The following is a 139,535-nucleotide window of genomic DNA, read 5'->3' on the forward strand; positions in this document are numbered from 1 at the left end:
ACCCAGGGTGGGGGGGAAGAGCAATCCCTTCTGCCCAAACACGGAGGGGAGAGCTGTGCCCGCTGCTGCCTTTGCAGATCTGGTGCTGGAGACATGGGACCTGCAGTGCGAGCGCAACGGCCGGGAGCACCGGACGGCGGAGACGGGCTGCCAGCAGCTGGTGGTGCGGCGCGGGCAGCCCTTCACCATCACCCTGCACTTCTCGGGCAGGGGCTACGAGGAGGGGGTGGACAAACTCGCCTTCAACGTCGAGACGGGTGAGTGCCGCCGTGCCCTGCGCTGTGAGCGACCCCCGCCGCAGGGCGAGCTGCCCCCTGCTCCTGCTCGGGCGGGTGCTGCACCAAGGCACCTGCCCCATCTCACGCAGTCCCCCGTGTCCCCCCCCATCCCCCCTGGCAGAGGCTGGTGCTGTGCACAGCTTTTATACCGAGGTGGAAAGAAAAGGTAAAAACTTGGCTCCGTAACAAGAGCTGAAGGGAAGCGATAAAGCAATAAAACAAAGCCGCTGCCTGCTCCTCCTGCTCCTCTTCCTCCTCCCGTGGCCAAGCCAGACTCAGGGCCATGCCAGAGCCACCGGCTCACCGGGAAGGGCCTCGGCTGCAGCCGGTGAACCCACCCGAGTCTCTTGCCCTTCTGAGAAGCGTCAGCAAAAGCGCATCTTTCCAGCCGGAGGTTTCGCAGCACCTCTGCACACGCCTGCTTACCCAGCCGCTTTGCCCGCCCGTCGCCCAGCCAGCCCCGGAGCGGGGTTTGCTCAGCAAACACAAACCCTGGAGGGAGGAACCGTTCCCACTGAGCCCCCCAGCGCACAGCCCCGCTGCAGCCCCCCCGATGCTGGTACACGGGAGCCGGGTGCAGCGTCTGGCGGGTCCCTGTGGCTCCACGCCGGGGGCTTCTCCTGCCGCTGCCGTAGCCCTGGCAAGAGCCCGCTGGGAGCAGCGGGGATGGGGATGTCGCTCCTGCAGCCAGAGCTGGGCACAGCTGCTGGGCAGGGGCTCGATCCCTGCCAGCTCGGAGCAAAGGGAGAGGAAACTCTTTCCTGGGGGAGAGTTATTTTGGGACTGCAGAGTCCTGCTGAGTCAACCAGGCCAGAATTCAAAGTGAAACTGCACCCGGGTTTCCTCACAGCATAAAACGCTGCTCTTTTTCCCTAAAAGCTCCAGTCCCACCGTGGGGTGACAAACACAAACCCAGCGTCCCCCGGCTTCACCTTAAACCAGCGGCTCCCCCGCTGCCCCCCGTCCCAAGGCAGCTGTGGCAGGGGTCTGCCCACCCGCTGCTGAAACCCGCTGGGTTTTGCAGGGTCGTGCCGCAGCCCGGGCCATCCCGGGTGGGTTTGACAGGCAAGGAGAAGCCCCACGGTGCAGCCCCCAGGGCCGAAAGTGGCTGCCATCGGGCTGGAGCGCGGCCCCAGCGCTTGCGGAAAACGGGCGAAGGTGCTTCGGTGCTCGCAGAGGCACGTGGCCGTGTTGCCCCACCAGAGGTGGCGCTGGCACATCCCTCATTGGGGCCAGACCCACAGCCCTGTCGGGGCAGGGGCTGCCAAACCTGCTCCCCCCCAAGCCACCAAGACCACGTGCCAGCTCCTGCAGGAAAGAGGGGAATGGCTCCGTGCAAAAATAGAGCCCCTATTTTTAAAGCAGACGTGTTTGAGGAGCCCTGCTCAGGCACCTGGGGGGGGGTTTGCAGGCAGGGAGGAGGAGGAGGAGGAGGCGGCAGCAGCAGCTGCCCATCCCCACGCAGCGCCAGGCTGTCCCTTGCCAAAAGAACAGGGTGAGCTCAACCCAGCCTCCCAGAAAGGCTGGAGAGGAGAAACCGTGTCACTGCCATGAGTTCATGAGTATTTTTGGTGACTCGCCTGGCGCCCTGCCCACGCTGCGGGCGAAGGCTGGCGGGGGCCCAGCTGGGGCAGTGACCCTGGCCGGGGGGGAGCGACCACGGCACCAGCCAGCCCTGCGCCGGCACCAGCATCACCACGGAGCCGTGCTGGGCGTCTCCGGTCCCCGGAGGAGCGGCGTTGGGAGCCGCTCGGTGCAGGTGGCTTGGACGCAGCCGCGTGCTCGGAGGGGCCGTCGGGGATCGCGCTGTCCTCGGCCCGAGCGTGGCGGCCACTGACGTAATCGCGACCGTGGGACGGTTGCAGCAGCGCCTGGGGCTGCGCACACGTAGCGGGGGTTCTGCTGAGAGCACCGCGGCCGTGGGGGGCTCCGGGGTTCGCAGCTGGGGCCCCCACGCCAGAGGGCAGAGGCCGGAGTCGGTGCAGTTGAGGGGAACAGACGTGGCCCTGCCCAAAGAGCAAGAGCTGCGCCTGAGCTTCCCCTGCGCCCCCGACAGAGCAAACAGCCAACATTCCTGGGCTGCGAGAGCCGAGGTTCTGGCAGCCGCCGCAGGGCAGAGGGCACGGGAGCCCCACGGGGCACTTGTGGGGCAGGTCCCCTCGGCACAGCCCCCACGGCGTGGGGCTCCCCGGGGCCCTGGAGCTGCGGGAGAGCTGACGTGCTCCTTCTTGGCAGGACCCTGCCCCATCGAGACGTCGGGCACCAGGTGCCACTTTGCCGTGACCGACTTCCCGGACGAATCGGGCTGGAGCGCCGTGGTCCAGCAGCAGGACGGGGAGTCGCTCTCGGTCTCGCTCTGCTCCCCACCCAGCGCCTGCGTCGGCCGCTACAGCCTGACCCTGGAGACCTCCACCGGCTACCAGGGCAGCAGCTGCCACATCGGGGACTTCGTTCTGCTCTTCAACGCCTGGCACCCAGGTGAGGCTTTCGCCTTCCCGAGACTGGGGGCTCCCGGGGAAGGCGAGCACGAGCCACCCCCCAGCTCTGCCAGGGCAGGGCACCCCCCTGGGTCTCACACCGTTGCAGACCCCAGGTGCCCCCAGCCCTGTCCTGAGCTCAGGTCTAAGCAGAAATCCCCACTTTGCTTCCACCCCCACAGCAGGTCGGGGTCACAAGCACCGTCCCCCATCCCAGGACACACACAGCCCCCTTGCCAGTGCCCCAAACGCCCGGTGCCTGGCCCGGGCTGCCCCCACCACACGGTGCCCAACGGGAGCTCACCTCTGTGCCGCTGGTGTGAAGCCCTGGGCAGCTCCTGGCAGGGCTGCCGGCAGAGGAAAAGCCCCTAATTGCCCCTGATTGCCCCTACCTGGCCCAGCCCTGCCCACTCTGTGCTCGGGGATGAGCCCTGGGCGCTCCCAGGGGTGCTACTGTCCGGGTGACGTTCGGGCAGCCTGACGCAGAAGGGAGGCTCCGTGCTGCAGCCTTTAACGGCCCTGGGCAAACAAGCGCCGGGGTTTTCATCGCTCTACGTCCTTCCTCTGCCCTGAGGAGCAGCCCCGCGCTGCCCCGCTCCACCGGCCAGGCCTGACCTGAATCAGCCGATTTCCTGGATCCCAAGTGCTCGGTGCTGGCTCCGCCGAGATAAGGGGCTTTAGGAAGCGCCGCTCGCCCAGGGCTGCACTGAGCACTGGTGCTGGGGATGTGCGTGTTGGGTTTTTTTCTGAAAGTGTTTCCAGTAAACAGTCATTTTTCCAGCAGTAACTGCTGTGCGAGCAAAATGGCTTCAGCTGCTGCCATCTCAGCCAGTGCTCCCGGTTCTCACCGCTCGCTTCTCCCACCAGGGAGGTTTCCCCTCCTGGGAAAAGACCCGACTCCATTAAACAAAAGGGAGGAAAGGAGGAGGGAAATGAGAAAGAACGGGAAAGAAAACCACAGGCCTGCTGAAAATTTCCCACCAGCTGAAATCCAACTGGGTTGAAATTCTCCAGCAGCTTTTTCAGACGGGAGCAGTTCCAGCCCCTGTCGCCTCATTTCCCACCAGATCCATCCCCGGTCGTTGCCCGGCGCATCCCTGGGGGTGGGGGGGGCTCTGAGCAGGGCCGGGGGCGTGGGGCAGAGCCCCGTCCCCACCTCTCGCTCTCCCTGCAGAGGACACGGTTTTCCTTCGCGACGAGGATGAGCGCTGCGAGTACGTGCTGTCGCAGCAGGGGCTCATCTACCAGGGCTCCCGCGACTACATCACCTCCACCCCCTGGAACTTCGGGCAGGTGAGCAGGGCATGGCCCCCAGCACCCCCGGGACCCCCGGCCGAGCCCAGCCCACGCAGCGCTGTGGGGTGCAGGGGCTGGTGCCATGTGTGCGCCCCAGAACGTGCACCCCAAACGCCGCCAGCACCTCGGGGAGGATCCAGCCCCGCCACGCAGCTGTGGGACAAAAAACCCCAAGATCTCATTTCCAAGAGGGGACGTGCTGACTCCGAAGCGTTCCTGCCCTGCTCCTGGGGCCCCCGGGGCCACACGCTCCTAATCGGGGTGGCCACGCTGCCCCGGGGAGCCCGCACCCGATAACGTGCTCCCTGGTGCAGCGCCGGCTGCGCCGATAAGGCAGCGCCCGTGCCCCAACCTGCAGCCCCCCATGGCCATGCTGGGCCCCAGTGCAGGGCGAGCCCCAGCCGCCCTCCCCGAGCTCCGGGCTGTCCCGGGGGGGGACTGTGGGGCCGGTGGAAGCAGGGGTGTCTGTGGCCCCTGCAGGACCCGTGTCTCAATTCAGGGAAGGGCTGTGACTCACCCGGTGATGGGAAATAGGTGGTTTTTCCCGGAGGTCAGTCAGGTCCGTGCCTGACCCCTGCGCGGGCGGCGGCTGGAGGAAGCAGGATCTGGCCCCGGTGCGAGGGCAGGAGGAGGCTGAGCCTCCACCGGCCGCAGCACCAGCCCCTCATTGCGGTGGCACAAACTGGGGACGTCACTCAACGTCTTGGGGAGGGGACCCCGGGGCTGCGTGCCCCCCCCTGTGCCCAGCAGCTCCGCTTGCAGTGGCCTCGTGGTGATTCGGGGAGGGAGGACGGAGGCGGGAGACCCCCCCCTGTGCACCGTGGGGACCTCACACACGTTTTTTTTTCTCTCTGCGCCAGTTCGAGGAGGACGTCCTGTCCATCTGCCTCAAGCTGCTGGACACAAACCCCAAATTCCTGAGGGACCAGAACCGGGATTGCTCCCGCCGCAACGACCCCGTGTACATCGGCAGGGTGGTGAGCGCCATGGTGAGTCCCGCACCCTCAGCGCGCCGGGATGCGGGCGGGCGCGGTGCAAGAGCGCGCCGGGATGCACGCGGATGCGTGCATCCCGGCGCGCTCTTGCACCGCGCCCGCCCGCATCCCGGCGAGCTCTCGCACGGCTCCAGGATGGTTGATGGGGGTGCCAGCACGGGTGAGCTGGGCAAAGGCGCTTTCCCTCCCTCGCCAGCCTGCTCCTCCCACCCCTCCGTGCCCGGCCGTCCCTCCATCGCGGCCCCTTCTCGTTGTGCCGCAGGTAAATTGTAACGACGAGGACCGGGGGGTGCTGGCGGGGCGGTGGGACAACCGTTACGAAGACGGGATGAGCCCGATGGCCTGGATCGGGAGCGTGGATATTCTCAAGAGGTGGGAGAATTTTGGATGCCAGCCCGTCAAGTACGGCCAGTGCTGGGTCTTCGCTGCCGTGGCATGTACTGGTGAGAGCAGACGTCTCCGTCTCCCCTTTTCCCTTCTACCCCCTCCCTGTGTCCCCCCCATCTCCCACCCCAGCCCCCTGCCCTGCATCCGCTCCCTGTGCTGCAGCAGGAGGGAAGTACCAGGGCTGAGAGCAATCAGGCTGCAATGATTGCTTAGCAATTAAGCTCTGTTATTCTGTCAGGAAACGGAGGGAAAAAAATGATAGGAAAGAGCTCTGGCTTTTCACTTAGCGCTGCCTGCCCGGCCAGGCAGAGAGGGAGGGGCTGGACGCACGGCCCGGGAGGAGGAAAGTGGCTTTAAGGTCAGGTTTGCAATAAAACCACGAATCCACCGAGATAAAAATAATTTCCCTGCCACCAGGGCAGGCGGGCTGGGGCCAAAGAGAGGAAAATGTCTGGGCTCGCTTCTGCCGAGACGTGCACATGCACACTTGCGCGCCGGCGGAGATTCGCCCCGGGGAAAACGCCGCGCTTGCAGGGTCGGATGAGCGCGCGCGTGCATTTATATATCACAGATATATGAGATCCTTTTTAGAGGAGAGAAATAGCAGAAAACTAAAGTGGATTTTCCGCGACTCACAGAAGTTTATAGCCTTCCTTTGAAGCGTTATAACTACCTCCCCGTCCCCCAGGGAGCTCCGCTCGCAGTGAAAGGCAGCTGTGAGATTAAATAAGAGGTTGCAGCGTGCTGCTGCCCGCGCACTCCCTCAAACGCCCTCGCAGCCGCTTTTGTGCCTTTTTTCTACTGCCGTATCAAAACCCGGCAGACTGGCAGTGCCGCGTGCCACCCGTCTCGCCTGCGGCACGCCGAGTCCCACGGCGACTGCAGGAACCGGCTCGTCCCGGGGATCGGTCCCTGGGCACCCCTTTGAGGGGGAAAGGGAAGGGCAGGAGCCGGGGGCTCCATGGGACGGGAGCTGCGCAAACCCAGGGCTGTGCAAACCGGGGCTGCCCGGGACAGCAGCCGTGCAAGCCCGGGACCCCCGGTGCCGGGACCCCGCCTCACCCTGCCCTGCCTCCCCGCAGTCATGCGGTGCCTGGGGATCCCCAGCCGGGTGGTGACCAACTACAACTCAGCCCACGACACCAACGGCAACCTGGTCATCGACCGGTACCTCAACGAGACGGGGCAGGAGGACCGGCGCTCCAAGGACATGATCTGGTGAGCGGCGCAGCAGGGCCCCGAAGACCCCAGCCCGCCCGCCCCCGCGGCAGCGTTTGCCCTTTGCCCGGAGCCCTGCGGGCGCTGGGGGAGGTCACAGCCCCTATGTCGTGGCTTCCCTTGCAGGAACTTCCACTGCTGGGTGGAGTCCTGGATGGCCCGTCCAGACCTGGCACCCGGCTACGATGGGTGGCAGGCGCTGGACCCGACCCCCCAGGAGAAGAGCGAAGGTACGGCGAGCGCAGCACGGGCGCTCCGTCCCGGCCCCGACGCGGCAGGGCCTCCCCCCGCTGTGACCACGTCTTGCCCCTGCGGTGGCCGAAGGCCGGGTGGTGACGGTGGCTCCGGTCCCTGCAGGGGTTTTCTGCTGCGGGCCGGCCCCCGTCAAAGCCATCAAGGAGGGCGACCTGCAGCTGAAGTACGACATCCCCTTCATCTTCGCGGAGGTGAACGCCGACGTGGTGTACTGGGTGGTGCAGGGCGACGGGTCGGAGAAGAAGAGCATCCACTCCTCGGTCGTGGGGAAGAACATCAGCACCAAGAGCGTGGGCAGGGACAGCCGGGAGGACATCACCCACACCTACAAGTACCCGGAGGGTACGTACCGGGTGGCAGCGGGGGGCAGAGATGCCCTGGGGGGCGGTGTTGGGAAACAATCAGTTAATGCAGCAGCTGCACCAGGGGGCTCCAGGGATCAGGGCAAAGCAGCCCGGACCATGCCCTCCCCGTACCCCCCTGGGAACCACGGGGTTTTTCACGCACCGCAGGGTCTGAAAAGGAGAGGGAAGTGTTTGGGAAGGCAGAGCACGAGACGAGCTCTCTCAGGGAGGAGGACGAGGGGCTGCACCTTAAGATCAAGCTGGCGGAGGGCGCAAACAACGGCTGCGACTTCAATGTCTTGGCCGTCGTCAACAACCACACGGACACAGAGCGAGTCTGCAGGCTCATGCTGTGCGCTCGAACCGCCAGCTACAACGGCACCGTCGGGCCCCAGTGCGGCATGAAGGACCTGCTGAATGTCACCCTCGCGCCCCAGGAAGGTAAGTGACCTGCTGGCACCGCAGGGGTGACGGCACCCCCCTCCGCTTGGGTCCCCTCCGGTTGTACCACCGCCGCCGGTTCGTCAGGTCGACACACTCCGGGCAGGCGTGGGGCAGCATTGGGAGGGTTTTGTTTAATCTCATGGAATAACAGCAGTGTTAAAGCACGGCCTGGGGCTGGGCAGCACCCAGAGCCGGTGCTGGCGTCTTCATCCATCCGGCAGCGCCGTGCTGCATCGCCAGCAACCACCTCGGTGGGCAAAACCCCGGGCTGGTGCGAGCTGCTGCTGGGGGGGCGCTGCCTCCTTTGGGGGCTTCCTCCTTGGTTATCTGCCACGGCGGATTCTTCGCCTTCGATGACAGGAAAAGGACGTCGCTCAGGCGGGGGCTGGAGGGGCGTTGAGAGCAGGACAAAAGTTCCTGCTGTTGCGTCCGTCACGCCGAGGGAGCCGGCTGCCCGAGCGCAGGGCGCCCGTCCCAGGGCGCTGTCGCACCCCTCCGCATCCCCCTCCCGCTCTTCCGCACGCCTCTGCCTCGCCAGCCGGAGCTGGTCTCTCTCTCCGGCAGGATTTTCCCACAGGCAGGGAGCTGACCCCGGGCCAGCTCGGGCAGCCCGGTCCCAGGCTGGGGGGAAGCAGCGGCGCTGGGTTTTGAGGGCCAGGCTGGTCCCGGCAGCTTTTCCTTGGGTGGGTGCGACCCCCCCGCAGCGTTCTGCTGCAGCGCGGGCTGCTGAACCTTCGTTCGCCTTTGTTAGAAACCAGCATTGCCGCCTGGTCATTAAGAGTTTTGATTTACGTCGGTTTTCCATGGGCCCTTCAGGCCTTGGAAGCGTTAATACATCTGCTGGCCTGGAACAGCCTCATTTCTAATCAGCGCCACGACCTGCTCTCCTAACGGGCCCGTAACCAACGCGGCGCTCGCCGCTCTGCTCTGGTGAGCTGCACTAAGGGACAAGGAACGTGCCCGCTCTCGCCGCCACGAAGGGAAGCAGGACGGTGCCTCTGCTCACGCCGGCAGCCCGTGTCGGCCCCGGCAGGTACCAGCACCTGCAGAGCTGCTCTGGAGCCTTTGGCCAGGCCTGACGGGTGCTGGAGCGGCCCCGCTGGCCTTTAAGGTCTTTAATGTCCCCCCCACCAGCTAAGCCAACACCGTCTTCTCTAAAGATTTCATTACAAGCTCCTGAAGCTTCTCCCCCCGGCTCCTGCCTGGGAACATGGACCCTGGGACTCCCCAGGCTGCAGCCTTTAGGGAACCCCTGCGCCCTGAGCCGGAGCGGTGCCAGACCCGTCCCTCTCCCCGCAGCCCCAGCCGATGCTCCAGCACTTCACATCCTGGTCTGGGAACACTGGGCTTCGCTTCCAGCGGTCACGGCCTCTCTGGGGTCCCTCCCCGAGGCAGCTCCGCAGCTGGTTGCCTTCAGCCGCCTTCCCCCCTCGGCACAAGACAGCCCAGTCCCGAAGGGCTTTGGGATAAACGACGCTCGGAGCTGAGCGAGGGCGGCTGCCGGGGAGCTGGGCTGCCTCTCGCCACCCGCGGAGGCTGGTGAAGCCCCTCCAGGGCCCCAGTGCAGGCGCGTCCCTGGGGTCCTGCCCTGGAACGTGGCTCCTTCCCCTCCCCACACCCCGAAAGTCACTTCTGGCGCCTGGTTCTGCAGCCCTGGCTGGGCTCTGAGGTCCCTCCCCGCCACCCCGAGCTGGGCGCTCACAGCTTGGCTTCCCAGCGCTGGTGGGAGCAGCACCAGCACCAGCACCCACCGCCCCAGCACCAGCACCCTAGGGACCCAGCTGGGCACAGGGTGACCGGCTGCAGGTGTCTGCAGCTCATTTGGCAAACACCAGCGATCTGGGGGTGGGTGACAGCTGAAGATGACCTGTTTTCTTTGGGAAATGATTAGGGTTGACATTGACACCCCCCCCCGGGCAGGCTTGTTTGTGGGCTCAGGGTGCCGTGCCCACCCCACAATGCCCCTTCCTCACAGGGGTACCCCTAGTGCTGCAGGGACCCCAGCTCCCCCAAGACTTTCCCATCTTTGCAAGGTGCCTGGAGAAGCTCCTGGGGAGCCCGGACCATCCCAGCAGCTGCTGGGTGCCAGCATGGGGGCTGTGGCTCTGGGTTGGGGAGGGGGCGAGCTCTGACCCTGCTCTGCTTCCCCTTCCAGAGAAAAGCGTGCCGCTGTGCGTCCTGTACGAGAAGTACAGGGAGAGCCTGACCCAGGACAACCTCATCAAGGTGGTGGCTCTCCTGACCGAGTACGAGACCAGTGACGTCGTGGTGGCTGTCAGGGACATCTGCATCCAGAATCCAGAGATCAAGATCAGGGTAAGGGCTCAAGGCCCTGTCCTGGGCAGGTTTGGGGGGACATTTCCATTGGCAGGGGGTTGCTGCAGTCACCCTTGGGCGGTTCATCCCAGTGACCTGGGGCTGGGGCAGCAGGTCCTGCATCGCTGTGTGGGGCTGCATCCCTGAGGACCTGCATCCCCAGGGACCTGCCTCAGCCCCACCAGGCTCAGGGAGCACTGCAGCCCCCAGGCATGGCGCTGCTGGGGGTCCAACTCCTCCTCCTTGCAGATTTTAGGGGAGCCGATGCAGAATCGGAAGCTGGTGGCAGAGGTGAGCCTGGTGAACCCCCTGGCAGACGCCCTGAACAACTGCGTGTTCGTGGTGGAGGGCTCCAGCCTCACCGACGGGCAGCGGATCAAGGAGCTGTAAGAGCTTTTCCTCCCTTCACCTGAAATGGGGCAGGGGCAGATTTTTGTGCCTGGAACCCCCCCAGGGAGGGGGGTCCCAGGGCCTGGCTCCACTCTGGGCACAGTGGGAGCTGGGGCTACACTGGTCCCTGTGGAGCGTCGGGGCGCGGAGCATCTCTGCCCCACGCCTCGCTGGGGAGGGGGGCTCGGCCACGCCAGGGGGGTCCCTGCTTCCCGGCGTCCCAGCACCGTCCTGCAGCACCACAGGCATGTGGAGGGTGATGGGTCACCAGGGGGAGAGGGGCTGCCCCACTGACCCCCTGCCCTCCCCCAGCGAGGAGCCCGTGGAGCCGCAGGCGGAGGCCAAGTTCAGGCTGGATTTCGTGCCGCGCCAGGCGGGGCTGCACAAGCTGATGGTGGACTTCGAGAGCGACAAGCTGACGGGGGTGAAGGGCTACCGCAACGTCATCATCGCGCCCGAGCCCAAGTGAGCGGCCACCGCGGCCACCCCCGCCCCAGAGACCCTGCGCCTCCCCTCCCGCTCGGGGGGCTCGCCGGCCCCCCACTCGCTTTAGCCCAGGACAGGCCCAGTGGCGCACAGAAGGACGACTGCCGAAACCCAGCCTGACCCCGACGCGGTGCCGCGTGCCTCCCCGGGAGCGCTGGGTGCTGCGGCGAGAGGAGAGAGGGGCTGGGGGCATCCAGGGGGTCCCTGCGGCAGCCGCTCGCTTCACCACCTTTCCCTCACCCAGCGGGGTGGCAACGTCCCCGTCCTGCCTGTCCCCCTGCCTGGGCGCAGCAGGGACCCCCGGAGCCCCCCAAGCCCAGCCCAGCCGGCAGCAACCAGCCCCCTCTGCTTCTGCCGCGCTGCCCGCCCCGGCCGCAGAGCGGATGGCACAAAGCATCAGCAGAACGACCTCCTCCAGCACGGGGCACCTCAGCCGTGCTCACGTGTGCCGCTGCGATGCTCTGAGCGCAATTCGGTAGAGAAAAGATGGTATACTGTGAGCACAGAGCCGTTTATACACTCTATACATCTATAACAAATCTATTTAAAGCTATATAAACATATGCTGCATATAACCCTGCTGCATAGGTAAAGCAGGTATTCGCTTTAACAACCGCACCTGTCACTGCAAACACTGTGCAGTGAGCGGTGGGACGTTACCTTGACATGAATTAACTATGCAAGCACTGAATAAAAACTCTATTTTTCACTTTTAAAGCCATTCCAGCTCTTCTCAAGCAACCCTTCCAAACAGAGCCACCCAGCAGCTCCTCACCCAGCGCCCGAGTGGGTGGGGGTGAGCTGAGGGTTTACTGCCGTGGCCGGTGTTTGCTGCACTAAAGCCCCGCTGTCGGCTCCGCTCCAGCCACCTCCCTCTGCCCCGAGCTGCAGAGCCGGCACAGCCCGGCGTTCTCTGGGTGCTCCGCCGCTCGGGGGGCAGAGCGGTGCCCCCACGGCACGGGGTAACGCTGCGCTCAGCCTCCACGGCAGCACGGCCCCAGCGGCCATGCAGACGCCACACGTCCCCCGTGCGTTTCTCCCACGGCAGGGACGGCACGGTGCTGCGACGGTGTGCAAGGAACGGGAGAGAAAACCCGCACAGAAATCAAACGAGCAGGTTCTGCACACCCAGGCTCTCGCCAGGGCTGCCCACCGGCAGCTGCCAGCAGGCGAAGCGCAAGAAACCCAGCCTGGGAGCGAGGGAAGAGGGGCGGCGGAGCGCAGGGGTGCGGGAGGAGGGCAGGGACTTGTGTCAAGCCTGGGACAGGGGTCAAGGCACTGCTGAAGATAAGCACTTCCCACGCCAGGACACAGCCCTCCCGCTTTCCCCCCACAAATGTCATGGGAACCTCCCTGCCCGTGTTAAACAAACACCAGAAAACCCACAACAGGCCCAGCGGTCTCCTGCTGCAGCCAGGACTTCCCACATCCACAGCAGCCCCAGGCAGAGGGGGACGCACCCGGCCCAGGCACCACCCGCCCGAACTGGGGGACAGTCTGTAGCACGAGGGGACCCCGCTCGGTGAGCTCACCCCCAGCTGGGCCCCTGTCACCCCACGGCCGTTGGGGTCTCCCGTCCCAGCCGCGATGTGGGGTGGATGGGGAGCTGGGAGCATCTCCTACCCGGCACAACCCGTCCCCCAGCTTCCCCTTCTGTCTGTCTTTAAGCTGAGACAAAACCTCCCTGCGCAGTGCTCCAGACACGGGGCTCGCCTCTCGCCGGAGCCTGGCAGGGGGGCCCCGGCCAGACCCCCCGCACCCTGCCTGCTCCCCCCAAGGGAGCGCCTCTGCCCCAGGCTGGGCTGGGCACTGCCGGGCTCCGCTTCGTGCATGGCCACAGGTTACTTGGCTGCCAAGTTTTTCCCAGACAACCGTCCACGATGGCCACGCGATCCTTCTCCCCGTACCCGGGGGAGGTTCAGCCGCCAGATCTCTCTGTCCTGCTTTTCTCAGACACAACCAGTGAGCGGAGCTGGGACCAGTGCGGGGCTGCAGGGGGGACGCCGGAGGGGAGAGGAAGGGTCTGGCCCCCGGGAGGGCTGAGGAGCTGCCACAGCAGCTCTCCAGGGACAGAAACAGAGGGTGCCCACCCCGGGGTGTGCGAACAGGGCAGGAGCTCCAGGACAGATGGGGATTCTCTCCTCCCGCAGCCGGGAGGGCGAGTGGTGGGGACCAGGCCAGCCCCCAGCCCCGGGAGCACCAACGCCCGAGACACGGGTCCCGGGAGCACAGAGCGCGCAAAGGAGCAGCGGTGCCCGAAGGAGTTAACAGCATGAACCCAGCGCTGCCTTCCCTTGTCAGGAACATTCCTCAGAGCCAGCGATGATGCACAGCCTCACTTTAAAGAGCATTTGTTACACACAGCTCTGCTGAGCCAGGCTTCAAGCTGCTCAATGCCTGGTTTAAAAATAACCGGCAGCTCCTCTGGTTCGAAGCTGGGTCCTGATAAAATAAACATTAGCACAGCTATTTCTGAAGGTCACTCCCATCCATCTGAGGCTCGGCAGAGCAAGGCTGCTTTGACGAGAAATGAGCTCTAAGAGACTCCAAATGCTGCATTTATGGTTTGGCTCTCTTTGGGGCTGCTTTCTCCCCCATTATCCAGCAACCACCACCCACCCAGACTGTCTGCAGAGCCTAAGGAATTACTTAAGGCACCTCTGTTTGCCCCACACACCTCCTCAGTCGTCCTTTGAGGACTGCGAGAACAGGGTGACCCGTCCTGCAGCCGCCGCAGGGCCCTTCCCCAGGCAGAACAGCGCTGCTGTCTGCCACATCCCTGGCTCATGGAACGCTGCACCGCGCTACATCCGTGAGACTCTCTGGCACTCTTGCCATGAAGCGATAAATTACAAATTAAATATTTACAGCAGCCATTGCAGGGGAGAATTTGTAATTCAGCATTAGCCCAAGTGCCAAAGCAATGCGAGACTGTTTATGTGTAGAGGAGAGGTTATTAATACATCTCAGCTGGCCAGAGATGCTGACTTGCCAAGAAGCAACTGTAAACTCATTTGAGACTTGAGGACCTTTAACTTCCCCTCCTTGATGGATCGAGACCAAATCAGAGCGCACACCAGTAAGGTTCTGCGGGACTTCCAAACCCCACCACCTCTCCAAAGTTCTCCCCCCTCCTCTGCAAACACAGTTTTTACACTCACTGAACCAACGGGACACCGGGGGCACCGGCCAGCGGCGAGAGAAAAAACACGTACCACCACCCAGCCAGCAAGAGCGCCCGCTGCGCTCCCAGGGGAAGCCAGCCCCCTCCTCCACGGGAGGTGCAGGAGACCCCACGGAGAGACGCTTCTTCCAGCGTGGCCACCAAGCAGAGCCCCAGCCCAAACAGCCCTTCTGCGCCTGCCTGGACCCTTGGCGCAGCCCCCGGAGGGAACAGCCCACCAGCCCAGCCCCGTGGTTTCGGTCCCGGCTCTCCTCTGCCCTGCAGCGCAGGCCCCCGTCCTGGCCCAGCAGACTCAGACAAACCAGTAAGGGCACTGGTGAGAGCCAGCCAGGCGCCTGCAGCGGTCAGGTGTGCTTTTGGTCAGCTGCTCGTGTCTTCCCAGGAAGAAAAGCCCAGCCCCCAAATGCACTCGCCGTTCATGGTTAGCTCCCACACCGACCCACTCCAGCAGCAGCGCGGCGCTTGACCACGGCGAGGCAGCCAGGCTGCAACACCCGCCAAACCCCGGAGCGTCTGCCAGGAACAGACAGACACGTACCTGCGACCGCTCGGAGGGGTCCAGGCTCGATGGGGCTGCAAAACGCCTGCCGTGTGCTCGGTGGCTATTTCTGAGCCCAAAGCGCTCGTTTCCCTTCGATGTCTCCCTGCCGGGACTCACCGGTGCAGCCCCAGGTGCAGCCCTGGGCCCACCGAGCCTCCCCACCTGCTCGGGGATGGAAGAGAAGTGGCCCCGGGGCCTTGCTGCCACCGCAGGTGCCACCCTCAGCAGGGGCATCTGCAGCGCTTCACCAGCAGGTTCCTCCGCAAACCCCCGAGCAGCCACAGCAACGCGGCCAAAGGGGAGCAGAGAGGAGATCTCGGGTTTTCCCCGCTGCTGCCGGCAGTGGGGCTGGTAAACAATGAACCAGAACAGGCCCATTCGAAGCTACTCAGTCTCCCAAGACAAATGTTAAGCTTCCCTCACGCCAGAGCATCAGGAAAACTGTGAAGAAGACCCACAGCTTTAGGAGGAGACCCACAGCTTTAGGAGGAGACCCACAGCTTTAGGAGGAGACCCACAGCTTTAGGAGGAGACCCACAGCTTTAGGAGGAGACCCACAGCTTTAGGAGGAGACCCACAGCTTTAGGAGGAGACCCACGTTTCAGTTAACTCTGCACCAGAAAATGCACAAGGCAGGTGCAGGGAGAACACAACTGGGCGTCCTACACGAATACACACTTTAGCCTCCGTTCCCTGGACAGCACACAAAATACCTCAAAACCCGTATTTGACGACTGCGGCAGAGTAATGATCGTCATCTGCTGCGGCAATTAGAGCAGCAGATGTCCCATCATCTCGCTGGAACGGCGGCTTCGCTGCCTCGCGCGGCAGAAGCCGGGCAGCTCAGGAACAGCAGCGAGGCGATGCCGAGCACAGGGTTCGGGGCACGGTCCCAGCGCTGCCACGCTCCCCCCGGGCGAAACCACCTCCACGCCTCGTCTCCCACCCTTCGCCCGGCTGCGCTCCTGCCTGCGCTGGGCACTCCACAGCCGGGAGCACGGACCCTCCGCAAGGGCCTCGGACGCTCCTGCATCAGGAGCCTCCTGCGCCCTGGACCAGCACAACCACGAGGTTTCACCTGCTCCAGCACACGCCGGGGCTCGGCAGGGATCAGCCTGTGTTAAACTGCTGCCTAAACGGCGCCATGTGAAGCCCCTACTGGAAATGCAAATAGAGAAACGGTTTCCTACCTACTGCTGCCTTCCAGCAGACTTCCCACAGCATTTCTGCAAGTGGAAGAAGAGGGGAAGGAAGGAGAAGGGAAAGGCTGCAGCAGCTCCCCAGAAGACACAAAGGCATTCACGCTGCAATTCACACCCATTTCTTTCCAATCCCCTTTCCCCAAGACCTTGCTTTTCATAATCCAATTCCTTAAAGCAGCCTATTTGCTTCTTGGACTTGCTGGAGAAGCCCCGAGCCGGCCGCCTCTCCGAAGTCCCCAGCGGGCTCAGCGTGCTGGCTGGCGTGGAAGCCCTCCCCTACACGTCCTCGATCCTCTCGCAGCAAACAAAGCCGCAACATCCCAGCCTGCAGGTACATAAAGCCTCAAACTTTGATTCTTCCTTTCCAAGTCAGGTGCTGCTCAACTGAGCCACCTTCCTCCAGCCCCAGCCCTGCCCGTGGTCAGTCAAACGCCTCCTGCACTGCAAAACCACCCCTGGGATTTCCTGTGCCATGAAGTCTGAGACTCTTTATTTCCATATTTTATACGAGAACATTTTTATCCTTCTGCTCTATAAACCACTGATTCAAACTCCACTTTCATTTTACTTGCCTATAGAGACAAGAATTTACTTTCTAAGATGGTACAAAAATACTACTTTTAGTGCTAATGCAAAAACTTTTGTCTTTGCCCTGCAAGAACACTGAAACTCCGAGGCTCCCAAAGTTTCCCAGTTCTTCTGGCTCATTTTCCACGCTTGTTTATCCAAAGATCTTCAAAACACAAGTAAATTTGGCGGGCCCCAACCTTACAAGCGACAGCGAAGCTCAAACAGGACAACGGCAGCAGATGCCTGTGGCACTTCCCTAAAAGCACGTGAAATCCCGGCAAAGGCGAGTCCAGCCTCGCTCCACAACAGACCATCGCAGCGTCTACGGCGACGTCTCGCTCAAGTGTTTTACAGGGTTGTGTTCTTCAGATGGTAGAGGTGCATTTTATACTTTTTCCATCTCATCTTAAAGATAAACCTGAAGTTTAGAACTGAGCGGGGAACGAATCAACTCTTGGCCCCAGTAAATAACCGGACCGAGCCCGCAGCAATCTCGCTCACTTCCCCGCCTCTGAAAGCCTCCGCCGCGCTCAGGCTGCGCCAGCCTCGCCTCCTCGCCACCATCACAGCCTGTGACCCTACGGACACATGGGGGGTCAGCCAGGCTCGAGCCCTCCCCGGCGGCACGCGGTACCGGGGGGGCGTGCGGAGCGCAGGGCACACACCAGCGGGTAACCGCATGGGGAGCTGCGCAACAGCCAAACCCTTCTGGAGGCGTTTGCTTCAGTTCTTGAAGAACAAACACACCCCAAAACCCCCCAGGTTCTCAAAGGCCGGAAAGGACGTCCAGGACCTGGGCACACTTTACGCCTTTGAAAGCCTCCCTCCGGTTCCTACGAGCAGACACCGGGGTGACTGCACCAGGAGGAACCACGCCGACTCCCTCCCACCCACAGAAGGCTGCCCACAAACTTCCGCAGCCCTTCACGACAGCGGCCCTAAATATAGTCTGTTTAATGGAAGATTTGCAAATTGGTATGAAAACGTAAGCAGCTTTACAGACACTCCCCAAGGCACATGAAACAACCACCAAGTTTGCCCGCAGAGACCATCGCAGAGGAGCTGACTGAAGAACCCCCAGGGCCCCCAACCCTCTAAGAGAATTAACACCCACGAAGGGGTGAAGAGCCCCCTCCTCTAGAGCAGAAAGGCTTCGAGGGCCCACCAGCAGACCCTGCTGTAACAGCAGCTCTCGATGCCTAGACAGCAAACCCAGCTCCTGGTTTCCAGGTTCAGCTTTTGGTGGTTTCTCTGGGTTTTTTTAAGAGCAGTTACTTGTCTGTCCTCGTTTACCCTACATCCAGTTCTGAGATAAGCGGCCAGTCTGGTGCCCGTGTCCCCCCGCCTCCGGGGTCAGCGCAGGTTCGGTTCTGCTGGCTGCGGAGCCCCGGGAAAGCCGCACGCCGACTGCCAGCCCGTGGGGTAACGCTGCCCCGCAGACGCCCCGCTGCGCCCACGGGCTCACCCAGGCACCGTTCGGCCGTCGCCGCCTCCAACTTCCGAGGGCCAAAACCCCGACCAACACAAAACCCCCTGCGTGCCAGAGCCACACCTGCGGTGCCGAAAAGAAATGAAACCACTGCTATTCAACGACACCCTCTTTATTCAAAAATAGATATCTATGAGACATTTCAGAATATACTGCTGTCACAAACGGCAGCCTATATGTCTAAATTAACTCCTAAATCAATTCATATACAGATTTAAGCTTTTGTTAAAAAAAAAAAAGACACACCTTGGGGAAATCTGTTTAACCTTGAGAGAACGTCACCCAGTTCACCAGATGCCCTTTGCCCAAAAAGTAAAACAAATAAAATTAAAAGCCACAAGACTTCAATTAAATTAAGCAAAATAAAACACACACAAATATTTGGAAAAAAAAAAACACCTCGGAACATTTCAATTTAAAAAAAACCCAAAACATACCACACTCTCACAGAAGATCGGCCCAACGGCGTGTGGTGTCAACACATCTGTCTACACAACTTCTTTTCTGACAGCTTTTTTGCCCTATAATGGATACACATTCAATCAACGGTCAAAGTAATTATTGGTTAAAACAGCCTCAGGGTAACTCCATGAGCTGAGAGAGGCCAGAAATGAGTCTTTTGGTTTGGGTTTTCGAGGTTTGGTGGGGGTTTTGTTGTTTTTCATTTTTGGCAAAAGCAGAGAAAGTTCAGTGCTTTATCTAAACAATGTTTGGACCACAAAAGGCTGTACAATCAAACCAATTCATGGAACAAATAGTTCTGCCACTGGAAAGTTTCCTGTAAACTGAAGAGATAAACACATTTCTTGGCTGGGCAGTAAGGGTGCAAGGAGCTTTAAAAAAGGACAAAATGAAGAGTCAGTAAGAAAAAGACATGAGCTTCTCAACAACTTAATGACCAAAAAAAGCTGTATTACCTGTTTTAACTGAATGCTGAATAGGCTAGTGAATACCCTGTGAAATAAATTAACGAGGACGCAGAACAAGCTTTGCATTTCTGTAGGTTTCCTCTCACGTCCTTGACAACAGCAGCTTAAGACTATAGGGAGGCACAAACACAGCACACCACTCCAACTAATTTCAGCCTCTGTGTTACAAAACCTGTACTATCAGATCAAGTGTTTCCAGAAACTTAAAACGTTTTATAGGGAGGTGCTAAATTTAAACAGAATTGTTAACCCAAATTGGAATGGTTTTCAGTGATCAGAGTCCAGCTTGTTAGCCCTAACACACAAACTGAAGTGTAACTACGTCGTGGCGGCTACAACATTAGCTACAACATAATGGAATTAAGAGTATTTTAAATTCGGCTTTTTTTTTTCCTCCAACTTTTCCTGATCATAAAACTCAACTCACAATAATCTGTGACACAAAATTAAGTACATCCTTCTAATATCTACATGCATGGACATGGCACATGTGCATATATACGGGTCTATTTTCCATATAAATAAATATTTATACCACATTTAACTTCTGTGCATCAAATAACTTCACTAAAGCTATGGAGAGAATTTATAGACTGCTACCTTTCAATGTAACCATCCTGAGAGGAGATCAGACAGGGCCTGTCCCAGGGGTACCAACGGTTGCAATACACCATTCGACCTCTCAGCTTCTGTGACCACCTAATTTCGTACAATGAAGAGGAAAAATGTGGTATAAATCTAAGGTAGCTGGGACAAAATGTACTTCCACTCTTGTGTAGGTAATACCTAGTTCTGCATTGCTCAGCAGAGTGTAAATTGCGAAGCTATCCCTAATTGACAAAGAAAAGCTGCTTATTTTTATTGCCTGTGGTGAGTTTCAATTTATGTACATCCCACACAGGAACCACCTTCGTGTCAGTCCCACCACAGGGCGAGGAACTGTACATTTAAGAACAATATTTCTCTGTACCACTGCTCAGCAGACGCTGAGCTGACACGGCACAGCACTGCACATGCACAGACACATCCCTACAAAGCCCACTAGCCACTCTACTGCTCTCAGAGATGAGGTTCAGAAACCCAACTAAAACAGACAAGACTTATTCAGAAATAACACAATACTTTTACAGAGGAAAAACATTATATGGTCAACCTTTCTTTGAAAGCTTTCCAGGTATGTACATACATGATTCTCATGACTTTTGTGGGGGTAACAAGTGCTAAGAGCAAACAGCAACTAAAGAGTATGGAAAAACAGGACAGAAGTTTGCCTATACGGACTATCCCCACTCCCTTCAGAGCCCACAACAACTCGCTCTTCTTCCTCCCCTCAACGTGAGCCAGTGTACGCACAGAGAGAGTGAGCATGAGCAGCCAAGAGGTTGAAAGCAGGGTCTGCAAGTTCCTTCCTACTGTCGGTCTTGGAAGACTGGATTTCCAGTCAACACCAGAGTCTTCTTACTTCTGCTGGTAATAACGGAAACTGGGGGACACCATTTGTTCTAGTCTGTTGAAAACAGGTCACCAGCAGACGGCAGAGGTGCCAGACCTCCCGTGACATTGGGCAGCAGTGACAGATCTGGAAGGCTCTGGATGTGGGATTTCAGCTCCTTGCGGACCTGGGTTACCCGAGCAAGCTTCTGCTTATATTCCTGAGGGAGAGAGACAAGAGAAGGAAGGTTAAGCACAGGTTAATTAACAGTGCTTTTAGTTAAGCCAGGAGTATTTTCCAGGTGAGGACTCAGAGAAGGAGGCAAGGCACTGGTTCTCTGAGCAACTGCTGGCATGACTGCAGACCCCGTCACCCGCACCCGGCCACGGGCTGCGGCACCCCCAAACCCCAAACCGCAGGCAGGCCCTGTGTTACCGTAACAGAAGCTATGTAAAACATCCCCAAAGCTGCACCCGCCAGGCCCTGGCAGGGTCTTTGAGAGCAGTGTCGTTACACCGCTGCTCCATTCTCGGATTCCTCCCCAGGCTACTGGCCTGCACCCGCTGCCGGAGGGGAACACCGACCCGGCGCTCCTCAGACGCCGCTCCACCGACTGAGGCACGCCAGCGGTACCACTGTGCTGCTAAAATGCTCTTTTTTTCCAAGCTTGATCAATTTTGAATATTTAGATAATCCAATTCTCCCTTTCAAGTCATTAAATCAAATGCAAGTTTTGGTGGTGAAACAGGGTCTCTGCTACAAGTTGTTGGACAACTCAGGTCGGCAACCACAGCAGCTGCACCGAGAGCCTGGCACGTCAGAAACAACCCAGAAACACGAGTGTGATTGCTGAGTGTGAGCCAGAGAAACACACCCACGCTGGACTGAAGCCAAGCAAGACACAGACACTAAAACTTACAGAATTTTATTACAATGGGAGAAAAACATGAAGTTAAAAAAAACGCGAGGAAGAAACTTCCAAGTAGTTTTTCCCCAAATGAGGTCTGGATTGAGCACTAAAGTCCAGTAAGGAAATTCTATCCATCTTCAGAAATCTCCACAATCTACGAGACAGCAGACAACAGTGACTAGTATCTCTTAATGTGAAGACAGAGAAAGAGTTTGGACCCTGAAAATGAAAGAATCAACCATCCCCTGTTAAATTCTGTTTAGAGGCCATTTAAGAGCAGATCAACACACATCCAAGGTATCTAACACAGAAGCTCAATTAAAGATTGATGTCTATGTAATTTTCAAAGTTTTATGATTCTAAACCTTTATGTAACAGTCACAGAAGACAGGTATTTAAGTAATAAAAAATCAGTATCGCATCATTTCTTTTGGAATGCACCGGTCTTCACCCAAGCACGCGCGGCATCTCCAGAACGCAGGGAACAGCCTAAGAAACACCACACACAGAACAAGCTGCCAGACAGTCAGTTGCAATATTAACTGATTTTTAATTTCTTAATTACTTGGCAAAGAACAGTTTAATAGAGAACAGAAGTTTATCTTCAAAGATCAAATAAAACCAGGCACACATTTAATGAAAACATCTTTCTGAAGTTTCTGACGTTTTTTTTTTCTGAACAACTTTAATCCAGTCTCTCCAACCCTCTCCATGACAGAAATTCTCTTCACCTTCTCCAAAAAATCAAAGCACAGCAGTTCCTGCAGGGTTACAAGCAATGAGGTTACACTCTCTGCGTTTCATTACTTTGAATTAGAACAGTGGGAGCAGCAGTCAATCGCAACAGCTCAGAACACCCCTGCGCCTGGAATGGCTCTGTAAATATATTCCATATTTCCTGCCAGCACCAAAGAAGAACGTCCTTTAACAGCCTATTTCAGACCCAAATCCTTTTATGAGGCTGTGAGTTAACGCCCCACCAGCGCCAAGCACGTCTGTTGCCGTACCCAGGCCGCACACGGCAGTGATGGAGTTCAACCGGAGCTCCGCCAGCCCGATGAACCGCAGCGTGCTGCTGCGAGCCCGGAGGAGGGCAGAGACACCCCTCGGGAGAAGGTGTGCCCATGGATTCAGGGCTGTGAGGATTTGGTTTGTTTTAACGGCAGAACAAGAAGCAGGATCACAGGAAGAACGCACCCCACCTCCCTGGTCACACGTTTGGGGAAACGCCTAGATAGGGAAACAAGTCACGTTATGGAGATGGGAACAAAAAGAGGAAAACACCCCAGATTTTTCAGCCTGAACACAGAACAAAAGCAAAGAGGGAAGCCCTGGACGCACGGCATCCCAACACAGCGTACTTCTCCAAGAGAACATGGAGGCCAACAGCGGGGAAAGAGAGAGATGGTGAGCTGAGCGCTCTGCTCACGGCTGGCACAGCACGAGTACCGTGACACAGGGGGACAGCAGCACACCAGCTCCTGCACACAGGGGATACGGGCAGCAGAAACACGTGCTGTATTCCAAACGCTGACAGACGGAAGGTGGAAGAGGCTGGATGCAGAGACTGCTTTTTGCCACCCCCAGAACTCTGTCTTTTAAATAAAATAATCATAATTCAGGACATTGTCAGGGAGTGACGGATACCCAGCCAGGAAAGAAAGGGCAGTGCTCTCTCAAGAGCACCAAATTCTGTCAAGAGTGAATATTGGCAGTTTTTTTTTGCTGTAGTAATTCTTAATCAAGATCGGAAAGAAATCAAAAGAGGGGCAAGGCAGCTGGCAAGTCCTCCAAGTCTGATAAATGGGTAGAAGGTACAAATTCCAAGTGTAAGCCAAGAAAATACCTCAAATACTGCTTGAATTGCCAAAATCCACGCACAAGAATTCTGTAAAAACAGGTACAACACAATGCCCCCCTCCACGGGAAGACTAATGTCCTGCCACTTTCAGGGCAAACCTGGCAAGAGCACCAGGATACACTACTTCTAGTGCACAATTAGACCAGGACACTCAGGGTTTTTAGCTGAAGGCAATTTGTGTGACTATTACAATTGGATTAGAGCCAAACAATATTTCTTCCCCAACAGAACTACTTAGGGGAGTGAGAGTCTTTCCAACGCCTTGCTTGATAGCCCAGCTCTGAGAAGACACACCGACAGATGAAGAACCACTAAGACGGATGCAAACCGTACTGGCTTTTACGCTATGGCACACAGACTTTGGAGCAACCCCTCTACACATTAGCAGCAGCACCCTGTTACCAAAACTTACAATTAACAGCTTCAAACATTTAGGAAAATATTGCTCTTAATATATCCTCACTTTCAGGGATACTCTACATCGAGGGCTACATGGAGCACCAAGCTATCAGAAACACCTTCTCGATCTGAACAGTGACTTTTGTACATGTATGGTGACAGAGGAAAAAAAATCAAGTCACCTCGTGAACCACATCCATGCAATTCTGAGTAACTCTACCTTACAGTAGGCTAATGCAGGCATTCGCTCGTCCACACAAAAGTATCTGTTGAAGCAGCAAAGCCTAAATCCTGTATGTTTAAAAAAAAAAAGAGGAGGAAAAAAATACTCACAAGGAAACCACAGCAACAGCCTAAAAACTTAACAGCTTTAAAAGCTCTGGCTCAGAAATACACTAAATTCAGGAATGCAAACAGTGTTCTAAGCGAGCAATCCAGGAACCAAGATTTCCTAAGAGACGAACACCGCTGGACAGATCTGAGCCCCAACACTGGCTATGCTGGAGAACTCTCCCGCACGCTCAACACTTTCCATCTGCTCTGGTACCAAACCTTGTGCTGGTTCACGGCAGAGCCGCGAAGGACTCGAGAGCCGGGAGGCCAAAGCCGGGGCGGGCAGCACCGGGCAGGCACGGCAGCACCGGGCAGGCACGGCAAGCCATGGCCGCGGCAGGGCCTGGAGGAGCCCGTCACTGCGGGGCGGCTGCTCCGAGACATGGAGAATCCTGGAGTCCTGCTGCAACACGGATCTGCGCTGGCCAGGGAGACGCAGCCCTGCACACGAAGAGCAGGGCACGTTACCTGCGTGTGCCACGGGGAGGGCTCAGGAACACCCCAGCCCCGCTCAGGGACGCGCCAGCAGGACACGCAGGCCCCTGCCAGGCTCAGGGGCTTCCACAAACCGAGCAGTGGCCACGTGCTGCAACGCAGGACTCTGGAAGCAGCTTTTATGGGGAACAATGTTTTTCATGCAGCCCGTGACATGCTTTGAAACTGCACCTTGCAGATTTTTCCATCAGGTCCCTCCATTCTATAAAAGTGGAAAAAATAGGAAGCGTACTTAAAAGAAACCGCTGCTTTCCGAGGTCTGAGTTTGTACTCCCTGGGTCTAGCTAATTGCCTAGCTGCATAGCAGGCTTTCATTAAGATTAATAGTATTTGGATGCTATTTGCTTTTTTTAGACAAAATAATGAGATCTTTGCTGTAAGCAGGAGTTTCAGGATGACACAAATTGGCACCGTGCCACACAAACGCATTCACTAATCAACATCCCCTCCCAGCACGTAGCACGCTGCGTCCCCAGCAGCCAAGCGAGTCAGGTACCCGGGCCTCGAAACAAATGCAACGTCAGAACGAAGCACCACGGAACGAGCGGGACAGAAGCGCTTCGTTCAGAAGAAGCCTTGAACGCTGTAAGCCTGACCGTAACTGAGACGACGGGGAACTCGCCCTGAGGACGGCTGCGTGGCTTGGTTCACCCTGCCGCCTCACACAGCACAGACCGCATTTACTTCAGCTTAGAGCTTGCACGGGACACTTCCATTCCTGCGCTGGGTCACGCAGTAACATGCCGTATGTCACCACAGCAGTTGCACCTCCTGAAAACCATCCAGTTAAGCATTAAGGAGAATTTTGGAAGCGAACAGGAAGAGCAGCCAGCCAGGCTCAGTTTTGATACGTGCAGCTTCAGCCAGAGGTACGGAAGCAAAAGATCACAGCCGTGGGGGAAACACGCACCAGGAGCTCGACAGACGTTTGACACGGCACGAGCGGTGTGACAGCAGTATGTTTGTATGGTCCTGTAAAATCTCCAGTTAAAACCACTCAATATACAACACCAACACAGCAGGTTGATTAGGCATTCCTTAGCTTTTGCTGCTTGCCACTTAACTTATGTAAAGTACTTTTAAAACACACTCATTAAAACACGTTCAAATGAGAATGTCACAGTGACAGCGTATTTATAAGAAATGACCAACAGGAAGGGTGTTGGGAGAAAATTACCAACAATTAAAAGCTTTTGAAAGCAAGGAGAGTCAAGCTCCTGCTCAGTGAGTATGTGGACAGCACACCTAAGTCCTTGTCTTACATCCCGATAGAACACTGAGACACAGCACATCAAAATCAGGACAGTAAGGGGGCTTTTGTTTGTTGGTTTTGGGGTGTCCCCCCCACGCCAGGTTATTCTTTATTATCTAAGGAAGCACAGATTATGATTAATCAGTATGTCCAGTATCTATACACCTAGAGTTCAACCCAATATTATTTTTTAGCATAAGTAATTTGTCAGGTAACTTTTTAGAAAGCCTACTGTTTGATTTCAGTTTCGTGCTCAAGAACAACTCCAGACAGAAGATGCCCGTTCACACGCTACATCTACATTCACTCCACCTCCTGCCAGGCTACTCCCTCCGGACCTTCCCCAAGCAGTTCAAAATTCCCCTTCCCCAACGTGAAGTGGGCCAAGTCTATCAGCTCTTTTCCCCTGCCTTGAGACCCACCTCCTTCCACATTCTCTCAAGTGTCACGTTTGAACAAGCCCAGTTTTAAAACCGTACTCTACCCTGTGTTTCATACCGTATAAGCATAAATCAACCCTCCCACAGGGCGGTGGAAGGCATTGGTCAGCGTGCCAAGCAGATTTACCCAGAGCACAACTAGGAGGGGGGAACAACAGCTTTCTCCGTGTCAGTTATAACCACCCAAACCTCAAAGAAAGCAAATTTTAAAGAGTCTGTCTGCAAAACAGACATGAACGTGCCTTGTAAAGGAACCCTACAGTCCTAGAAATAAAAGTAGTCTTGGTCAAAAGAAGGCAGCTGACAAACATTCACCCAAAAATGGAGAGAGAAAAGAACCAGAAACAAAACATGAATTATCCATAACCTTGCTTATTTCCATGCAAATTCAACTGAACACAAATAAAGAGATCAGACACATTTAAGGCTGGATCCGGAAGCCAAAGTCCTCCGAGCAGCCTGCCTGGACGCTGGCTGGCCGAGGACGCACGTGCCACCTCGAAGAAGCCCTGTGCCTGCGGTGCTGCAGTTCGGCGGCTGCCCTGGGCCCCTCCTCTGCAGGGCTCACCAGTGCAAGCCCAGTGCAAGCCCAGCGCTGCGCTGGAACAGCCTCTTGGCAAAGCAGCCAGGAACCCGCCGAGCGGAGCGTCGAAACGCCCGCGGCTGCGCAGCGCCTGCGCCCTGACCTCCAACCACAGGAGCCTGCGCCGCGCTGCCCAGGGGACAGAGCGCTCCCGCGCCGGGCACAGCCCCGCGGCAGCGCTGCAGGCAGCGTGGCCACTGCCTCCAGGGGCTCTCCACAGCCACACAGTCCGTTTGTCCCTGCCAGAAGCCGGATAACAGCAAGGGAAACGTCTTCCACTTCACAAGGTCCGTGCGGCAGAACCCACCTCAGAAGCAAAGCGAAAACAAATGCTAGTGGCGAGGCCAGTTTTCCTTATTTTGCAGCAGCACTAAACCAAAAAACCTGAGGTTTTTATACAACACATCCGAGAGATGCAGCCCAGGAATCCAAGCTTGAATGATGTATTTCCTCACAGAGCTTCAGTTCATTTTCACCCCTTAAATTTGTTCACAGTCCTGCTCTTTTAAATTTGACAAGGCTTCCTTCTTCTGTGGCATCATCCATCACACTTCACCAGAGACGGTATTTCTGCTCTTGGCACAATTACATGCTCTGAAACCGTAAGCTATCTCCTTGCTTTCCTCTTTGCTCAGGACTTCAAGCTGTCCAACAGAAGAGTCAGCCCCAGAGGCCTCTGCAGAGCATTCCTCCAGCTGCTGGGGATTTGCCTCCTCATCCACCGGCCTTCGCAAGGTTTAAAAGCCCTCTCAGAACTGGCCCGGGCTGCCTCTGTACAACGACAACGAAACCCAGCTTCGTTTGCAACATATCCTTCCCCCAACAAACAGTGGCGGGTGCAAATTATGTTCACAACAAAAGTCAACATTCCGGGCACAGGCAAACAGTTACGCATTCACCTCTCCAAGCACCTTAATGCTTTTGATTTGCTTTGCAAAAGGGGAGTTATACACTGGTTCACTTCAGTAGAACGCACAAAACCATTATATATTAATATCCTATTACTTTTATTTGCTTTTAAGATGATTTCATTTGCAGTACTGCTACAATTATGAATGCTTACAAGCACCTACGAAGTGAAGAAATTACATCTCCGTGTTGTGCAAAGAAACACAGATGCTGCCTCGAGCCAACAGACCCCGATTCACCGAACAGCCTCCGTCCTTGTCCCACCCCCAGAGGCGCAAGCGGCTCCCAGCTGCAAACACCAACCCAAGGCAGTCGCTTTTGCCAGGGCCACCAGCAGGTCAGCTCTAGGGACGGAGCCTGGCGCTCTCTGCCTGCACGCTCCTGCTCAAGATCTTCTCACCTGCCCAGGGTGCGGGGCCGGAGACCTCCCTCCGCCGCAGCTGGAGGTTCCCACAGACATCTCCTGCTGCTTGTATGCGTGTACAATGCTGACATTTTTGTTCCCTGGCAGAAAAACTGAAGCGTCATCCCTTGTTCGCTGCCTAAACCACTGAAACGAATACACCACAGCCCCAGAATTCCTGCCCGAGAGGAAAGCAGCAGCCACAGAGGCACGCGCCAACAGTGACATGCAACAAAAACCCAAGCAGTGGCAGCAACACCCCAATAAACTGCATATTAACCCACGGAACCAAATTGCATCTCAAGAAAATGTGTAGTGCTGGGCAGTCCAGAAAACCCCGAGTGAGACTGCACTTCACCCTCCAGAGGTGTGTTACCAAAGAGGGTTTGCGAATTCACGTGGGCACAGCTTCAGCACCTTATTAAAGGTGACTGGAAGCCATGAATGTCAAAAAACAGCTACTAACCCCCCCCCCAGCTCTTAGCATTTTGTCACAATTTTTCAGGTGCAGCCAACAACCAGAAAACTTACCCTAAATTGGATCTTAAGCACAGTATGTTCTTTATATTTACATATATCTGCACATACACAATCCCACACGCACTGTACTACCTACAGACACTGAACATACTCGAGCGTGTTCCTCACGTCACCTGTTACAAACGCTACAGGTAGAAGACATTTGGAGGGCACGGGGAAGAACTCAGCATCGCAGACTGCAAATCAAAACAAAAATTCTGAATGCACATTCTCCTCTTTTTTTCTTCTGCCTCTTCTCCCCACTACATTGAAACAACCATCCCTCCACTTACTCTAAATTTTCTGCTGTCAGTAGTTATTTCAGACACCCATAAAGCCTCCACACAATCTGCCATTTCTAGCACCACTTTCACTCAGCTCTTCTAGTCCCACCTATTTAGCTGACTTCAAGTTACCCAGGACACCAACATGGAAACGTTCTCCCGGGCATCTCCCCCCCTACACTTCAGTTTTACACAAATTGATTCCCTGGATTTTTCCTACTTGCCTGCCATGCATTCAGGAAAAGCACACTGACTTCAAAAGACAATCCTTCCCCTTGAAGTTCTGCAGATTCAGGTGCTGAAGGACAAAAACCCTCCCCAGCTGATTGTGCTCGGTAATTGTAACAGGGGCAGCAACAGCCAAAAATAACACAAATCAGAGAACTTTCATTGGAAGCTAAATACTCGTGTGAGATACAAAGACACCTTATCTCATTCTTATAGAAACATCAGTTCTTGTTTCTATGCCCAGCTGAAAAGGGATTTTATTTCCTGACACCCGCTATCACGAAAGCTGAGGCCGACCTCTGATCCACGCGGGCCGTGGGAGATCACAGAGCAGCTGCGCTATCAAGCCCACACCTCCCGACTGAGATCAAGCACCATTTAAAAAGAAATTCAGATGTTGAACGACAGAATCCACCACAGCTTTCAGTACGTTAACCTAAGGAATATTTACCCTTAAAAATAACCTGTGTTGTTACAGGCTGTTCAGCACCAGCCTTGGTCCAGCTGATCCTGCTCTGCAGCTGTTCACCACAATTAAAGCAATTCTACCTTCTCCTTCTGAGCTCTTTTAGACTATGATCAAATGATCACAATCTCCCCCCACCCCACCCTGCCCTGATAAAGTAATCCTAATTATTACACTTTCAATGTCTTCAACTGCTACCCTAAAAGCAGAGTTTGCCCACGCTATCATCTTCAGGCCCTGCACAGCTTTCTCCCTTCAACCACCAGCGCTTCTTGGCACCGCCTTGTTTCAGTCCTTTCTCACGCCAGGCTGCATCAACGCTGAAGTGTAACTCGTTGTCCAAAGCCACCTTCCTCAGCATATTGTCCCTTAATGAAACAGCTTTCCTGCAACTGACGGCAAGAGCTCTGTCACAGGGTTTTGATACTGCAAAGGATTCTGAGCATTAGCCCACTAGACATAAACACACAAGCTAATGTACATGTTTTGAGAATTTGCAGTGTTTCATGAGGGATAGTATTAATAGGATTAGTAAACAACCGTAGCTCTTTAGACCGCAAAAGCTGCTTTTCAAAAGATAGAGATTAGCTACTTTCATTGCTATCATAGCAAAAGACTTTGCTTTGTGACTAAATAAAATACAAAAACCATCCAGCATGATTTCAAAATTAGACATTTCCATGTCTTAAAATAAAGCCCTGAGTCATATCACTAGCAGAAACCCCCTCCCCAACTAGCAGCCTTGACTAGATTAGGACAGCAAAGTAAACAATCCATCCTTTTTAAAAACGCCACCTCGTCTGCTGGTTGGGAAACACTTCACAAGAGAAAAAACTCAGTCTCTACTACCAAAGATTCTGGAAAAGATACCTTGAGAGAGCAAAGCATACAATGAGGAGATATGTAAAATTAGATTGTTTTAAGTTATTTTCTTATTTCAGTCTTTGCTTAAGTAAATGTTTTTTAATACATTCTTAATTGCTACAAGAATTTCAGATCCTTCTATTAAAATGCTTATTAGCACTACAAAGAAAAATCCAGGCTTATCAACACTGTTACTGCGAGAACATCAAAGACTCAAACAAAACTGATGAGCAGATATGGCCTCCCGTATCTGTAACCAACATCTTCCACTATTTATTAACCCTCTACAACTCAAGAACAATGGAAAGCTTTAATCAGGCACCATCCCTCAGCGAAGATTTGAGATTTGACATGAGTCTGAATTGTGCCTTCATGTTAAGTACTAAAGAGCGGCACTTCCTGCAACTCATTTCAGACTCTCCAGTACCAAGGCCACCTCGTTTTGGCAGGATGACAACGAGGCTAACCCAAACACACATCCAGCAGCATCATCCTGCAGTTTCCAATGTGTTAAAGACCACGTTTACCCTTAGGAGTGGGCAAGCAGCCTGTCCTGTTGTGGTCAGCAGGGTCATTCCCATTACCAAGGCAGCTCGGCTGAACCGCTTCATTTTCAGGGTTACATTCCTGCCTTTGCCAGAGCTACAATTTTCAAGTAACCTTACCAAAAGGATATGGGACCTGTTGGAGCGGGTCCAGAGGAGGCCACGAAGACGCTCAGGGGGCTGGAGCATCTCCCCTGTGAGGACAGGCTGAGGGAGTTGGGGTTGTTCAGCCTGGAGAGGAGAAGGCTCCGGGGAGACCTTAGAGCGGCCTTCAGTGCTGAAGGGGGCTGCAGGAGAGGTGGGGAGGGACTCCTGAGCCGGCAGGGCAGTGATGGGATAAGAGGTAACGGTTTCAAACTGCACGGGGGGAGATCTAGATGAGATATAAGGAAGAAGTTCTTCCCTGTGAGGGTGGTGAGGCGCTGGCACAGGCTGCCCAGAGCAGCCGTGGGTGCCCCCTCCCTGGCAGGGCTCAAGGCCAGGCTGGATGGGGCTGGGAGCATTCTGGTCTGGTGGGAGGTGTCCCTGCCCGTGGCTGGGGGTTGGAATTGGATGGTCTTTAAGGTCCCTTCCAACCCAAACCGTTCTGTAATTCTGTGATATTTTCCAAAACAAAAAACACCACAATTGTCACAACATTTCAGCTAGTGCATTAGAAATCTTAATTTAATGTTGTCATTATGAATTTCTTAATTTCACAGTCTCAAACTGACTCAAATTTATGGATTGTTCTGGGCTTTTTAAAACACTGCTATGCACCATTTTGATACCTCCTTCTTGCCTTTTTAAGAAAAAGTAAACAGCAATACGTCTATCATTTATATCGATTTTTATATATACATACACACATACATATATCTTTCTATTAGACAGGTGTCCTTCTTCCAGTAAGGAAAAAAAAACCCAACAAAAACAAACCCAAAACCAAAAAACTGACCAAAGACTTCTACCAGAATTCAGCAAATAAATCAGGTGCCAAATAGGATTTGGTTTTATGGCATCTTTCATATCCCTGTCTGAAAGTGCCCTTTAATGACTCAGTCGTAAGACAGACGCTATGCTTCAAGAAATACAAGCTTAACAAGCCAACAGAATTACTAACTATCCACTCTAATCTGAATGCAGAACCAGCACTCGACTGGCTCATCTGGAAAACACATTGCTCTGGAAAAGCAACACATTCAGGGTCACAAGACACCGAGAGCCTCCACTATAAACACACATGACAAAGAAAACACTCCAAGTGCAACTCGCCTCAGAACAAGCTGCCTCGCTGTCAGATGATGAGGTCTGTCATGACAGCAAACAGAGCCCGCAAGCGCTACAGCACCGTCTCCTTCCAGAAGACTTGTCCTCTGCAGCAACTCCTGTCCCACCCAGCAGCAGCTGTTCGCCGTAACCAGCCGCCGCCAGCGCGGAGGCAGCCCTTAATGTGCCGCCAAGGGGCAGTTTAACAGATGGCAGAGTGACATACAACCAGGATCATTAATTAAACTTCCACACCAGCCCCAAGACGCGGTGCCGAAAGAACGTCCCCCAGAACGAAGGCTGCAGCTGCACGGCCGGCTGCCCCAGCCTCCGCGCTGCTGCGGGACGTGCAGCCGGTGCTCAGGCGCAGCCAGCGCGGCCTCGCTCTGCAGAGTCCTGCCCTCCTCGCTCGAGGGAGCCACGGCAGGAAACACCAGTCGGCGCCTTCCCGTTTCAGCCCAATTTACGCCCACCACAGCGGCTGTAGGCAAGAGTGGCTGTTCAAGGACGGATGCCAGAACGTCTTGTTTAAGCTGCCGCCCCTTATCACGTAGGGGCTGGGAAGGCAGATGAGGGGCACCCAACCATAAGGACGAGTCACAAAAACGCAGCCAATAAAAAACCCAGCTAATTACAGCAAAGGGAGGTTGATTTTTTTCAGAAATAGGGATTTCATAAAAAAATAGGCTAAGTCTGAAGAAACTTTGTTAGATGAGCCTGTTTTTCTTTAAGGAGTATGGAGTTCTGGGCCTGCCATGTCCACGTGCACTAAAACATACTAGACTGAACATCAGAATAATTTGCCTTCTCCGGACTTTTTACACCACTTTCTTACCCATTTTACTCCAAACGGAAAGAGAACACCGAGAACCTTGAGCCACACACATAGATCAGGTGTCAGGTGGGAGTGTTTGCCGAGACACCGGTGTGATCAGTACTCACTTCCAGCTTCTTCTCCTTCTCTGTTAGCACATCCTTCTGGTTCTGGGTGTACTCGATCAGCATGCGGGCCAGCTGGCGCCGGTCCTCCAGCTCTGCTGCCAGCCGGCCGTTGTATTCCGCCAGGAGCAGGCACGCTTCGTCCACGGTCTTCGAGAGACGTTCGGCTGCCTCTTTGTCTACACGCAAAAGCGGTGGGCAACTTAGAGGACAAAGTTTAAAACCTTCCACCTTTGACAGAAGGGCTACATGCACAGTAACATCTCATTCATAAAAACACTTCTGGCTCGACAGGAAAAGAGCGCTCTTATCACAGGGGATGCAGAGGAAATAGGCAGGACTAAACCCCAGAATGGTGTCGTTTAGACACTGATTGACTGCATTTTATTCTTGCACAGATGTCAGCGATGGGGGGATATATAAATCTATGAAGTTAGCCTCTATAAACAGGTTAATTGAACCAAAACATGAGGCTGTACTTGCAGTTAAACGAATCAGGTGGCTTCCCCATTTAAACACAGTGTGCACTTTAATTCCCCTTTTCTCTGAATAACTCCTAATGTGTCACACAAGCAAACACGTGAATTGCACACTAGTCTTCACAGCCGGACACTGTAAGAGTACAACATAAAGGGCTGAATAAGCGACAGTTCATAATGAGCTCTAAATTAAAACTGCTTCCAGGAACAGGAGTCAAATCAGTTCAACCTTTAAATGCTTCTACTAAGATCACTTTTCAAATACAATTGCAAAAATCCATTTAAACAAAGACTGGCAGGATAATGGGGGCGGCGAGTTTCCTTTTCCATAGCAATCCAGGAGTATGTCTGTACCCAGCACAGTCTGATAAACCTCAAAAATATCTAACGGCCGAGGCGTTCAAAATCAAACCCATCCGTTGAGAGCTCTGGCCCCCTTCCCTTTACATTCTTGCAAAATGCCGCTGATGCTCTCCAACTACAAAAGCCTCAGTTCAAGCCAAAGGAACGGAAGCAGCTATCCAAGTTTCACCTTTAATTTTACTTCAAAGGATTGCTATCTATTAATTACCCAAGAGCTACAAATCAAGGACACAGAAGCAGGAATTCACTCCACCATACACTGTGATTATTTAAAGAAAAAAACACTTTGATTTCTACGTTATTCTTTGGACCCATGTTCATTCAACTTCCAGTTCCATACCTGTAATTTTCTCCAGTAATGAAACATCCTGAACTTCCTGAGGCAGGGAGGCAATTTTCTGCCGCACTGTCGCATCTCCTGATGCTGCGTTTTCCAGGTCTTGTAGCGCTTTGATCAAATCCTCGGTCTACAAGAGAAGTCAGCCAACGTTACAACCAGGCACCTTGGTGGCATTTCCCCTGGATGTGGCCACTGCATCTGAGGGCACTTACCTTCGAAAGCAACTGGTTTTGGAATATTTTCTTTAAGTAATTTTTAAACTATTGCTTCCCAACACAGAAGGTATTCACTAAGTGCATCATACCCCAGTGGTAAGGAACTCACATGTAATGACAACAGAATCCTCTTTTTCAAGACTCTGCAGTGAAAAAATTCTCATTCCAATTAGAAGCGACCTTTTGTCTTAAAGCAGAGAAGTACATGGCCACCCCAGCCTGAGCAAGAGCCGTCAGCCCTTTGTGTTGCACAAGTTGGGGCGAGGTTTTAGCTGCACATCCCTGGCCCGCGCTCTCTCAGGCACGTGCACCTTTGGTTCTATCCCAGCGGTGCATTCTGACACAGCAAAAAAACCTCAAGCCAAACCTGTAGCAGTCCAACCAAGACTGACAGATTTCCACCGTTCTAAGATTCAGAATTTGTAACTGGTCACCTCCCATCACCTTTGGTGACAGAGAACACCACCCCTGTGCTGTACAGCAAGCTTCACATTGTCCTGACTGTGCGAAGCCACCGCTGCCCTCGCTCAGCTCAGCCGGCTCCTCGGAAGCAGAATGCAACCTGCCGCTGCGCTGGACCCCACCGTACCCCAGCTCAGCTCTCACCTGGCTTTGGTGCGTGGAGGAGAAATTTGGCAGTTTAAATGAATACGCCCCAAACATCCCCTAGCTGGAAACGGATGGGGACAAGGACAGCCTTAAGCGGAGCTCCCTGACACACCGTATTTCCTCCATGCTCAAAAAAATAAATCAAAGGAGAAAGAGATGCTCCCTGAACAAGAAGAAAATAAGTGTTGTTTCTTTGGTTTAGAAAATACTGAAGTTTTAATGGGAGGTTTTTGGAACACTAGCCCTGTAACCACCACCACTGATGTTTAAACTACATTTCAATGGCTTGAAACTAACAAAAACACTGAAAAAATGTCAATAAATATTTTTTTAATCTGAAAAATAACAAATTCCATTACCTAATATTTACTACTTCTTTGTAAACCGCTAATGATTTCCAACAGTAACAAAGACAATGTTTATCATCAAGAGAAACCATAAGCTGCAAGGCATCTGGAGATAAAAACAACAAAAAAACCTCACTCATTTCCTTGACAACCGTTACTTTTTCTTCCCCCAAAGTTTACAGTCTACCAGATGGATGGTGTATTTTTTTATCCTTTTCAAATAGACAATGGTTTAACATATGGTCATTTTGTAACCTCAAATGGTCAGAATGATCCTCTACTTCATTCCTGCTATTTCCTCACCACTAACGTGTCAACCTTAAAATAAAGTCTTCAGAACCGGTTTTCCTAAACAACTCCACACAGATCTATCAAAGGTTTAGTTTTTTATTAGCTCATGGAAAGAGAGGTCCTACAAAAAAAAATAATTAAGTTTTAACTGTGTCACAACTTGGGGTTTGAGAGACACTGATCTTTGAAAGAATTTCAAATGGGGTCTGTTCTTCCAGCAGTCCTACAAGATTCTTACCAGTAGTGCTGCTCAGACCGTGGTTTGGGCTACCCGAGATCCTCAGAAGTGGCACGCTACCTCACCACAAAAAACGAACCCGTCCCCTTCCGCATGGGCAGCTCAACCCCCAAGTGCGCTTCTCCATTAACAGCATTTCACTTGTTGGCAGCTCCACCTTGTGGCTTCCAGAACTTCTCCCACGCTCAGCCCGTCCCACGTACCAGCAGTGGCCCAGCACTAGGGTCTTGCGGTGAGTAGCTCCCAGGGTAATCGTCATCTTCCTCCTCTTGTATTTGCTGAAAAGTCCGCTTTAAAGACTTCTTCTCCTCTGCAACTGAAGACACACATAAGCAACTCATTTGGATGCCAGATCTGCCCACCTTTACTTCAGAACAACTGCACCAGCCGCTCTGACGTGTAAGCTCTCTAAAGGGAAGGACGACCGCCGCCGGACTCTAACGCTGGCACCGTATTCCAAACACACAAATGCAAACCAGCAATAAAAGGCTCGTTTTGCCCACGTCTGTACTGCTGCCCAAGCACATACATGATACAGTCCCCATCCATTCCAGCAGTGTGCACTGTACACGTGTTTGTGCCTCCTGCAGCGGACGCAGCAAAGGCAAGTAAACGTCCTCTTGGTCAACAATGGCAGGTCTTCAGCCCTGCTCAGACCCTCTGGTTACACCATGCATGCAGGTGAGGACATCTACTAGCAGAAATGAAGCACTGATGACAACATACACATGGACAGAAGAATTTCAGGTCATCTTTTTGCACCAAATATATGCTCACTGTGGTCCCACAATCAACTAAACTGCTGGCTATTCAACCTCCCACTCTCCCATCAAAATCGAGACTTCAGGACAGCTCTGTGACACTAAAACTCTTAAGATGTGACAGCAACAGCACCAATGGGCACAGCACAAACCGATCTCCAAGCAGGTACCTGTAACCCTTCAGAAATAAGGATTTTGTAAAGCAAGACAGTGTTGGTTAAAGAAACCTTAGCTTACCATACCTCAGCTTGAAAAGGAAGACACAGGTTATTTAATGAGTCAGGACTCTTAATGCAGCCTTTGATCCAGTTCCAGAACCTTCAGAAGAAACCAGATCATTCTTACCACCAAAATTAGTAAGAGCCAAGACAGAGAAAGCTTTGGACAAAGCCTTGAGAACATTGCTTCAATGGAATCAAGTCTTGCAGAGATAATCATGGAGTTCAACGAGTTTGCGTATACTCCAATTCACAGGAAAACCCAAGATCATTCTGCCCAACCAAAACCAGTCTGCCCAGCCCTCATGAGGAAGCAAACAGAAAAGTCTGTCCTTACATGCAGAATCTTGCCTGCCTTATCAGGTGGGACACATGTCTGAAAAAACTCTATTTTAATGGAGAAAAAGTCAGAGGTGCCATACACCCTGCTCGTGTGGGGAAAAAGCTGAACAACCTTTGTGAGGTACTCACAAACACACCTCTGTCAGAGAGCAGATGTACGCAATGGGAGGCAAAGAAGCACAGGAAACAGTTATCCTAAACGAAATGAACTTGTGATGTACGCTAGAGCAAAGCTATCTAAGCTAGAAAAAGGTGCAGTCTAAGTACTGTATGTATACAACCGCTATAAGAGAGTGCCTGAATCTCTATGACAAGCAGGTAAGATGCCAGATCACCCAGAAGAACAGCTGCTGTCCACTGAGGTCTGCAAAGGACACAGGCTGAGCTGAACAGGACATGTGCAGCCCACGAAACGGCCACAAAGAGCATGTAAAGTGACACAGCCAAACACCAGGTGCCATCAGGATTGATCAACTGTGTATACTTATCATGAGGTAATTAACCAACAAAGGATAACCACAAGACAAGCAATGGAAGAATGGGCAAGCCCAGCGCGCACACAAGTGAAACCAAAAATGAGAACCGGGATTCAAACTGCTGAAGAGCTGTTCCTGCTGGGCTGCCAACTGCTCCACCACAAGACACAGCGTGGCGCTTGCTCATACCCCAACGTGGAGGACTCTGAACCCACTGAACTTTCCCCCTGAACAAGACCAAGCGTGTTTGACTGGAAACAGCCCAAAGAGGGCGAGTGCGTGAACTCTGCAGCCCTCTCTCTGCCTGGGAGAGGCCACTGAGCATCACAGAGCTGCCGGCGCTGGAAGGGACCTCTGGAGACCATCTCGTCCAACCCCCCGCCGAAGCAGGTTCGCCCGAGCAGACAAGCGGCAGCTGACGGGACCAAGCAGCCAGCAGAAAAAGGAGCACAGACAAAGCAGCCGGCTTTGAAGGAGCATTTTGGGCACGAGCAGCATGACATACACGTGGACTGTTCGCCTTTTTCCTTGACACTGGTAAACAGGGGCAGCACAAGACCTCACTGAAGAATCCCAGACACACCATCTCCATTTCATCAAAACAGAAATAAACCCCCACACTTCTTTTCAAACTCCAGAGTGTATGGTGGAAAAGGACCCCTGCACGAGAACAGGAACCAAGGCCCAAACCATAACACACCCTGCCCGGGGAGCTGTCAAAGTCTGCTGTCCAGAAGTGATTTAACCATTGCAGTCTACACTTCTGAAAAAGCCTGCCAAACCGAACAAGAGAAGAGAAAAGCAAGCACTAAAAGCACCTAAAACTGATCAGAACTCAACAACGGTATGTAACACACAACTTCTGAAACAATCAAGAAGTCCTTGTAGAATATGGACAGCTTCCTCCAGGAAAATCAAGAGCCCATTTCTGACATGGACATAAACAAGATAGAGAAGCCACTACTAGAGATGAAGTCAGCTTTCCTGCTCTGTTGGGTTTTTTCCCACAGCTCAGAAATAGAACTACTCCCTAAAAGCCTTCAAAGAGCAAAGCACTTTGTTTCTCCGAAATGACTGACAATTGCTGTCACAGCAGCTTTGCAGCAAAACTCCAGGTTGTTGTTAACTTGCTCTTGCAGTGTCCAGGGACACTTGTAAAGGTATTTCTCCACCAGCTTCTCGGTCTTCAAACCATCTCCAGTGGCCTGAGGAACCTTACAATGTCAAAGACCTTAGTGACAAAGCAGGAGTCTTTCCTGTAAGCTGGCAACACAGGAGATCTTCCCATGCAGGATGCTCCCTTTTCCTTCTCATCTCCTGCGAGGTAAACAGGCTTTTCTGACCCCAGGCTCATATACACAGTAAAGAGAAACCAGCTGGGGAATCTGTATACACACATTCAGAAGGATGACCAGGAGTTTAAAAGTCTGCTCTGATAAAAACCAGTGTGTTTATATGGTTTGGGTTTTGTTTTTTTTTTTTAATCTCAAGGCACTATAAAGTTATTATTTTCTCTCCTGAGGACTTGGTTATTTCATCTCCTCATTCAAGCAGCAGCCACGACACACGGGAGGAACTCCCCGTGCAGGTAACGCCTTTCACTCAAGAGAACTATGCAAAGGGTTCGGATTGTTTTGGGTTTTTTTTCAAATACAGAGTCCTTAACTCACTTGAGGACTTATCAGTCTCAGCACAGCTACACCATGTGCCTTTTCTGACAGTTAAGCACACAGTTATACGAGTTGCCTGAGCAGAAACTTCTGTCTACAGGGCAACACGCAAGGAAACGCCACTGAACAGCTCCTGGAGTTCCAGAGGACAGGCAAACCTGTAAAACAGGGGTTTCTGCTTCTGAGGTTCTATAGGTAACTTTGACTTGAAAGGCAGACCAGCTGAATTTGTTTTTCTGTGTGTTGGCAGGGCTACCATCCTCAGTCAGCAAAACAAAAATAAGCCTCCCAAAACCGTAACTAAAACTAAACTTTTATAGGCTTCAGGTTCCATGCACCAGGGGTTTAGCAACTTGTGCAAGACCCAAGTGAACTTCTGTGAAAGACACTTTTGGAAAGTGATTTAGGACAAAGCGCTCAACACAACCACCACCACCAGCCAGCTGTCCTAAAGGAAACAGAAGACCTTCACAGAACACCAGGAGACACAAAAGAACAAAACCAGAGAAACCTAATGGTCCTGTGTCTCCTCCAACTGTTCTAACCCCTCCTTTCTTTTGGGGTAGATTACTCACGATTGTTGAAGTTCTCATTACAACACACATTTGTTGGTAGCCTCTCCTAGGTCAAGCAAAACTGGAGTTAATCTGCTCCAAAATTACACCTACTCCTGTCGCCAGGTGCCTGTATTTCAGTTATTATTGGAAGCATCCCTGCCTGCTCCCCTCGCTGACGTTTTTCTCCACATTTTAATTTGTGTCTGGTTCCCTGTGCCAGAATGTGCAACAAAACCACAACAGAGCAGTTCAGTTCCGTGTTACAGTGACACTCCTACACCAGAGCACATTCAAGGACTTCCTCAACTGCTTATTACAAAGACAATGAACAGAAAACGTGTCAGCTATGTAGGTTACATCACCTGAAGGATTTTGCATCAAACCTCTACAGACCTGGTCTTCCCAGGCTTTAAGATAGATGGGTGGTTCTTCTCTTCCCTATTGCTTGTAAAAAGAAACATTCTAATAAAAATGAGATTAATGAGAAAGCAAATGCAAGCTTAATGTTTTAACTCTAAATGTGTTCAGGGTAAGATATCGCTATTCAAAAGCTCATTCCCATGTATATACATATTTCCTTAAGGAACCCAAAAGACTGCACCACGGCAGCAAGCTGCACCACCGAGGAAGTCAAACCCTGGGAGCACAACGGCTAGCAAGGGCCGGTACTCCTCCCCCTCCGCCTCTCTGAAGGGGAAGCTTCGCCGTTTGTGCAACCAACTCTGTTCCACAGCAGCACCTTTGCACGTGCCCCCAGCTGAGTCGCTCCACGTTCCCCCAAGGCCTCGCTGCTAACGAAACAAGAAATAAGCTGCACCACCGAAAGAGGCACCGAGGAGCTTTAAAGACATCTTTCCTCACCGACACAGGACTCGGCTTTATTTGGGCAGGTCTCACAGCTCTACGTGGCGCTCCGCAACCCAAGCGGAGCCACCCTCTTCAGAAAGCAGCACCTACCAGCCCAGGAACTTACGGCACTGCCGTAAGGAAAAGCCGCAGAGAGCCACCACATACTGACTATCACAGCACCACGTACTCTTACGGAGCTTCCGAACCCGGTTCTAACGGCACAGCCTTGCACCAACCTACGGGCACCAACGCTGCCCGGTTCTCAGCTGCCTCTGCCTTGGGTGCACACAAACCCAAGAGGGCAGAACGGTGTTGGAGCAGCGGTTTGCCGTCATTTCCACATTTATGGTAAATGTTCTATCTGTAAAACACAACACATTATTGTCCATCTTGCTTACGTTCACCTGTTTGAAAACAGAATCGGGTAACTATAACAATGCCTTCTGCAACACAGATAGTCACCCACCAGCAACTGGACAAACACCAATTTATCTTAGAAATCTATTAAAATCCCATGTGAAACTAGCTCTTACCATTGAGAAGCTAATTTGAAAAAAAGCCAGTCAAAACAAGGAGAAAAACTCGGGAGAAACCTGCTGAGTTTTTAAAATTTCTTTTTCTCTTAGTTTAAAAATCTCAATTTCTTTTTTTACAGTGAATTGACAAGGCAGCAATATTCACGCTCGCGAAACAGCCCCAACTGTTCTCTCAGATAAAAGCTACTACATTAATATCTCCAATTACCCAGACAGAAACGAAGTTTCTCGCCAAGTGAAGATGTGCACACAGCAGTTCTCACAATGTTTGTATTTCTTCATTCCGTTTCCCGCAGACAAAGGTCTGTTACACTTAGGAAGGCTTTGATTTTGTACAAACATTTTTAAGTCGAGAAGATAACAGCAGCAGGACTGACTGATACCACCAGCCAAAGGGAGGCCACACGGAGCAGCAGTTGGTGGCCGATTCAGCAGGAACTCACAGCTGTTTCCTGGGCACAGCATCGTTTGTTCAGATCAACAGTTAAACACTCACAAAACTCCCGTCCACACACCTTCAATTAACAGTTTCACACTCTCAGTTAAGCCGTTCAGCAGAACTCAGGCATGTAAATTCTGTCCTTTCATGACAAACAGGCGTCTCATGCGTCACACCCAGACAACAGGGGAACCCCAGCGCCAGCTATTTGAGGCGGAGACCGTCACCTTCCGCCACTCGGAGCGGAGGTTCCTCTGTCCTGACATGGAAGGGACAACCCCTTTGGTCAGGTCAGATGGTCCCAGCATTTGGGGAAAACACGGCAACACCTTCTGAATGTCCCACTTAAATTACAGTAAGTTGGACAGCCTCTGATGTGAGCTGCCAAAGCACCCATCCCGCGGCTTTGCCTGAGGAAGCATGTGAAAAAAACCCCAGGGAACTACAGCCAAAGATCTACGTCTTCACATGCACGTGTCACATCAGTGCTCATGTCTTTGTGTTAATTAATTACCAGCTCCAGTACCCATCTCTTGCCTGTTTTCACCACCTGTGAGCGGCATGAGAGCACTTCACTAATGACTAAGCCAACTCCGTCACGACGTACCACACCTCTGCGGGGAGCAGAGCAAAGTTTGGCCAAAGCAGCAGTGTGATATCAGCTAATTTGAAGACAGTGACACTTCCTTCAGCTGTGAAGTGGACACATAATCCCTCAACCAGAACACTCTTGATTTTTAACGACCCTCACCGTCCACAGGTCAGGCATCCCACAGCTCCCCTCTTCATTATGGCACCACCAGTGAAATACTTTCAGATGCTCTAGAAGAGGAGGCAGTTTCTGCCAAAGCAGTATCAAGCACAGCAAATGCAAGCAGCTTATACTCAGTTTCTCACATCTGTCCCATGCAGTACTAAGGTTATAACCACCATCTAACGATGCTAAATGACGCAGAGTTATTGTTTTCCCCAAATGACATCAGCCGGCATAAGAGAGATGAAACAAGCTTCTGGGCATATATTCCAGCCTTCAGTTATTAAAAAGTCCTTGCTGAATCATAATAAAATGTAGTAACTATGCAAAATAAAACAATCCATGTGAGAATGAAAGCACTAATAATATTGAACAAACCACTACCGTAACCCGGCTGACCGCTCTCAGAGAGGTAGAATGGGACAATTTTAACTCTCAAGGGGGATGCAACAGTTCCCCACACCCTTCTGGTCTTCACCCCAGAGGCAGCCCTGGAGCGCTCTGTCTGCATCAGCACCGCAGACCTTCCCTTCAGCCAAGCTCACTGCCAGCCCCAAGTCAGACGGCAACACGCTCACAAACCGTCACCGCGGGTTTGAGGCAGCCCAGAGACCTCTCAAGACAGCCCTGAAGGATCTCCAGGACCAGCTCTGCCGACGACGCAGCTACCGGAGCCCAGAGCGCCACGCTCGCAGTACTTTCAGTGAAACGGGTACCAACCACCAAACCAAAGCACACAACAGCAGTGATTCGCATTTACCTTTAGTTTGGGGGCTGTTGGAGTCCTCCATGGACAGCTTCAGCTGCTGTATGAACTCGCTGCCATACACGCTCCTCTCCTGCCAGATGTTAAGCAATCGTTCCAAGGGCTTTTTGCAGCCCTCATCTGCTTCTCTGTTCAAAGATTAGAAAATAATTACAGCTCACCTGAAAAACACTCCTGATGTTTCAAGAAAGCATCTTCCAAACCAGCAGCTGCCCCCACTGCAGGATCTGCACACTGGGAGAGAAGCGCTCTCATACCGAGACAAACTGCGCAAAACACATTGGTGGCAAATTTTCCCCTTTTATTGGAACCAAAGATCGCCTGAAAGAGCCCCACATTCCCACCCCAAAGTAAGGGCCGGAAAAGTTTTGTAGCAAGAAACTTGCCATCATTTGGAATTCACAAGATGAGTTATAAAATATCCCCCAGCTGACATGTTTACAATTCGGAGCGTTAACTTTAAGCAGTTGTTTCAGTCAGTAACATCCCAATTAAAAAGCAGGTTGGTTGGATCATTAGGCACTTTAATGCCCTCATAGAGCGCAATGAAGTCAGCCAGCATCCAGACAGCACACCACTAAACACACCTAACACTGAAGTTGCTTAGCTGAGATAACAGGAACGATTGTGCTATTTAGAGAAAATCTTAACAAAATGCCAGCGCATTTTTGATAGGATGGGAGCTGCACCACTTCCTCCCTTTTACGTACCAAATTCTTCCTTCCTCTAGCCTAACGATCACGAGCAACGCAAAAAGGGACCACGCTCACTCCAGAGGACTGGCGAGAACACAGAGACCCAAAAGATCAGCTCCATTGAACTCTTCTGGCAACGAGGAAGAGCCACTGACCGTGTGGCTTTAATATAAACACATGGAACTGCTCAGTGTCACCTCCCATGAACAGACCTGCGACGTCTTTGGGTAACAACTAAAACGAAGTACAGGGGAGCTGGCTGCAGAGAACCGATGTCTAAAGCTGTGAGGGGCCGATTCACACACAAACAAGGTTGCCCACAGAGAAATATTAACGCTGAACAGCTCCTGGCCACACAGTGGTCAGCATCCAGTCTCTGCTGGAGAGAGGGTGCGAGCATCCCTGAGACTTAAAAAAAAAAACAAAACAAAAAGCCAACAAAATAAAAATCCCCACCACCACCAAACCCAACTGAATTCAACTTTCTCCAATCAGAACGCAAATCTCTAGAGGGAAAATCTGAAGAAATGCAGCAACGTACCTGGCAACATGAGAAAATGCATCCACAAGAACAGATTCAAATTCCCTGGTAAATTCGGGACCTTTCCTCTTACTGTTCTGGATGACATCGTTTGCTAAATATAGGAAAGTAAGTTTCCTACTTGATTTTGCTAGGAAAGAAAGAAAGAAAAAAGACGAAAGAAAAAAAAAGACAGAGTTTGCATTTACTTCTCATTTCTTTCGCCTGGAACCATTAACTTTTCAAAGCTCCTTATGGCTTTTCAGGCTAAAAACAAGATTCAAAATATTTCCATGTTACCAAGGCAAACCAGAGTCCTTCAAATCAAGGAGTTCTTGATCTCCTTACTTCTGCTCAGCTTCTGTTCTAACTAATTAATAAACCAAACACGAGTTTAATACTTTTTGTGCACAGAGACACCTCAGCTCCGAGGAAAGCTGCCCAAGAAATAGATTCTAAACACACAATTAAAACGAGCTGTTGTAACCTACCAGCAAACTAATATAACAATCAACTTATTCTTCATTAATTAACTTCAGGATAAAAACTTGGTATAGAACCATTTAATTCAGAACAGAGCAAAATTGTAGGAGAAAGCTATCATGGAGACTCAAATATTTTCCAGACAATGCTGTGCCAAGGCAACAGGAAATTTCTTCTTCACACCGTGACTCTTCCCATGTTGACACCACCAGTTTATTTATTGGGCCAGGACTGGTGGGACGCTGCTCTCCAGCGTGCACTGGCCACCGAGCCACACACACCAGGCGGAAAACAAAAGCACGTATTTCCACAGTATTTCAAAAATTTCATACTTAATATACTGTAAACGGCAACTCCAGCAACCCCTGACAGGTACTGCAGCCAGGACTCCACCAGCATCATCTGCTCCAAGGGGCTAACGCTGCTGGCTGCCCGGGATGAGAAAGGTGACACTGGCTGGTGCCACAGCTGCCCTGGGGACAGGGCATCAACACTGACACTGGCAGTCCCCTGGCTTCATTACAAAGCCATCTGAGAAGTTACCAGAAGTTAACTAAAGTTAAGTTAATCTGCAAGGCAAAAAAAAAAAAAAAAAAAAGGCACAAACTCTTTCTGGACGATACAACCAAACCGCTTGCATAGATCTCTACGACATTTTTACTTTGCTTATCTCTTAATCCCTTAGCGCAATTCTGTAACGGACAAGTAGATAAATCCAAACCCAAAACTGGAAAGCAAAATCTAAAAGCAAAACACCCAACAAAGCGCTTTCACAGCTGACCTGAGCACAGCCGGAGGAAAATACCCGGGACACCTTTGTTTCACAGCCGAGCTGCCCGGCCCGGCAAAGCAGCGTGGCTGAGCATCCTCGCTCCGTGACACTCCCCTGCTTTAACCAACGCTTCTGCCCACCCGAACCCCGCCTTTCCACCCGCACCAGAACACGCACCCCAGGCACCCGTGCGCGATGTGTGTGTGTGTGTCCCCCCCAATTCAACAACCACCCGCGGCAGCAGAACGCCCAGCCGGCCCCCGCTCAACTGCGGCTCCCGCCCCCCGCCGGTTACAAACTTCCCACCGTGCCGACCCGAGGAGCTCAGGGGCGGCCGCGAGGAGGAACCGGCCCCTCACCACGGCCCCGCCGGGGAAGGGAAGGGCCGGCAGGAGCGGCCCGGCCGCCGCCTTCCCGCTCCCCGGGCCTCCGGCCGGGCCCGAGCCCCGCGTACCTTTGCGGAGCTCCCGGTGCCAGACAGAGACGATGGGCCCTGCGTGCTTGCGGTGGTGGATGAGCCACAGCGAGAGGGTCTGCACGCTCTGCTGGGAGTTGCTCAGCTCCGACAGCTTCTTCTCCAGCGCCGACTCGGAGAAGGAGGACATGGCGCCGGGCCGGCCCGCGCCGGGCCTGCTCCGCCCGCGGGGGAGGGCGCGACGCAGCCTCACCGACAACAAGCCGCCGCCGCCGCCGCCGCCACAAGATGGCCGCCCGCCCTCTCACCCCGCCGCGGCGGGTCAAAGGGCACCATCGTACGGATCGCCGGAGGGAAGCGGGCCGAACCGCTACGCCCGGCACACACGGCGGGGCGGGCGGGCGGGCGGGCAGCGCGTGCGCAGTTGCATTGCCGGAGCCCGCCAAGGCGCCGCAGGAAACGCATGCGCGTTGCGGGCGGCCGGGACTTTTCTCACAACACACCCCCCCCCCCCCCTCCCCCCCGCTGCGCGCCGGTGGACACGCGTTGTCGCGCTGCCAGTCCCGGTTCTCTCACGCCACTTCCGGCACGTGGCCCCACCCCGGGAGCAGGTAGGCGCCCCGGGCCCTCGGGGGCCGCCCCGGGCCCGGCCCCGAGCGCAAGCCCCGGCCCCGAGCCCGTGAGGCCGCTGCCGCCCGGCCCCGCGCTGGGACGGCCCCGCGCCGCCCCCCGCGGCCGGCGCCCCAGCATGGCCGTCTTCGACACCCCCCAGGAGGCCTTCGGGGCCCTGCGCCCCGTCTGCGTGCAGCTGACGAGGGCGCAGACCGCGGAGAACGTGGGGCGGCTGCAGGCCCACCTGGCCGCCGTCAGCGCCGGGGCCCTGCAGGAGCTGCAGGAGTACGTCCTCTTCCCGCTGCGCTTCGCCCTCAAGGTGCCGGGGCCCAAGCAGGAGCGGCTGGTGCAGAGCGTGGTGCAGTGCATGTCCTCCGTCCTCGCAGCGACGTGCGTGAAGAAGCAGGAGCTCCTGCAGGAGCTTTTCTCGGAGCTCTGCGCCTGCCTCTCTCCCCCTTCCAGCTCAAGCAAGCCGGCCTCGTTGTCAGAGGAGTTAAAGCTGGCTGTGATCCAGGCCCTCCACACCCTGATGCATTCGGCTTATGGGGATGTTATCTTGTCTCTGTATCAACCTTCCACCCTTCCTCTCTTAGGATTCGCTGTGTCTTTGCTTCTGGGCCTGGCAGAGCAAGAAAAAGCAAAGGAAATTAAGGTCTCTGCTTTGAAGTGCTTGCAGGTCCTGGTTCTGCAGTGTGACTGCCAGGGGCATCGACACCTAGATGAAGACGAGGCACAGCAATGCGGGGATTTGTTTGCGTCCTTTCTGCCCGGGATTTCCATTACGCTGTCTCGGGTTATTACTGGAGACATCAAACAAGGTCACAAAACCACCGTTGCTGCCATCAGGCTCTTTTATCTGATTGTTGGCTTGGTGATGGCTGATGCGCAGCTAGCCAGAATCCCAAAGACGAAAGAAAAGCTGCCAGTGGAACAAAGCAGAATATCAGAACTAATGGTCCACAGAGGACCTGACTGGAGTAAAAGTACTGCCGAAAAACTCTCCCTCCTCCTGCGTAAAATGGTTGAGGTTACTTCAGTTCACCCCCACTGGAAAGTGAGACTGGAGCTGGTAGAACTGGTCCACCACTTGCTGAGGAACTGCAGTCAGTCACTGGTGGACTCGTTCAGTCATCTTCTGAAGGCCTTGGTTGGGCTGGTGAACGACGAAAACAGCGAAGTCCGAAGCAGGTGTAACGAGGTTCTGCAGGGCATTGCAGAGCAGGGGATCGTAGCGCAGAACAGGGCTCTCGCTGATGTCCTCTCCGAGAACCTCCATTCCCTCGCCACGGCTCTTCCTCGCCTGATGAGCTCTCAGGATGACACGGGCAAGGGTTCCACTTTGAGCTTGTTGCTCGGCTATCTGAAGCTGCTGGGGCCCAAGATTAACATTGTCCTCAACTCCGTATCCCACCTCCACCGTCTCTCCAAAGCGCTGATGCAAGTCCTGGAGCTGGACGTGACGGATGTGAAGATCGTGGAGGACAGACGCTGGGGCTGCGAGGGCGCCTGCGGAGCTGCGGGCTCCTTGCAGCACGGCGTGCAGAAAGGCAGAGGTCAGAAGAAATACTTCCGCTTCTTCACGGAGGAGAAAGTTTTCCAGCTCCTTCAGCAAGTTTGTCGTGTTCTTGGCTACTACGGGAACCTCTATTTGCTCGTGGATCATTTCCTGGGGCTGTACGGTGAATCCGGCGCGTACCGAAAGCAGGCGGCGATGGTCCTCAATGAGCTGATCGTGGGAGCTGCTGGGGTGGGAGTGGATGTCCTTCAGGAAAGGGAGGTTTCGCCGAACATGGATGATCTCAAAGGGTCCATAGTGACCATCCTCGATGAGTACACAGACCAGGCGAACTGGTATTTGGTCACTAGCATTGATGCAGAAGAGATCGGCCCTCCGCCCGCTGGGCAACCCTCGGGACTCGCTGCCCGCCCAGGAGGTGTGCGCGGCAGCGTTCTCCTGCCGCCCCCAGAGCCGCACGTCACGGCCCGCGCCATGAACAGCAACATCTGGCAGATCTGCATCCAGCTGGAGGGCGTCGGCTGCTTCGCTGCCGTGCTCGGGAAGGAGTTCCGCTTGCTCCTGCTGTCAGCGCTCTACCCGGTGTTGGAGAAGGCTGGTGACAACACTCTGCTCATCAGGGAGACGGCGCTGGGGACACTGGTAGACATGTGCGAGGCCTGCAGCTATGACTCCTTGCAGGGTTTGATTAACGAGAATTCTGACTACCTGGTGAACGGGATCTCCCTGAGTTTGCGCCAGCCGGCCCATCAGCCCCGCGCTTCCCAGGTCCTGGACACTATGCTGAGGCACTCGGACGCCAGCTTGCTGCCGCTGGTGGAAGACGTTATCCAAGACGTCCTGTCTGCGCTCGATCAGTCTCACCATGACCAGGCTTCCACTTTCCTCAGGGTCCTCCACTCAGTGATGACAGCTTTAGGTATCTAGAGGACGTTTACTTTGCTTAGCTCAGCCCTGCTGTAACGAAGGGCGCTTGCCCTTGGCCTTCCAGCTTGCCAGGGGAGATTGCAAGCAGCCAAGGTGCTGCGGCGCGATGGTGACTTTGCTTTGGTTGCTGGGCCGGCTCTCCAGCAAAGATCACCAGTAGCTTCCCCTCGCCACAACCAGATTGTTTCCTGGCCTGCAGGCTTGCAGGACCGTGGCCTTTAGTGGTTGAGAAAGGACGGATTTCCGGCTCCCGTGGATGTTCTGTAGAGCGCAGGAAGCGTTTTCCTTCCTGTGTCGGGGTTTTGACGTTCTCGCGCTGTCAGGGAGGTCGCGGTGGTGGGACAGCAGGTGCCTGCCTCTCTAGCTCAGACCCATGAGACCTGAGAGTCACGTTCATCTCAAGGAATTGGCAGTACCTTGCTGAGAGTGGGAGGGGGTCGGGATCGCTCAGTGACGTGCCAGTTCCTCTTTTGCAGTCCGGTGGTTTGGATCGTCCTGCGGCCGGGAGCACCGGCACGGGCAGGCTGCCGAGCGGCCGAGCGGGACCTTGTCCCAGGGGCGGCCGGTGGTGACGAGGCAAGAGGTGGAACGGTTCTTCCTTGACTACGTCAGGCAGAAGCGGATGGCCGAGGGCGATCTTCCTGACGCGGGGGATGAGGCGGCAGGTCAGTACTGCGCGTGACTGGAGAAGAGCAGGTTCAGCCTGGAGAAGGACAGTGACCGCTGAGGTTTGCTTTGGTCAGAGGGAGGACTTGGGACCCGTCTGAAAGCCCAGCGCGCTCCTGGCAGTCTCAGGGCAGCTTTGAGCTGACCTTAGCTCATGTCAGGTGCTGCTGGGAGTTCTTGCTCTGGTCTGTGCAGGGCGGGCAGTGAAATGTTTGCAGATCGAGGCTTGTCTAGCTCCAAGACACAAGCACACTGTGGTTTTCCTTACCTCATAACAGGTCTTTTGGGTTCAGGACCCAAAGTTTCCTCTTTCCAGGATCCTACTGCCTTTTCCTCACCTTCCCTTGGGATTCCCTGTACCATTTTCTCCTGGCTAACAATGCCACCGCTCACTTGGCCTTGGCAGGCCCTGCAGACATTCGTATAGGGAACTTTTTAGTCTTTACTGGGCTATGCTGCAATCCTGACCTTTAAATACTTCATCTTTAAATACCCAGGCTTTTCATTTTTAATAAAAATCAATGGGAAATGAGTCCATGGTGAGGAGAGACTGCAAATGTCAGCCCAACTGCGCTGTCCAGTAAAGAAAGCAAACCTTCCCTAGTCCCACACTCTTAACTGAATCTGACACGTAACTCGCAGAACTCGAGCGTGGACTTGACTCTATCTGGATGTGTTACAAAATGCCGGAAGCCTCACCGGGAATGTGCAGGGTGGTTGTGGGTGGGTGTTGTGATCTCCTGGAGCTTCCCAGTCATCTTCATGGCTTCAGTAATGGTTTTGTGTTCCAGATGAGGTTCCCCCCCTCGCTCAGCCGGAGCCAAACAGCCCTGACACAGAAGGCGAAACTCCGCTGCCAAGCCACGCTCAGCTGGCCAAAGGTGTGATGGAGAGGTGCATCCACCTCCTGTCTGACGGGGACCTCCGAGTGCGGCTGAGGGTTAGTGAACGCCAGCTTCGAGGGGGCGAGCGGTGCCCGTGAAGGGGCTGGTGGTTGGCTTCCTGCCGCAGGGAGCTTAGTGCTGCCAGGTGCTCCTCCAGGACAGACCCTCCAAGTCCAGCAAGGGAAGGGGGCACAGTTGTCTGGGAGTAGGCTGGTTTAGGCACGGCAGCCAGGCTGAGCAGGATCTTAAGGGTGGCTTCGTATCGGGCACCTTCCCTCGTGATAATCGAGACTTGCGCCTCAGCCGTTGCTGGAGGAAGCAGAAGCATCTTTCTCCCATCTGGGCCCCCCATCCCCCTTCCTCAGACCGTGGTGCACAGATTGATGAACATTTTTGAAGTTGCTGGGGTGATGATAAGCAGGGCTAAAAGCCTGGGCTTTTTTTAATCATGAAAATCCTTTGAAGGTGGCCTCCTTTTAAAGTGCAAAGCGAGACAGAAAATGCAGCAGTGAGGCATAACCCAGATTCCTGCCACAGAGGCCCCAGCCCTACCAGGTGATCCGGTGCCACAGCAGCGGGAGGGTCCTAGTGCACAGCTCAGCCTGCAGGATCCGGCCGGGAATCGTGCCCTGGTTCCAGCCTGGCTCTGTAGCCCAGCACAGGTTACGCCCCTGTGCTGCCTGGCCCTTTCCAAACGGGGCCGTGCTCCGCGCTCTGTTCAGTTACCCCGCTGCGTGCCGAGGTAAAACCGTTCCCTTTTGGGTTAAAACCTTTCTCCTGGCTCCCTGGTGCAACCCTGGGGATCCACCCGAACGCCTGGTGCTGCAGCGCTCTGAAGTCTGTTCCCTTACCCCTCCTGCCCAGGTCCTGGACGTGCTGGAGCTCTGTGTCACTGCGCTGCAGCCTCACGGAAACCATCTGCTTCCCATGGCCCATCGGGTCTGGCCAGCGCTCGTCACCCGGCTGATTAGCGATGACCCTCTGGCAGTGCTCAGAGCCTTCAAGGTACAGCAGCGACTCTGCCAGCAGCCTTCAAGCTGGTGCTTAGAAGGCAAGTGGCTCAGGCATTGCTGCGGCCCGGGAGAGAAGCACTCAGCTTGTGGAGTGGTTTTTGAATGCGGTTTGGAACACAAGGTCACCACCCTGCAGTGCGTGGGCTTGTACCGCTCCCGCGGCAGCTTGTCCGCAGATAAAACCCTGACCCTGTGCCTGGGGGAAACAGCAATATCCGTGGTTATTGCGGGGAAGAGGAAAGCGGTTCTTTCACAGCCTGAGCAGCTGTCGGAGGCACCGTAGGGTACAACTTGCCCGTGCTGGAGCCGCTGGCTCAGCAACCCGCTTTGGAAGCCTTAGTCTGAAGAGAAGGGACTGCTTCACAGTTGAGGCATTGGCAGGGGAGGGGGGAGGTTAGGCAAAGACTCAGCCTCATGATAACGTTATTAAAGAGCTCCTGGCCACGTCAGCTGGCTGCGTTCTCTTCCTGACTGACAGGTTGGGCAGTAGAGCATAATTCCGGAGGTGGCCAGCCCCAGGGCTTCACAGGGATTCCTCTGCTGTGCAGAACGAGGTTCATTTTAGAATCCTTCGGTGTGAATAAAAGGAGAGTTTTGATTCCCCAAGTTCGAGAAGCCATGCACGAGCATTTCAGAGTAGCCATACCTCATGTGTGCCTGCCCTAAAAGAAGGGAGAGCTCACGACACAAAAACTAATTAACTCCTGAAAAGTTCAAGGGATCGTTACAATTAGCAGCGAGTTTGGGTTTTGTTACAAGAAATCCCCAGGAGTGTCTTCCTCCCTAAATCTCAGGACAGGAAGGGCAGTATCGGTGCAAGCCAAACGAGGTAACCAGCATCTCAGTCCCGCACACTCAGACCAGGAGCTTAGCGAAGTTCCGAGAGATAACAGTGTTCTGGCCGCGTGGGCAGGCCCCATGGAGCCCCCTTCTTTTCCACAGATATTTAAGGCCTTTCTGTAGGCTGGGTTGGTTTTTATCCTGGGCACACGCCAGTAGCGCTGGTGCCCTTCCTGTTCACTGGTGTGCTGGTAGAGATGGACTGTTGCACCACAGAAGTGATTTATGTTTTAGTGGCATTTTCCATCAGAGGCTCCTGCAGCAATTCTGAGTAAGACTTCCCACGCTGCCCTTCCCTTTACTGTGCTGACGGGAGAAGGGCAGTCCCAGGAGGTTAGCCACGTGGAGCTGAAGCGCAGGGTGCGGGTCACTCGGCCTCTCCGCCGCGCGTTCGCCTTCTGCTCACGGGAAGCTGGGGCAGGTGTGGTCACGCCGCCCCCGGCTGCCAAGAAGTTGTCGAGGGAGAGCAACCGCCTCCCCCGCCGGCTGGTGCGCCTTGCTGAGCTCCTCCCAGAGCCGCCTGCGCACTTACCTGCAGTAACTGACGTTTCCCCACCAGGTTCTGTGTACTCTGGCTCAGAAGTGCGGGGACTTTCTGAGGCAGAGGTTCTCCAAAGATGTCCTGCCCAAGCTGACCAGTTCCCTCCTCAGCCAAGCCCCAGCAAGCGCCAGGGCCGGGCCCGTGTACAGCCACACGCTTGCCTTCAAGTTGCAGCTGGCGGTGTTGCAGGGACTGGGTTCTCTGTGCGAGGAGCTGGACATGGGTGAGTACCAGGGGCAGCGGAGGCCGTGAGATCTCTGCCGCGCTTCCCTCTCGGCTGACCAGGCCTGCGCTTGCCTCTTGCCCTTCTGCTGCCCCACGGGATTGATTTCCTGATCTCCTCCAGCCTCATCCCACTCAGGTCCTGCTGGGCCTTGGTCCGTCCCCTTTGCGAGCTCTGTAAAGAGGGGCTGGTCACTCTTTACCCCCCAGGAGACAAATGGGAGAGAGGATTCCCAGCACCTTGCAGAGTGACTGCTCACCTCATCTGTGCTGGGCAGTGGGTGTGGAGTGCCTGGGTTGCTGCAGCTGGGCCTGTTGGGCCCTTAATTAACTGCAGAACTGGAGCCCAAATAAGGCTTCTGGCTAACTTGACTGGTTCTATTTTGAGGCGTCTCTCTGGGTGACCCCTTAAATGCAGCACATCACATTCTTCTACAGAAGGAAACTCTGAAATTCTCCTAGGTTAAATTTCTGGAGCCGGCTTTGATGAGGGAGAAGTTTGCTGGCCAGTTGCTCTTTTCCTCTCTCAGTGCCCTTGATTGCTTTCCGAGCTTTGCAGTAAGATGCTTAAGAGGTGAGGTCAGAAGAGCTCTGGGTCAGACAGTTCAAAGGCTCAGAAGCCTCTTGCTGCCAATTTAAAGCTGATTTTGTCAGGCTGCAGCCGCTGAGTAGGTTACCTCCTACCCTGCTTTTCTGTTCCATTTCTGCAGGCGAGAGTGACCTGAATAAAGTGGCAGATGCCTGCCTGATCTACCTCAGTGCCAAGCAACCCGTGAAGCTGCAAGAAGCTGCCCAGAGGTAATGTCTCTTAAATACAGGTGTACAAGCAATGCGGGCCAGAGGGAGCGCGGTGACCCCTTTCTGTTTGCGCCTTTCCCATCCCCCGGCGTGTTGGAGTCCTGCACAGCAGGGTCTTTCATGAAGTTAGTGCCTTTCTCTGGGGGAGTATCATTTACTACCCAAAATGAGCTGGAGAGGTTGGCTTACCCACAAGTTACAGGTGACTTTCAGGTTACCTTGCAGTGCATTTGGGGACAGAGGGGGAAGATGTGCTGCCTGCCCTTTGCTAACCATCTCCTGTGCTAGAATACGTGGGGCTCTCGGCCCGCTGGGGACATAAAACTGCAGGGGGGAAGATGGCAACGCCAGAGGATGTGCCAGACATTCCCATGTATTTTATCACTTAATACCTTCTGCAGGCTGGGGGATTTACTTCTGTTCGCCTCTTTCCCCGGGTTCCTGTGATCATGTCAGCCAGGCTGTGCCAGGTGGACCAGCGTTTGTTTGGGAAGCTGTCAGTCTTGGCACCGGGCTTGCTCGGAGGAGGCTGGGAGGCGTTAAAAGAGCACAAACAGTTCAGGTGAACACACATCAGCTCTATGAAGTGTTGACAGGCATGCTTTGCTGCTCGGTGTACAAAACCCTGCTCAGCATGTTCCTGCTGTCAGGATAAGGAATCACTGTTGTTGTGTGTTGTCACCTGGAAACGAGGCCAGAGATTGCAGCAGACGGAACGAGCCCGGTTACAGAACATGGGGAGCGAATAAGCCAGCTGGGCACCTCTGCCTCTGCTGAGGAGCGGGGGTGAGAGCCCCCCTCTTTCTGCGCAGCCCTGAGGGGCGAGGAGGGCGGCGCTGAGGGGTTCGGCAGGCGCTGAGGGGTTCGGCAGAGGCTCTGGAAGAGGGCAGAGCTGCCCACTCCCCGTCCCCCGAGCGCAGGCCTCCTGGGGGGGCAGGGGGTGAAGGGCTTTTGTGTGGCCGGGCAGCAGCTTAGAGGGCGAGCGCTCAGCACCTGCAGCCGTACCTTTGTTTGTGTTCCTGCGCTGCTGCGAGTGGGTTTATTTTTACCTTGGTGGCTTTTATTGCAGCCCAGCAGGGCTTCAGCAGCGTTTGTTCTGCAGAGGGGCTCTTCGCCGTAGGCTTGCCTGCCCTCGGGACAATAAAGCGTGCCTCTGGGTAAGCAGCGCTGGAAGGGAAAGCGGAACACCAGGGTTTATCGAGATACTTAGACTCTTCAGCTTTTAAATCATTAACGAAGCAGTCTGAAAAGCTGCGCAGTTCCTCCCCACAGCACGGGCCGGGGGAAAAGCTGCATGAGCCCTGGGATGCGGTGGGGTCGTTAGCAGCTATGCTGGGAAGCAAGCTCACTGTTGTTGGAGGAAAAGGGCAGCAAAGTTTAGGGCAAGTAACATTTTTCTCCTGTATATTGTTTTTATTCTATTTTAAGGGGAAAATGCCACATGTTGCACTGCTCCCCCCACCTTTGCTGCACCATACATCCCAGGTCTTCTGTGAACAGCTGTCTCGCGTGCAGCGCTGTTGGCCAGGCACGTAGATGCACCCAGGCATGCATCGTGTCTGGCCTGCTGCTAACTGCATATGGCAGTGCTTGTAGGCTTCTCCTCTTTTTTTTTTGTTTTGGTTTAGTCCTACCTGATCCCTGGTCTTGGAGCCTGGATGGATCAGAGTTAAACATATCGCAGTCCCTTTCAACTGCAGGACACACGACATGAGGTTTCAGCTTGGAAAGGTCAGGATTAGTTTGCACCATAACAGTCAGCTCCAGCGCCAGGATAAGAATCACTGCTCAGCCATGCTTTGGTTGCCTTTCTCCAGCTCTTAACCACCGGATTCCTGTAAGCTCCAGTCCTTTTCCTTGCTCTCCATGTGCTCGAAAGTAATCCTGCAAACTGACACACGTTGTCACATGTAAGGGCCCTTCCATCGAGGCCGGGGCAATGTTATCAGCCTGATACATGAAAAATTCTGCATTTTAAATACTTCTAAAACCACATAGACCCGAACTAATCTTAGCCACAGCCTGAGTGCCAACATCCGTCACGTAACTCAGCTTTATCACGGCAGAAATCATACAGAGTAAAAAGATGTTTGGAATCAGCTTGCCCTGTTGATTTATACTAACTGGCCTGTGCTCACTTTTTGGATTCTTACTCAGCTCATGAGTTGTGACCTGCCAAGAGTAAGGTCAGGTCTCACCAAGTCAGCTGTAGCTCCAAGAACTCCCTGCACTGAGTGAGGATTCTGTAGGTGTGCAAAGGGCTGAGCAGGAATTTTTGGCCAAGGTGCTGGAGCCACAAAAGAGAGAAAGGGAAAAAAAAAAAAAGGCGTTTTGGCTGTTGCCCAGGGATGTTATCATGCCCCAAGGAGGCTGCTTAATCCCATTTATGGGGCCCTGTAGTTTCATGAGATGAACCAGTGGGAGTAAGTGAATTTTGTAACTGCAGCTTCAAGCAATACTCAACAGGCAAAAATAGATGCTGGGGAGAAAAAAACCCTCCAGCACATCTGTGGAAGAGAAAATGGGACAATGGGCTTTATAGTAAGATGACTGCTGGGAGTATTCCAGGAGAGAAATATTACCCAAAGCTCTTAACAACCACCCCCCACCCCCCAAAAAAACCCAAACGTACTGAAGAAGAGTTTGGGAAGGCCAGGGAGCACTAGGTGTGATTGGCTTTCGTTGCCAATGAGCCACTGTGGGTCAAGTGACCAGGAGCACCTGAGCAGCTGAGGGGTGGTGGTGTGGGGCCCAAGCACTGGGAACAAGGCAGGGGGGAAGATGGTGTAAACTGGAAGTCACAATGTGTAAGCCTGGAATTCACATCAGTTTATTAGGTTGCATCATCCCTGACAAGCTTGAAGGAAAAGAGATTAAGAACTTGTCATTGGCCTGTGTCAGCAACTCACAAATAGTTTACGTTGGAAGTGACTGTTGTGAAATTTACACTTAATTCTTAATAAATGCTTACAGCCCCGGAACTTAACCAGTGACCTTTCAGTCAACAGTCTGGATAGGAATGGGGGGGGTTTCCAGGGTGCAAAAATAATTTCCCCAGTTCTTACTGAAGTCGGTGGTGAACTGTGTCTAGAGATGCAGAAGCCAGAAAGACTTGTCCTTTTCTGTTCACTGTGCCCTGGCTTTGCTTAGGGCTCGGGAAAAGACAGGGCAACAGAACAGCCCAACTCTGCTCTGTGCTAGTAGGATTTGTGTAGCACAACTGGAACAAATATGAGCCATTTCTGGACCTTTTTAGATACCAAAGTTGATTATGCAGCTTACCTCTTGTGGTTTGATGTGTGGTTTATTGGATGTTTATTGACAGCTGTCATTCACACGCTGGGCTGAAGTACACTGGCATAGCCACCTACACAAAGCAAAATTCAATAAAATTATATTTAAGTCAAAAAAAAAAAAAGGCCACAACAAAACAAACCTGGATTAACCCCAGGATTCTTTGCCATGGAAACAGGTTGCTTAGAAACTACCCCAGAGTTAGTTTGGAAATGCAGAAGTCAAGTTGTTCTTTAAGCTGCACAGCACTCCGGGTTATCAGGAGATAATCACACGCCTCAGGCCATCACGGGCACAAGAGGCAGTGGAGTTCTCCAGGGACCAGCTAATCTCTTGAGGGTTGCTCTCTGCAGAGCAGCCGATGGGGAAGAGGTTGGGGAGCAGAGCACCTCGCTGTGCGTGCGAGAGGTAAAGCGGTGCGCGTGCACCGAGGCAGGCACATGGCCGTGGCAGACAGGCAAGGCAGCAACGTGGCTGCTCGTGGAGTAAGGAGCGATGCAGCCACAAGGTTGTTGTGAGGAGGTGAGGGAGCTTTCCGCTGCCTCCATCTCGCTTCTGTGCTTGTTCGGGTTACCCGTGGCACCGGAGGAGAGCTGCTAAAAGGGATTTCTGCCTGCTTTACAGAGGAAGCAAGCTCCCTTCAGGGGCAAAAGTTATTCAGGGAGAAGTTTTGACAGAATCGGGTTGGGGTTTTGTGTGGCTTTTGTAGCAGATACTCTGATTTTAGAGTGAGGAGTTCTGTCCCGTGCTTCTTGGGGGAAGAGAGGCAGAGCTACCCCCAATGTCTCCTCCTGTTACCTCGCCCGGCTGCTGTTCTCCGCCTGGCCCCATGATTTCGGGGGGAAATAGACCTGAAGATGCGTGGCCAGGGCTTTGCTGAGGGCTTGGGAAGCCGACTCGGAAGTTTGGTGGGCGCCCAGTGCCCTCGGGGCTCTCAGTCTCTGTGGGAGCGCAGCGGACTCAGCGCCAGGCAGGCAGAGGCTGTGCAGTGCTGTCAGGGCAGCCCGCAAATTCCAATTTAATTGTGAGCGTGGCCCGACGTCCAGAGACCTTGATACCGGTGAAGCCCAACAGGGCTGCTGTGCCTCAGACCCCTGACGCAGACCTAGCTGAGCCCAGAGGTTACCGCCAGGAGAGCTGGCAGAAGAAATGGGTGAGGGGAGGTCAGGCAAGTCAGCGGTTTGCTCCTTGTCCTAGGGGGTCCCTGCTCTCCAGCGGGCTCTGTTACCGCAGCTCACGGCTGGAGTCAGACCTGTGAAGTGCACACCCAAAAGTGAAATCCCTGTCTGCCCTGGGGTATTGAAGTTCAGAGGGAAACCCATCAACACAGCGGGGAAAGCCTTGGGCGAAGTTGTCATTCCTCTCTTCCTCCATTCTATTGTTAACGAAGGGGTTTGATTTTTCTTTTAAAAAAAGAAAATCCTGCTTTGTGAAAGGTACTGTGCTGAAGGAGGAAAATCTGGAGGCAGCTAATAAGGACTTGGGATGAGGGAGACCTGACGTGAGCACAAAGCCCTCAGTGCAGCGTTCAGCTGTACTTGTGGCCCAGCTGTCCAGGAACACCCCGGGTTTCACCGCCTCTGGAAAGGGAGGGAAGCCCAGGTGGGTCGACCCCTCACTCCCCCAAAACCAGAGAGGCTGAGCAGCATATACAGCCTGTTTTGAAGAGCTTTGCAGGAGCACTTGTCCAAAACATACCTGACAAGCAGCACGTGCCGTAGTCTGCCGTCCCCTCTCCGGCGCTTGGGACCGGCTGGTTTAGAGGCCTTTGCCAGCAGCAGCCCGCGGTGCCGAGAGCAGCGCCTGGGTCAGTTCTCACGATAACTTACTGTGTAGCTTTAACAACTGGTTTTTCTGCCTCTCGCCGGTAGATGTGAAACCACTGAACTGTCTTCTCTTGGGCACAGGAGCCATTTTATCGGCTCTCTCTAATGAGCCTCCAAGTCTGTTCAGCCGCCAGAGGTTGCAGACATCAGAGCTCTCCGGAGCTCTCTGCTAACGACCCTGTTGGGTGCCAATCAGGCAGCCTTCTCCTTACTCTCCTCTCCTTTCTCCCCACTGTTTTCCAAAGTGTTTTCCTCCACTTAATGCACGTGGACCCTGACAGCACCTGGCTCCTCCTGAACGAGGTCTGCTGCCCGCACCGGTACGAGCCCCCCCACGTCAGCCTGCGGCCCGTGAGGCTCGGCGGGATGGGGAGGCAGCGGAACGAGTTCACCGACAACGTGCTGCTCCTGCTGCGGCGGCTGCAGCAGCTGGAGGGCGCGACGCCGCGGGCTGGCGCGCAGGAGGCGTCTCCTCCTTGAGAGACCTGCGCGGCGGCGGGAGGGGAAGGCGGACCCGCCGGGACAGAGCTCACCTGGGGAAGCACCGTCGCTTCGGTCCCAAATCATCATGGGGCGAGGAAAGGATCGCCCGGTCTGGGGCGCTGGCTGAGACACCTTCCCCGGGGGCAGAAGGTAATTTCTTTTAGATGGTGTTTGAGGACGAGGTGGGTGCATCGCCCCGGTTCCTCCCGACCTGTACCTCTCTGCACGTGGTGCTGGAGGGAGTCCAGGGGCCGCAGCACGGAGTCCAGGGGCCGCAGCACATCTGTTTCATGTTCTTCAGCACAAGGAGAGAGTTGTTTTCCAGAAATGACTTCCCAACACTCAGTCCTTGGGTGGTGCCCTTTTGGCACCCCCACCCCTCTGACCTCCTCACCACTGTGCTACTCCGTCCTGGTCCCAGCTGGACAAGGACTGCCGACTCAAAACAAAAGCTTTTTCTGGCCTTAACCCTTCCCAGGGGGAGGATCTGGTTTGGGGTGCATTGGAAACCTTTTCTTTTTGGAACCAGCTAACCTCAGAAAAAGTTAGAATGCGTTTCCAACACATTCCTCACCGGCATGACTGGCAAGAACACCACGTCCTTTTCGACACACCAGGGCTGTTCCTGGCAGTCGGCAGTTGGCCGGGGCTGGCCGCGAGCCTGGCTGGACGTGTTGCGCTCCCCGATTCTCACCACGGAGCGCGAGAGGGTCTGTAGAAAAGCGGCCAGCCCTGATTTACAACTCGGGAGTGACTGAAGACTCCTCCTCGCTCCCAGACTGCCTGCCATCCTCCCAGGCCATTTCTTAGACCTCTCGGATCTCTAACACCCACCCCAAGGAGCGCTGGGTGAAATGTCTGCCGGGCCCGGCACAGCCTCCCGGGGGGGGCGCGGACGTGGTCAGACGAGGCAGGCGGTGACCTGAGGTGTGAGCGCGGTGCCGCCACGGCAGTGCCACCACGGCAGTGCCACCACGGCAGTGCCACCACGGCAGTGCCACCACGGCAGTGCCACCACGGCAGTGCCACCACGGCAGTGCCACCACGGCAGTGCCACGGTTTGCTCGAGCAGGTACAGCGCCGTGCGGAGAGGACGACCAGCCTTTGGGGTCTGCTCGCTGCCCCTGCCAGAGGGCCTCCCCGCCAGAACACGGCACGGGCTCACCCTCGCCTGTAGCCTGCTCCAGCGCTCGAGTCCCCCGGGCTCCTTCCCGAGAGACCGTCTGCGGGTGCTGCTTCGCTCGGCTGCTCCCGGACCGCGCTGTCTCCCGGGTTCGTCACTTCACCCCGAGCGACTCCTGGCAGCGCGCTGCCCCCTGGCACGTGGGGGGGTTTCATGCTGGTAAAGCCAAAGGGCAGATCTGGACTGTAAATGGGGAAGCAAGCTCAGAAATGCAAAAACCAAAGCAATAAACTGGTTGTTACGTGGAACAGGCTTTGTGCATCGCTGCTGGGGATCCCGGGTGGGCGTCCAAAACATCCCAGCTGTTGGGACCAAGGGGGCTGCCGCTGATGCCCACACCCCCCCTCAGCTGAGATTATTGCCCCTTGTCTCACTGGTTTTGTTCAGGCTTTACTCCTGGTTGCTTCTCCAGAAAAAACACATGTCGGGGGCTTTTTACCAGGTAGGACGGGGCTGCAGTTCAGCTTTTACCCTTTTGTGCTTCTTTTAGTGTATATCCAGTGCTTAACGCTGGGTTGGTTTTTGTGCAAAGGAACCCTTCAGAGTTGATCTGACAGGGGAAGACGGGAGAGGCAGAAAGGTGAAATATCACCTTTGGTCTCCAGAGCACCCTCGGGGGTGGTGCAGAATTTTCTGGATTATTGTAGCCCTTGATAAAACTCATCCATCAGGCACACACGCCGCATCCCGCCCGGCTCTGCCTTGCCTCCGGCGCCGGCTGGAGCTCGCACGTGACAGATCAGCAGCGCCGCGACGGCATCGGTGCGGCTCTTCTGGGCTCTCCACCCACCGCCTCTCCCTGCTCTCGGCACCCAGCGGCACCGGGCTGGCACGGGCTCCTCATGGGCTGCCACCAGGGAGACACAAGTGAGACATGCCACGGAAATCTGGGCCACCTTCCCGCAGCTTGGCATCACCCCTCCTGTGCCGGGCCGCACCGGCTGGTCACGGGCTGCAGGCGGACAAGCGATTTATCGGCACATGCACCGAACTGGTCGCCCCTGGGCAGCAGAACCAGCCCAGCCTTGCTGGAGTCACCTCCGCTGGGACAAGGCGAGCTCAAAAGAAAAACAGATAACCTTTATTCTAGCTTTTTTTAGACTGAAGTTCTACATCTTTCTGAAAGAAAAAAGCACAAAACCAAATGGCACCTGCAGCATCCACCACAGCGAAACCCCTCCCCGGCTGCCGTCCCAGCACCAGCCCCGGTTTCCGCAGCCAGCCCCTCCTGCCCCGCCACAGGGACCCCGCGGAGCGCGGCGCTGCGGGCTCCGCGGACACCCGCCTGCCTGCGCCCGCGTCGGGGCACGTCACCACGCGGGAGGACAGGCACGAGGCTTGAGGGCAGCGCTGCCCCGCCAGAGTCCCCGCTCCCACCCCTGCCGAGCCACCCAGTCCCCTCTGGTCACGTCCGCGCCAGCTCCCGCTCCTGGGGTCTCGCCAGCCCCGGCGGGGACTGCGCAGCCGCGGCTCCTGCAGACAGGGCTGGAAGCGAAGCTGCTCCAGCGTGGGCTTACTGGGGACCCCACACCGCAGCCGCCTGGTTTCGGGGCTGGTGGAGCCCTCGCCGCTGAGCCAGGCGGTGCTGGCTGCTGCAGAGCCGGGCTCCGGGAGAGGTGCTGGGGGGGCTCAGGGGCTGCTGCCACCCTTCACCCCATGGCTGAGGGGCCCATCGCAGCCAGTCACTGCCTCGGCACAGCGGGGACCAGGGTGCTCAGGTCATTACGACAGCGAGGATGCAGCGCTGCCGTGCCCTGTGGGGATGGGGCAGGACCCGCCGCTCTGTGTCGTGTGTGTCCCCCCCCCCCCCCGACGCCCCTTCCCGGCACGGAGATGCGTCCACGGAGGGGGATGCACCTTCCCACAGCCCCTTCTCTCGCTGGATGTGTCCCACCGCGCAGGGCAGGCGCTGCAGCAGGGAGGGCTGATGCCGGCTCCCCCAGGCCACCCTCCTGCCCGGCCCGATGAGCAGGCTGGAGCATCGCTCCGTGCCCCGGTGCCCAGGAACCGGCCCCGTCCCCCCAGCCAGGCCTCCGGCACAACCGACAGCACCGAGACCCCCGCAGAGTCCCAGCACCGGTTTCTCCCAGTGCTGTCTCCAGGCTTCACGGCTCTCCCGGAGATTTTCCCCACAGCCACAGTCCCCAGCCGACAGTTCGGTGCAGATGCCTGTCTCGGCTTCGTTATCACCCCTGCTTTATTACAGGCAGAGTAAATTGCTTTTGTCTGAAGCAGGATAATGGCCAGAAGAGTGACTGCGTGGAAATGGCATTTTCATGAGGCTGGTTCCTCCCCAGCAGTGACTTGCATATTAAGCTCAGCCCGTTTTCAAACGAGCCCAAGGGCTTCTCCACTGCCCTGCCTGCACCCTCCTCCCCTGAGCAGCCCCCCAGCCCGCTGGGGCCTGGGACCGAGCCGAGGGCAGCACCCTGGGGTGCAGGAGGGGTGCCCAGCTCCAGCCCACCCAGCACCCCCACCATCCCGGAGGAGACCCAGCCCCAGCAGGCAGCTGCCCCCTGCCCCACAGAGCCAAGGGGCTGCGTGGGGGCATGGCCTGTCCCAGGCGCGGCGAGTGGGGCTGCCGGCCCCCCCCAGGGACTGGGGAGCTGGGGGAGCCCATGTCTGGCCGCCTCCTCCACACACAAACCCAGCCAGGAACAGGGGAGAGCCCCGCACTGGGGCTGGGGGCACAGCCTCCCCTGCAGCCCCTGGGCTTGGGCGCTGCCACAGACCCAGCAGAGTCCCCTCCTCCGGCTCCCACAAGATTTCATGTGAACTCAGCAAAATTAATCTCTTCTAATAAAACCTGCTATTTTTAAAGCTCGCCTCTAGGTTTTGCAAATGACTACACCACACAGCAATTTGTTTACTCCCCGTTTGAGGTGATTTGCAGCCTTTTACCCTCCCCAACGCAGCTCTGGCTCTTCCTTCTCCTCCTCCGTAGGCCGTTTGTTACTGCGCCGGTGGCCGATGCCTCCCGCTCCCTCTCCTCCCCGCGGTGATACAGTTCCCTGACAAGGAGCATCCAAGTGCAGCGCAAACCCCCACGGCTCTGCCAAGAGCTACGGCGCGGCGGCTGTTATTGCTTGTGGCAAAGCAGCATTTCCAACAGCAGCCCCCTTGCCCTGCAGCTCCTTAACGTTTTCCTCCTGACAAAGTAGCCTGCGTGTTTACAGGCTCCTGTGCTGTTTGCTCCCCCGAGGCTGTGGCTCTGCAGGTGGAACCCACAGCGGGTGGCAGAGGAGAGCGTGGCTCTCGCTGTCCCACGGTCACCAGCTGCGCCGTGCCCTTCCTCTGCCGCCGGCACTGGCTGACACCGGGCCAGCGGCTTTTGCTTTTGTTTCTCTAACACATGACAAATCACTTCACATCAGCCAAGCGAGAGGTGAGCGCTGCGGAGCCTCGGGGATTAATAAACTGCAAAGCAGCCGGGGGACTCCCGGCAGCTGGGGCCAAGCTGGGCACTGCCAACGCTGGGAGCATCTCTGCCACGCCTGGGGCAGGGCCTGGCCCTGGGGGGCAGCCAGCACCCCCGCTTTGGGGACCCTGACCTCCCACCTGGCTGGAGATGAGGCCTTTGCTCCGGGCACCCAGGCAGGGGTCAAGGCTGGCACCTGGCAGCCCAGAGAAGAGGCCAGACCCCAGCATCCCACCCAACCTCCGCCCCACCCAGCACCCCCCAGCCGCAGTGTGGACCCCCCTGCTCACCTGGGACCCAGCCACACCCTGCACCCACAGGGCAGCACCACCCTGCTCCCAGGCAGGGAACTCCCCAGCTGCAGCTTTTAAATGCTCTGAGCCCTCAGCTGCAGGTGACGATGCCCATCACCACCCCCTCCCCTCCCCACCCCATCCCCGGCCCCACCGGCCCCAGCCCCGCGCCTGGCAGCCCCAGCTGTGCCCCTTTTTTAGGGGGGGGCACACAAGACAGTGCCAAAGCCATGTCCCCTCGCCGTGCCAGCGACAGAGACCGCAGACCCGCAGAGGCTTCCTTTAAAGAGCTTTATTAGCTGCAGCAGGTCTGGTGGCGGCAGGCTGGGCGGCGCGGGGGAGCGGCAGCAGGGGAGCAGCACCCGGCACCCGCACAGGGAGACTCGGGACCCCCGTCTCCCTCCCCGTGGCCCCGTCCCCAGCGGCGGTGTTCACTCGTGGGGGCACCGGGGACAGGCTCTGCCATTTGCACCGCGACACAGGAGCCCGTGAGCCGGACCCTGCCCAGGGCGGCGCGGTGCCACGGTGCCCGAGGGGGGGCAGTTTAGCCAGGAGCCTCGCCGGCACAGGCAGTGGGGACAGAGCGAGGGCAGACGGGGCTGATGGCCGAGCCCCCCTTCCTCTGTGAAATGCGAGGGGCCGGGAGGAGCAATGGGTGAAAGTGGGCCCGCTCTGACGGCACAGCCCCCCGGGCACACACGGGCCACGGGCAACTGCCTGGCTGGGCGACGCCGCGGCACAGCCCGCAAGGCCATGGCTGCGCTGGGGAGCGTGCCGGGAGCGTGCCGGGAGCGTGCCGTGCCGTCCTTCCTCTGCTGAGCTCGGGCCTTGACGTGCTGGGGTGGCTTTGGGGCAGGCGGGGGCAGGGGGAGGCGATATACACGGTCTATAAGATGGATGCTGGAACTTATATACGCGCTGCGGGTTCAGAACAGAGCAACTAAACTGGGCCTGCTACGGGAACAGACGGTTGGGTTGGCAAAGCACGAGGGAGGGCAGGGGGGTCCCGCGGGCAGGGGGGGCCTCCGCTGGGCACGCGATGCTGGGGCAGAGCACAGCCCGTGGTGGCAAGCAGCGGGGCAGCCGCCTGCACGGGGACGGGGACCACCACGTGTGGGTGTACGCCCCGGGCACGGTCCCAGCGGTGCCCCCCGGCGTGGACACGGTCCCGCTCCCGCACCGAGCCCTGGCACCGCTGCGCCACAGGGCTGGGGAAGAACCCGAGCCGGTGGTGGCCGGCGGAAGGAGGAGGTGGTGGGGGTCAGTGGGCAAGACGGGGTGGTGGGGCCAGTCTCTGGCAGGGGGCGCAGGACCCTCGACGGCTCCGCTGAGTCCAGGGCAGCGAGGGGCTCCGGCATCCCCCCGGCACCGCCCGCCTACAGCACACAGGAGGCGTCTGCCGAGCGCTTCTTCAGCTCCTTCCCGGCTTTGTGGTGGTGGTGGTGGTGCGCATGGGCCGAGCCCGGCGCGGCGGGGTCTGGCAGCGGGGCGCCCCGCAGCTGGGTGTCCTGGGGGTGCCCCACGCCCCCCACCGCCTCCACCCGCAGGTACGCCTTCACCTTGTGGTGCCGTGCCTTGCCGTCGCTGGAGTCGATCACCCGGCACTCGTACGTCCCCTCGTCCTCCGGCTTCACCCGCGACAGCCGCAGCTTGTGGGAGATGTTGCTGCCGACCACCTTCACCACCTGCGGCGGGGCAGAGGGGGGGTCAGGCAGCTCCTGGGACCCCCACGGCCCCCCGAGACCCGGGTCAGTGCCACCCCCCAATAGCGCTGCTGCACTGTGGCCCAGCCACGTGCTGAGGAGGACACGGCGAAGTCAGGCAGTAGGCACGGGGGCACCCCGGCCCCAGCCCCGGACCGTGGGACGACGGAGTCCCTGGTGCGCGCCCGGCCGCGTGGGGCTCGGAGATCGATGCAGAACCACGCCGGCTAATTAGCTTTTCTACCAAATTGATTCGCTCTCAGTATTTATCACCCAATGAAATTTAAGACTTACTCACTAGCCAGAGCTGCGGCTGCTGTTGGGCTGGGTCAATAAATCAGATTTATAACCCGCCCCGAGGCCCCTGGCTCTGTTCCCTATAATCACACTGGATGGCAAAGGCCATTTTTCTACTTGCCGCTGCATTTGTTAGCTGAAGATTTTATGGTGTTTAGAAACGGGGCTGGGAGCCACAACCACAGCGACACAAACTCCCGGCCCAAAAGGTGAAGGAGGCAGCGCCGAAACGCGGGCGGCAGCACGGGGAGGGGGACCTTGTCACCGGCCCCTCTGATGGGCTGGGCCGCTGCAGCCTCAATGGCAGCCAGCGCCTGCACACACACGTGCACATGCACATGCCAGCACATGCACGTGCCAGCACATACAAGCACACGTGAGCACACGCGAGCAGCTGCGTCCGGCCACCCTGTGCACTGTGGGCGGCCGGCACCGCACGTCGTGGCCGGGGCCACCCCAACAGGCGGCTCTGGGGCTGCTCAGAGCCCACGTGCAGCCACCAGCACCGATCCCGCAGTGCCGGGGATGGGGGTCCTGGGGGGCTGGTCCTGCAGCAGGGCAGGCTCCGAGCTGCCCCCGAGACGGGGCAGGGGGCGGCAGGGGCTGCGCGCAGGGGCTGTGGGGCAGGAGGGAGGTGAGACACCGGCCTCAGCGTGTGTGCCAGGGCACCGAGGCCATCACGGGAAAGAAGCTTCAAAAAAAACCCCTTTGTGTCAGAAGAGCAAGGAGTCACTTACCGAAATTAATGGCTGGGAAATTTAGAACTAATAAATTTGCTGGTGCTGCCAGCGGCCGTGGAGCCGCTGCCCAGGAGGTCACTGAGCCTCAGCCCGCGGCTTGGTTATGAGCAGGAGGGATAATTTTGTGACTGATCATGATGCTCATGGCCTGGGGGGCTCAGGCAGGGCAGTGGACCCGGGACGGGGTGAGAGACCCCCGCACGGGCTGGGCCGGACAGACGGCCGCGGGGTGCCCAGCCCCAGCTCAGCCCTGCAATGCGCCGCTGCTCAGCGGCAGAACAGCAGCTTTAAAGAATTCAAGGGGGAAAAAAACACAAATCCAGACCCATCGTGTTTGCTGCCACACGGCAAAGGGCGGCAGCGGTTTCCCTCTCCACATCCCCACAGAGCGCGGTGGCTCCAGGCAGAGCCGGTGCCGGCACCTCCAGCACCGAGTGTGTTTTGGCAGATAAATAACAGCCAAGGGGGTGCCTGGCGCGGTGGTTTCTGCGTATGATTTACATCATTTCGCATTGTTTGACGCTGCCGTTTGTTCTCAGTCAATTGCCTCCGTGGCTGTGCCATACATTTCATCAGAACTGCTCGTGGTGGAGTCTCGCCTGCATTCATTTTTCTCCTCCGTTCCGTAAACACTTAATAATCAAGGACATTTAAAATAACAACAACAACAAAAAAAGGTTTAAAACTCCAGCCTCTGCCTGCTGGCTTGTTCAGGAGGACATGGCAGAAGTGTCGCACCCCGAGCGCGTCACCAGCAGCCCTGGTTACACACGCACCGGTTACACTCCAGCGTGCCATCACCTGCCCAATTATGCTGAAAAACGCAAGGGCCGAGCTGAGGGGAGGCACTGGCCTTGGGATGGCTCTGCAGCCCCGGCCCCCACCTCGGCCTCTCCTGCCGCCCCGGCCGGGCTCCGTGCGGCTGCGCCGGCTGTGCCGTGGCACCTGCCTTCCCTCGGCTCTAACACGGCACCAGCAGCCGGCCGCGCATCCCTGCCCGGCGCAGGATTTGGTCCCTGGCCGCAAACTGCCTGTGGAGCCCAGTCGGCATCGGGCACCAGGACCCCGACACCCTCACCGGGGGGAGCAAAGCCCTGTGCCCTGGGAGTGGGGCTGGGCTGAGCCGGCCTGGGGGGACCAGCAGCCCTCCCGAGCCCGTGGGCAGCACCGTGGGGCGGCCAGCCGCGGCACCCCGGCGAGGGACGGAGCCTGCTGGGGTTTGGAGGTGGATGGTGGGCACATCGCAGTGCCCGTCACAGAAACAGGGACAAGCGGGGCTGAAACCCCGGGGAGCCACGAGGCGAACACACCAAAGGGGACGCGCTCCCTGTGGGGGATTTGTTACCGGCAAGAGAATCTACGTGCGCTGATCCCCACCGGTGGGAGATGGGAGGCGATGCACTCCATCGTGAAGCTTTCTGGCATTTTACCCCTTGTAAACGACTCCTCGCCACTTCCCGGGGATGGAGTCGGGCAGAGCGACTGATCCTGGGCACCGGGGGCACCCGGCCCCAAGGAGCCGTGGGTGCATGGTGAGCCCTGGCCCCCCCTTGCTCACTCAGCAAGGGGAAAAATGGAAGAGCCAGAAGAGGCTGCCAGGGCAGGGGTGAGGGTGGGAAGCACATCCTGATATTGCTCCATTTCTGTGGCACCCCCAAACGCAGAGCCCTCCCGATAGCGGGAGGCCGAGAGCGTTTATTTTATTCCGCTGATTAGTGTTTCCTCATTCTGTTCACGTCAGCCCAAATGGCTTTGGGACGCTAATCCGCTGAGTACATTAGATTATTTTCTCCTTATCATAAACGTGTCCCTCGGATGCCAACAGGAGCTGGACGGGGCTCACAGTCCAGGCTGCTCCCAGTGCCGAGCCGGCGCAGATCCAGCCCCCCCACCCCGGCATCGCCAGCCTGCGGCACCAGTGGGACCAGTGCACCCCCCCGCCTCCCAGGACCCCTCATCTGGGGCACCCGGCCTTGCACAGAGACACAGACCCCAGGACACCCTCCCGCCCCCCCCAGCTCCATGCAACGCTGAGACCCAGCACCGCAGGGGAACGCCCCAGCCGAGCCCTCGGCCGGAGCCCCTGCAGGAACCATCGGCCAAACTCACGCTTATTTTTGTCGCGTCCTTCCCGGGCTCCTCCGGTGGCAATGCCTTCAGCTGTCAGGAAGAGCAGGATGGGGAGGGAGACCAGAGAGGGAAGAGAAATTGTCAGCCTGGCTGGGAGCAGGCAGGAGCCCACCGGACCCCTGCCCACCCCCGGGATGGCTGCCCCGAGCGAGGAGGAGGAGGAGGGAGAAGGGAGAAGGGGGCTGCTCAGCCCCAGCAGACCCCGGGCAGACGGGAGCCACACGGGGCAGCCAGGAAGGGGAGAGAACGGCAGCACCGGAGCACCACGACGGCTGCAGGGGGACAGGGTGCTCACCCACGGGTCCTCACTGCAGCTCCACCAGTGGGTGCTCCCCGTGGCCCGGCTGGGGACAGAGCCCCGCTCGCTGCGGCAGTGACCCCTGTCCCCAGCAGCCGCGGCCCCTTCACAGCCAGCGCCTGCCCCGGTGACCGTCCGTGCTCCCGAACCAGCCGGCAGCACCCCGGGTCCCCTTGGGCAGCCCCTGGCAGCACCGGGGCCCAGGCGTCCGCCACGCAGCCCGCTCCCGTGCCCGCTCCCCGCACCGGGTGTCCCCACCACCCCTTGCCCCGCACCCCCGCAGCCCCCCAGCAGCGCTCCCGAGGGAGCCGCAGCATTTCGCGATGCTTCTCGCAATTTATGGTAATACCAGCGGCAGCTCTGCCAAAGACACAATAATAGAGGCTCATTAAAATACCTAAAGCTGCCTTCCCATTATTTGGCCCTTATCTCTGTGTGAACAGAAAGAGAAATAAAGAGACAGCTGTTTGCTGAGACCGATACACACGGAAACGGGGAAAACAAGGGGGGGTGGGGGGGGTGGAGGATGCGGGGACAGATGAGAGGGGATGAGTTCGTGATGAGATGGGAGAAGGCACCAGCACGAAGACAAAGCCGCTGCCTGGGATCAGTCCCAGGGGATGGGCCATGTGGCCCCGCAGCTAATTGGGAAGGGTGGCCGGGACAGCCCAGCCTCGCCAGCCCCCCGGAGCATCCTCGGTGCAGCCGGACGCCGTGCACCCCACGCGTGGTCCTGTGCCCGTGAGCAGGGAGCGGAGCAGGGTGAGACCCTGCTGTTTCCAGGGCTGGTCAGTGCTGGGGACGCTGCTGCGGGACGGGGGTCCCCACCCTGAGCCCCACCGGCTGCTGCAAGTGAAGACCCCCGGGCGAGCAGGGGGAAGGGCTCTGCCCCTCGACACTGCTGCCAGAGGGGAGGACGAGGGGCATTACCTGGCTGGAAGCCCACGTCTGTTTGTCTGTCCAGTCCTTGTGGTTGCGGACGTACCACCACTGTATCTCAAGGGAGTAGGAGGGGGAGCCGCTGCCTCGGAAGGAGCACGCCATCTCCACGTCCTCGCCCGCCTGGGCCGTCATGTCATGGGGGGTCTCGGTGAAGAGGGCTGCAGGAGACAGAGCGGGGGCTGCGGGGGCTGCGGGCGCCTGCGGGGACGCGCCACCTCCCTGGCGAGGGCGATGCCAGTGGCCACACGAGCAGGGTCAGCAGGAGAGCCCGGACCCTTCCCCAGCCAAACAGACCCAGAACCTTCGGTGGAGGGGACGGGTTGCTGCCATGCAGGTGGACCTCCCCACCCCTGGCTGCCCCTCGCCCACCCCAGCGCCCCCTCCCCAGCCCCAGCAGAGCGTCCGGCCCCCCCAGCACTTTGGAAAGAGCAACAGGAGGAAAGGGTGGGAGTGGGAGCCCCCCACTCCCACGCCACCTGCAGGACCTCTACCCCACAGTGGGTACAGGACCCTGTGTGCCTCTGAGGTGTAATAAATAAATAAAGCATGATCGTATCTCTGCTTAGACCAGATCATAAATGAAAAACAAATCCTTGTTTAATGCAGCCCCCAAACAGTCTCCCACATGCCATATGGTTTGCTTTCCTCGCTCAAAACAAATATTGTTTGGAGATGTAATTAGAATTCTTTTCATCTCCTCTGGAGAGATTATTGTTCCTCCGTAAAGACGTCCCTGGCGTGCAGGTCACCAGCAGACGTTATGTCACAATCTGCGATGGCTTCTCCCTGGCACGGCACGGCACGGGGACGGGGGCTGAGCCCCCAGTGCCGGCACGGCCGGGCCTGGGGCTGTCAGCCTCCTCGCGCTCCCTGGCCACCAATTTGGCCACAGGGGCAGGGGCTGCAGGGCTGCGGGATGTGGGGGCCACTTGCCCTGTCCCTGTCACCCACGGAGCACTACTCTGGGGCCAGTGGCAGCACTGGGATGAACGTGGTCCAGCTGGAAGCTGCTCCAGCATGGGGCCGGCCCCTGCCCACCTCTGCCCGTCCCTGCCTGTCCCTGCCCACCCCTGCCCCTCCGTGAGCTGCAGCACACGGTGCCCAGCCCGGGCAGGTTGCAGAGGCCGGATCAGGGTCCCGCTCTGATCTGTGCCGGGTGCCCTGTGCCCTCCCATCTTCACTGGCCACCTCGTGCCGCTGGTGCTGCCAGCTCACAGCCACCACGCTGGTCCCTCTGGTGCCATCAGAGCCCCCCGGGACACGCAGCCCATCAGGACCAGCGCGCAGCTCCCCGGGGCTTCTCACCAAGCCCTGATCTCCTCTGAAAACGAATTATTATCAGCCCAGACGGAAAAGTTAATACCTTTAATATCCCGCCGTCCCTCCGGACGCATGGAAATCCCATATACTTATCGCTGTCCTTTAATCCATCTTAGCGGGGGGACTGAGGGAAATACCCAGCGCAAGGGTTTAACGAGCCCGGGGCTCCCGGAGGGGTTCCCAGCACGGCTCCTGCATCCCCATCCGCCCAGGACCCCGGTGCCGGCAGCCGCAGAGGGAACCCGGGACTGGGGAACAGCTCCGGTGGTTGAGGGCTGCGGGAGGAGCAGGAGGGTCCGGCGCTGCTCGGTGCCGGCTGCTCCTCGGCGCGTGGCAAAGGGCTCACCCGTGCTCCGGCCGCGGTGGCACTGGGGCAGTTACATCCAGCCATTCCCTGCCACTTGCCCGGCCATTCCCCGGCCGTGACCCAGGGTCAGGCTTTGGCTCCGCAGGATTCCCGATGGCAGGAGCGCTGGGCGAAGGCAGAGGGTCCCGGCAGAGGGTCCTGGCAGAGCCTGTGCCAGCCCCCCGGGCCCCTGCGGTCCTGGCCGGGCACGCGGAGCAGAGGCAGCAGCGGCAGCCTGAGGGCTCCAGACGTGTCCAAATTACTCTGAACACAATTAAAATCCGCTCCCACGGACAGGAATTTGGCCGATGAGCAGAGAAAAAGGCCTGATTGAATCAAGTGCCTTCTTTCTTTCAGCTTTTAATCGGGAAGCATGTGTATCCATTAACCCCAGGGCTCGGCCGTCCGCAGGAGGGCAGGTCCCGCTGATGGACCTGCTGGCCCCGCAGCAGCCCCTGCCCCGGGAGCCCCCTCCCACAGCACCCCTGGGGACCGCAGAGCCCACTGCTCTCTCCAGGCCCTGACCCCCTCCCCACTTCCCCAGTGGTTGAGAGTGACGAGCTGGAAGCTCCCGTCAGTCCACAAACCCTCCCGGGAAAGATGGACGGACAGACAACAAGGTCTGACAGCAGGAGGGAAAGCGAGGCCGGTCCCTCCTTCCCTGCACATCCCGGCCCTTCGTCCCCCTCTTCTGCCTCCCTGCCCACCCCCTCCATCCCAGCTCCCCACCCCATGGTCCCTCTGTGGGGAGGGGGCTCCAGGACCCCAGTGCCAAGGGACACCCCCACAGCTCCTGTCTGCGGGGCGCTGGGCTGTGCTGGCCCCGCCGGCCCCAGCAGTCACCCCGGGACACCCCAGTCAAGGGGCAGCCAGGCCACCTCCAGTGCAGTCCCCAGCCCCAAAATCACGGGCAGGACAGTCCCGGGCAGCACCACGAGAGCAGAATGTGGTTGATGGCCCCGGAGAGGCGCTGGCAGAGCCCCGCGGCAGCCAGAAACGCCGGCAGGGAGGGGGACGGCACGGCAGAGCAGCCGGGAGATGGGAGGGTGATGGGTGACGGTCAGTGACAGCAGGCAGGTACCGCAAGGATGGTTCATCTCTCCTGCCTCCACTGAAAAATGAGGGGGGTCCGATGGAGGGGGACGGCATCTCCCAGGGGGGCAGCAAAGCCGTTTCACCACGAGAGCCACCCAGGAGAGTCGAGGCTGGGCCACGGGGGACAGGGTGCCTAGGCGAGGCGAGGAGGAGGCAGAGGCCTCTCGGGGCTCGGTGTCTGCAGGAACAAGTGACGGGTGCCACCAAGTCACCCCTTTGCTGGGGACAGACACCTCCTGGTCTGTCGGGTCCATGCTCACCCGCGCAGGACGGGGCGGGTGGTCGGTACCGGGGGGGCCGTGCACCAGCCCCTGCGTGGGCACCCGGGAGCTCGAGCGGCTGCAGGAGCATTTACCTGCGCTTTTGCCGGGTGTGCCGAAACCAGCCTGGCGCTGAGCCGACACGCAGCTCCTTGGCCGGCTCAGCCCCGGCTCAGCCCCACGCGGGCCGCAGCCAGACCCCGGCGCAGCCACATCAGCCGGGCACCCTCCCTCCCACGCGACCCACGCGACAGCCAGACTGACCCCCCGCCCCGAGTGGTGGCAGACCCCGAAGCAAGGGGCAGGAGGGCCAGACCCGCAGCCGCTGGCAGAGGTAACACCAGGAATGGCTTTAATCAGGGCTGAGCCCTCCAGAAGTAATGGGCAGTTTGGGGACCCTCCAGAGGCCCATCGGAAGGGGCCGTGGTGGCAGCGGCGGGGTGGAAGGGCAGTGTGTCCCCACAGACCCCCAGCCATCGGGAGAGGCCACCTTTGGCCACCCTGCGCCCTCCCCGATGGACGCTGGGGACCCCGACCGCCTGGACAGAGGCAATGTGGCGCGGACAAGCCTCGCTGCACGCCCCAGCCCCAGCCCTGCCCCTCTGCAGGGACCCGGGCAGAGGAGGTCGAGGCCCCCCTGGGCAGCCCCCAGCCATGAGCAGCCCCACGGCCGGTCACAGACCCTGCCCTGGGGCAGCTGAGCTGCCCGGACCCCGCTCCCACCGACACCGCTGGCAGGGCCAGGGGAGAGCCGAGCTGCCAGAGCCGCTCAGCGCCCCGGCCCCCTGCCCGCCCTGGCCCCCTCTGCCACCCAGCACCATCCCTCTCACCGCCGCTGACATTGGTGCCGTGTCCTCGCAGCGGCAGGGAGGGGGCCGGCGACAGGCTGGCTGCTCCGCGTGCTTTATGGCCTGCTACCTGTCATAAACTGAGAAAATCAGGATCGATAAATCTTCCAGGAAACAAAAATCAGGGGAAATAAAATGAACTCAATGGGGAAACACAGATAAACGGAATTGAAAACGCCTGCTGGGACAGCTTGGTGCTCTCATAAACCGGAGATATACAGGCTGCCGCGCTCCCTCCCCACGGCGGGCAGGATTCATCACCGCGCTCGGCACGGGCAGGAGGGCTGCCGGCAGCGAGCGGGCAGCGGGGAAGGGGTGGCCCCCACCCCCCCGTGCCAGGGGCGAGGCTGGGTCGTGCATCACCCTGGGCACCTGGAAATGACCCACCAGACCCCTGCCCCATCCTCCTGCCCTGCAGCCCCCGCTGCCCCTGCCCTGAGGAGCACATGAGGCCACACAGACCTTGGGAGCCTGGCCAGGACCCTGCCCGCTGCCCGTTGCCCGCTGTTTTGGTGGAGCCCCGCAAGGAGCCGTGCTGGCTGCCCCGGCCACAGCCCACGCAAGGCACCGACCGCCGGCTGCTGGGACAGCCACGGCGTCGTGGGCGCACCCCCGGGTTGACGGTCGTGCAGACACGTATCGGAGGGCAATTCAATACTCATCGGGCATTTGCAAACGCACGTCAATCCCCAAGTTAGCGCTCGCGAGTCGTTTGCCCCGCCGCACCATTGCGGCACGGGTCAATCAGACACTGCTCTGCCGCCCCTCGTCCCTCCCTCCGGCTGCTGCTGTGATGCCGTGGGCTGCGATCAAGTGCGGCTTATTCTTCCCTTCACAAAGCTCCCCCGTCATAACTCATGGTTTATTGTGGTTCGGTGAGTCAAGACACTTGGAGGACTAATTGCCGGCTCAGCCTCGCACTCCCATCACCCGCTCCCTCAGCAGCCCCCTCCCCGCGCCCCGGCAGCAGGAGTGTGCCATGAGACATGGCGGGAAGGGAACCGGCTTGGGACGTGGCCACTACAGCCCTGGGTCCAGGCTGGGGTGAGCAGCACCCCAACCCCAGCCGAAGGCAAGCCCCCGGCAGCTCCAACGGAGCCTGGCCCCAACCGGTGCCAGCAGCCATGTCCCACCAACTGCTCGGCCCCCCAGGCCATGTCCAAACAAGTGGGTCCCCACCAGCCCCCAGACCTGCCAAGGCTACCGGCAGGTCGGTGATGCCACTGCCACCCACCCGCCCTGGGGGCTGCACCGCTCTCACACCAGCTCCCCACCACCGGCAGCTCCCAGCGCAGATGCCACCAGGGTCACCACGGGGCAGAACGAGAGGCAGGAGAAAGCAGCCGGCACTGCCGGGGGAGCTGAGCCGCTCCCTCCCTGCCGGCTGTGGAGCGTGTGTGTGGAGATCCTCTGGAGAGGACCCTGCAGAGCTGTCGAGACAGCTGTCCCCCCCCCATCCCCCCTGTCCCCGCCATCCCCGCGCTCTCCAGCTCGGCGCCAGGGCTGTCAGCAGTGCTCAGCCCTCCCCAGGGACAGCTGCCCAGGAGCCAGGGAGGGACGGACGGACCCTCCTCGGTGCCGTGAGGCCCCTCCACCCGTGGGCACAGGCTGCCCGTGCAGGAGTCACCCCAGGAGACCAGAGGGCACAGGAGGCATCCCCTGGACGGATCCAGGAGCAGCAGCCCAGGCACCGCTCCAGCGCGCTGGCTGTGCCGGGCCCACACTGTCCCCACAGCGGGGCACCAGGGTTGCCGGTGTGTGCTACGCAGTTGGGCTAAAACCTCCCTCCTCTGCCCATCTGCCCGTTAACATCTGCGAATGAATCTCCTCCTGACAAGCCTGCGAGCAGGGGTGCTGACCCCAGGTCACCAAAAACACACCATGGCCACAAAACGGTGCATAAACACTGTGGCGCGATGGCCGGTGTCACCGGTGAGAGCGGGGCAGGCAGCGCCAACGACGGCAGCTGTGCCGGGGCAAAGGGCTTCGGTGGCGAGTGGCCAGCAGGGACGGGGTGAGGGCCAGGGCTGGAGCCCGGAACGGATCCAGTCACAGACCCACTCGGGCAGCACCGGCAATCCTGCACTTGCCCTTTCCAAGAGCAGCCCCAGACTGGAGCACCACGAGCGCTGGCCGGGGACGGGAGGGCTCCTGCCAGCACGCTGGGGACGGGAGCGCCATTCCTCTGCCCCTATTTACTGTCACATTAGCAGCAGAATTAGCTCAAATTTGCAGCACAAATTAAAAACAACAAAAAACCCAGCTAATTCGGTGATTGCGATCAGGCCAGAGCTCACCTTGCCAGGGAGCTGGAATTAACCTTGAAACCTGTGAGTATTTCTAACAGTGAACTGTTACGGCTGGGCTGCCCCCCAGCTCCTGCCCCCCCAGCATCCTCCCCGCTGCCCAGGTTTGAGATGCCGGCGGTGAGAGTCCTCCCCCAGCCCAGCCCCGGCCAGGAGCAGCTTTCCCAGGCAAGGGGACTCGCTGCTCCCAGCTGGCTCCCGGGAAGCCGTGGTCCTCGGACAATCCCCTCCTGGGGGGACCGAGGAAGAGCAGTTCTTTGATGGTGTAAGTGGCAAAACCCTAAAATGGCCTGTCACAACAGCTCCCGGTGGGGCCCCGCAGCGCTGTGCAGCCGTCCTTCAGCCACCGCTCGCTTCGGTGCTGGGCTCTGCCAGGGGGTGATTGATTCCCAGCAGGCAGGGCACGATTCCCAGCAGGCAGGGGATGATTCCAAGCAGGCAGGAACCGGGATGGGGCAGACAGGACCTCCCCTCTGCTAGATATCAGCCCCCCGGTCTCACACCCAAAACAGGAGCCATCGGCAGCGCTGCGGAGAGCTGCTCACGCCATGCATGGTGCCGGCACCCATCTCACAGAGCCGGCAGCGCCTGGTGCTCCTGGGCACAGCACCCTCCTGCCCGGTTCTGCCCGCCCCACGACCAGTGGGCTCATCCCGGTGCAAGGCACGAACCCATCCGGCGCAGCCAAGCCGACGGCCCCGGTGCCTGGCCATGCACCCACCGCAGCTGGAGCCGCAGGGAGGGGGCAGCCAGGCGGGAGATAAACCCGCAGCCAGGGGAAACGGCCACGGAGAAGAGGAGCCCGGTCAGAGCCAGAGCCATTCCAGGTGCCGGGAAGGGCTGCGTGTGCCGAGGTGGGCGAGTCCTTCTCGCACCGTGAACCAAAACCCCAGCGGCGCTGCGAAGAGGCGAGCACCCACCCAGGCCCTGGCCCCTAGAGCGGCACCTGCTGAAGGGGGGAGCACAGTGGAGCCTCCAGGTCCCCGCTCCCCACCCCGGCACCGCAGCACTGCCCACGGCTCCCGGACCGCGCGCAGCCGCACCGGCTGTTTGTTTGATTTGCTGCCTCGCTCACAGGGAACGTTATGATTAAAATTAGCTGTCACTGTCCTAACGTAATAATTCCCAGTGTCTGGCCCATCGTCTGTCAGCTTCTTCAAGGGAAAAGAAAGCACAGACATTTGATGAGGAGAGGTGTCAGAAGTAATTGCATTGAATGACTGCACGAACAGCAGCAGGAAAAACACACTGGGTGGAGAATTCCCATCAGGAAGCACAAAAAAATCCGGTAGAATGCAAAGTGTTTATGAAAGTAATTGATAGAATAATCATCGGGGTGTGCAAGAGAGGAGAAGGGCAGCACCCCGGGGAGCCGGGGCTCCGCTCCCTCCAGCCTTCAGCCCTTCAACAGCAGCTTTATTGACGGCGAGACACTAACGCTTGCGAGCGAGGCAAGGAAGGCGCCAGGCTTCTCCTCGGGAACGCTCACCGAGCAGCTCTCCCTGCCCTGCTCCGGGTGCTGGCAGGCTGGGGAGGTGGCTGGAGCTTCCCAGCCAGCGCCGGTTTGAGCGCCGATGGCAGCAGCCCAGCGTGCACAGGCTGCCTGCAATGGGGGGCATGAATAATTGAAGGCGCCAGCCTGAGGAGAGGAGAGAGGAGGGGAGAGGCAGCGTGGTGCGGCAGGGAGGGATGGCGGGGAGGGATCCTGTGGCTCAGGCGCTCTCCCGGGGCAGATGGAGCCGATCCTGGCCCCGTCCTCGCTCCGTCCTCGCTGGAGGTAGAGCCTTTGCTGTGGGGGCAGGGAAAGGACTTTCTTTGATGGAGACTTTTCCCCTCCCCGAGCAGCCCTGGCTGCCATGTGCCGTGCACATTGCTCACACCCGCTGGGTGGGGGAGCCACCCTCGCTCCCAGGGGTGGTACCGGCCGCCCACCGACGCCTGCGGAGCGCACGGTGCCCCCGTTCCATGCCCTCGCTGCGGGTAATGGCGAACGCGCTCCCAGGCCGCACCAGAGCCTCGCGGTGCAGCAGAGGCTCCTCCAGGCCGCCTGCACCGGGCAGGGGTGGCGGCGAGCCCCCGGCGCTGCCTGCGGCGGGCAGAGCCTGGCAGGACCTGCCCATCCCCGCTGGCCATGGCCAAATCCATCCCGTCGGCCCCGGCCCCTCTCCTGCTCTGCACCCCCGACCCACCAGGCTCCCGTGGTGCGGAGGAGAAGCCGTACCAGCGAGCAACGGAGCGATCAATCTCCGATCCGCTGAACGGCGGTTTATACGGGTTTTCGGCACGCACAGTTTTTATCAAATTGGTATTCACCTCCTGAACACAAATGGCTTATTATACATGACCCACTTACTCACTGCTTTTCAGTGTCGTTAATAAAGGTTTCTGTTGTGATTAAGTGAGTTGCTGCAGAACCGCTCGTAGTAGCAAGCCGTAATGTGGCTCCGAAGTGCACTCGCCCTCCCAGAACATTTCTTCTCCTCGGCTCCCTGCTCCCTCGCAGCGACCATTTCACTATTTATTTGCCTATCTCTGAATTTCTGAGGGGAGCAGCAGCGGCTAATGGAGGTTCTTCGCCCGCGTCTGCTTCCGGCACGCCGGGCCGGCGGGTCCGAGCCCTCCTGCCTTTCCCCCCCAGCTCACCCCGGCCCCACGCAGGCACCCGCCGGCCCCGCACCCCACCGCTGCGGGACGCCGCACCCCTCCCCGGGCCGAGGCCTCTGGCCCTGCAGGCTCCTCGGGGCAGAGACCGGCTCCCGCCGCACGCCGGGAGCTCCGGAGCCGTGCGAGGGGGGCGGCTGCGATCGGGGCACCGGGCACCCAGCACTCACCCCGCCGTCACCCCCCCGGGGCGCAGATTTAAACCCACCCGCGTCACCCCACGGAGGGTCTCGGCGCTCCCCCTCCGAGGGGGCTCCGTCCCCGTCCCCTCGGCACCCCGCGGGCGGGAACCGGGGAGGGACTTTCTCACAGGGGGGTGCAGGAAGAGGCTTCCCCCGGGCTGGACCGCGGCCGGGCTCGGCAGCACCGCGCCCCGCCGAGCCCCGGAGCCGGCGGAGGAGCCGCGGCGGGCGGGGAGCGGAGCGTCGCTGCCCCCGCCGGGAGAGCCGCTCCCGCTGCTGGCGGCGCGCACGGGGCCGCTCGCTTGCACGGGGGTGTGCGCCCTTGCACGGGGGTGTGCACGGGGACGCACGGTGCAAAGCCCCCCGGGCTCGGCAGTCCACGGGCGGAGGCAGAGACCTCCCGGCCCCCAGGGACGGCAGCGGCGGAGCCCAGCGCCGGCGCGGCCGGACCGCCCCCCCGCTCCCGGCTCCCCGGAGCCAGCGGCGCGACGGACCGCGTCGCCGTGCTGCCAGCGCCGCCGCGGGCACCGGGACACCCCCCCCACACATACACACCCCACCCCACGCCGCCACCCGTCCCGCTGCCCGGGCAGGGGTCGCCCCGACCCGCCGCCAGCCTCGCGCAGCGGAGACCAGCGGGGACCGGCACCCGCGGGGACTGGCAGCGGCGGGGACCGGCGCCGCGGGGAGACCGAGCCCCGGGAGCGCTCCGACTGCAGCCGCCCCGCCGCCTCCCCTCCCGCCCCGCGGAGCCCCGGAGCCCCCGTCACCGCCCCGCCGCCCGCGCTCACCGCTGCCCGCCGCCGGGGCGTCCCACGGGGGGTGCCGGGAGGCGGCGCCGAGCTGCAGGTAGAGCCCCAGGTAGTGGAAAATCCCCAGAGCCAGGGCCAGGGCGCCCATCTTGCCGCGGGCGCGTCCGTCCCGGGGGCGGCGGCGCCGCCGGGCCGAGCCCTGTCCCCGGGGCTGCGCCGCGGTCCCGGCGCCGCCGCGCTGCGGAGCTCTTCCCTCGCGCGGAGGGCGCCGCGCGCCGAGGCGGTGCCGCGGCTCGCCCGGAGCCTCCCCCGCCCGGCGGAGGGATCCCGTCCCCGCGCACACCCCAAAGTTTTTTCCCACGGTTCATTCTTAAACTGCGCGGGGCGGGGCCGGCCCCGCCGCGCCCCCGCGAGACCCCCGGCCCCGCCCCGCCCCGCCCGGACCCCCCGGCCCCGCCGCGCCCCCGGGCCCCACGCGGGGTAGGGGGGTCTCCGCCGGGACCCCGCCCCGCCCCGGCCCCGCTCCCCGCGGGGAGAGACCCCGGGCGGCGCCGGGAGCGGCCTCAGCACCCGGGACAGCGCCCGCCGCGCGGCTCCGCCCAGACCGGACCGGTGCGGCATGGTACGGCACGGCTCTGTACAGCCCGGTACGGTACGGCCCGGTATGGTACGATACGGTACAGTACGGCCCGGTACGGCTCTGTTCGGTCCGGTCCGGTCTGGCTCTGTACGGCCCCGTACAGCTCAGCCCGTCCCGGCCCAGGCCAGGCGCCTGCGGGCAGCGATGCCAGGGGTGCACTGCAGCGGGTGCGGTGGGTGCGGGGCTGGGGGCGCGGCGCCCGGACCAGTGCCCACCCCCACCCCGTTTCACTCCCCGGTGACGTGCCCCGCCCCTCCCGCCAGGGGAAACAGGCGATTCATGGGGAAAGGAGCCGATGGGGTGATTCGGGGTCCCACACCCTCGGCGGCTCCCGCAGCCCCTGCTGCAGCCCTGGGAGGGGGCAGGAGCTGGGCCCCCGCACAGACGAGGGCCGTGGGGTGTCTGGGGCGGTTTGACGCTTTTTTTAAATGTCATGGGAAGAGCAAGGGCCCAACCCCCCGTGCAGGCATCGCCGCCCCAGAGCGCACGCGATTCGCCTCAAAATGACAAACCTGGAGCCGGGGTACATGTGGGCTCAACGCCGCCCCGGGGCCCAGCCAGAGCATGGCTGGTCACCACAGAGCCAGGCCCGGAGCTCCCATCACCAGCCCTCCCGGCAGGAGAAAGTGCTGTGCCAAGCAGCCACACTCCTGCCGCAAACGGAACGGGCAGGATCCTGATCCCCCTTTGCCATACAAGTCCGGAGGCCAAACCCACCGAGAGCACTGGCATTCCCCCAAACCCCCGCCTTGCAGGAGACAGAATCACGGCACCGCGACCTGTGTGATTTATACACCGATCTTGGCAAGTCTAAAAATGTCAGAAGAAGCCCAAAGGCAGCACATCACCACCCAAAACACCAAGCTCCACGGCTGGAGGGAAGGCCCAGATGCAGACTCTGCTCCCAGGGTTGTTGCCTGTGCACCACCTAGCAAGCTGAAGGATATTGGCTCTCCAGATAAACAGCAAAAATCAGATTATTTCAGGTGTTTTCTGCTATGAGATGAGAGATGCTTGCTACAAAGAGATTCTTTAAACAGGACTTGAAAATACAACCTGTGTCCCTTCACCCTTCTCTCAGCAGGGTTCCTCCAGCAGAAGGAGCTAGGGGGTCACTGGCTGCTGCACCCAGCTGGGAAAAGCCCCCATGCCCAACCATGGCAGCGAGGTCCCAGGGACAGACTCCGGGCTCTGAGCAGAGAGACCCTTTCCTTGGGCCGGCGCTGGGCTCCAGCCACCCCCCAGGACCGTGTCACGCAGCCACCCCAACCGTGAGCCACCGAGCAAATACAGCTGTGTCTGTGCTGGGTCCCGAGCAAAGCAGAAGCACCAGATTGCCCAGAGTCACGTGTGGAGGCAAAACACTCGCACACCAAAATACGGGGTTCACGTACAGGGTCAGGTGCAACAGGAAAAAGCAGCGACAGCCAAGCACGAGTGACCCCACGGTTCAGGCAGTCCAGTCTCGTGGCTGCTGCGTGGCCCAGGGTCCCTCCTCTGCCCCGGGCCAGCGAGGGGACCTGAAAGAGCTCACGCTGACACGGCACCTGCAAAGGGTGCCCTCAGACCTGACCTCCCCGCTTTGCAGAGCACCCACCCGTGGGTGCAGCCGGAGCGGGACCCGGGGATGTCACCCTGCAGGGACCACACATCCCAGGCATGGGTCCCCGTCCCAGCTCCCCCAGCTGACCGGGACGGTGGGTGCTGACGGTGCGTGACTGCACCTCAAGGGCTGAAACCTGCCAGGACCTTCCAGTCTATCATCAGAGACATTTAAATCATGCCACGAGGAAGCAAGGAGAGCATAAATTCCTCTCGGAGCTGGGAACACCTCCAGATGCAGAGCTGGAATTAAGTCCCATTTCCAGCTGATTTTCTGCCACCGCAGCAGGATGACAAACAGACACCGGGTCTGTGCAGGGGCCCAGCAGGCGGGGAAGAGCCAAGCGTCTGCGCGTCTCGGGCGCACTTGGAAGGTTTCATTTTCCTCCTCAATTTTAATTCATCAGTGGAAAGGCCCAGAGCAGATGCTGTCTGCTGTTGCAGCCGCGCAGCCCTGATGAACCCCTGCGTGTCTGACAGGGATAGGAGGCAAGGTCGCTCGCACGCAGAGGCGAGAGCAGAGCCAGCGGCTCCCAGGCCAGATACACAGTGGCACTCGCTGCGTAACGAGGTCCCTTATCTGCACGCTCGCTGCTGCTATGAAAGAGCTGGCACCACCCTTGCAGGGCTCCTGTTCAGCTGAACCTGCCCAGGGACTCGCTCTCAAGGATGAAACGTTCCTTATCTCCGTTAGCGCCGGGTTTTCTGCCAAGCGTTTAATTCTGTGTGTGCTGAGGGCTCTGCTCAGGGTGGGCATCCGCGAGATGGGGGAATCCAGTGGCCGTTCCCATGCGGCAACACCACAAAGACCCCGGCAGCACCATGTCCACAGCTCATGCGGTTTTCCCTGGGGCGCCCATCTGCTGGGCAGTAAAGGCGAGCCTGCGGAGCTGGAGGCTGCAGCGAAGCTCTGAAGAGCTGGGGGAGAGCTTGGCAGGGTGGGGGGGACCTGGCCCCATCAGCAGCACCTCCCATGGGGTCACCCTGACCGGGGCCCCAGGAGGACCCAGAGGACAGCCAGGAGGATCCACTTGCCGCGGCTGGGGCACAGGGACCGTCCCCTGGTGACACGGCCCCGGCCTGGCGCTCCCCAAGGACACCCAGAACCAAACGGAGACGGGCCCGTCCCTCCTGCTGGCGACCAAGCACCGCTCCAACACCGGCAGCGCCGAGGGAGGCCGCGTGCACGGCTCCGAAGTTCACTTTTGTCGGGGTTGGTGCGGGGGCACCCCAAGGCTCAGCACCCCCCGCGCTGGAGCACGGTGGGACATTTCCTCTCCCGTCCCTGCAGCCGCTCTCGCCCCCGATGCTGCCCCGGGAGTGGCCGGTCCCGCACCCCCCCAGCCCCAGGAGACGTGGGGCCGGGCACCGAGTTCTCCCGGGGTCCCTGAGCCAACGCTTGAATCCGCAGCTGCCTGGGAGAGCGGATTGGGTTGTTCATCTCTCTGACGGGCAGAATAAACACCCTCCACATTGATACCGAGCTCATTTCTGATACTTGTTTAGAGACTTGACAATCCCTGTATAAAAGGATTTCCTTCCACAGCTGAAGTTTGACATTCCTGCATTATTAGATTATTTGCAAAGGTCTGCGTGCGCTGCAGGAAAACAATGCTTCTGACATCCAACATTACAACCTTCTCCTCCACAAATCATCCCGGGCGCAATAAGCCACGGAGACAGCGCCCATTTGAAAAGCCCGACGTAGAGAAGCAGCCGAGGGGGAGGTGGCGGGGCGGGAGCTCGGGGGAGCGACACAGCCCCACCACGCCGTAACAATGACCAAAATAAATTAAATCCAGCGGGGAGGAAGGCCGGGGAGAGGGTTGTGGGTAGAGGGTACCCTGCCCCGGACACCCCGGCTCCTGGGGTCAGACTCCAGCACCACCACGGGCTCCTTGTGCCGCTACTGTCACAGCCCTTCCCAGCGGCACGACCCAAATGGAAGAGCACCAGGGCCCGGTGGACAGGGAAAGCATCCCTGGGGCACGGGAGCGCAGTGGCTCTCGCCCTGCCCGGCTCGGGGACGGCCACAGCCTCACACCCCCAGCCCCCCACCCTGGGGAACGCCGGGGGTCCTGGCACAGCACGACAAAGGGAGTGGGAACCTCCACCCAGCGCGCGGGGGCTTTGGGAGCCCCAGGCCTGTGCCCAGAGCAGCCCCCGCACAGGGAAGGTCACCCAAAGCATAAAATTCAGAAGAAAATTACTTGAAAAGAATTATTTCTTCAGAGACCGATTCATGCCCATTTCCAGACCATTAACTCCTTCCTCCTCTGCAGAACCCACCACCAGGTTCCCGATGGAGAAGCGCTGTCACAGGCATCAATCATTTTGGCAACAGTTCCCTCTTTCCAAACCACTGTTTTAAGGGCCAAAAAAATCAAATGTAAAAAAAAAACCCCAAACCAACCAACCCTGAAACCCCAAACCGACCAGCCCTTCCCCTCCAGATTATTTACTGCCACAGGAGAAAAGCTTTCCCTGAAACCAGGTCTCAAAAGAAAAAAAAAAAATAAAAAAAATCAATAGTTTAAGTGACTTATTTGTGCTGCTGAAGGTTCGTTTCCCAATTTCGACAGTGTCTCTCTGTATTTAGCGCAGCCTGGGTCTCTCTACCAGGATGTCAAGAGATATTCCTCAGTCACGATTTGCACTCATTTCTCCCTGTTTAGAGAGGCTCAGCTGGGAGCGGAGCTGAAGATGGATCCAGACACACGGTGAGGACGGTGCCGGCCTCCTGCGGCCGCGAGGAAACGCCACCAGCTCCTGCTGCTCCCGGCGGGAGGAAACCACCGCGTCCCCGGTGCCATCAGCCACCTGCACCGGGGCTTCACCCCGTTACCCACCGCGGGGCTGGTGTAACCATCCCCCTGCCTCCTCCTTCCCACACCAGTGTCCCCAGGACTCGCCCCAGCCCCAGCAGGGCCCACGCTCCCCCAGCCCGGAGAAGACCCAGCCCGGGCAGACCCCACCGGGGCGAGCGCCCGCACGGAGCACAGAGGACGCCAATGGCTCCATGAACCAGGGACGGCATCTCCCCCGTCCCTTGCTGCTCTCCCGCTTTCCAAATCCTGTGCTGGTGCTCAGCACCCTCGTGCACCCAGGACCCAACGTGGCTCAGCACCCTCGCAGGGCCCAGATGCCCGGGTGATGGGCTCACGTCCCCTCCTGCAGCAGCCGCTGCCCGCAGCCAGCCTCTGCCCGGGGCAGCTTTGGGCTTCCCCGGGGGGAGCAGAGCCCCGACTCCACGTCCTGGGGTCCCACTGCGGAGTGACAGGGAAGCGTGGGGCAGCGCAGGGGCTGCTGCAGAACACCCTCCCTCTCCTTTCGCTTGGAGTGCAAGTTTCCTGCCTCCCCATCACCACAGTGCCTCATCAATCATGCTCCCTCTAATTAACTTCCAATTTACCTCTTTAGTCAAATCTGTTTACAATCAGGGACAAGAAAACAGGACCCAACGAGAGGTGCGATGCAGACTGGTCTCCCTCCCCGCACGCTCCGCGGCCCCCGTGCCGCAGCCCTGCCTGTCCCCGCAGAGCGGGCAGAGCACCGGCAGCAGCCAGGGCAGCAGCGCCGCGTCCCGCCCCAATCCCACCCCAGGGCTCTTCCCAGCCGTGCTCCAGCACGGTGCTGCTCCGGCCACCCCCGCCTTGGGAGGGTTTTAGCCTCTCCCCGTACACGAGCTCTCCCACCACCTCCGAGCCCCCATGGGCACCCCGTGTTCCACCCGGCCACCCCCGAGCAGGCAGGGGGACGCGTGGCTTGACGCGCCCGGGGCTCCCAGATGAGGCACCGCCGCTCCCGTCACCTCGCGAGATGCCCCTGCTGTCACCCGGGCTCTGCGCCGCTCCCTCGCCCCACTCCCAAAACCCACGTTTAGCCCAAAAGCCAACAGTGATGCTGCTGCCGTCTCTGAAATTCAACCCAGGGTCAAAAAAAGATCAGCAGGGGTTAAAGCAGGGAACAACCCTGGCACGGGCTGGTACCGGGTCCTCCTGTGGCCACCCGGGCTAGAGCGCGGGCAGCGGCTCCGGCAGCGGCTCCGGCCACTCCTCTGCGGCCCAAACCGCCGGGCCCGGAGAACAGCAGCTGGCAGGACGATGCCGAGCCCCAGTACCCATCACCCCATTCCCGGTGAGGAAGCCGTGACCCTTCTCCCGAGCCGGGACGGCACTGACCGCTGGCACCCGGAGCAACACCGGGACCCTTCCCCGCTGTCCGGGAGTCCAGCGAACCCACCCGCCACCGCACAGAGCCTCTGGTTCCTTCACCCCATCCCTTGACACGAATTCTCCCAGTACATGTTCACTGGCACGACCCACCGTGGCAGCGACTGACATCGAGCGAATGACAAAACCCAGCAGAAAACCACCCTGCAGAACCCAGCGAGAGCTGCTGGCGCTCAGGCTCGCTCCTGGCTCCGGGCGACTCTCATCCCGGCAGAAGCAGCCGCCCCACGCAATCGCAGGGCACACACCACCTTAAATCACCACAGCTTCCATACCAATTCTTTCAGGGAACTATCCAGAGACTTAAAGGATTTGGGGAGGCGCTTTGAAGAGCTAACGAGTTACAAAAAGGAAAAAGCCGGCGAAGGAAAGCTGTCTGTACAAGAGGAACGTTCGTGACGAGCCGCCTGAGCTCCCTCAGCAGCAGCAGACCCCCGGCTGAAGCAGCAGCAGGGACGGGGCCTTCGGCTCCCGCCAGCCGCCGCTGGAGGCTCTCCCCACCCGAGGGGAGCCGACCCGGCGCAGCGACCGCGCAGCAACCCCCGCGCCGGCGCAGAGCCGCGCGCTGAAGCGGTCGCACATGGGTGCGGCGAGCGCAGCGGAACGGGATCGGGGTCGGCCCGGCAGGTTGAACGCCCTCACCTCGTGCTCAAGCAGCTTATCGAACTGTTTTCAAGATCCTCCCCATCCCTTTTCCCCCCAGATACGTGGCCCCTGCTTCTCAGCCGAAGCTGTTTCACGATCCAGTCCCCCTTCTGTCCCGGCGCCCACCTCCATCCCCCGCCCCGCAGATCCCAGGGTTCTGTCGGACGGGGCACGACAGATCGTCTGCCAGGAGGAAAACCAGAGACCAGCTTTGACCACAAATCCCGTCTGTGCTGTGGGAAGGGAACAACTCCCAGACTCAAGCAAAGTAAAAAACTAAACACATCTGAAAGATAAAGGAAAAAACACCTTTAAGGAAGTGGGTTGAAAACAGAGAAAAAAAGAAATGAGGAATTCAAACAAGTTCTGCACCAAAACCATGTTTTTGCAGCTTTCTGTGGCTGCTGAAACCATGACTTCCATGTTGATCCCCTGAACAACAGCGTTTGATAGCACCCAGGCCAGCAGTGCCTACGCTGTCATGATTGAAGGAAGCCTTTAAGCTTCCCTGACAATGCATTTTTCTTGGAGATAAAAAATGAATGCTGCCAGCATGCAAATCTCTCTAAATTAGGCGAGGCCCAGCTTGCTGGAGCTGTGATGTTTTGTGATGACAGTCATTAACTTTAGCAGAAGAAAGGAGGATGCGGGAAAATATTCTCAGCTGCTCCTCGTCCCAGCTGGGAGCCGCTGCTCGGGAAGGAGCGGGGTTGGGCGCGCGGACGTCCGAGCCCGCGCTGCAGGGGCAGGAGGGAACGGGACGCCGAGCTGCGCCGGCCCACGGCGCCCGGCCACAGGCAGAGCCCTTGGTCCTTCTGCGGCGCCCACGGCAGAAGGCTGCAGGACCGGGGCTTCCCCTCCTCTGTTGTGAACTCGGTGCTGCTGCAAGCAGCCCCGCTCCCAGTTCGAGGACGGATCTACAGAACAAGCACCGCCAAGACCCAAAGCCGGCTGCGAACGGCAGTCGGGGGAATTTGGGCGTTTCAGCGATTACTGACCCTCCCTCGTCGTTCTGAGTCCGACCTGGACAGACCCTCTCAAACGACCCCTTCGGGGGGCGGCGGGCGGCCGGCCTGTGCCAGAACGTGCCTGCGGTTCCCACTCACCTTTGGGAAGACGTCGCAGGACCGGCCAATGCGGCCGATCCCTGTCACCCTCCAGTGGAAGCGGACACACACCGACGGCTCCGCCCCCCAGCTGACGGCAGGACCGTGGGTTGGACGTTTTCATCAGTGTACCAGGCTGGAACGACTTGCAAACAATCTCTTGAGCTACCTGGGCTTCCTCTTCACCCTCCCTGAACGCACACACTGCCCTGCTGCTTCACGTGATCGCTGCCGTCTGACTGCGGGGCGGAGGAAAGGGAAAAGGAGAAGCCTTGAGCTGCCCCGCTGCAAGGTACGGGGCTGCAATCCCACTCACAGCGATACTTAAATAACCAACAAGGAATTAAAAAAAAAAGCAAACTATCTTTAATCAATCTCCCAAACCCCTTTTAGAAGCAGTTTCATAGAAACATCACTTTTATCGTGCAATCTAGGCTGGAGGAGGGCAGCAGGAGGAGGGAGAACCAGATGCCACGTCCTTGGGGGCAGACACAGAATTCGGCCCCTGAGTCCTCAGAAATTCTCCAGCAGATCCAGGATCCGCTTCTGCTCGCTCTCCCGAAACTCCTGGTTCTTCCCGTCCCCGATGTTCTCCGCGTACTCTGCAGGGGAGAAAGCAGACAGACAACGGGCTTTGAGTGAGATCCCAAGGACCGGCGGGCACCTTCTCCTGCAGACACCACAGCAGAATCTAAATCCGCGTCCACGGCAAACAAGGGGATGGGGATTTATGCAAGGAGCATCGATGGTTTTCTCCCCATCCCCAGGGTCAAACATCTACTGACCCCTCACCAGAAGCTTCTGTAGCAAAGACAGAACATCCTGCTCTCGGCCCTAAGCAGCACGACGAGCCCAAGCAGACAGGGGCACCCCGAGGCAGCACCCGTTCCTGGTGGCCGTCCAGGGGCTCCCCCAGCTCCTCCGTTATCCCAGCGGAGCAGCCCACTGGCAGCTATTGGAACCGGACAGCTATATCACTGCCGTCTCTTGGCCCAGGAAACGCAAACCCTCCTGGACACCACTGGCTTCCCAGGTCCCTTCTAATGACGAAAGTCAGCAGGGAAGGTCAGGCAGGGGCTGTTGCTAAACATTCCCAGCCCTGGGTTTAACCTGTCTCTTGCCCAAGCATCCTGAACGAGGATTTTTGTCAAGTAGAGACCAATTCCCCAATCTACAAATGCTTTTACGGAAGAAAACACCAGTTCAGCTTTAACTACAAAAGAAACCCCTTGTCGTCTGACCAAGGTCTTGCCCATCCACACGCACGGCCAGACCCGTGGAACCAAACGCTGCCTCTGCAGCTCTCCTTCCTGACACGCATTGGAAGTTGGCAGCTCTCATTCCCGTACCAGCTCCCTCCTTCCTGCCACCAGAACCTGCATATTCAAAGGTGCTTTAAAAAGAAAAAATGAAAAGCAGGTTCTGAGCTGCGAAAGCAAGGAGCCGAAGAAGTCTTAGTAAATCAGAAGCAGACTGCCTGGTTAGACAGCGTTTTCCAGCCTCCGCCTTCCCGCATTCTTCCCCTTCTTCCCAAACAAACACAACAGCTTGTATTCAGCATCTGAATGGTAAGTTGCTGTGGAAAGTTTGCTTTAATATTTATACGTTCAGCACTGCTACGTGCTTCTGAGCTCCATCAAAGCCTTTATTGTAAGAGCACTGAAAAGAGTGAGGACAGAGAGAAGTTAGCTGATGTGGGAGTCTCCCCTCCTGCGCGCTCGCTCTCTCTCCACGTACAAGAAGCCGAGCTCTTTGCCAGGGCATCTGGGAGAAATCCTTTTAATATTTATAAACCGCTACAGTACCGGGAACAAGAGCGGGCGGGCAGCGCCGAGGTTTGCTGCGAGCGAACCCGACCTCCTCGTGCCCCGGAGAAGGGGGACGGGCACGGGGCACCCCTCCCTCGGACGGAGGGGGAACTCTCCACCGCCCTCACCGAGGGGCGCAGGCAGCCAGCCGATCCGCGGCAGCTGCCAACGGACCCGCCGTGCCGGCTGGCTGCCCACGGCCAGGCCCTGCCGCCGGCACCAGCTCCGCTGCCACTTGCGCCCCTCAGCCAAGGGCCGCGCCGGGGACCAAAACCGCCACCGGCTCCCGGCGGGAGAGAAACCCCGCGGCAGGGTCAGGGCTGCCCTCCGGGGGAAAGCGCCAGCCCCGGCTCTCCCGCCCCTTCGGGCAGCAGCGGCAGAGCTTCTTGCCAGCAGCCGTGCCCCGGGGAGGAGCGGGCTCCGGCCCCCCGAGCCCTTTCCGTGCTCCGTCAGAGCAAGCGCCTCCGAAACGGACGCAGCGACTGCCCTTGCCGGCATTCGCGGCAGCCCACGGGCGACGCTGCCCTGCCCTGCCTGCCGCTGCCCCGACGGCTCACGGCACCCACGGCGGGACGGACGCGGTCGCCCAGGCCGGCTCGGCCCCGGCTGCAGGCAGAGCTGGGCGCTCGGCGCGGCCGCACGGCGGGCAGGGGGCTCTGGCCCAGCGCTGGTCTGGCTTTGGGGGCGGCTCGAGCTGTTGAACGGGCGACTCGGGCAGGGAAACCGCTGGGCGCCACCACAGACACGGCCTTTATGTTGCCCCAGTGGGAGCGCCCAGGCAAAAGCAAGCCACAAACGCCTCTAATCTCCTCCAAAGGCTCAGCGTTTTTCCTTCAAAACATTTAGGCTTCGTAAGACTAAAACCCCCCGTGACTCCCAGGGCAGACTGTCTTCTGGGTTACCAACAGCTGCTAATGCTAATTCGAAGAGACCAGCTAAAACCCCCGGAAGCAGGCCTAACAAAAATAACCTCCCAGCGAGGTTTTATGTATTTACTTTTTTATTTGAAATTCGACCACTTCAGTGAGACAGCAAAAAACCCAAGGTAAGCTCCCCCTGCCAGCAGTTAAACAGAGCTTACACATTGCTGTAGCTACACAAAGAGAAAGAACCCAAGATTGGTTTCTGCTTCATTAGACAAAACACAATGGTTACAGAACAGTAAAAATCAATAAGGAAATATTGAAGCTTGTAATGGATATCGGAGGCCAGAAAGCCTGCACATGCTGAGGACCACAGGCCAGGTTTAGCACCGTCCTCACAACACGCCTGCCTGTTCTTTCCAATCACCCCCGCTGACAGGTTTGGTTCACAACATCCCACGGGCAATTCCACCTTCCCAGCTCCCCGCTGTGCCCACCACCTGCACCGGGAGCAGCGTCCAACCAGGCAGCACCCCCCGTGCTCCCGGGGAGGCACCTCTGCCCCCGGCTCCCGCAGGGCCGCAGCGCCCCACAGGCAGCAGGTGCCAAAGGCCGGTCTCCCCGGATGGGCGAGGGGCGGCGCGCCTTCCCGCTCCAGGGCCACCTCCGTTTGGAGAGGTCTGCGCCTCGCTCCACTCCCCATGAGGGAGGTGGAGGCCAGGAATTGCCCCAGGATCCAGCCACGCTGGCTGCCCTGAAGGCCAGCCTCCACCCCGACACCACCCCAGCCAAGGCACACACCGCTCAGTCGTCTTCCTCCAAAGGATAAACTAACTGTCCCGTTGCAAGTAGTCCTTGATCCCTTCACGTAAAGGGAACTGTGGGAGGGCTGGTCAGCCCGCAGAAATGCATTTAATGAGCCTTCCGTTATTCCCTGCCCACTCCTCCCCCTTGAAAGCCCCACCGTAAGAAAACAGTCTTGCTTCCTTGCACGCATCATAAGTAATTCTGAGCAACCCCAAGGGATCCATCAGCTGTCAGGTTGCCAGAGAAACATGGAGAATATGTAGGCCATAAAAATCAAACTAAAAACCAAGCACCTAATTAGTATGCAAAAATAGAAAATAAAAACTGAACAAGAGCAAAACACTGAACAAGAAGTAAAAATAAACCAGCCCTCATCTGCCCTGAGAGCAAGTTGGAAAGTGGCCTGGAAACACTTCAGCCAAGGCTCCTGGCTCCCGACTGCTCTGCCGTTCGGGACAGAGTGTCCCACAGTTCAGACACCAACCAAACTTCGGGAATGCCCCCCAGCCCCCACAGAGGCTTCCAGGGTCCACAGCCAAACCGTGCCGACAGGCGAGCTGTCTTCAACCAACACCTCCTCTGGAGAGGCAGGTACTTGTCCGTGGTGTCACTCCTGTTAACAGCTGCTGGATCTGCACTGACAACGTTTGGACACACGCGTGTGACCACTGTGAAACCTAAATGTCACCGGCACAGCCTGCAGATGAGCTCAGTGCTGCTCCCACCCGGCAGGAATCTTCTGGGCCCCGCCGCCGTATTTCACAAGGGCTCACCACAAATTTATTTCTAAGGTCACTGACAATTGGGAAGGCAAAAGTCTAAAACTGGCAAGCACAGGAGTTGGGGAGAGCTGCAGACAGAGCCCCAAGCACTGTAACCACCACCTGTATTATTAACCAGCCACGCGTGGCCTCTCCAGGCGGAGAACGCGCCGCTGCCGAGAGCACGAACCTGCTGTACAACCCACAGCACGCCAGGCATGATAAAACCACTGAAAAAGTTTCACAATGCAAGTCACTGTCTGTGAAAGAAAGAATCAGATGAAATTTTAATGCAGCCGCCCTCCAATTCAGCTTAGTATGTAAATCTACAAACCAAAGACATGAACGTGAGGTGTGTAAATACGGCGAGGTGCGCCGACAGATCCCTTGGGCACCTGCGGCCCAGGTCAAGCGTTGGGAATCCGAAAGCAGACGTGTGCCACACTTTAAGTTGGAAACGGACAGTTGGGAGGCAGGAACTGTCGAGTATCGTAATTAAAAGCAGAAAAGACATCCTATCCAGTGCCCCCTGTTCAGCAGCAGGCATTAACTTGCACTTGCTGGCCAAGGACGAGGGCCAAAGAGACTGCCTATAGCTGTGGGTAATCTCACACTGTCAGAAAATCGCTCTTAATTTCGTCATACCAGCCAGCCCTCTGATCCCCTTCTTTCCTGCTCAGGGGAAGGGAGAGAACCGACAGGATCTGCAAGAGAAGAGCTGCCTGTACCTGCCGGGGGTGCGGGCAGAAGAAAAGGCCAGGAGATGATCGCTGTTCTTCCCAAAGAAAGCAGAGACTTCGAAACAACACAACCCACAGCCCAGCACCCCCGGAGACGCTGCCAACGTTCCCTTCTCTCCAGAAGAGAGAGAGAGAAACTCCTCACCCCTCACCGAAACGACACAGCCCCTCAGGAGCAGAGCCGTCCTGCACAACCTTCTGCTAAACCCGGAGGCCCCAGCAGATTACCAGCTCTCCAGCTAAGCCTCGCCGCTCAGAGCGGGCTGTAGAGAGAGTCTGAGTCCCGTCCTCCTCTTCCCAGGTCAACTGGCCGCGTCTGCTGAAGGACAGCAGGCTACAGAGGAGAGCCACAGCTCAAACAAGCATTGCTCTAATTCAACATAAGCATCAAAAATAACAAGCAGTACTTTAAAACTGGGATTGCAAATCACAACAGCTACATTTTAAAGCTACAGAGGATACTCTAATGCTATAATCCGTATTAATCTGACACTAAGAACAAGACAAATACACCACGGGTACTAATATGGTGCAGATGGTAAAGTGCAGGGCCATGTTAATGAAAGCCGAGACTCCACTATTCTTCCCTCTAGCACGCATACACACTTCCCTTAAATATTTGCTCTAGCGTTAATGTCAGCAGCGCGTCCCAGCCAGCCTGCAGCTGACGGCAGCGCGAAGGGACGCGCTGTCCCACGGCAGCAGGCAAGAGGAGAGTCCTAACTCGGAGGTAAAGCACCCCTCTTCTCGGGGGCACTCCAGCCCTGCCCATCCCGGAGCACTACTCAGCCGCTGCCCGAAGATGCCCGGGAAGTCAAGGAGAATTACACGTGAAGGCTCCTCCGACAACGCGCTGACGGAGCTGTCCCTGGCAGAGACGAGACACACGCACAGGAATATCTCAACTCACCCTTCAGGATGTGTCGAACAATTTTAATGGAGCTGCCTCTCATGTTCAGAATCTGATGGACTCTCTGACGAATCTGACGGGCGATAGGAAAGAGAAGAACGTGACCTTCAATACAACACAAAGCCACGTACAACCCCACTTCTTCCCCACTCGGAGGGAAAAGCAGAAACCCTGAGCCCCAGAAAATCCCACTCAGCCCTGCGAGTCCCCACCCCAGCGGCACGTGGCACGGGGTCAAGTAACCACACAACTATTCACAAACCCCCATGCGTTCACCCCAGCAGAGGCAGCATTTCGCAGGGATCGCGAGAAGTCACCCGTCCCAGTCTGTGCCTTCGTGGCACCTCCTGAGGGAACGTCCCCTCCCCTCCTCTCTCGGCAGCGGCGTACTCCAGGCCTGCCCGTGCCACACCATGACCTTGCTCCCGGCGCACTGTATGAACCCAGTGACAATGACCAGCTTCTGTACCCACTCGTGCCCCCCAACAGCTACCGCCTGATGGAGCTTCATGGACACACGAGTGCCATAAGCAGGAGGTTTCCTCCCAAAACAGGAATTAAAGAGCAGATGATTCACCCAGGCAGCACTTGCCAGGATTTAGAGTCTTGCTTGTCTCATGGACAGAAACACAGAGGATCTGCTGACCTTGTACATAGCTTTACCTGGGGAACATTGGCGTTACAGATCTCTGCCATGATGTAACAAATGAGCTGTAGAACAAAGAGACCGGCGTCCAGGCGGCGGAGGTAGAATTCGTCCTCCATGTCATCGTCTATTATCTCTCCCCGACGCACCATGTCCTGTGAAGCAACACGAGGGAAAGGCGTGATGACCGGCTCTCCACGTGCCTCCCATCAGGAGTGGCAAAACGCTGGTGACATTTGTGGTTTCTTAAGAAACACTTTGGTCCCCAAAACACTAAGATCCATGTATTCCTCGCCACAGAATGCGTTAAAATCCACAAAACATTTCATTCAGTTTTGAACCAGGTTTTGTCTTTGCTGGTTGTGAAGTGTGTCCATCTGCAAACCAAAATTTTAATTTAAACGTACAAATTACGTTTCCAAATTGAGCCATTAGAGACTGTGGATAGGGAACAAACCAGAGTATCTCTCATTTATACGTTCTTCGTCAAAATGGAACAACCACCTGCTCTTTTACTGGCCATCTGAGGGTGCTGTTCAGCAGTGCAGAACATGACTCCAGCAGACTCAAAGACCCACCCGTCTTCCAACCTCCTTACCGGCCGATGAACGAGAGCACTTTGCACAAGGACAGCTTTACCACGCCCAGCCTGGCTCTCCCAGCTCCGTCCGTCACGCTCACTGACGGGGCCGAGCCCCGGCCGGGCCGGTTACAGAACACCACCGGTTCCGTGGGAACGCCCACGGCTCATCCTTCCTCCGCACACACGGCGTTTCAGCAGCGAGACCGGCCCGAGGGAGGCCAAAGGCCGAAGGCAAGAGGCCATCCCACTCGTCCTGTTCAGACAGAGCCCCCTCCGCCACACACTGCCCGGCCATCAGCTCAGAGCAGCTTCCCGCCGAGAAAGGCCGGCCACGTCCACCACCGGACCCGCCATCCCCATTCAGGGAGGCCAGCAGGCCGAGATGACCGATGTCACGTGTGACCTTCTGCATTTTGGGGGTCGATTCTGGGCTCTGCTCTTACAGAGAGGCAGCAGCTCGGCAGACCCTGCCAGCTCGCCGCAGCCGGTGTGATTTATCGTGCCGCCGGCTGGCAGGTGGGCGCGCGCCCGCAGCGCAGTATTTCCTCATGAGAGCCACCAGCAGCGCGCGCCGTACCTGTGCCGCTCCGCAAGCAGCGCCTCCTCGGGCGCACAGGCTCCGGGCAAACACACGCAAGGTCACCAGCACCAAAGCTGACTCAGGCTACCAAATCTTCCCGTTTTGTCCTCACATCTCACTGTAGGGAGAGCCTTTTAGGCACAAGGAGGGAAATTAACCCTGCACGCTTCTCACCGGAGAGCGAGCAATGGCTGCTTGCCTTGCAGAGCTCCGATTAAGGGCCTTCGAGGTACAGCTCGAAGGTACAGGAGCCTTCGAGGTACAGGAGCGAGGGAGGGAAGCACAGGTAATGAAACACTTCTCCCTCCCTCCTAGAAATCCAGTTTGCCAGTGAAAGAACAAGTCAAGTTTAAAACAACAATGCCCACCTACCAATGCCATCAAGTCAACTGGTTTGGCTACGCTCCAGGACGCCTTAGCACCAGATCCTGCAGATCCCAGCATTTGCACAACTGTAACTGACTCCAGATTCTCAAAACCCTGGGCACCGGCACGACTGGGCAAAACTTGCCTACAGGCTCTCGCCAGTAAAAAGAAAAACCCAATTTTGCGCGTGGCGCGGCTCTCCTCACCCTACGTCCACGCCGAACTGCTCGAAGCTGATCCAACCTGGTCTCTAAAGCTAAACGATGTTGAGGCTGGCTAGCGAGAGATCGGAAGCCGTTGACTATAATATCAAAAAAACCCCTCACTCCAGAGACGCGGTTCCCAAACTACTGCTTACCCTCCTCACTGCACACAGCCTTACCGGCTACTCTCCTCAACAGCGCTAAATTCCTGAACAGAAAGAGGAGCAATCAACGGGCCAGGATTCTGAATCTCCAGGGCAGGAAACAAAGACCGTGTCTGCTCTGTATTCCGATCCAAGCGCGCCATCACAGGAGCCGAATCCAGGCAACTGCTGTCTTGATTACACAGCGAAGGCAGCAGTTATAACAGCCCCTCTCGGCAGAGAAGCAAGATTATTTTGTGCCAGTAAATTAAGCAGATACGAATTAGAGGACAAGTACAGTTTTAAGGTGCCTTTTCACAGTCTTTTTTTTTTTTTTTCTTTTTAAACCACAACCTCCCTTTAAATGCTAATCTGCCTCCCAGTACAGTACCGAACAGCCACCTTTCCACTTTGTCTCCCTTTCAAAGCTGTCAAGCTGCTAACCTCCAAATGAGCACTCGGGTGCCATTTCTAATCTGCCAACAATATGTACTGAGATGCCCCTTGCTGATGGGAGAAGACAGCAATAAGATGGGCTTCTGTGAAGCTAAAATGAGCTTCTCTCACACTAATGAGGCAGGACTGACAGGCCTCGAGGTGTCAAGTAGAGACTGGAAACCTGAAGACACAAAGGATCTGGCAAGGCTACACAAAAGATCACATCTGCTCCACGCCGCCACCGGAGCAGGGCCTAAAAGATTCCCGGCATCCTCCTCCCCCGCCGCCTGCCGCTCACCCTCCCCAGCACCCAGAAGGGATGGACGGGCGCTGGTGGAGAACGAAGAACACCTCCAGCACCCTGGGTTTACTTCCTCACCCGCCGGGACAGCCAGGCCGCTCCAGGTCGTCAGAGACGAGAAGGCTCCACACGGCCACGCACGAAAACAACTCCCCGCGCTTGGCCCCTGCACCGAGGGCAGGTTCCCTCCCCCCAGGCGTTCTGAGCAGCGCTGGGGGGGCAAGCGAGGCAGGAGGCGCTTTCAGGCCAGGGGCTAACAGCTAAACCCGAGGTCAGCGCTGAGCCCTTGGTCAGGAAGGACACGCAGGAGACAGGGACCGACATCTGCCACAGGAGAGGGGCGAGCAGAAGCCTCGGGTGATGTCGGACCATCACAACACGGGCTGCCCAGGACCACCTGCTTTCAGCTCCCAGCCGTGGCTACCAATTGCCCAGGAGCCCCTCTCGCACGCAGAGGTGGCAGAGCACGTCTCTCCAGCAGACTGACCACCGTTCTCCTTGCAACACGGAGGGTTAGGACGGAGCCCTAACCACGGGCTCCGCTGCAGCCCCGAGAGCAGGCAGGCATCCGGGTCACGCCGAGGTGACCAAGAAGCTCTCAGAACCACACAAGAAACCACCAGAGCCCTCTGCCACGGGAAGGACTTTCTTCATTTCTGCCTTACAACCAGAAACATGCTTGAATTTCTGTACGTTGAGGCACCAGTCTGCAAGAGCTGAAAAGCTGACTGCGACGGCTACAGAGCACACATCGCTCCCGAGTCAGTAACAGAGCAGCAGCTCCTGCAAAAGCCTGAGCTCAGCTTCAGCGGCAAGAAACGGGAGCGGTGTTACGGCAGTCGTCTGAACAGCCCCACCAGTCTCAGCAAGGAAGCCCAACGCTCACCTCAGCTCGCCGGCCGTGGGCTGGAAACGCTCGCAGCCGCCCTCCAGAGCACGCCCGCCCTCCCGCAACACGGCCGTCCTGGTCACCCGCACTGGCACAGCCCCTGGCAGGACGCTACGTCCTGCCCTCGGTGCAGCTCCAGGCAATTCCGTCTTTCTAAACCAAACTGAAATGCTGGGCTAATCCAAATTCCTGCTGCTGCTATCCCAGCCTGTGGACTCTGCTCTCGTGCTAGGAGTTCCCTCTCCCTTTCAAGGGTGGAATGACTTAACTGTAGCACAATTAGCATGTAATTTGTAAGTCATTATAGCACAAAGTGTCTGGTGAGAATATTTTATCGAATAAACCTGCTGAGCATAATTTTCTGTGGAACTAGAAAAATATTAAACCATCTCCTGTCTTTTCCTACCATCTTTAGAGATCGCTAAGGCTATTGCTGCCGCCTGCAATTACAGCTCATATTAGAGGGAGTTAAAGGCCACGGGATTTTGCACCATTTCCTACAGAAAGAATTAAAGAATTTGAGAGGGGGACAAGACACTTTCTAGGTTTCATTAACTAAAAACTCTGGGAAAAGAGCCAAGACAGGCATCAGGTGTTGGAGACAAACGCTCACACGGACTTTGCTCCCGGGTTTCACGTGGCAATGAGGGCGATCACACCGTTACCGCCTTCGATGGCTGCTGAACAGATTCCGCAGATGGAAACAAGTGGGCAGCACTGCGAAGGGACTCAGCGGCCCTCATCCTGGTTCACTGTCCAGATTAAGCGTGCCGTTTCATCACAACTGCTCCTCCTCGGAAACGGCTGGCTTCAGAAATTCCTCCCCTCCTTTCTACCCTCAACTTTTCCCACACTTCCATTGCCACTTTGGAGCTGGGCCAAAACCAGATGGCTAAAATAAGCCAAGCTAAAAGACAAAAAGGGAACTGCAAGAGCAGGAGCTCCTTATGCCAGCTGCACTACTGAAGATAAAGCGTCAGCTACGGCACACTCCGTCATTCCTTGTACAATCCAGTTCCACTTCCCGTACAGCAAGACTGACACCAGGCCAGGGCCGACGGGCAGCTCTCGCAGCCGCGCAGAACCGAGATCACTCACTCCGGCCGTCCCAGACTCCAGAGCCCCGCACCGGGGCAAAAGCACAGTGGCCTTCTGGAGACAGGAGGAAACCTGAGGTTCTCTGGTTTCCCTTCTCTTGTGCATCAGCAAACACAAACGGGTTAATATTATTAATTAAAGAGCTCCTTCGCACTCACATTCCCTTCAGCCCTCCTTTGTGCTGGCTGCTTGCTACAGGTGTTGACACTTGCAGCCCGCTTCAGGATCCCCTTGGCTAAGGGCACACGCACTAGCTCTGCGTGCTGCCTGCAAGGGCTCTGTCGAGCAGCTGCCCACACACCGCGAGACTTTGGCCAGAAAAATCCATTCTGTGTCTGGAGTTCTCAAACCCACACACCGACACTGAAATGTAAAGAACAAATCCTTTCCCACTCTGTGCCGAGGAGGACGGACGGAGCACGGAGGGACGGCAGGAAGGGGTAAAGGCTGTTTTCCTCCAGGCCGCCGTTCACTTGCGAGGCTGCAGCTCTCCAGACGGAGCCTGAGCGCTGGCAGCAGCAGCAACTCCATCCATCACTCGCCCCCGTGCCTCTTTGAGCAGCAGCAGCGCCGCTGAGCCCCGCTGCCCTCGCAATGTTTGCCAGTGCCCAGAGCAGTGGCCTTGGCAGCGGGCAGCCAGCCGTTTGCCGGTGCCCGGCGGGGGGCTGCAGCCCCCAGCACGCCGAGCTCGCCCACGTGCGGGGATGGCGGCTGCAGTGATTACTCTCCGTCAGTGCTAATCAATCTCACACCCTCCTCAGCGCTGATACAGATAATCTTGTGGGAAGCTGGCCAAGCTCACTAACAGCTCTGCAAGCTGCTTCCTGACTCCAGCAGCTCGTTCTCTTTCAAAAAGTCTGTTCCAGCTTCAGTTCCAAGAAAGTACGGGGTGGGACCAAGGCTCGTGTCGTTCTAACGACTCGCTGCTGGTGCGCAGAGAGCACGCCAGCCTTCGGCTGCAGCCCCATCTCACTAATCAAAATAGACGCTTTCTCGCAGCTGATCAGAACTCTAAAGACCAGGGCAGGAGGCCTCGCACATTATCATGTAATTGTCTCTGCATTTCACTTACTCTCCATCTGCCAAACCAAGCAAGATTGCAGCCAAGTAAAAGCGAAGGCAAGCTGAAGCGCAGACTTAGGCCCTCCTCATAAAATTCACTCTAAGAAAAGGCTGGAAGCACTTGCTGCAGAGAAGTTCCTCAGCCCGTTTTATCTGAGGTTAACTGGAAGCTGGAGAGCAAGAATTAAGAGGTAACAGCATGGGTGTGAGGGCACAGCTCAGAAGAGTGACCTGGCTGAGCCAGAAGCTGTGCACAGGGGTATTATAGACATGAGCTGGCAAAACTTAGGCAATACATACATGTTTCTCTCCATCGATCTTCTTATCAGCTGCCTGCATTGCATCCAGGTACTTAAAATACAGCTCCATCAGCCTATCAACCTGCAAGGGCAGAAGAGAGAGACCTAAGCAAGAAAAAAGAACAACGCAATCATCTTTAATCCTTCACGCTCTTCTGTCTTCCTCCCAGCTGCAGTCTTCATGAAATAACAGGCAATTCTGCCACTCACAGGAACACGTTAGAGAAAGAGGGTACGAGCGCTGGCCGGATGAGCACGCTGCGTCTGCAGGCACTTGAATGTAATCCCAGAGCACAATATGGTCTCAGCAGCTCCAGCTGAAAGGCAGCGAACAAACACGCGGCCCTAGCTCGCCTGCTCTCCTGCGCTGCGGTTCTCCAGTTCTCCTGGTTTCTTTAACGGACCTTTCTGTCTACGCTGCGGGCAGCCAAGCTCGTGTTAAACTTACCAGACGTGTCACGGCTCTCCTCTCCCCTGAATTGTGTTAGGCAACTGAAAGCTTACCCTGTAATGGGAAACTTTCTGCAATTGCTAGAACGGGTTATGAAAACACCTTCAAAACACACTAATGAGGACTCCTAAGGAACCAGTATTTCCCCAGTGGCGGAATTTACAAATCCCTCAGGATTACTGGTTTGCAAAAGCTGCTGTTTCTGTTTCGCAGCTGTTTGATCTATCCACCACCACCTAGATAGTTTGGAAAGCATTTCCCAGAGTAAACACCACTGAAGTGACACACGCCAGGAGAGGAGGGGGGGAACGTTAAATGTGGACCGTGGCAATTCCTAAACTCTCTGCAGAAGAGCTTCACTAGAAACAACGGCACCTTTCCACACTGCCCTGTTCTCACAGAGCCAGCACGACGGGCCACCGCACAACGTGTTCTGCGGTCAGGCGTCAGCAGAGACACAACCCAGCACCGAGAACCGCTCCTACCACGCGCGAGAGCACCAGACAACAGCAGCACGTGGCTGCAGGAGGCCAAGCGCTCCGGCTCTCCGGTCTGTAGATGCGAACACGAACAAGAGACCGACAGCCTGCGAGGGTGCGGGTCTCCACAGGCAGGTACAGCAACGGGCACCCTGCCCCTACCACGTATCCTCCCACCCTGGTAGCCCACAGGCTGCAGACACACATTCAGCACTCACCTTCTCACTGTCATTCTCTGTGAATTTATTCAGTAAACGTGTCCTCTGCTGCCCTCTCAGGTTTCGCAGAAGGGAGGCCAAGATGGAACAGACATGTTCTAGAGATACAAAATGGAAATTGCATGCTGAGATCGGGAACAGGAGCTTATTTTCTCTGTAACATGCCATTAAATTTACTACTAGCACTCCCGCGTGTAGCTGCTGATAAGCGGAACCCCGGTTCCTTCCCTCCGCCGGTGAGAGGAGGCAGAGCAGCCGCGAGGGCAGCAAGCCGGGCTGGCAGGGAGCACAGCGCCCCTCGCCCATCGCAGCCCAGCCAGCGAGGTCTCCCCCGGCTCCGCTGCACCGCTCCTGCTGCACTGGTCCTGCTTTTCCTCGGTGACCTGAAAAAAGCCCCTTACGTAGAGCGCCAGCGCTGCTCCCGTTCCCCTCCCCAGGCTGGCACGCCGGCCTGGCCGCACACACTCTCCTTTTGGCACCCTCCGGCCCAGCTAAAGGCGCAGCATGCTGCCTCCTCCCAGGGGGCTGAGGGATCCTGGCCAAAGCCGGCACCGTCACTCCAATGACCCTCAGGATACCAAAGCGGGGACAGTGATGGAAACAGGGGAGCTTGAGAAAGGGATAACTGTGCCAGCACGCAGCTCCTGCAGGGACTTAACTGGTATTAGCTAGAGGGAAAAATCCTCAAACAAACCACTTTTATTTACAGAAAATCCCGTGGAATGAATATGAATGTGCCACAACAAACCAGAAATGACCAAACCAACATGTTCTACAGCCTCCCCAGTTACACTTGGGGGTCATATTTTGCAGCACGAACCTTGGAGCCAAGTAAAAAGTCCACGTGGCAAGCACACGAGAGACGTCCGTGTGAACGCCCAACCACAGCTTCGCTCTGAAACGCGATGGACCCAAGTGCCTCGAACCCACAGCAATGCTGCTCTCCTCCTGCAGAGCAGGACCGAGCTCTGAGGACAACTTCTGCAGGAACACAGCTGTCCCTCGGCAGGGGACCACCAAAGGAGGCACCGAAGGGCCGCGGGGCATCACTGCTCCTGCGCCTCGCACACCTTCCCAGCACGCCCCCGCACGCTGTCCCTCACCAACGCGGCGCACAAAGCACCGGGTTCCAGTGCTGGTGAAACCACAGTGTTTCGGAACGGGGCCTTGAGCTCTTCACTCCTTGAGGGACAGAAAGCAACGTGATCCTCTCCAAAAGGACATTTTTTCACATAGGGTGTCTAACACTTCTTTAACCACTAATATTTGTCTGTACCAGACTTCAGGGAAGTACCAAACCAAGTGCTCCTCCCTGTCCTTGTTTATTCAGAAGGATTCATCAGTTTTATGTGCAATTTATATACTCTCTCTCTCTCTAAAATCATACTGGGTTTGAAACACTTCAAGTCAAGCTCTCAATCCGCGACTCTCACGCTCCGGCTCTTTCCCATTTTGCCCATGAAGAGTTTCCAGGGGGGAGGAACCACCTCACCCCTGGGAGCCAGCACGAGGCGAGGGAAGAAGCCCAGGGAAGGCGTCCGCCCTCCTTTTCTTGTGAAGGGGGAGCAGAGCAGCCACACACCGCACTTGTGCACCCCCGGTATCGCCGGAGATGCAGAGATGCAAACCGTTTGCAAACGTATGCCACCACCAGAAACGATGCTGGCAGCATCAGAGTATATGGCTTTAATATCGGGAAATAAAATCAAGCACAAAGGCACCAGGCAAATGACAGAGGCATGAGTTTCTCTCCCTTGCCAAATCAGATGCAATTGCTCCCTGCCTGTGGCCCTGCATTAAGCACAGACCTTATGTTTTAGGTCTCCCAATATATTCAAAACTGTAACTTCTCCGAGATGCCCTCACTGTAATCTTGCTGATTAAGGCTGACAAAAAATAACGTCCATAAACGTTTCCTCACCCACGGTGGCGGGGAGCGGAGAAGGGGCGTCAAGGTTTGTTATTTTCAGAGAGGAAAAGGCAGCGGAGGAGCGGGACCATCGCCCTACTGCCGTCAAACCACTTTAACATGCATTTCCACGGCGCTGCCTCGCCTGGAGCCACCAGGAGCCTTGATCGATTGCACCAGCGCACAAAGAACACGCGGCACCGCCGGGTCTGCAGGGAGCTTCTGCACGAACCGCCAGCGGCCGCAGGAAGGCGAAGCCACCCCGGTGCGTGTCCCGGCCGTGCCCGCCCCCCCCGCGGCACAGACGGTGGGCAGGCGCCAGGCGGGCAGCACGCGGCAGAGGCTGCGCACACGCACGCGCCCGCCCCGTTTCATTAGCGACTTATAAATGGGGCTTCCTTAGAAACAGATTTCTGCCTGAGGTGGTGTCAATTTTTCATGTACCAAAGAGATTGGGAGAGCTGCTGGCAGGAGGAGCAGGGGAGATAACAGGTTTATCGGGTGGCCAGCACCGTGTGGCTGCTCTGTCATTTCGACAGGATAACGTGGGGGTGAAGGATGGCTCTGGGTATGTCAGCGCCCGCTCTCGCTGCAGAGAGACACTTATTCCACAAAAAGTGACACCAAATTAAGTGTCTACATTAAAAAATACTGCAAAAGCCTCCAAAGTCCTTGCAAGATCCTATTAAGATGAAAAAAATACAACAAAATGAAGACTTTTTTTAAAAAAATACATCCCAACAGATGCTCTGCTGTTGGAGAAAGAAGCTAGCATTCTGTATTTCACGCTATTTTTTCCCAAACCTTCTTTTTTTGGAAGCGTTTAGAAGTGTTGACACAGTATTTTAGTAGTAATATTCTCACCAATGATATATCTTCATTGCTTTTTCCCAACATTCCTTTACTAGGAAATGTATTTTAGCCATCATTTTTGCTTTGGTGCTCATACCCAGATATTTATCCACTTCATCAATAAAATCTTTAAAACTACTGAGAAGTCGAAAGGAGCTGACACAGGTTTTTTTAAGAATGAAGTTACTTTTTAAACACATCACTCCAGAAAATCCAGGAAATATTTGCTTGCCTGGTCAAAATGTTCAAAAAAATACTTTAGAGAAATGTTTCTGCACTATCTAAACCTTTCTTTTTGATCAGCTTCCTGAAAAAAAACGCACTAGTGTGCTTCATGCTCCCCCCCAAATCACAATCATGCCGTAATGCAGCTCCTGGCCCAATAACCACCATCATCCACATGCAGCCCGAGCCAGGGCAAACCGCGGGCGAGAGAAGTGCTAATCCGTTGTTCAGGGGATTAAAGCATTTACACCAGCGATCAGAAGCGAGAGGCGTTAACCCGGGAGCGAAGGTTTCTGAGGCTGTGGGGGGGTCTTGCCATTTTCCCACAGACTGCACCAATATCTCTCTCAAACGTGCAAAATTTTTCAAGTCCATAATCACAATATTTGCTCCGGGTTGGATCTTCTCTAGCAAACGGATAGCGGCTGGTGCCGTTTCGGGTGCTCAGAAAGCAGAACCTGCAGCTGCCCAGCTTTGATCTCAGCTGACAGACAGAGGCCACAAGCTGCACATCGCCCTCGGCGCCGCCTCGGGCAGCCTGCCTGCCTCGGAATATTTTGGGAATTTCTCAATAATCCTGCCAACGCTCAGCCAAAGCCCACATCACCCACAAAAAGCATCATTTTCAGGGAGGGCAACAGACAGGGCCAGAGGCAGAAGCTGCTGCCTCGCTCCCGCTCCTAAGAACCACTAAATACGTTGCCTTTGAAAAGCAAACCCCAAACGAGCCGCGCTCCGCACCACCGCAGGTTGCTTTAAAGCCATGAGGGCTATCAGCTGGCAGCCAGGATGCACCAAGAACAGCTATTTTCCTATAAACACCCCAACATCTCACAAATTCGTGGGCGTGGGAAGACAGAGGCTCGTTTCTTATCAGCAGCCAACGCCGTTTTCTGCCCCACGGGCTGGCTGGAGCACGCACCGCAGCTCTCCGGGCCGCCCCCACGCCCGGCTCCAGGCAGGTCACGCCGCACGGGCTCACCCCGCTGCGCCGGAGTCCCGCGTGGAGCAGGACCACCTCGGGCTCCTGGGAGCCCTTCCCTCTCCAGACAGGCACGAAGACTTCAGAACGCAAGCCGTGTTTAAAACACCCTAATTAGATCGATCTTGACTTCAGCTGTGGCGTGTTGGAATACAGATTAATCTATTCCATGGCTGGCACTGGCAGCTGCAGCAGCAGGAGGTCCTGTCAAATCAAGCTGTAACACCACACTCCTCTGCCTTTATTATTCCCAACCCACCCACCCCCTTTTTTTTTGTTTTACATTTCATTATAACGGACATCTGCCTGGCAGGGGAGGAAGCTCAAGCACGCTCCCCTGTCATACTGACGAAGAGGAGGCAAGCACACTCCGGGAGGAAGGGGAAGGCACTTCTGGGTGCGGGGGGACAGCAGCCGTCAGGCGGCCGAGCAGAGTGTTCTGGTGCGCCCAGGAGCCCAAACCCAGGAGCCTTCTGTCTTGTAGAGGACCCTTAAGACAAACTGCGGTTTCTAACGAGGTGCAGGCGAGTACAGGGAAAAAAAGGCACCTCTTTTGGGAACTTCTGCCCCTCCTACGCACAAAACTCTGTGGCTTCACGTCTGTTTGCTGGGAAACCTGGACGAGGCCCCTGGCAAACCCCAAGGACCAGCAGCTCCAGAGGAGGACTCTCACCCCGAGGCCACGCTGCCAAACACCCCGGGACCAGGGGGGCGACAGACCCCACCTAAATCCGCAGGAGAGGAGAGGGCCAAGCGGGAGAGGGGCCGGGCGGTGGCTTCTGGAGCGTCTCCTCCGCACGGCGTTGGGACGCACGTGAGATGCGCTCAGGTGGAGGGCTGGCAAGGCAGCTTGTGCAGTCACGGACGACTGCCCGCTCCCGCACTCCAGCAGTGCTCCGGTTCGTTACGGGATTGCAGGGACAGGCTATTCCAACGGCGGAGCATCTAATGAGCTTACCCGTTTTCACCCACGTTAATGGTCTGCGCTCTAAAAGAGTAACCCAGTCAAGTATCGCAGCATTTTGCCAAGAAAAATCTTATCCTAAAATACTGACAGCAGTAAGAAATGCTGATTTCACCCATGGGTAAAGCGGGGCCTGGAACGGTGAAAGCAGCTCCACACACAGTGCCCCGGTGAGCTGGAACGCAGCCATCGTGCTGAATGCAAAACAAAATTCTTTCTATCGACTGAGAAAGTTTATTTTTGTGATGTTCTTGTAACAGAGAATGCTAACTTTAATTGAGATAAATTTAACTCTGTACTCGGCATCATGGCTCATTCAAATAACAGATTCCTGTCGCATTCTGGAGGGTTGATGGTAAAATGACAAATTGGCACAATAAAGCTCTGTTTAAACAGACTGATGCCTTCCCTACACATTCACTTCAGAAGACCACCAAATGAAAAATACTTTCTGCTGGCTGGCGGAGGGTGTTCAGTTAATAAAGATAACTCTTTATCAGGCCATTTTTCTGTTGCTGCCTTCTCACTCTTCCATGCCCAGGGAACCCAGTTCTGCAGCAGGTATTCATTCCAAGGGCTCTGTTGCCTTTCAGCAGACGTCACAAAGCAGTAAGAGCATATTTACTAAGAAATAGGGTTTGCTGCCGTTGTCTTTTAAAGGAAGTGCATAGCTCAGTATCTCCGAAAGAGGCTTCCTTATCGTTAGAGGGTGGACAGGCAAAAAACCACAGCGGTAGGAATTCTCATTTGGAAATTGGCTGAACTAATTCTCAGGTTATCAAATTAAGCATTCCTAAGTAAAAGTGACATCCAAGTCAGGAGAAGGCATTTAAATGAAGATGAATTGGACAAACATCCTTTTATAGTTCATTAGAGTCTCCAAGTGAGCAAAACTAGACTGCAAATAACCATCCTGAGAAAGAGCCAGAGAATATACAGCCTCTCCAGCAAGTTATGGCTGCTTCACTGCAGACTCTCTAGCTCAGAAGCTATTTGTTTTCTCCATTTTTAGCTCACTAAGACTGTTCAAGAATTTCAAGCTCACATCCAACGCTTCGATTCGACTGCTGCTGCGGGAAGCCCAGTACGAGGAGCCATCGCACCCTTACGGACAGGGAAGACCAGCCGACCCTCCGCTCTGCGACAGCGGAGTTTTCAGAACACAGACACGCGCACAGCATCCCCGACACGTCCAAGTTCACACCACAGAAGCATTACTTCAAATCTTACCCTATATTTACACCAAGAACCACCCAGGGCCAAAGCCCCGTCCCATCACCCACACTAGACGCTCGCCTCTGCCCTCCCAGCTCAGCTCCACGGCAGCCTCGGGGCAGCCGGGCTCCCCTCAGGGCGCCCCTCAGGGCGCCCCTCAGAACACACGAACACGGCAGATCTCACCGTTCTACACGTGTAAGGCAGTCCCCAGGCTCGGACTGACCAAGAGCACATTTTCTCCCCAGTTTGGCCTTTACCTTTCCACCAGCACTCGCTATAGGGAGGCCATGCCATGCCATACCTCCATGAGTTATGCACCACACAGACAAGGCGCCACAAAAGCCTCAGCCAAGCTACGCTGGGTCGTACCTTGTACGCGGAGCTCGGACTCGCCACCCGCCTGGATGGCGCTGCCCGAGGGACCGCAGTCCTTCAGCAGGAAGGCTGCAGGGAGCAGCCAGTCACAAAATAACCACGGAGCACCCAGGGGAACCAAACGCATTCCTGCAGTAACCCCTGTCACTAACTCTCCACCTCCCACAACCTGCCTCGCCTGCCTCCCGTCCGCTCCCCAGCGCGCCAGCAGCACCTAAGGGGCACCCACCCACCCACGGCACGGCACGGCCTCACAACCCAGCCCTACCCGAGACACGCCACCTCCTGCACCGACGGGCTACTGCTCTCCAGGGCTGGCCGGCCTGGCTGGACACTCACAAGTGTTTTGACCCCACAGGCACAGGAAAACTGCAAGCTGCTTCTGTCTTCAACTGCAAAACACTTCTGTTTGGAGCTGCTTCACTGCCTCAGAAAAAGGGAAATTGCTTCAAATGAGATTTTACTCCCAAACCTAATACCCTCAGAAATACATCATAGTCTGTACAAAGTCAGGCAAAATTCGAGTGTAGATCACGTGTAGCCAGACACCACGAGCCCAATCTTCAGGCTCAGATCATCCATAAAGACGGTTAAGAAATTTTCCCTTTCTTCTTTCCTAATTACATAGTGTATATAAAGCATAAATACGTGCAGTTTGGATTTAAATTGTTCACCGGCTCCCTAGAGTAAAATAATTTTTAAACACTGACAGTGTTTAAGATGTAGCTAACCAGCACTGCCACCTTTATGCTCGCTTCTAAAAACAGAGAGAAATACACTACAGAAAAGTTATTTTTATCAAGTTTAATTTAGATCACAAATTTCTGTAATAAACAAAAGCTTGCCAAGTCACATTGAGATTTTTTTTCACCAGGGTACTTATTATTTTGTCACATTCAGAACACCTCCTTCAAGACAATAAAATAAACATTATTTTTTATGGACTATCTCTTACGTAAAAAGCAACGCTCTATAAAACAAAGGCAAGGGGAGCATTTCCCTACCACCACCAGGCACATACAGAAATCCCGTGCTCCAAAGACAGCACGTCAGAGGCCAACAAGAAGTACCTGCAGGTAACCAGGCTCAGGCACCCCCGAGCCCCGCCGGGCCCGGCGGCCATGTGGCACGGGGCAGCTGGGGCACAGGGACGCCCGGGACAGGCGGAGGAGGTCGAGGCTTGGGCGGCGAACGCTCCTGGCAGAGCGGTTTGGTACCTCACCCAGCGCTGAAGCATTTTAACAAGGTGTTGTCCTTTAAGCAGCTGTAATTAGGCGCCAGGGTTAATAGCCCATTAAGAATTCCCTGTTCTGCAGCACAACCACGAGTGTCTGTCCCGACACAGTCTCAGTGGCATCACAGCGAAGGCGTTCCCAGCGCAGCTCCTTAGAACTGCTCTTTAATAAATACTGATGCCTCTGCTACAAAGCCATTCGAGTTAATCCTTTAAAGGAGCGTGTTCCCCCGTTTGACACGCACACAAGCGTTCTCCTAGCAGAAGAGGAGCGTTCTAATTAATTTTTAGTATTTTTTGTTAACAGTTTGAGCATAGGATAAAGCTTTTACAAGAACCAGATGACAAGAGAAGGCGGAATACTAGCATTCTTTTTGATGAATAAACGAAGAGCTATGCAGAGAGAAGTGTGCTCCTGGGACCAACCCAGCGCAGAGGGCACCGATCCTCAGTCGATGCATTCCTGTTCAGCCAGCGGCTCACAGGAGCCGGCCATCAACCAGCAGTGCCCCCGAGCACAGAGCAATTACTGTATTGCTGCTGCAACATTTGGCAAAGTAAAAACATATACTATGCTGCTTATACACGTGTCAGGACAATGGCTGTGACAGGCTCCAGGGGAACCCTGTTAAACATCTCAATTAACTCCCGTCGTTAGAAATTCAGTAACTCACCTGCCCAGCGATGCAAAACAAAGAAAATTGGACTTACTAGCACAGCGTTTTAGGGAGAGTTTATTTTAACAAAACTGATTTCTGGGCTCATGTTAATGTCCTCCATTTCTTCTGAATATTAATGAGATGGAGGTACAACACGAAGCCTGCTTGCACGTGTCGCTCCATTTTCCCGAGGGCAGATTTGCTTTCTTTCCCATCACAGAAATAGCCAGGAACCGACCCTGCGAGGGCTTTCCAGGCTGCCACCTAATCCTCACAGCAGCCAAGACTGCACACGGATGTCATCTGCAGTCTCAAGACAAAGCAGGTGAGACAGAGATTAACTCACTTTCCCAAACTGAAAAATTAAGTCAATGACACGAGCCACAGACCCAGATCTCTACTCCGAAGCTCGTCTTCCAGCTTGAGCTTCCTCTCAGTAAGAATTAAACCACCTTATATTCACACTGCAAATGAAGATTTCAAAACATCCCCTAAATCCATCATCTAAGCGCAACTGCACTCCCTGCAATTTCATTACACAAACCCCAGAACACACGACAGCGTTTCTTCCTCACCATTATCTGCCCGAGACAAGCAGCACAATACCGACAGATAAGGCAGCCGGGACTGGCAGCCGGCGCGTGAAGCATCCCCGCGGCCGGGCTCAGGCGAGCCCCTTCTCTCCACCCGTGCCAGGAAAGCAGCCGCCGCCACGCGTGCACACGCCGCCCACGGCGCCGCCAACTCCGGCATCGACCCACCGTCCCGCCGCGGCCCCGCCGCCCCTGCGGCGCAGAGCCCCCTCCGCAGCTCCGGCGGCCCAAGCCCGCCGAGCCGAGCCGCTGCCCGCCCTCACGGAGCGCTGCCACCTTCCAACGGCGGCGCTCGGCGACAGGCGCAGCCGCCAGCTCACCGCGGGCACAGCTTTCAAGAAGAAAACAGCCGCTGGCTGAATTTGTCCCTCCTCTTCCTCACCTCCCTGTCCTCAGGAAGGAGGAGAACAGGCAGAGGCCCCCCCGGCTGCCCCCAGCGCCCGGCCAGGTCTGCAGGAGGCAGCACCTCCCCGCCTTGGCGCTGGGCAACGGCGGGACATCGGGTTCCACCCGAGCTGCGAGGACAGCACCAAAGCAGAGTGTCTGGCTTTAGAGCTCCCATTTTGTTCCCGTTTCCTTCCATTTCCCCTTGGTTTGCTGCAAGACTTAAGGATGGCCACTAGGCAGGCCTGAGACCCACTCCCACCTCTTCAGCTTCCGGCAATATTTACCCCATAAGGAACCGCGATGAGTAACGAACTGGCACAAAACCTCAGGCATCACTGGCAGTATTTAAAGCTTCTTCCCAGACATAGTCAGTTATCAACAAAATGGAAAAGATAATGTCACCAGAAGCAGGCGGGACTGACCCTAGATTCAGTTCAGCATAAGGTCCTGCAGTAATACTCCACGGGAGATTTCTGTTTAAACAGAGTTTTCCAGAGGAGAAAGGAAAAAAGAGGGGGAAAAAAAAAAAAAAAAAAAAAAAGAAAAAGCAACATCAAAAGCATGCAGTTTATTTCTGCAATGCCTGATGTTCATCGAGTCACACTTCAGTGCTCAGAGCCATGAAAACACTGCTTTTGAGGTGACATTTGTAGTTGCCTCATTACTCTTTTCAAAAGAGTTTTGCATCAAAGAGTCAGAGCTTCAAACAACAGGCCCTACAGGAGTAAAATAACTTATTAACAGCACATGAAACGGAATCGCCAGGAACCGCTGCTCCCAAAACAAGCGGGGCAAGCGTGTCAGCGACAGCCAGCCTGCGACAGCGGGCGGGCAGGCTGCCGGCCCCGACCGCTGCGGGAGGAGCCCTGACGAGGTGGGTGCTGTGCCCTGCCCTCCTCCTCGCAGGTGCTCTTCAGACCCTGGCCCTCCATTCACCTCCACCCCAACAGGAAGGATCCGGAAGCACGCCTACCTTCGTGTTCTTTTTCCGTTGTTCCAACTTTCTTTATCTTTTTGGGTGATTTCATGAAGAGCGGAAAGATGGTCCTCAGACCCAGAATGTCAACAAACTTGTGACAGTTGTCTGTGCCCTCCGGGCCAATCATGGCGTGGTCCAGCACCTTCAGGGCACTGCTGCGGGAGATCTTCTTCTCTCTGTGGAGAGAAAGAGGCAAGTCAAACTCTTCAGGGACATGAGGGGTTTTGGACGACCCTGCTGTAAAGAGACAGAGTGAAAAGGGAAGTACCAAGAGTCTCAGCACAAGCTCTAAGCAAGGTGTTCTTCGAGAAGCCAAAACATTCTATCGACAAATACTCTTTTCAAACCTGTGGCTGAGAATATTCTCTTGGTTATTTGTTTCTTAATGTATTTTTATTTTCTATTTTCTTTTTATTTCATTTCATTTTATGTATTTTATTTTATGGGTTTATTTCCTTATTTTTTATTTCTTGGCTATTGAAGAAGTTATTTCTGCACCACCTCACAAACACCAGCACAAAACGGCAGGGGAGACCGGGTTGGGTACACACGGCAAATACTGTCACACCAAAAAGATCAGCATTTAGATCTAGCAACAATTCAGCTTAATAAAGGAGTAAGTTTGGCAAGCATAGCTTGGTGGTCAGCTATGGTGGAGAAAATCCAACCTCCAGAAGTCACGTCTGGAAGGATGCAGATGGATTCTGGGCTATTCTGTTTTCATGTGAGTTCAGAACGCTGATGCTGGTACCTCACACCAATAACATACAGATGGTCTGGAAACGAGCTCCCAAGGTCCTGTACCTCTCAAATCAGAAACAGAGGAATTTATAATTCATCCAAGGGAAAATTTAAAATATCTCATGAAACGAGAACTGAAAAAGCTGTCGCTAAAACAGCCCATAAAACCAACAGACCAGGTAAACGTCAGCAGGAGCTAACGTGAGCTGCAGAACGAGAGCCCCCGGCGTCCCCAAAGGCCAGGCCAGCCCAGGAGGACGTTCTCCTCGGGGCAGGATGGTCCCAAGCCCCACCACCTTCCACCCCAAGCGCATGGCAATCTCCTGATTTTCTCTTCTCCAAGATAATTTATTCTCTAACAAATACCCAGCTACATGCACAGAGAGAAACACATCCCCCAGAAACCAGCTGTGCTCCTCCCCGGCGAGGCGGCGGGAGAACAGCTCTGACACACCCCAGCTGCACCGCGCTGCCACACGGCGCTCGGATGTCACCGCGGACCTGCCATAAGGACCCAGCAAGATCAAACCACCGAGGCAGCTCAGTCCCTCTGTCTCCTCCGGGAGGTGGCAGCTCCCACCGCTCTCCCACTCCCCTCACTCGCTGCCGAACAACGCCGTGCGGGACCAGCCTGCCCGCCTGCCCACGGCGCCGGCTGGGCCGCCCGGGAGCTGGTCACCCCAGCGCCACGTCCGTCAGCAGCGTCTTCTCAAAGCCCAAGCTCCAGGGAGCTGTGGAAAACACCTTCCCTTCAAAGGCCCAACTTGGTGCAGCCCTGGCAACAGGCAAACTAAACCCGTGTATTAGCAGCCAGCCTAAAAAAGTGACTTTGCCCAGCGCGGCCGCGGGTGCCTCCGACGGGCACGAAGCGGCTGCTGGAAGCACCACGGGCGGCTGGGATCTGGTGCAGCAGCGAGCTCCTCCACGAGTGAAGGGCAGTGCAGGAGGGTGCCTCAACACCCCCACCTCCCCTCTACAGGGAGCTAAAAATAAAGTACTTCTTAGGCCAGACAATGTAAGAAATGTTTTCAGGGGAAGTAATTGCATATTGATCAGCATTTAGGAAGGCTGCACAGAGCTGATCTCTGGAATATTCATTTGGTTTAAGTTCAGGCTTTTAGAGATCAATAGCTGCTTGACTGGTCTGTCTAGAGTTGATTTTATTTGAAATATTTATTCTGCCAGAGGGCAAGCAGTTTATCTTTGTCTCATCTGTGCTTATTGAGGTAACTTTTAGCTGAACACTAATTCAGAGACAAGCATACGTGAGTATCACCCAACAGGAGTGACCTCAGCCTTCACAGGGAACTCTGCATCACAGCCTTACTGGCTAACCATCGTTTTCCTCCTTTTAATACCTTTACATCCAAGAGACGCTTCTGGTACATTTGCTATGTTGAAAAGAAGAGGTGCTAACATTATTTGGACTTTCCACAGTAGCAAAACACAATCTCTCACTTTCCAAAATACCAGCGAAAGCAGAACACTAGATATTTCCTGGAAAAGTGCTGCACAAAATGGCTCCGTTTAATTAACCAGAAGATTTACTAAAGAGACAGTCTAAGTTTCCACGGGGTCATTAGGAACAGCAGGACAAGAAAACATAAAAGGATTTTAATAATCATAAAAAATATACCCTGAAATAGCTACAGCCAAGCTTCAGGGAGCTGTACAGAGCGGTCTGATTTTGCTGTACAGGAGCAAACGCTTTTTTGAGGGTCAAGCAAAGCCACCAACAGCTGCAGAACAGAACACCGGGCTGGCCAAGGGACGTTTCCGTAAGCTCCCGTCGCTGCATTTGTCTGCGTGCATACCCATGCGCCTGCAGCTCATAACTGGGAAAGCCACACGTCATTTTGCCTATGCAACAGAGAATCTTCTTGACACATCCCCTGGGAAGCGAGTGGCGGCATCTCCTCCAAACCTTAACACAATTTTACAGCAAAAGCAATAAGCTTCCTGTCAGTGTGCGCCAGGGAACTGCCATTACAAGCCTGGTTTTCTCTTTTTTTTGGCTTTGCAAGGTAAACTGCATTTAGGTTACCAAGGCAAGGCTGAGGGACTGTGCACTAAAAAGTGCTCCTGACCTAAAAAAACATATTGAATTTAATTCTATGTGACATTTATAAACTTTCCACCGGCAACTACCGCCTTGACAAACCGTCTTATTTCTGATAACGACACTCCACAAAACAAACGAGGCTCCATCGCTGCAGAGATGCAAATCAGGTAATTATATGTAGACACCTGTGCTCCATCCCACTTCACAGCTTCCTACCGCCTGTCTGCTGCCACTGGCTCCGTCCTCCTCAGCCTGGATCTCCCCAGACCCTTCTGCCCACCTCCCACCCCCGCGCGGTGAAGCTCCGCTCCCAGAGCCCAGCTGTGAGCCCGAGCCCACCGCGCCACGGCACGTCGGCCACGCCGTGCTCACGCGCCGGCGTCACCGCTGGCTCCCCACAAACCAGCACAAGTTCACACGGCACCACATCACCCCCCTTCGCTGCTGGCCGTGCGTTTTACAGCCCAGCACAACCCAGCACAACCCAGCACAACCCAGCACAACCCAGCACAACCCAGCACAACCCAGCACAACCCAGCACAACCCAGCACAACCCAGCAGCCCTGTTTCCATCACTGTCTGTAGGGATCCCCCGAGCACGGCGAACGCGCGGCTGACAGACGCTCCGCTTCTCCGCAGGTCTGTGCGCGTGACCGTTACGAAGAGAACAACGCGGCCAGATGCATCGGGCAGCACTGGATACAGAATGCTGTGTTCCCTAAGACAGTAACGGAGATTCAAGCCTGATATCTTTATTCTCACACAGCTTATCTATCTCACATCATGTCAATAAACTTTCAACTTTGCTTACTTGTCCTTTCATCCGCACAGACTGAGGTACAATGATTAACCGCCTTCAAAGTAAAAACCAAAAGTAACAGATGTCTCCCCACAGTCTTCAGAGGACACCGACAGGAGAGAAAAATATTGTGCCTTGTTTGTGGGCGAGGTGGTCAATCACAATTGAACGGTGTTTCTGTTCTTTGCTGTTTATCACGAAGGTAGGAAGAAGACACAGAAGTGTAACGCTCCCGGGCAGCTCTCTGGATCACCACTATCCAGGTTCACCCCCTACTTCCAATGCCAGCCTGCGGGTACCAAAGCAGTGCTGTCCCAGAAAAACTGAGCACCTGTAAGAGCTTTTGAGCACACGCCAAGAGAGCTCCCAACGATCACAGAGGTTAACAGAACGAAGAGCCCTTTAGTATCTCCTGGATATTAGCGTATGTGAAAAACCCAGCAGCAAACAAACGCCGAAACCTTGCAGCGTCAGCTCCCAGACACTCTGCTCTGTTTGGTGGTTTGAAAGCTACAGAAACGTGCTCTGTTTTCCTCACCAAGTGCTAAGGCCAGCAGAGCTTTCCACCTCCCATCACACCGCGAGCTGCAAAAGCAAGGAGCCCCCCTGGCAGCAGCCGAGCACACCCAGAGCTTCTCCTCCCAACGCAGGCACCTTCTCCCAGCACACATTCCCTGATCTCCATCACAAACCAGGGCTTTTACCTCAGGCTTCTCCAGCGCTCCCCACAGAGCACTCGGCTCTACATCACTCACTCTCTTACTACCGACAAGGCACAAAAGTGGAACCAAAGCTGGTTTTCAAGAGGTGCCAAGAGACGGCAGAGCTTAGCGCCGTGTGCCTGCGGTCTGGAGATCTGCCCTAACTACTTAAACAACTCACTGCAGCCGTGTCTGTCTCGCCCACCAGAGGCAAGCTTACAGCACCGCTAGGGAAACACCACACCCACCAACGGCAAAAGCCTCAGGACGGCACTGCGGCTCCGACCCGGCAGCCAGTCTGAAGTGCATGTGCTGAGAATCACCATTTCACGTGTTTTCGGTTACAGGCATGATCACCTGTGTCAGAACCCTGAGGTTTCATTCGATAAGAGTATTGAGACAAAAAAAAAGAAAACGGTGTAAATGGTGTATAAAAATGAACTGGCACCTCAGTAACACAGACAGCGTGAAATCCTAAGAAAAGCGGTTGGCAGCTCTTCAAAAGCGGAAAAACATGAATCAGCACTAAAAGTAACAGCTTAACGCTTTCAACTCTAGTCTGAAGACACTGTCAGAAGCAAGGAGTTTACTCTCTCTGTTCAACTAGGTGCTGCTCTCCCCAAATGAGATCTGCAATGTAGGACACGTCAGGGCCAGAAGGGAGCTGGTTTGGGGACAAGACTCAGCCAACTACCAACTCCCCGTTTGCTCAAACAGCCAGGTTGTTCTTACCTTTCCACTTATCTGAACTAGCTTAGAAGAGTTTAAAAAACCCCAGGCAATCACCTGTCAATACAGCCCACGGTTAGGGCCAGCAGTCATAGAAGCTTCTAGAAAATACACCGCGAATTGTTACTTCTTTCCATTGTCACTTCACCAATAATCCCTTTCAGACTCTAGAATAAGTCAGGTTCCTCAGAAACAAAAGACTGAGGTCTTGGACACTCCTTCCAGTAGACAGAGCTGCTGCTGGCAGTCAAGTCATGCTTTGTCCCTCCTAAACCCTCACAACTACAGGGTGGGAGTGAAATGCATCCAGGGAGAAATTTTCCTCGTGTCATAATTTTCCAGCTGGGATCCTGGTATGGAGAGTGGTAAACAGCGGAGTCCAAAATGGGGAAAAAGCTATTAAAATCCAAATGCTGAGTCCCACCCACACGGCACAAGAGCTCCAAGTAATTAGTTCTGCAAGGCTAGCTTAGCAGCTTAGTGCTCGAGGCAGAGGGAGGCTTCCCCCTCGTTCTTAGTTTTGGAGCTTTTCTTTCATTAGCCTCAAGAAAACCCAGTGTTCCCATTTGAATAATCCACGTTTGGTTATTTATTCGGTTCCCCGCTGCTGCGCAGTACCCAGCCGTGCGCTGCGGGAGGACATCGCTCCTTGTTGGCGCTGGCTCCCCAGCGCCGCACGCAGCCCGGCACACCGGGGCGAGCCGGGGAGAGCCCTGCTGCCGCCTGGGGTGAGCGGGCAGCGCGGCTGACACAGCCCAGCACCGGGCTAGGGAGGAAGAGCAGCGAGGGAGCAGGGAAGCCCCGGAGATTCTCGGTGTGGGAAAACACGTCTGAAGAAGAAACGCGTACTTATGCCCACTGCACAAAAGCAATTTTTGTATCAACATCTACAAAAATCCACCAGCTCAGAGGATACACAACACAGGGAAGCTTGAACTGGGGAACAAAAGGGAAAACGTTTTCCCTCGAGACGTCCAAAGGTTCTCTCTCACCCTCATAGGGGCCTTTTAAATCCTCAGAGGATTAGCAGCCTGACCTACAGCACTGTTTCATCTGGGTGTTGGCCACACAGATCTGCACTGCTACTTTCCAGCAGCTATGGTAGCAACCCCAGTGCTTAGGAAACAAAGCTGAAGACAAAGAATGGAGCTTATACGCCTGCGAAGGTCCAACTCACATGCTGGAAAAAAGAAAAAGACAGACAAGTATGCCAGGACAGAGATCCTATAAATGGAAAGCCAGCAGCATCTAGCCAGAAGGTGTGCTGGTACATCAAAAGCAGGCCAAAAAAAAGTAAATCACAGAGTCATCCGGGTACCTAAGCATCAGATTCATCAGCTGTAGACCCTCGCCCTTCAGGAAGCGATCGCGATTGGAACTGAGCATGAGGCAGGAGCAGAGGGAGTCAAACAGGTTCTCCATCATTTCCTGTTCTTCTGCGGTACTAGGGTTGTGTCGTTTAAACACCTGCAGGACAAAGAAAACAAAATTACCCCAAGATGGAGGGCGCAATTTGGTCCACACTGTCGCAGAGCATTCACAAACATTTCACACCACAAGCCTGCAGCACCTGACAGGCAGGAGGCAGCAATCCCACCCGCCACTGATGCATTCTCGCCCCTAGCTCTGCCCGACCGTACCGCAAACCTGCAGCAGCCTGACGCAGGACGTCAGAGACCACCCAGGGCCTCAAAGGGAAAGGCAAATTCACCCGTTGTGCCCTTCACAAAACCATGTGGACAACCCCGTCACCAGAGAACTCCCGGGTGCCACGCGCACCTGAGGGTGCTGCAGGCAGGACCACCCCAAGAGACAGAAGTGCAGATGAACATGGCACCTTCAGCTCGCTCCGGCGGAGGCACGATGCAGCCCAGTGCTTGGAGCGGGGAAGGCCGGAGACGGCCAAATTCCAGCCCTGCCTACCTCCAACTCGCCATGCAGTTGTAACAGAACAATTTAACTACCGCATGCCTCAACGTTAACATCTTTAACACAGTGATGAACCCCACTTACTGCGGATGATACACTGGTGTGGAAGTTATTCGGGGCCTGTGCCACCACTAAACGTAAAGCCCCGCTGCATCTACAGGCTGCCAGGACAGCGCTACACCCAGAATCCGCTCCACCTCCCGACACCCAGCCTGCTGGCGGCAGAGAGGGCGTACGCGAATTACTCACAGATAACTGCTGAAGCAGCACATCGATCCCATCCAGCTCCCCAAGCAATTCTCTGTTGTCTAGACGGAGGTGGGGGGAAGGGGGAAAAAGAGAGAGAAAAATGAAGCTAACTGTCAGATTTTACAGCCATCTAACACTGATACATCAGCAAACAAAATCAATATGGCCTGACAGAGTACAAAAGCTGCAGAGAAAGAGAGGGTGCACACGCCTGCAAGAGAGCACAAGCACAAGGAACCCGAAGGCAGAGGAGTGCTGTTGTGATGGGAAAGCAGCCCGGATCCCACCCTAACAGACTATCGGTACCAGAGGCACGTCTCACCATCATTATTCTGGAGCAAAATGGCCAGCACCTCACTGCAGTACAGCTTGTTGGCATCGAAAGGCATCTTAGCCTGTTGGAGAAGATGAACAAGAGACCCGTCAGGACACGGCTCCCCGCGTTTCACTGAGCTGAAGAACACGTTAACCAAACCACAAGTGTACGAGCCACGCTCAAACCAAAATACAACCGCGGGAATTTTGCAGCACGCCTCAGTGACGGCCACTAGTGACTCTCCCCAGTTCAGGGGTGATGGGGGTGTGCGCTCGTGCACACCTGCGTAGAAACCCAGCTCTGGTCCCTCACGCTTCCTACGCAAGTTGGTTTGACCAAGTTGGCTCAAAGTCCCTGAGAACAGCCTCCAGTTGTTTGCAACACGGAATCTCTTTCCCGTGACAAGCTTTCCATGATGTTATAGGAGTGCGTGGGGCTTATGTCTATTCTGAAAGTCTGCACCTGCCACCAAAACCAGCATTTCAGAAAACACATCACAGTAACATTAAACAGTAACTGCCCCGGTTTTGTATGAGGATCACAACGTCAGAATCAGAAGAACATGAGATGGGCTTAGTCTGCACAGCCACTTAACTTCCATTTCATATATTCTCTCCATATTCATATAAGCTAAAAAAAAAAATCATAATGAAACCAAACTGCTGAATTTGAAGAAAAAAAAATCCTGAAGTGGGATTCTGAACTGGATGCAATGGTTTTGTGTGTGCCAAAGGTGCTTCATCGACAGAAACAGACCAAACGTTCACCGATGGGATACCACCACTGGTTTACTGAAGGAATTCATAAAATAAACAAAACCCTTCTAAAAATCATCAGTTACCACCTATTTGTATTGACTGTTCAAGAGGGGAAAAAAAAGCAAACAGTAAGTACTAGGCATAAAACACACCATTTGTCACCTGCGATTTTTTCCCCAAATGCACGACTACCTGCAGCTCGACTGAGGGAACCCGCCTGCGCAAGGCTGCGCCTGGGCCAGTTATCCCGACCGGCTACCGGCGGAAAGGCCACCGCCACGAGCACCACACCCCACCAAAACATGGAGAGCAGGAAGATCCCAAACGCCCCAGAGCCTCGGCTTCAAACAAAGCTCTTCGCTCCAAACGATCCCCCACCGCTCTGCAGCAGCCCCGTCACCCGCCCAAGCAGTCAATGGCACGGGCAGGGGACGGCGGCAGGCGCTCGGAGCGGGGCGGCTCTGCTGGCCCCGGTCACGGCGCGGGCCAACCGCTGTCCTACGGCAAGCGTTAGGAACCGGCGCGCCGTGCTCCCAAGGCCGCACACAACATCAAACCCGGCTCGAGTTCGGAGCAGCGAGCTACCAAGCTCTCCACCTGAGCTCTCCCAGGCAGCCCTGACAGTCAGAATGCGACCTGAAATGGAGCCAGGACACAGAAACCGCGCTCTGTGCGGCGTGCCAGATGTCCTCTCCGACACCTAGACTGAGCCCTGGTCTGAAAACTCACCCCACAGAGGCTCTTCAGCAGCACGAGGCTCCACCCAGATGCTGCGACCCTGGTTTAATCCTACCCACACCTGACAGGGCGAGAGTCAAGAGCGAGCGTGGCCAACAGCAAAGGGGCCTGGGCGAGGGTGTCACCGGCTCCCCCGCGCCGCCTGACCACCCAGCCCAGCGCAGCCAACGCGGCACAGGCCAGGGCAAAGGAGAGACACCCTCAGCACCCGGGCTCGGGCGCCCTGAACACTCCTCTGCTGTGGCTTCAAGCAGGGGAACCCACGCTGGGATCACTTTGCTTTCCCAAGATCCCAAGTCCTTCAGCCGCCAGAGTAATTACAAGGCAGGCAGCAGTACGTACCTGCCTGGAATAAAATCAACTTCACTTTGTTTTTAAGCAAAGCGTAATGACAAATTACAGGTTACTGCTGCCAACAAGTCTAGGAGGTGCACAGAGGGGTACTGCACACTTACAAGCTGGCAGAGTACTTCTTTGACTCAGCGGCCCTCCAAACACAAAGACATTCAAGCGCAGAGGTGACAATGCCTCACTAACAGGGTTAGGAAAAGCCAGAATTTGTTTGCTGAATTTCCTCCACCAGCTCTGTCAGAGAGCTGAACTCATTCCTTTCCTACCGTATTTTCCAGGGAACATTTAGGTATCTTTTCACACAAGACAGAGTTAAACTGTGTAACTCTCTGCCACAGGATGGTAAGAGCATCAAAAAGTAATTTTGAATTCAAAAGGCGATTAGATGAGTTCAAAGAAAGAGCCACCACCAGCAGCAGTTAAACAAAGACACCACTTGGAACTCGAAAAACTGTTAGAAACGTAGGAAGCAAAGGCATAAAATGGTCTTTCTTAGTTTCCCCGCTCACTGGTCAGCTTTTGCATTCCCACAGGTCTCAGCCGTGGAGCAGAAATCCACCACAGAAGAAAGACACCTCCCACTGTAAGGTGTTCACAACGCAACGACAAGAGAGAAGCACGCCCATTTAACTGAACCCGCTGAGGATACAAACCCTGAATTCTAACTTTTTCTCCTTAACTTGGCTTCTCCAACACAGGGACGTGTTACCAAAAAGAACTCCCACAGAAACAAGTGAAACCCAACGACATTCAAGAGGACTCAACATCAGACACTCTTCCAGGCAAACGCACAAAAATGAGCGTACTTCTACCCAGCCTTGCACCGCACGGTGTAGAGCTTCTTACACGTAAAGCCAACTCCTCCAATTTTGCTCGTTTACAGGAAGTTAAAAGGGAGACACTTCCCAGTTTGAGGCGAGCTTTGAACCCACTGTATTCACAAATGTTAGAACTTTGCACAAAGACAAGCCACGCAAACAGAAAGAGACAGCGATAAATAGCCTCTGGGCCTTTAATATTGTGCCCAACACCATCTCGAGCACACCAGGTTCCAGACCAGTGGCCTGTCAGTTTTTATTGCGACGTCTCCCAAAGGACAGCAGGAAAACAAGCTCACCTTCAGCCTCTTGAGCAGCCACTGCATGAGGCCCTGCTGCGCAGCTTCTGTGCACATCTCTGGTCGGAACTCTGCCATGTTCTCAACGATGGCTGAGGAGAAAGACACAGAACACGGACGTTTTCCCCCAGCCGCCTTCAGCTCACGCCCATATCACACTGCTTTGCCAGGTCCTTCCTAGGGCTGCACTGCACTTCTCAAAGTTACACCTCATTCCCAAAACTACCTTTTCCTGAGCGAGACGCAAGCTCAGGTGTGCGACACCGTCTCGGTTTTTACCCTGCCCACACAGTCCACCCCCAGGGTGACACCAGCTACTGCTCGAAGAAGCCTAAGATACCTCCCGGCAGAAATTCTCACTGCACAAAACTAAACCAGCAACAACAGCAGCAGTAAAAATTCCAAAACTCATGTTCCCAGTCTCTCTCATTCTTCCAGTTCTCGGGAGATTACAACCCCGCACGGCAGAAGGGAGCGGGTGAGGGTCTGAACACCAGTAGCAGCGACACGCTGCAGAGCAGTCACTGTGGTGACGATGGGCTTGTACGAGATGCAGATGTTTTACCACCCAGGAGTTACCTACATCGCTGAGACAGAGCGCGCTCTCCTGGCGGAGCAAGCGGAGCTCACAGCAAGGGCACAGTCCACGCAGGGGCAGCGAGCGCTCCTGGTGCGGCGCAGTGCCATCCGCGTATCAGCACCTCCCGCCACCACCGCTCTGGGAAGAGGCCAGAGGCCAGGCGACAAGCGCTGGCTCAAGGGACTTGGCTCTACCATGAGTTGAAGCTGTGCTTGAACAGAAGCTGCACGAGGTCCTCCACCCTCCTGTCGGCTGTTCAAGGGGGAAGGAAGGGAGGGATAACCCACCCCCCTCTGGACAAAACACAGAGAAGCGAGAGGCTGCGCAACAGCCGCTTACCCAGCGTGTTGTGGACACCATCAGCTTCCTCCTTCACACCTTCATCCAGGCGCTCTAAATTCTGGACCAACAAGGCCACGACCTGGCCCTCCACCTAAATCACCAGGGCCGGGGGAAAGACAAAAAGTTGAGAGAGACGACTGAAAAAAGGAAGATGAAGGAGAAAGAACGGGGAGGTTAATAAATAATAAAAATCAACAAGCCCTCCTGAACCATCCTGCCAGACGTCATCAGGAGACATTAACAATCTTGCTCTAAAGTCTCAGAGGAAGCAAAGGAATCACCAAGTAAATCTGCCTCTGTGTTTGTCCTAATTAATTAAACAACTTTTGTGTTTCAGATTAAACAGAAAAACATCTGGAGAAAAACATGCACCTTGTCACAGTCTTATCTCCTGAACCAGCCTGATTGATTTATAATCCCTCAGAATTCTGAAGCGCGAGGCACAACCACCACGGAGCTGTCTGCTCTGCAAGCGGCTCCAGTTCCAGCTGCTCACTGCTGGGCTGCTGCACTTCTGTTCTATCTTCCACCTTAAGAGGCACAAAAGCTGAAGGAACAATGTGCACACGCAGATTCAAATGCAAAAGCTGAATGATCACCAGTTGCCTTTAAATCCGAGCCAGATGAAGGTACCAGGAGGACCTCGGCAAGCTAAGGACACCCAGACAAAGCAACTGCAGGAGCAGGAACCCCCATGTGCAGGTAGAGCCTCCTCACCGAAGAGCTAACACCAGGAGTATGCTTTGAGAGCTGCCACTGGACAGAGCCCAGCTTGCCTTCGGCGACCTTTCCATTGCAGACATGAGCTTGGAAAAGTTAAACAAAATAACATTTCCAGTTCAAACACTGTTAACTAGCTTTGGGCCCAGTGAGCATGGGGAAAAAATATAAGTGTCGGCTGCTGTGGAAGGTAGTGCAACCACCTTCACAAATACCCACATTGTACCTCCTTCCTTTTAAAAAAAAAAGTAATCTAAAAAGCAGATCTCTAAACATTTCTCCCAAGATTTGCCTGACCTGCTTCTTTCAAAGAGGACAATAAAACCTCTAAAACTCGGTTATTATCAGCAGGCTGGTGACAAGAAAAATAGAGAAAGAACTTTGCCTGATTTACTACCTCTCCTCACATTTTACAGAGAACATCTTCTCCAGCAGCTCCTCTCCACCATTTCATTCACCCAGCGCTCCTTCCACCAAGGCACAGTAATTAACAACAGCCCAGAGGGCGGCTGGAGGAACTCGGCTCCGGGCCACTGTCATTAACCTCTGCAGGTAACATTGGAGTGACTGACAAGAAGGATTGTAGGAGAACACGGAGCAGCCAAACAAAGCAAACAAAAGAAAACCTTAACGCCGAGTCCTTCCATTTCAACATAACAGTTACAGAACAGGACACAGCCACAGCGATTCAGGACGCAGCAGTTCACCAGCAGAGGCTGCCCCGTGGCAGGACAGACACCCGAGTCTCAGGTTCTGCTGGGCATCGCTGCCCTGGAGGGCTTCTGCTCGGCTCAGCACCCGCCCCACGCACCGAGGAGCGGGAGGCACCCAGCGCAAACGCCAGGACAGGGGGAAGCTCCCTGCCACGGAGGCCAGGAGGCACTCGAGAGAGTTAACCAGGCAGGGAGCACTTAGGACTGAGCAATGCATCTTCTGCTGAGGCAGATCGTTTTCGGGGGTTGTTTAATCTCCACGCCAAAAAGGACCATTACCTCTAAACCCCCTCCACCCTTAAAATGCATTAGCTCCGGTACATGAAAACTTTCAAGCTTTTCCTTCTTGTTAAGAAAAACGTGTACCCTCACTATAACAACAGATGTTCCAGTTCCAACACACATTTTTGGTTTGAAACAAGAGTTACTGGGTAGAAGAACACTGGTCTCCCATGCAAAAGGTTAGACTGAAAGATCACAATGGCCCTGCGTCCTCCAGATAACAATCTGAGCCCTGCCACACACTTCAATTCTCCACGGGTGAACAGAGGTCACCCTTTCCTGCAAGAAGGAAGAAAAATGCAAAGCAAGCTCCTATTTTCAATGGACACTGTCCAAGTCACAAATATTACCTCGTTCTCCCTCCCTGCAGGAAAAGATCTCTCAGCCTACACAAACTGCAATGTGAGCGTGTTCCTTCCCAAAAAGAAGCGGCAGACAAGGTGCAAGAAGAACGCGCTCCCCAAACGCCGGCACTCCACCAGAGGCACCCATGGCGCTCCCCAGGACGGCACGTCAGGCTGCCCAACCGGCTGACTTCGCCGCGGCGCCGGCAATCCGGGTCACCAGCGAGCAGAACGCGCGGCCCTTCAGTCTTCGCCGCTGTGCTGCGTACGGCAGGTGTCGTTCAGGCACTGCAAAAATCGGAGCTGACCACTTACCAGAGCGTCTATGAGGACTTCGGCTCCTTCTTCACTCTCATGGAGAGTATCTATATCAGTCAGTTCTTGAAGCAAGTCCACCACAGCTATGGAAACATGTGCCAGGTGTTAAGGACAACCCAGACAGAGGCAGACGCATTTAATACCAAGAGCAGACCGCTCTGAGGCCAGCACGCCCATGGCACGATCCAAAACGACTGGTAATGCACTACAGCGGTGGGGCACAGGACACCAGAGCCAAGAGCACAGAGACTACTTGAGCAGACAGCCCTCATAAGCACCAAAATCAGGGAATCCCCACAATCAGAAATGACAAAGCCAAACGTGAATGTGTGCTTACTGTATCAGGCAACTTTCCTGTTTGCTGATAACAACTCATTTTTTGATTTTTTCCAGATCGAAATTGCCAGAGTTGGTATAACCAGGCACCATCTTGCATTGTTGAGATCGAATATAAGCAAAGGGAAAAGAGTAACAATAACCTGATTTGGGTATTCTGCGCTGCGATAGCCCTGCTAACCCGACATGGCACACACCTAACGAGGCCGCTGCAGGAAGCGGGAGCGATCCCCCCTCCTGCCTGGCCCAATTAGGACAGCATGCTCCTCTAACCGCGGACCTCGCAGGAACAGCACAGCTTCTGCCAGCCCAATTTCCACTCATTAACTCTGGGCTGCACAACACACGGTTCCCCTGACTGCTGCACAGCTCTCTTGTACGAGGAGACATATTCCACCTCATTAGACCCACTCTCCTATTCTCTCTGACACGCTGATCAATCTTGCCCGAGTCCCACGGGGGCAGAACAGGATACGCAGTTTCTGCATGTCCTATATAACAACTTTGTGATGGATCTCTTTAAAATGCACAGGCTAACAACCCAGCCTCCCAGTTCTCCTATTTGTGCATTTGCTCAGAAACACAAGCAGCCGCAGGAAAAGTATTTTCATACATCTTCTCTTTGCAAGGTTTCAGTCGTGACTTATCCAGTCTCAGGAAGGACTGTAAGAGAGCTGCCTGGCCCAGTCCCCAGTTAACCTACGTCTGGGCACTGCAGGAGATGTCTATCAGCAAGACTACAGCTTCCTTTCCACTCTACAGCCCTCCCCAACCAAGCCAAAGCTGCCTGTCCGTTTTCTTGATGGGTCGATGTCACTGCCAGTTGCAGCTGCCGTCAGGAAGCAAGCAGAAGGGCCGTTACTCCTCACACGGCAGAGAGTCACCCGTGCTTACCCAAAAGCATGGTCAAAGGTGCCAGGGTACAAGTTTTAAAAGCAAGTTGGAGCACAACTCAACGAGCAAGTCAAGGGAAAACAACCCGTCTTGCGCTGATTCGCCAAGGAACCAGCTATCGATTAACAAAGGCTGGAGGAACGGGGCACCAGGAACCGCGTGAAGTCCCACAGATGCCAAGTCCTGCGCCTGGGAGGGAACAGGCCCCTGCGCTGGGGCTGACTGGAGAGCTCAGCTCTGCCAAGGAGAACCTGCAAGTTCCGCTGGACAAGCCGAGGGCGAGCCAGCAGCGCGCCGCCGCAGTGACGAAGCCTAGCGCCAGCCTGCCCTGCACGAGCCAGAGCTGAACCCGCAGAGCAAGAGGGTTCTTGCTGCTCGGCGCTCACGGGCGACACGTAGAATATTCCGTTCGGCTGTGGGCTCTCCCAGTAAGAGAGAAACCTTGGCACCCTGGACTCAGGAGAGTGGAGGACCACCGAGATGGCCGGGGGGGCTAGCACATGACGTAGGAGGGAAGGCTGAGGGTACGGGGTTTAGGTCGGATCAACCCACGGAGGAGCAGGCCGAGGGAGCAGCTAACAGCAGGCTACTGCTGCCTGCTGGGAGCTATAGAGACAACTGAGCCAGAGCGTTCTGAGAGCGCACAGCAAAGAACTTGAGCAGTCAGAGGAGTTCATCCTGCAGGGCACTCCTGTCTAGGGAGCTTCTCTTGGGGCTTCCCGTGAGAGTATCAGTTGTCCTACAAAATTTAGGAGATAGAAAAGCAAAACGTCACTTGAACTTCCCCGTCTTTCATTAATAAAATCTCAGTGATCATCTTTCATTCACATGTTTCGTGCAAAACTGCATGAATCATTCAGCAGTTTATTCGCTCCCCCTGGACATTGCTTTTGCCTCCTTGCATTAGTCCCTCAAGACACTGCATTTAAATCACATCTGAAGAGTCATTTGTTTAGCTCTCTCCTTGAAGAGCTCATTTTAAAAATCTTTTTCCATTTGTTTTAACAAAAAGTCATTAGAAAGCTTGAGCTGTATCACTTTAGTTTTACAGCTAGATGCTCCCCTTTAACAGTGGTTCTATCCTGCACGTCCGCAGCAGCAGCGCAGTGCAGAGGCGTAACCACAGCCTGTGTCCTGCTTCCAACGGACCTGGAAACACTTCAGCAGTTTCATAACAAGAAATACACTTTTCCCAAACCCGCAATTCACAGGCCACATTTCTACCCGTAAACTCACTGACGGGCAAGTTGCACTCCAATTAAAAAGAGTTCGCAGTGGAAACACCGCCAGGTCCCTGGCAGGAGCAGTGACCCCAGGACACAGCTCTTCGTGGCTGAAAGGACAAAGCAAGCTGTATGCCTGGGCACTCCTGCTACGAACCAGCTCTGCCATCCCAGCCAAAATCCCCCCAGTTTGTACCTTCCCTGCGAATGATTCGTTCAGTACAAGCTTTTAATGCCATGCACGAGGAGTACACAGAAAGCCTGCGGTGTCTGGCAAAAAAATAAGCAATGAAGCCACGGTAGCCATGAAACTGGTTATGCACGGTAGGCGTTCCCACCGTACAACAGCAAACTGTTACCAAACGAGTACTTGACAGTAATTTCCATTACAGATCGCAGACAGGGGAAGCTGGGGCGGCTGCTGGTTTGCAGGGCCCAGCGTTCACCACAGCAAGGTTCAGCCAGATACAAGTCAAAACACCCCAACACATAAGCAGTGCTTTCTAATGGAAACTGGTGTGCAATAAAATATTTATGTTTTGTTTTTACCTCCTGATCACTGCACCCGCTTAGAAAGAATGAATTACGAATTCTTAACATCTAGTACTCTCAGGAAAAGTGCTGAAAGAGAAAACCAACACCTGAGCATCGGACCACCGCATCTAGCACCAACAGCCCTCTTAACGTCGCGGATTTCAAAACACCTCAGAAAAAGCTGGTATTACCTACTTGACGCATACAGAGAAGGAGTAAAGAATAAATTACTTCCCTAAGGTCACGAACCAATACAAAGGCAAAAAGAAAAGCCTGCTGTAGTCCCAAGTCTAAGTCCAGCGTCCTTTCCACCGGGCCTCCCTGCTCCCTCCACTGATGTTCGCCAGGGCACAGACACAAGCTCTCAAATCGCGTCACAACTTCTCAGCTCAATCTGCTGCAGAATATTTTACAAGCGATGCAGCCTGAGCTCTGCTTTTAAAGACTGCACAATGGCGAGCCAGGCATAGTCCTACTGATTAGTTAATGGCAAAGCATCAAGGCACCAGGATATTCAAAAGATGACAGCATTTTTGTTCAAAACTACCAAAATCTTTACCAGTACAGACAGAAAACTCTCTCTGAGATGCCCTCAGATCTTCAGACCAGAGGGGCCACCCACAACCTCAAGCTCTGCGCACACCAAATTAAAGGTATGGACACGTGAAGAATTTATCCCGTTTACAGACGAAGGCGTGGCCCTGTGGCGAGCCAGTCCACGGCAAAGAGCTGAAAGCGTGACAGCTCAGCTCTCAGCGACACGGGGTAAATCTGTTTCGTTTTTACGGGGGCTACTCCAGCCAGCCTGCACTCGCTTCTAGGCTGTGTGTTGCTAAGCCCACACCTGAGCTTTTCCTCTATCGTTCGTCTGCTCACACTCTAAGGCAGCCACTCAAACCTAGATGAAAGGGTCATAAAACAAGAAAGGAGAATAACAGCACTGAAAGAAACCTGAATCAATATTACTTGAACAAAGAAGGCTTTCACTTGGGGAAAAAAAAAAAAAAAAAGACATAAATTCAGTGCGGTGGGAAAGAAGAGCAGAACAGACCCAGGAGCCTGCGAAAGCAGGATGTAAGAGATTACAGAAAAGTCTGTAGAAAGCCTCTCCCATGAGAGCGGCTTTAACAACTGAAGGATATCTGTGTTGTCGTGTCCCAGCAGCCCCAGGAGAGACTGCACGGCATTCAGCTCCACCAGCAGGTGATACAGGTCTGGCATCGTCGCGATCACGTGCATTTCCTGGATGATGTCATTTAAATCCAGTTCGGACTCCATGAACCTGCGGCGAGACAAGAACAGCCAGTCAGAAGGCGAGAAGTACATCAGTCGTGTGCCACGCGCAGCCCTTTTCAAAGCAGAGACCCCCGCCCTCCGGCAGGCACCGGGTGAGACTGTCAGCCCAGCTGCACAGGGCCCCGGCACGCCTGACCCTCTGCGGCCACGTCAACGCCACCGAGCCCAGAGCTCCTGGCGGCAGCCCGGGCCTCCGCCTGCCCCTGGAAGTTTAATCACGTAGTAGGAGAAGCCTTCCTGCTACCTAATTTCCACACAGTAAATAAGCAGATTTGTTCCAACTCTGTAACCCAGGTCTAGAACTAAAAAAAATATAAAAATAATCGAGAGGTTGTAGCTACACGAGAAAAGCCTGCATACAAAATAACTCCTCCAGAGCGACACACCTTCCCCAGCTACACCCAGCAGTCTGTGGGCCGTATTAGCCTGAAGCAAAGCTCATAAAAAGAATTTAGCTATGGGAAAGAACAGAACTGGACAAAAAATAATGGCACTCCAGCACAGGAAGAAATCTATTTAATGTGAACAACAAAACTCCATGGAAGGAGGAAGAGCTCACTAGAAGTGCAGGTGTGGACAGAAACACAGACACAGTCTGGCTTGAAATCTTGATTTATTTGGGAAGCAACACCCACCAATCCAGGATCTCAATCTTCCTGCTCACCCCAAACACCCACCACTCGGAAACAGGGCCGAGGAGGAGCCCCTGCGAAGCGAGAGCGCTGCAGCGGGGCCGGTGGCCCTCCGATGCCGACTGCCAAGGGCACCGATGTCGGGAGAGCTCTGAGCCTCGCTTTTGAGAGCCAAGCCACTTGCTGCGATACCCAAACCAGGACTAACAAACCTTACTGAATTTGAGCACTCCCAAAATCAAAACAACAAGAACTCCAGTTTTAGCGCTGAAGTTTCACAATCTATAATATTAACAACAGCGAGAATTCAATAAATTAGACCTTCTCCCTCCCTGGCTAATTATTCTCTTTGTGCTGACGGCCATATCCCAGCCACCACCAGAGTCTCAATAATGCCGGTTTTAATTAAAGTTAGTTTCAAACCCAATTCAGAAGAACCAGCGGCAGTGACTGCTGTTACACAAGCCTTACGTAGCTGACAAGGTCTGTATGTTCAAGACATTGATTTAGAGCTGAAACCTAAAACCAAAGGACAAAAGGGCAACAGGGAGGGGCTGAGCATCATCTTACTTCTCTGGGTTGTCAGGAAACTTGATCCGCAGCTCCTGGTTTTTGTAAGATCTCTTCTCGAAGGTGAGAATCATCTTCTTCACTGAACTTTCATCCAAAGGCTCCTCCTAACCCAACCGGGAAGGGCAGAACACAGAGCTTAGGAGGGCTGGAACAATCACCCGGCAGGACACCAAAGAGAGTACAGCGACGTGGCGGGACCGAGTCGGGCCCAGAGCCCTCAGGGACAAAGGGCAGCCCCTGCAGTCCCCTGCAGAAAGCTGCCAAGAGCTCTCCCGCCATCGCTATTTACTGACTCACGCTTTGCTCAGGCCCGAGCGAGCTCCCCAGAGCAAACCTCGGAGCTGGGTTTTTAGAAACCAGGGATTTACCCGCGGAAGGTTCTTTGGAAAAGAACCAGAAGAGCTCCCCTACACTTTCTGGAACCAAGTAGCGACAAAACCCCCAGTTTTGCAACGGCTCATCTTCCTGAGCTGTGCTTTCACACCGCCATTGCCTGGCACCGCCAGCGCACACTGAGGCTCTTCGCTTCCGACTCATCAGAGCGAACCTGCGTTAGCCGCTTACGCCCGGGGGTAGGTTCCTTTCACAAGTCCTCTGTGCTATTTCTTTTTGTAGGTCTATGCTTAACTGCCCTGAGTTTATGTGCTTTCGTATTTTCCTCACTCGGATAAGCTTTCACTTCTATGTCAAAGTCTTTTTCTAAAGAAAAAAAACCAAAATCAATATTTTACTCTAGTACTTTCGTTTTATTTTTTAAATTCTTCTAAGGTGTCTCTCAGCTGGCATTATTTGCCGCCTAGCAGCAATATCACCTTAGTTACCTCCCAGACACCTACAAACATGCTATGTTATCTTCCTTGTTTCATGATTTTAATGCACTTCTTTTAATAAAACACCGATGACAGCAGGTGTGGAACTAGATGATCTTCAAGGTCCCTTCCAACCCAAACCATTCTATGATACAGATTTTCTTGCGTCACCTCTTCCCTCTCCTCTGTTTGCCTACGTGACAACCATTATTAAAGAGAAGTTCTCAAAACAAAAACCAAACCAGACCCTTTCCCTTCCTAAGCCAAGTTTTACGTCCCATCTCCTGTTCAGGATTAAATCTAGAGTCGCTCCTGGTGCTGGAGATTCTTTGGTCAGCAGCTGCAAGCGGCAATCTTGTACAAGACAAAATTCCTATTTCTTCAGCAAACGCCATTACACTAACACCACCAGACCAAGGCTTCTGTTAGTCCCACGTTCTCAAGCCCAGCTTGAAGGAATACACTACGTACCTTCCTACGTTCTCAAGCCCAACCTGCCTCAGCGCCATCCCACTCGTGTCACCAGCCCGTTCAGGCCATCAACACTACATTGCCCGACCCATATTCTTCCTGCAACAGGATTTCAACCCACAAAGGCACCATCACACGTGCTGGCACTGCTCCCCTCTATCCCATTTGGTTCTCTGCTTTCTCTAACACACATCACTACAACATCTCCATTAAGATCAGCTTCGTACCTTGTATTTAATTTGCATTCAGAATGACCGCGTCCTACAGATTACCTTCCTCCCATCACACGTACTGGCACCTACATTAGCTGCCAAGATAACTATTCCAAGGTAATAAAGAAGAGATTTGGGTTCTAAAGAAGCCTTGGACTTCCAGCCCTTAAGACGTCTGCATGGGAGAACTCCGGTGGACAAAGACGAGGGACTGGTGCAGCGCAGGAGCCCACAGGACTCCAGCCAGTCAAGAGGACTTTTGGCTACGTCCGTCCACCCTCACTGGCGCTGAAATGCCGCAGAAATCCGGCGTGATCCTTCCCCACTATCAGCAACGACTCTACGGGCAATAGCTCAGCATCAAAACAACGGGGAGATTTCCAGAGACGAAGGCTGGCGATGCTGTACACAAAGGACAAGGACACTTTACAAACCCACACGACTCCGCAGTGGTGAGTATCTCCTGGGTTTCATCAAACAGGACAGAGGCAGCAGGAAGCAAGCACCTTCTAGATTTATACCAACCCATGCGTCACATTTATAAAGCGATCTTTTCCCTGGCCCTTGGCAGAAAGGCCAATGCTGCATTGGATTTCTGTCTCCAAGGCTTGAAATCATTTACCCTTGACAGCTGCTACCCCCCTCCTCTGACCCAAGACCTTTCTTGTGGAGAAGAATGTTTGTTTATTTGCTGCTGCTGCTGCACAGCTACAAAGGGGGAGAGCGGGAGAGGCTGCACGGCTGGGGGTGCTTCGAGAACAATAGAGTTAGGAAACTGGTGAGAATACAGAAACTAGTTCCTAAAAACATATCTTAGCAGGTGATTTGGGTATTCCCAGCTTAAAACAGAGATTAGATTTGAAAGCTTTCCCTTCCCCCTCCCTTTTGGGCCCCCCAAACCTCCGGAGGATATCTTTGAGAAGCCCCGTTTGAAATTAATGAACACCCCGCAGGGCAGGAAAGTAAAACCACAACCTTAAGCTGTACGAGGCACGTGAAAATCACCAGTTAGTGTCAGCACCAACACAGTAAGAAACGGAAAGCCCAGAGAAGTGATTTAGTGTTTCCTTGTTCCCCACTGCCTCCCCTCTCCCACAGGACACCAGTGATTTACTTCCTCCTCTTCCTCTTCTCCATCCCTCTCAATTATCTGAAGAAGTTTCTTCTTCTCATCATCGGTTTCTTCCAGCGCCACAGACTCCTCTTCCCGGTGACGGCTGTGCTCTCGTGCACCAGCTTGTTTCCGACGCGCTTTGATTTCTTCTTCCTCCTCATCACGAGGCCTTTTCGTCCCTCTGTTAGGCTGAAATCAGAGAAATAAGGCGAATGAGTACGAGTCTTTTGTGACCCTTGCGCACCAGAGCACCAGCGTTACAAGACACACTGAGGAAATTCCCGCAAGTTGTTTTAAACATTTGCTTACACGATGCTTAACAACTCCAAAAACCAACCGGAAAGGAAACAAATTTAGTGAAGTGGAACATCACGCGGGTAGATGGACGGCTCTGCCAAGGGCTACGCCAACATCCCACCTTGTTGGATCTACGAACACGACCCATGGGAAAACATCTCCGTAGGCAGCAAAGCCTGTGTTCCGAAGCCGAGAAGCGGCCAACCCGAAGCGCCCGGCGGCGGTACAGCGGCTGCCGCAGGGTCCGCCGCCAGCCGAGCCAGCCTCACGCTGCAGGGACAAAAGGCCAACAGGCCCAAGCAGACCGCAGGGACTGGTCACACTTTACCCACCCAGCACATGGGGTGACACCGAATCCTTGTGTGCATCCTAATTCACCTCCGCTCCCCCCCTCCTCCCGCGGGCAGGCTCAGCGCAGCTCAGGGCGCGCAGGGCAGGAGCAGAGCTGGTCCGCAGGGGCTGGGCGCCGGGTTCAGCGGTGCCCACACCTTCATGGCTCGCTTGCAACAACCTAGTATTTTATTCCACAATTTCTACTGAATTGTCAAAATGGAAAGTCATTTGCCAGGGACAAGAGAAAGTCCATTAACCCCACGTTTAAATTTAGGCAAAAAGGGATGAAAGCATTTGCAATGGAAGGAAAAACTCCCTCCCTTCAAAAACTACAAGGATATTAAATTGGGGGTCTCGTATTTTTTTGAAGGACAACCAAGCTGGAACAGCAGTACTCCATGCTCTACAACTACAGGAAAACAAAGCTCAACTCTTTACTATTTAAAAGGAGCCTGCGTGTTAAGAATAACAAAAACAATAAGAAAAATATGTTTACTTTCTACCGCTGCCCGGTAGGTGATGTCGTAACCCCATCAGGTCTAACATTTGCCCAGCATTTTCCATAAAGCCTCACCTGGCAGGAAGCCCCCACTCCCCTGCTCTGTGGGACCCTTTGTCTGAAATCCCACAAGTCACATCACCCTTCCACGACGTAAGGCCTGCTTTCTGACCGAGATCTGGAGTCCCCTCGGCTTTGATTCAAGGCAAGATGCAGAGGGAACAGCGACAGTGCCGTTCTCCTGCCAGGTCCAGCACAAGCGCCGGCATCAAGGTGGGACCTTCCCGCTCCCCAGCAGGCTGGGAGCTCTGGGGCCCCAGAGGGCAATAACTCTTTCATAAGGCAACCCCGCTGCAACTCCGAGTCCGAGGCACAGGCTGCAGACCAGCTGCAACTGCTGCTCTGCACAACCCAGAGAGCTTTTACGTATTTCTTTATTTCAGTATAAAGAAAAAGTTAGCAACTGAAAGCTCTGCTCTCAAGCAAACTCTGCTTTCAAGAGAAATGTAAAAAGCCCAAAACCACAAATCAAGAAAAGACCCCCCCGAAAAGCACCTGAAGCGTTAATCATGACGAGAAGCAAACTGGCCAGCAGCCTGGCCAAGATCACATTGGTTTCAGGGTCACCATGCTGCCACCACTTTGAGGAAGACGCAGAATCAAGTTTCCCAGACAACCTATTAGCACAAATCAAAGCTCCAGATGCCTGCTCCCAGCTGGACCTACTCAAACCCTCTTAGCCGCCTCCTTTCCCCCTACATCTTCTCTGCTCTTTCCATTACGGTTGGCACACGCCTGACTTAAAACTCCTCTAAAGCGCTCCCATCCGCTTTTAAAGCAGTTACTCAGCTCATCATCCGACCGCCGTGCAGCAGAAGCACACCCGGAGATTCTCGGAAATGAACAATTTATTTGTGTGGAGGGTTTGGTGGGTCGAGGTTTTTTCAGTTGCTGTTTTTTTTCTAAAGCAGATTCCTATTCCTTATCTTCCAGGCACTTTAAAATACGATTTCACCTAGGTCCATCTGGAAACAAACGTGTCGTTGCCAACAACCGGTAATTCCAACCTCCGCCAGCAATCAGCACCCCAGTGATGAAAAGATAAGGAAAAGGGTGCTCCTCTAAATGACACCATCTAAGGGAAAACCTCCGGTACATCCATCTCCCTTACTCAGTGCGTTAATGGCACGCAGGTCTCTGCCCTTCCTGTGTCCTTCCGCTCCTCAACCAGACCCAGGGCATCCCAAATCACCTCTGACAGGTTAACGTCACAAACACAGATACAGAAGTTAGTGCCGTAAGAAGCTCTGGAATTCACAGCCAAGCGCCTGCGGGACTTGCCTGGGTGTTCCTAATTTGGCGAGTCAGAGTCTCCTCCCTCACTCTCCTTTCTAAACACTAACGAAGGAACAAGAACCTCACCGAGGCGGCAGCTGTAATGAGGGACCAAGGGAGCTGGTGGTTCGTCAGCTGCAAAGCGATGTGCCACGGGAAGGACTCTATCACCAGAACAAACCTCAATTAAAACTCCATCACGAAACTAACCCCATTCCTCCGAGTACACCGCCCCTAGTATCACAACATACACCCTGATTCCATCTCGATTATTTTACCCTGTTTTGTATTTATGCACTGCTGGGGGGGAGGAATCCTCTGCAGCACCTAACAGAAATCACGGTGACAAATTACAGAAGTGCCCCGTGTGCAATTATTAACACTGCCAACATCTTGGCAACGGGCAGTAATTGAATTCCCAGGCAAATGCTATTAAGCAGCATTAAGGTTTTTCCTTTTGTTATTGATATCGTGCAAAACCCCACCAAGAACACTGCCGTTTTCCAGGCAGCATAATTAAACCCAAGAAATCGAGGCAGGAGTGAAACACCCGGGTTTCTGCTCATGTCAGGGAGAGGCAGTGGCATGCACAGCTGATTCACAGGAAGCCTCAGCTTCTGCTCATGGATTTTCCCCTCGGGATTGCAGTTGTATTTTCTAAGGGGTAACAACCAACCCACAAGAATTAAGCACGTGCATTGCTGCCCTGAGCCCGATGCGTTCTGCTAAGCACACACAGACATTGTGTGTGAAGACATTTATTTAAACCATTTCATGGCTTCACACACATCTACACAAGTTCTGCCTTTCTGCTAGAAAAGGGAAAGTTAATCATTTGATAAATAAAATGTGGGGGTTTTCCTCAGTTGTGCTAAGGTGCATTTGGCAAGAAGATGGAATTCATTAGCAAATGCACAAGAAAAGCATTTTTAAATTGTTTTGATAGTTAAGCTTAATTTCGTTCCTGTTGAATGCAGTGCATTCACAGTAATTTATTCAGAAGACATTTTCATTTAAATTAACCGTGATATCACTGCACGAACACCAGCGAGTACAAAAGGGTTTAAAAAAAGCTGACATTTATAAAACACAATAACATCAACAAAAGCTGGTGATGGGTACAGGGAGAATTATCTTTCCGCATCTCCACCCGTCTCCAGCCACACTCGCTCCGGGCGTTCGCTGACCCCCGCGGCGTGCCAGCCGGGGCCGGGCTGCGGCGGCAGAGCCCCCCAGGGACACTCGCCAGACTCGGGCCCTGCTGGTGCCCGGCGACGCAACGCAGCGCCCGCCCCTGGGCCCGGCAGCAGCAACGACAAGGGCGAGGGCACCTGCCCCCTGCCCGCCCCCCTCGGGGCAGGGACTGCACGTTCGTGCCAGGACTGAGTACCCCACAGAACCCAAAAACGTGATGTTTCAGCCCCTGATGGCTTCCAGCCTTCCCCAAACACCAGGAAGGTTCAGAGAAGTCTCAGTAATGGAGAGTCACGTTACCAAGACATCTGCTTTGTAGGTAACCTTGTTACCGCGAAGCTCAGAAATTATTTGTTAATGAAATCTGAAATGAATCTTCATAAGCGATGCAGCTCCTTCCGTGACCACACCTCAGGCGGCTGCAGCCTGCTCGGCAGAGCCGCTGCGGAAAGCTACGTGTTAGCTGTCACTTTAGGACTCCTGGAAGCCAGCCCCAAATCTCCAGAGGTATCTTCACTAACTTCTTCATTTTGTTCCTAACGTTTGTGATAAACCAGGCTGCTACCAACCTTACTTTTGTTGTTTTTCCTTCCTGAAGCACGACGCTTCCAGATGGTGCGGGAGCTGCGCATTAAAACCTGGATGAACTGGTACCAGGAAAATCCAGAAATCTCAGGAGGTCCCAAGAGCCCCAAAATCACACAAACCGAGGCAAATGAAACGGAAGAGGCGCACTGCACTTCACAGATACAGACGACTGCTTTCGGAGAGCACGAACCCCTGCCCTCTCCGGGAAAGCTCCCACCCGCCCTGCGGGGAGCTGCGCAGGGCAGGCATCGTCCTTGACAGGCTCTACACACACGCCGGTTCGGTGGCACCCACGGAAAAGCAGCTTTTCTTTAGCTTAAAGATTCACCTGCAACCCCATCGGCACCCAGCCCATGGCCCGCAGCGAGGGTCTGCACCCCCAAGTGGAGCCCGGCCCCGTGGCTGAGCTGGCGCCAGCTCCTCGCCCGAACCCACAGGCAGGACGGAGCCACCAGGGCGACGAGGCCGTACGTCCTCTGCCCTCGGACGCACCCACAGCAGGAACTGTTACCTGGAGACCCTTCCCACCATGAACGGCGCTCAGCCGTGCAAACGGCCACGAGATCACCCAGCCCAGACCCGTCCCGTTATTTACTGCTTCTTTTGTTAGGTGATTTTACTAATATTCCATTAAAAAATTAGCGATTTGTAATGATCACTCGCGGTGGTGAAATCTGCACTTAATGAGAATTACAATAATCTCCCTTATTCCCTCCC

The 139,535-nt window shown here is 55.6% G+C and overlaps 5 protein-coding genes across 8 annotated transcripts in view; 2 read left to right on the forward strand and 3 right to left on the reverse strand.

Moving 5' to 3' along the window:
- Window positions 1-10,869, forward strand: part of TGM2 (transglutaminase 2) — a 13,084-nt gene extending 2,215 nt beyond the window's left edge. The window contains exons 2-13 of the mRNA XM_086474990.1: window positions 78-257; window positions 2,514-2,756; window positions 3,930-4,048; window positions 4,912-5,040; window positions 5,309-5,489; window positions 6,516-6,651; window positions 6,778-6,881; window positions 7,009-7,248; window positions 7,419-7,691; window positions 9,850-10,010; window positions 10,260-10,396; window positions 10,713-10,869. Of these exons, the coding sequence (XP_086331116.1) occupies window positions 78-257; window positions 2,514-2,756; window positions 3,930-4,048; window positions 4,912-5,040; window positions 5,309-5,489; window positions 6,516-6,651; window positions 6,778-6,881; window positions 7,009-7,248; window positions 7,419-7,691; window positions 9,850-10,010; window positions 10,260-10,396; window positions 10,713-10,869 (2,060 nt within the window). The remainder of the gene's footprint in view (window positions 1-77; window positions 258-2,513; window positions 2,757-3,929; window positions 4,049-4,911; window positions 5,041-5,308; window positions 5,490-6,515; window positions 6,652-6,777; window positions 6,882-7,008; window positions 7,249-7,418; window positions 7,692-9,849; window positions 10,011-10,259; window positions 10,397-10,712) is intronic.
- Window positions 10,870-17,968: 7,099 nt separating this feature from the next.
- Window positions 17,969-46,249, reverse strand: RPRD1B (regulation of nuclear pre-mRNA domain containing 1B). 3 transcript variants are annotated; one of them, XM_086474691.1, is made up of 7 exons: window positions 46,086-46,249; window positions 44,398-44,527; window positions 43,156-43,289; window positions 35,997-36,103; window positions 34,094-34,220; window positions 32,915-33,090; window positions 17,969-20,453 (listed from the first exon to the last, which is right to left on the reverse strand). In XM_086474691.1, the coding sequence occupies exons 1-7, from the start codon at window positions 46,234-46,236 to the stop codon at window positions 20,304-20,306; spliced, it is 975 nt and encodes a 324-aa protein (XP_086330817.1). In that variant the 5' UTR covers window positions 46,237-46,249; the 3' UTR covers window positions 17,969-20,303. The 3 variants fall into 3 exon arrangements, with proteins under 3 accessions (XP_086330817.1, XP_086330816.1, XP_086330815.1); XM_086474690.1 differs by having other exon boundaries at window positions 35,997-36,109; XM_086474689.1 differs by lacking the exon at window positions 17,969-20,453 and adding an exon at window positions 21,889-22,373 and having other exon boundaries at window positions 35,997-36,109.
- Window positions 46,250-46,794: 545 nt separating this feature from the next.
- Window positions 46,795-59,665, forward strand: TTI1 (TELO2 interacting protein 1). The gene is made up of 7 exons (XM_086474676.1): window positions 46,795-49,093; window positions 49,578-49,766; window positions 50,559-50,707; window positions 51,516-51,656; window positions 53,064-53,268; window positions 53,978-54,065; window positions 59,431-59,665. Exons 1-7 carry the CDS (start codon window positions 46,795-46,797, stop codon window positions 59,663-59,665), a joined length of 3,306 nt encoding a protein of 1,101 aa, XP_086330802.1.
- Window positions 59,666-65,938: 6,273 nt separating this feature from the next.
- VSTM2L (V-set and transmembrane domain containing 2 like) lies at window positions 65,939-80,590 on the reverse strand. Of its 2 annotated transcripts, none has more exons than XM_086474886.1 (4): window positions 80,482-80,590; window positions 70,661-70,830; window positions 69,412-69,462; window positions 65,939-66,247 (listed from the first exon to the last, which is right to left on the reverse strand). In XM_086474886.1, the coding sequence occupies exons 1-4, from the start codon at window positions 80,588-80,590 to the stop codon at window positions 65,939-65,941; spliced, it is 639 nt and encodes a 212-aa protein (XP_086331012.1). The 2 variants fall into 2 exon arrangements, with proteins under 2 accessions (XP_086331012.1, XP_086331011.1); XM_086474885.1 differs by having other exon boundaries at window positions 70,661-70,851.
- Window positions 80,591-89,012: 8,422 nt separating this feature from the next.
- CTNNBL1 (catenin beta like 1) overlaps window positions 89,013-139,535 on the reverse strand; it is a 53,513-nt gene continuing 2,990 nt past the window's right edge. The window contains exons 2-16 of the mRNA XM_086474568.1: window positions 134,573-134,761; window positions 131,964-132,070; window positions 130,608-130,747; window positions 126,476-126,573; window positions 124,099-124,192; window positions 123,180-123,271; window positions 120,222-120,294; window positions 119,900-119,958; window positions 119,040-119,188; window positions 112,684-112,865; window positions 102,313-102,410; window positions 101,166-101,246; window positions 95,220-95,357; window positions 94,557-94,629; window positions 89,013-89,269 (exon numbers count right to left, since the gene is read on the reverse strand). Of these exons, the coding sequence (XP_086330694.1) occupies window positions 89,181-89,269; window positions 94,557-94,629; window positions 95,220-95,357; window positions 101,166-101,246; window positions 102,313-102,410; window positions 112,684-112,865; window positions 119,040-119,188; window positions 119,900-119,958; window positions 120,222-120,294; window positions 123,180-123,271; window positions 124,099-124,192; window positions 126,476-126,573; window positions 130,608-130,747; window positions 131,964-132,070; window positions 134,573-134,761 (1,662 nt within the window). The 3' untranslated portion in view covers window positions 89,013-89,180. The remainder of the gene's footprint in view (window positions 89,270-94,556; window positions 94,630-95,219; window positions 95,358-101,165; window positions 101,247-102,312; window positions 102,411-112,683; window positions 112,866-119,039; window positions 119,189-119,899; window positions 119,959-120,221; window positions 120,295-123,179; window positions 123,272-124,098; window positions 124,193-126,475; window positions 126,574-130,607; window positions 130,748-131,963; window positions 132,071-134,572; window positions 134,762-139,535) is intronic.

This window comes from Leptosomus discolor, chromosome 17 (genome assembly GCF_034619465.1).
Source record: "Leptosomus discolor isolate bLepDis1 chromosome 17, bLepDis1.hap2, whole genome shotgun sequence".
NCBI classification, from domain to species: Eukaryota; Metazoa; Chordata; class Aves; order Leptosomiformes; family Leptosomidae; genus Leptosomus; species Leptosomus discolor.

Bases quoted from the DNA above. Each gene is read 5' to 3' on its own strand.
- RPRD1B (XM_086474689.1), bottom strand. From the start codon at position 46,236: ATGTCCTCCTTCTCCGAGTCGGCGCTGGAGAAGAAGCTGTCGGAGCTG. The intron at 44,528-46,085 runs GTACGCGGGGCT...TTTCTTTCCTAG, and splicing joins GCACCGGGAGCTCCGCAAAG to CAAAATCAAGTAGGAAACTT. The intron at 34,221-35,996 runs GTACGTGGGACG...CTTCTCTTGTAG, and splicing joins CTAGTGCTGGGCCACTGCTG to ACCGAGGATTTGATCAAAGC.
- VSTM2L (XM_086474885.1), bottom strand. From the start codon at position 80,590: ATGGGCGCCCTGGCCCTGGCTCTGGGGATTTTCCACTACCTGGGGCTC. The intron at 69,463-70,660 runs GTAATGCCCCTC...TCTTCCTGACAG, and splicing joins AGACGTGGGCTTCCAGCCAG to CTGAAGGCATTGCCACCGGA. The intron at 66,248-69,411 runs GTGAGTTTGGCC...GCCCCGCCGCAG, and splicing joins AGGACGCGACAAAAATAAGC to GTGGTGAAGGTGGTCGGCAG.
- TTI1 (XM_086474676.1), top strand. From the start codon at position 46,795: ATGGCCGTCTTCGACACCCCCCAGGAGGCCTTCGGGGCCCTGCGCCCC. The intron at 49,094-49,577 runs GTATCTAGAGGA...CCTCTTTTGCAG, and splicing joins CTCAGTGATGACAGCTTTAG to TCCGGTGGTTTGGATCGTCC. The intron at 54,066-59,430 runs GTAATGTCTCTT...TGTTTTCCAAAG, and splicing joins CTGCAAGAAGCTGCCCAGAG to TGTTTTCCTCCACTTAATGC.